Source organism: Lytechinus pictus, chromosome 3, assembly GCF_037042905.1.
Source record: "Lytechinus pictus isolate F3 Inbred chromosome 3, Lp3.0, whole genome shotgun sequence".
Lineage (NCBI taxonomy): Eukaryota > Metazoa > Echinodermata > Echinoidea > Temnopleuroida > Toxopneustidae > Lytechinus > Lytechinus pictus.
In genome coordinates this window covers 79,187,608-79,331,786 of record NC_087247.1, presented here as the reverse complement: position 1 = coordinate 79,331,786, position 144,179 = coordinate 79,187,608, and the positions used below count along the sequence as shown (strand labels likewise).

General features: G+C 37.1%; 4 protein-coding genes across 5 annotated transcripts in view; all 4 read right to left on the bottom strand.

Annotated features, from left to right (window-relative positions):
- LOC129258018 (D-aspartate oxidase-like) overlaps positions 1-17,047 on the bottom strand; it is a 19,957-nt gene extending 2,910 nt beyond the window's left edge. Inside the window, exons 1-7 of the mRNA XM_064096109.1 lie at positions 17,031-17,047; positions 15,479-15,596; positions 15,154-15,236; positions 14,791-14,856; positions 13,017-13,071; positions 9,849-9,950; positions 5,231-5,313 (exon numbers count right to left, since the gene is read on the bottom strand). Of these exons, the coding sequence (XP_063952179.1) occupies positions 5,231-5,313; positions 9,849-9,950; positions 13,017-13,071; positions 14,791-14,856; positions 15,154-15,236; positions 15,479-15,596; positions 17,031-17,047 (524 nt within the window). The remainder of the gene's footprint in view (positions 1-5,230; positions 5,314-9,848; positions 9,951-13,016; positions 13,072-14,790; positions 14,857-15,153; positions 15,237-15,478; positions 15,597-17,030) is intronic.
- Positions 17,048-63,027: 45,980 nt separating this feature from the next.
- LOC135153476 (uncharacterized protein K02A2.6-like) lies at positions 63,028-64,671 on the bottom strand. The gene has a single exon (XM_064096108.1). The coding sequence runs from the start codon at positions 64,669-64,671 to the stop codon at positions 63,028-63,030; it is 1,644 nt and encodes a 547-aa protein (XP_063952178.1).
- Positions 63,053-67,265, bottom strand: LOC135153787 (uncharacterized protein K02A2.6-like). The gene has a single exon (XM_064097920.1). It carries the CDS (start codon positions 66,826-66,828, stop codon positions 64,834-64,836), a length of 1,995 nt encoding a protein of 664 aa, XP_063953990.1. The 5' UTR covers positions 66,829-67,265; the 3' UTR covers positions 63,053-64,833.
- Positions 67,266-69,656: 2,391 nt separating this feature from the next.
- Positions 69,657-116,832, bottom strand: LOC129258019 (cyclin-dependent kinase 17-like). Of its 2 annotated transcripts, XM_064097775.1 has the most exons (9): positions 116,732-116,832; positions 114,060-114,122; positions 101,565-101,688; positions 98,914-99,034; positions 94,265-94,511; positions 91,426-91,516; positions 85,092-85,169; positions 79,185-79,230; positions 72,577-75,475 (listed from the first exon to the last, which is right to left on the bottom strand). In XM_064097775.1, the coding sequence occupies exons 2-9, from the start codon at positions 114,099-114,101 to the stop codon at positions 75,433-75,435; spliced, it is 792 nt and encodes a 263-aa protein (XP_063953845.1). In that variant the 5' UTR covers positions 114,102-114,122; positions 116,732-116,832; the 3' UTR covers positions 72,577-75,432. The 2 variants fall into 2 exon arrangements, with proteins under 2 accessions (XP_063953844.1, XP_063953845.1); XM_064097774.1 differs by lacking the exon at positions 79,185-79,230 and having other exon boundaries at positions 69,657-75,475; positions 116,732-116,822.
- Positions 116,833-144,179: the final 27,347 nt, after the last annotated feature.

Genomic DNA, 144,179 nt, shown 5'->3' with positions numbered 1-144,179 from the left:
TGCATGTTGTTCTTGTAGGGATGAGGTGGCACGTTTCAATATTAAGGAAATATTTTCAAGAAACTAAAATAATATTTATTCATTTTATTCATTAAAACAAGCATGCCCCTTTTGGAACAAAACGGTCAATCTTTTCTTTATACACGCATCCTTTTCACTTTTGATCTAATGCATTTATAAGGTAAATACCAGAAAGAAAAATTTCAAACAAAAAAGAAAACTTGGCTTTTTAAAATATAATTATAACCAGAGGCGTCGATCCTGGGGGGGGCAGGGGGGCGATCGCCCCACCAATGAAAATATTGGGGGGGGGGCAAACATATCATTTTGCCCCCCCCCCCAATAATTCCGGATATGCATAAAAAAAAAAAGAGTGTAATGTTCAGCAAGCGAGATTGAGATACACAACTCGTTCTATATTTAAAATCGTGCTCAAAATGTCCGCTTTTCAGATTGGAATATAAAAATTTTCAGCTCGCGCTTCGCGCTCGCATCATTTCTGTAGCAAAAACCCATACTTTTCATGATTAAATTGGTGAATGTAAATGTCCCGTTTTCAGTTCTAAGCCTCAAAAGAACTGCTTCAATTTGCAATCATCTTTTCTTGGATATATAGCTTGTTCTTTATCAAAAACGTCCAGTAAACTGTCATTTTTTTCAGATCGAAATATCAAAATTTTCAGCTCGCGCTTCGCGCTCGCATCTATTCTCTTTTAGATACAAATCTTAATCATTGGTACCAAAAATGCTTAGAATATCAAGTTTTCAGCTCAGAATATAAAGAAATTTGAGCTCACTCTCGACACTCGTACTATCTGTGTAGTGAGATACGTGTCTGTGTCTCATGAGTCATATATATATATATATATATATATATATTAATGAGGCAAAGTGGTAATGCATTGTACTTAGTTCCAACAGTTTATTTTTGAATTCCAAATTTTCGACGTTAAACATACGTCTTCCTCAGGGATACAATAAAGCTCACAGAGACAAGAACTGAAATAATAACATTCATGATTGTGGTAGTCATGGAACTAAGTACAATGCATTACCACTTTGTCTCATTAATATCTTCTATGTCCAAAACGCGGAACACAATATCGTTATATATATATATATATATATATGTATATATGTGTGTGTGTGTGTGTGTATATAATATATATATATATATATATGTGTGTGTGTGTGTGTGTGTGGGTGGGTGTTTTGTACGATCGAGCGCCTTTGGAACGTTAATGATTTTGCCCCCCCCCCCCCAATCTGAAAAATGGATCGACGCCCCTGATTATAACAATAATATAGCGGCTATAATCTTTATAATACTGTTCTTCACTTGATACTTGGTATCTTACCCCGATCGTATAACTGAGCCACAAAATAGACTATTAAAGCGTTCAATGAATAAATCATTGGAGGATAACCAATTATACGAGTTTGTGAGTTACAGTTTTTAATTTTTAGTGACTCTGATTAATATAGGGTCACTATTTTCATTCCAAAAGTGAAATCTCCTTTTAATGGTTGCTTCATCTTCATATCTGGGTCCAACTATAATAAATAGGCCTATCTACCACTAACATTTCCAACAAGTACTCGCTTAAAGATGAAATGAGGCCCAATTTGGAAGGTGACAAGCGTATCAATCGCCAAACTGGTGCTTATACCACGCTCTATACACTTCATTATTTCTGGTGCTTATACCGACGATCTATACAATACATTATTTCTGGTGCTTACACCACGCTCTATACAAAACATTATTTCTGGTGCTTATACCACGCTCTATACAATACATTATTTCTGGTGCTTATACCACGCTCTATACAATACATTATTTCTGATGCTTATACCGCGCTCTATACAATGCATTATTTCTGGTGCTTATACCACGCTCTACACAATACATTATTTCTGGTGCTTACACCACGCTCTATACAAAACATTATTTCTGGTGCTTACATCACGCTCTATACAAAACATTATTTCTGGTGCTTATACCACGTTCTATACAATACATTATTTCTGGGGCTTGTACCACGCTCTATACAATACATTATTTCTGGTGCTTATACCACGCTCTATACAATACATTATTTCTGATGCTTATACCGACGCCCTATACAATACATTATTTCTGGTGCTTATACCACGCTGTATACAATACATTATATGTGGTGCTTATACCACGCTCTATACAATTCACTATTTATGGTGCTTATACCGACGCTCTATACAATACATTATTTCTGGTGCTTATACCACGTTCTATACAATACATTATTTCTGGTGCTTATACCACGCTGTATACAATACATTATATCTGGTGCTTATACCGACGCTCTATACAATACATTATTTCTGGTGCTTATACCACGCTCTATACAATACATTATTTCTGGTGCTTATACCGCGCTTTATACAATACATTATTTCTGGTGCTTATACCACGCTGTATACAATACATTATTTCTGGTGCTTATACCACGCTCTATACAATACATTATTTCTGGTGCTTATACCGCGCTTTATACAATACATTATATGTGGTGCTTATACCACGCTCTATACAATTAAATATTTATGGTGCTTATACCGACGCTCTATACAATACATTATTTCTGGTGCTTATACCACGTTCTATACAATACATTATTTCTGGTGCTTATACCACGCTCTATACAATACATTATTTCTGGTGCTTATACCGACGCTCTATACAATACATTATTTCTGGTGCTTATACCACGCTCTATTCAAAACATTATTTCTGGTGCTTATACCGCGCTTTATACAATACATTATTTCTGGTGCTTATACCGACGCTCTATACAATACATTATTTCTGGTGCTTATACCACGTTCTATACAATACATTATTTCTGGTGCTTATACCGCGCTTTATACAATACATTATTTCTGGTGCTTATACCACGCTCTATACAATACATTATTTCTGGTGTTTATACCACGCTCTGTACAATACATTATTTCTGGTGCTTATACCACGCTCTATACAATACATTATTTCTGGTGCTTATACCGCGCTTTATACAATACATTATATGTGGTGCTTATACCACGCTCTATACAATTAAATATTTATGGTGCTTATACCGACGCTCTATACAATACATTATTTCTGGTGCTTATACCACGTTCTATACAATACATTATTTCTGGTGCTTATACCACGCTCTATACAATACATTATTTCTGGTGCTTATACCACGCTCTATACAATACATTATTTCTGGTGCTTATACCGCGCTTTATACAATACATCATTTCTGGTGCTTATACCACGCTCTATAACAAAACATTTTTTCTGGTGCTTATACCACGCTCTATATACAATACATTATATCTGGTGCTTATACCACACTCTATACAATACATTATTTCTGGTGCTTATACCACGCTCTATACAATTCATTATTTCTGGTGCTTATACCGACGCTCTATACAATACATTATTTCTGGTGCTTATTCCACGCTCTATACAATACTTTATTTCTGGTGCTTATACCGCGCTTTATACAATACATCATTTCTGGTGCTTATACCACGCTCTATTCAAAACATTATTTCTGGTGCTTATACCACGCTGTATACAATATATTATTTCTGGTGCTTATACCACGCTCTATACAATACATTATTTCTGGTGCTTATACCACGCTCTATACAATACATTATTTCTGGTGCTTATACCGCGCTTTATACAATACATTATTTCTGGTGCTTATACCACGCTCTATACAATTCATTATTTCTGGTGCTTATACCGACGCTCTATACAATACATTATTTCTGGTGCTTATACCACGCTCTATACAATACATTATTTCTGGTGCTTATACCACGCTCTATACAATACATTATTTCTGGTGCTTATACCACGCTCTATACAATACATTATTTCTGGTGCTTATACCGCGCTTTATACAATACATCATTTCTGGTGCTTATACCACGCTCTATTCAAAACATTATTTCTGGTGCTTATACCGCGCTTTATACAATACATTATTTCTGGTGTTTATACCACGCTCTGTACAATACATTATTTCTGGTGTTTATACCACGCTCTGTACAAAACATTATTTCTGGTGTTTATACCACGCTCTGTACAATACATTATTTCGGGTGTTTATATCACGCTCTGTACAATACATTATTTCTGGTGTTTATACCACGCTCTATACAATACATTATTTTTGGTGCTTATACCGCGCTTTATACAATACATCATTTCTGGTGCTTATACCACGCTCTATTCAAAACATTATTTTTGGTGCTTATACCGCGCTTTATACAATACATTATTTCTGGTGTTTATACCACGCTCTGTACAATACATTATTTCTGGTGTTTATACCACGCTCTGTACAAAACATTATTTCTGGTGTTTATACCACGCTCTGTACAATACATTATTTCGGGTGTTTATATCACGCTCTGTACAATACATTATTTCTGGTGTTTATACCACGCTCTATACAATACATTATTTCTGGTCACTTTTTTTCACCAATGGTAGTCTTTCGAAATACCCCCCCCCCCCTACTCATGATCGGTGAACTATTTCTCTATAATGACATTCATTTTCACAAAGGGTAAATGCCCCTTCTATCCCTATCAAATGTCTGCATCAGACAATGACCCTAAATTTTTACGGTAACATTCGTAATTCCGAAGGTTCGATAATCCGAAAACTATGGTTCGTTATTCCAAAGGTTCTTTAATCCGAAAACGCAATAAGGTTCGTAATTCCGAAGGTTCGTTAATCCGAAAACTAAATATGGTTCGTAAATTCTGAAGGTTCGTTAGTCCGAAAACGAAATAAGGTTCGTTAATCCGAAGGTTCGTTAGTCCGATAGAAATAAGGTTTTGTAACAAAAGCGGTGTTGTAATAAAAAAGAATAACAGGATATTTGTGGAGTAATAGTTTCAACGAAGGATGATACATGACTGTGTATGTTGTATATAGTTATTTTAGCCAGTCCAAATGAGATCTTGGCCGACCCAAATAGCCAATATTGCCCATTTTACCAAGTTGGAAACGACAGTGAGCGCCGCCGTATCACATTTATATCGACGGTATCATTTAACTATGTACAAAACTTGCTTCTCGGTTAGCAAAATCTGATATACGTTTTTCATATCCAAGCAAAATCATACTAATTTTAAATGTATCATGAAAAATTGTGGTTAAATCTCTTACCGTGGTATGACATAGAATCTATATTTGTCTGTTCCGTGAGCAGGTTCTACTTCTAGTGCATAATGAATCCACGGTGCTTCTACCTAGAACAATTCAAACAAAGAATAATTAGTTGTTACTTATTGTGGGGGGGGGGGCTTGTGGATAAAATAATGTCCCCTTTATAGTTATGTGAAGTATGGTAACCCGTCTTCCTATCAAAATCCCCTGACTACTTCGATAGACATAATCACGCACGAAAACGATGGCAAGATGAAATAAGGAACAAGTGGAATGCCTCTGGCGGTCTCACCTGCATCACGCGATTCAATATAGCAGCAGTGCTGACTTTGAAAACTACTTTAACTCGCACAAGATGTTCAGTGATACTTGGTTACTCTTATGTCCACGTTTTATGAACTAGACCAATACACTTACAGAGATATAATGGTAATTCAACAAATACCCCCAAGGTGGCCAAAGTTCATTGACCTTACATGACCTTTGACCTTGATCATGTGACCTGAAACTCGCACAGGATGTTCAGTGATACTTGATTACTCTTATGTCCAAGTTTCACGAGTCTGATCCATAAACTTTCAAAGTAATGATGGTAATTCAACATATACCCCCATTATGGCCAAAGTTCATTGACCTTTGACCTTGGTCATGTGACCTAAAATGCGCACAGGATGTTCAGTGATACTTGATTACTCTTATGTCCAAGTTTTATGAACTAGACCAACATACTTTCAAAGTTATGATGGTAATTCAACAAATACCCCCAATTTGGCCAAAGTTCATTGACCCTAAATGACCTTTGACCTTGATCATGTGACCTGAAACTTGCACAGGATGTTCAGTAATACTTGATTACTATTATGTCCAAGTTTCATGAATCAGATCCATAAACTTTCAAAGTTATGATGGTAATTCAACAGATACCCCCAATTCGGCCAAAGTTCATTGACCCTAAATGACCTTTGACCTTGGTCATGTGATGTGAAACTCATGCAGGATGTTCAGTGATACTTGATTAACCTTATGTCCAAGTTTCATGAACTAGGTCCATATATTTTCTAAGTTATGATGACATTTCAAAAACTTAACCTTAGGTTAAGATTTTGATGTTGATTCCCCCAACATGGTCTAAGTTCATTGACCCTAAATGACCTTTGACCTTGGTCATGTGACATGAAACTCAGGCAGGATGTTCAGTAATACTTGATTAACCTTATGGCCAAGTTTCATGAACTAGGTCCATATACTTTCTAAGTTATGCTGTCATTTCAAAAACTTAACCTTCGGTTAAGATTTGGTGTTGACGCCGCCGTCGCCGCCGCCGCCGCCGCCGCCGTCGGAAAAGCGGCGCCTATAGTCTCACTCTGCTATGCAGGTGAGACAAAAAACAAAACGAACATAATATTTCGTCTGTATCATGTTTGTTATCCCCCTATACTGTACACATCGATGTCTCTAAATGCTTCACAGCAGCAGCATGATTACGAACCGTTTTTCTTTCAAACTATTATTAAATGGGACCAAATTAAAAATATATCTACATGTATATTCTATTTCACCGGACGTTTTGAGTGAAAGTTTGACATAGAAGGAATAGAACAGTTACGAAGATTTGAAAAATAATAAGATCCGATCAAAAAGGCAACATTATTATGCTGATATTATGACCAGTTGCTCCATGAGTTGACCATGGAGGTAAAAGAGGAAAGAGTACCATCTCACTTATATCATTTAAAGCCACGTTTGATGCCGCAGGGATAAAATGTGTCAAGCATCTGTGTTTCATTGGCTTTTTCTTGCAGGTTGTAGACAAAAGATTCCAAACTAACTACAAACTTACTGGCCAGATACAATAAGAAATGTGTTTTTGTGATGATGGTTACTTTCCGCTGCCTCTGGTCGAATATTATGAGCATACACATATTGCTAACTTTTATGGTAGAAAGCAAACATAAATATTGCAATTTTTATTGAAATATGATTTGAAATTACTCGACTGGGCGCATGTGGGCGCAAATGTGACACATACCATCACAAATGAGTGCATTTCCTGAAACTAATCTTCTTCTTTTTTTTACAATGAGCAAATGTGTGGAAATTTGTGAAAATGTTGATTTTAAAATTGACAAATTCTAAGTTTTTTGTCACATTTAGAAACTGTTATCATAAATTATTTCGCCCAATTTCAGGACATAAAAAGGCTTTGGGATATATTTCGTCATGTATTGAACATAAAAGAAAATCTTTCGCATATGTCGGACCCAAATTATTTAATGCACTTCCTTCAAATTTACAAGTTTGTACCTCCTTGTTAGTTTTTAAAAAATTATGCAAAGCCTTTCATACGAATTGATAAAGAGCGAAATGATATTCCATTGATTAACAATGCTATGTATGTTTAAATTGTCACTTCCCACTCTATATTTTGGTGTTAATTGTTTCTGATGTTAGATATTTTGTATTTTGTATTTTTGATGTTGTTTGTTGTTGTTGTTCATAGTTATCTTGACATGTATTTTAAACTGCAGGGCGCCTTTGTAAAGCAGTTTTAAGAACTGAACAGGCCTACCCTGCAGTATAAAATAAATAAAACAAAATAAATAAATACAAAATAAATGTATTTAATATCCACGTTTTGTGAACAAATAAATTGGAAATATTCACAATTATCTATTTTGATACAAATCACTTTTCAGTTCTCCCATGAAAAAAGCGGCATCACAAGCATCTATGTATTCTTTTGTACTTCTTTAGAAATCGAAAGCTACATGAATTTATTTGCATTTCGTTGTTACTCCATCATTTTTACCTCCATGCTTTGACGCTTTTATTTCTATTAGTAGGCCTATAGTCTATTGTTGCAAAATGCAAATCTTCTATTTCTGCTTGAAAACTAAACTAACAAAAATGCTATTTATAATTGCACAATAAAGAAAAAAAAATCTTGAGGAAGATAGCTGGAAACTGGACCTGTTGGAACCACATTTTGTCACATGACCATTTTCAGGAGTGTACCGCAAAAAAAACACAGGAATTCTTATGAGTGTACAATCATTGAAAAACATAACTATGCAAGGGTAGACTAGAAACATAAAACCACATCTCACTGTATAATAATGAGGTACAGTCTGAATAATTCAGACTTAAAAGGGATGCTATCACTTTAAATAGTCATGAAAAAGAAGCATATGTCACTACATTAAATACTAATAATAACTTGAAGTGCGAGGAAATATATTTGGCGTCGGGATGCTTTAGTACAACAGGAACATACTACAGACAATGTGAGCACCATGCATGAATGATGAACACATAGGCCCTATGTTTCATAAAGTTATGACAAAATATTTCTTATGAAATATAATATTATACATATATTGCATACCTAGAGTTTGAATAACATTTCCTCTCACCGACGGAGTTATAATTTTGCCCGAAGCGCGCAGCGCTGAGGGAAAATATTCTCCAGAGGGAAATTATAACTACGGAGGGGAGTTGAAATGGTATTTATTAAAAAGATATACCAGGCACTATATGTGATATGGTCTATGTGGATTCGCCATCAGAGATTGCATTCATCATCTGGCTCTCTGATTAACCCGAAATTCTTGCTGCAGCTCTGTTCCATCTACTTATAGAATAATTTTGGAAAATACCTCAAGCGCGTTCTTAATGCAATCGACGCGTTAACACTAGCGAGTACGTCAAATACGCATTTGAATCGGTTCGCGGTTCTGAACCGCGAGCCGATGCAGCATCGGCTTTTTCATAGCGTGTAAACGCGAGTAACTTGCATCGGCTCGCGGTTCAGAACCGGCAATTTGCACCACCAAAGTAGTAGGTTCAGAACCGCGAGCCGATGCAGAATCGGCTTTTTTACTACGTGTAAACAGAAAGCCGATTCTGCACCGGCAATTTGTGCGCATTTAATTTACTTTACCATTGTGACGTAATTGTAAGCGCACTGATCAAGCGTTGTCTTTATTATGACGTATATTGTTGGTGTGCGTATCATTTCAGGTTTTTGCATCGGCTCGCGGTTCTGAACCGCGAGCTGTAACAACGTGTAAACGCAAAGCAAAAGCCGATTCTGCATCGGCTGTTGGTTCTGAACCAAATGCCGATTAAGTGTAAACACGGTATTAATTACCTGATTACGCAACTTGTAAGCAGCAAGTGACGTCACCTTGGTGAATATAACGCCGCAATTGACAATACAACGCAGTTATATTCACTGAGGTGACGTCAAAACCTAGAATATAACAAATGCGATCCTCGCAGCTATGGTCACGTGGTGGCATATTGACCTATCACTGATTCAAATCTTCATAACCTATGTAATTTAATAATATGATACAATAATTTCTTCTTCCTCTACGTTTCTCTTTCTTTCTCTCTCTTTTTCTCCTTTTCCCCCGTTTTGTTTTTGCCTGCAGATTGGGGAGGGGAGCACGTGCCCCACTGCCCTCCGTTGTTACGAAACTGGAGGTAATACTGTTCTATTACTATACAAAAAACAATTTGGAGATTCTTCATGATGTTCCTGACTAGGTTAAAAGGTAAAGATTTTCAGGGAGGTAATAGATCTTTACAAACAATACAAAATATATTTTCCTACCTGAACAACTTGAGCGCGGTTTGAAGTCATATGAACATCTGAGACCAAATCCTTTGCACCACGTCCTGAACAGTTGACAACTACATCATATTGGCCCGTTAACTAACATTATTCAAGGAAAAAGTATCAAAACATACCTATAAATTAAATTATATTTTTCACTGTATATGCCATTTCTTTTAATTTCAATATAAAGGGGTGATGATGATACGGTTTATAGATAGAGGTTCTCAAACCGCCCTAAACTGCTTTCAAGCGATGGCGGAAAGCAAAAATCGCAATTTGGCTACGTTTGCGATTAGTTTTGAGCACGGCGCTAGCACGGATTGGCGTGGTATAGCAACACGGATCTCCCTGAAAGACGATGAAGTCTGAATGGCTGCAGTTTCCACTCTCCCTTTCTTATCATTCTTATCAACCGCAGGGTTTATTTCCGATTCGTCTAATGCCAACTCGTCTAATATCATTTGGTCTACAATCAGTTCGTCCACTCACCACATGGTCTACTTTCATTTAGTCTAATGCCATTCCGTCTAATAACCAGTTGGTCCCATGGCCATGTAGTCCATACTATTTGGTCTAATTGGACTAAGTGTTAAATTGTACAAAATGAATGAATATGAAATGGATCCGAAAATGGATATTAGACCAACTTATTAGACCAAATGGTCATAGACGAAATGGTGATTAGACGAAGTGATGATTGGACCAAATGGTTGTTAAACGAAACGTTGATGGACGGAATGGCATTAGACTAAATGAAATTAGACCATGTGGTGAGTGGACGAGTTGGCAGTAGACGAATTGGCAATTTACCAACCGCAGTGCCACCGTGCAGCTTATTCATGAGACCTTGGACCTCTGTGATAACTCCACTATTTCCATACGGCCCTGGGAAGCGGGGGGGGGGGTACTTCCATACGGCCCTGGGAAGCGGGGGGTACTTCCAAACGGCCCTGGGAAGCGGGGGGTACTTCCAAACGGCCCTGGGAAGCGGGGGGTACTTCCAAACGGCCCTGGGAAGCGGGGGGTACTTCCATACGGCCCTGGGAAGCGGGGGGTACTTCCAAACGGCCCTGGGAAGCGGGGGGTACTTCCATACGGCCCTGGGAAGCGGGGGGTATTTCCATACGGCCCTGGGAAGCGGGGGGGTACTTCCATACGGCCCTGGGAAGCGGGGGGTACTTCCATACGGCCCTGGGAAGCGGGGGGTACTTCCAAACCAGCACCCTCTATTACAAAATCGTTACCAGGGACTTGGTACCGGGTTTACATCGTGAAGGTCCGAAAGGAAATTCTGACTGGCAGATGTGAACTTCGTTTTGAACACGGTCCATTTCTTAACGCCAAGACCGCCACAAAAATTAAACATGTTCATTCTTATTAGTATCATTATTATATTGGCAATTTCCCGCGGTCCTCGGGATTTATGGCGGATGAGGGATGGATGACCATGCAGGGTTTATGTACGGTCTTAACACGGTCTTTATAGAGCGGCAAGCGAATTGCCGCACAACCATGAACCGTCATAAAACCAGCGACGTGTGATCTCCCCCAAAAGTTCTTCAGGCTTGATAAGTAAATATTTTGTTTGCAGAAAGAAGTAACAAAAATTGTTTTTTAAATGATGATTATGTTTAAAGGTCAAGTCCACCCCAGGAAAATGCTGACTTGAATAAATAGAGAAAAATCAAACTAGCATAGTGCTGAAAATTTCATCAAAATCGGATATAAAATAAGAAAGTTATGACATTTTAAAGTTTCGCTTATTTTTCATTAAACAGTGATATGCACAACTAGGTGAGTCAGTCGATGATGTCCATCACTCACTTATGTTTTTTATTGTTTGAATTATGCAATATTTCATTTTTTATAGATTTGACAATAAGGACCAACTTGACTGAACCATATAGTATTGAACAATGCTAATTCCACATGTTCAGGGAAGAATTAATCGTTGCATCACTTGACAATGAGGAGAAAATAAGACATATTTCATATAATAAAATACAAAAGGAATAGTGAGTGGATGACGTCATAGTATCCTCATTTGCATACCAACCAGGATGTGCATATAACTGTTTTGTGAAATTAAGCGAAAATTTAAAATGTCATAACTTTCTTATTTTACATCCGATTTTGATGAAATTTTCAGTTTTATGCTTGTTGGATTTTTCTCTTTTTATTCAAATCAACTTTTTGTGTTGGGGTGGACTTGTCCTTTAAATTACGTTTCAGAAAATAAATTTTATTCCTATTTCCATAATGGTTGATTTTACCCAAACAATCTGGATATTTTGATAGTCCATGATTTTTTTTTTCCTCGTGTCAGAGGTTTTTTATTCATTCAATAGCCAAGTTAACATGTATTAAAATTCAGGGTCTTAGAGACAACATCCGAGATGTCGTCTAAAAGAATTTCATATTTAAACACATGCCATATAGATTAATTGTTGTATGGTTTACCTTGAAAATAATTAATCATATACATCAAATAGATTGCATATTGAGCATACACAAGGACTGTATTTATATCTGTTGCTTGTTCATGTGTGAAATCAAAACCAACTATCAATAATTTTTCGTTTAATATAATTTTTCTTTAAACATTAAATTAATCAAATCCACAATACGTTTCCAGAAAAGCTTTACGCTTGGGCATTCTAAAACAACATGAACAAAAGATTCTGTTGTTTTACAGAAAATACATAAGTTGTCTGTTACGATTTTCCACCTCCACAAGTTGTATCTAAACGGTAAAATCCTATGAAGAGTTTTGAAGTTGAGTTGCTTTATTTTATTGTTTTTCAATGTCTTAAACTTAAAATTTCAATGTGTCATTCCAGTCAAAATCAATTGCAAGGTTCAATTTACCTTCCCAGAATGTTAAAGCAACTGGTTCTCTTTTCTTAAATTCACACAATAAACTATAAAAATTGCGAGACTTCATTGATCGTAGTCTATTAAAATCAAGCGTTCTAAATTTCGAATACGTAGATTCAACTATATTACCTACGTTGATAGTCCATGATATATGTGGACAACTTATCATCGATCTGAGAAAATATTGATAAGGGTGGTTTATAAACCATTTTTTATTCTGTAGAATCAAAGAAGTGTCGGATATAAGCCTAAAGATAAATGGTAATTATTACAGAAGAATTATACCTGATGCAAAGATGATATTTTCCGCTGTGATATTCTTCCCCCAGCTCGAATCAATCTTAAGTATAAAAAGATAAATTAAATATACATCAGAACTTCCCCTTTGGTCGTTATTTATGAAGATAACTATGATGGGATCAAATTTATCAACTGAAACAGTGAAATAGCCCGATTCTTCCGCCAGTCAAAAAATAGTTCCAAAGTCATTGATATATCTTCCCAATTAGGGGAAAGCCGGGAAGTTCAGTTCAGTAGTTACCATTTCTAGAATCAGTGTTAGATTTTCAATTATATTCATACACTTTTGTCAATCAGCAATATCAAATTGAAAAAAATCGAATGGGTTGGGTCGAACGAAATATCTTTAGCCTTCCTGTTGTAATTAGGCTCATGCAACCATAGAGGTATATATCTCTATGCATGCAACCTATAATGATAATAACAACGCGCCTCGGAATAAATAGAATATTTCTAGATAGATAGCGCTATACAATTGCCTATATTATTAATATTATTATTATTATTGTTATTATTATTATTATTATTATTATTATTATCATCATCATTATTATTATTATTATTATTACTATTATTATTATTGTTGTTGTTGTTGTTGTTATTATTATTATTATTATTATGGTCCTTCATACCAGTTTGTTTCAAGTTGTTCAACCTTGTCCTCCCAATTTCATTTATTTTTACTATGAGCTTTTCCTTGCGCTTTTTTTTCTTCTTTGACAATAATCATATGCATGCATTATAATACGTGATTTCATCAATTTTCCAACTAGTAACCAGAGACATTGAACTCTAGATTTTTTAGGGAGAAAGGGGCTTGGGGGATATGGACCCCCACAAGAAATGATGATGATGACGACAGCAACAATAATAATAACAATAATAATATTAAGATGATGATAATGATGATAATTTCTACGACCAAGAAAGAGAACAGGAAAGGAACAAGGATGAAATATGATATTGTTTTTTATTAAATCAATCTATCCCAAAATAATATTTTCATTTAAATAGGCCAACATTTTTATATTGCTTGCTAGCTGTGCTCATGAATGTTAAAGGGGTACTCCGGGTTAAAAATAATTATATCTCAATAAATAGAGCAAAATTCATCGAGACTAACAATTTCATCAAAATCTGATTAGAAATATAAAGAAGTTATTGTATTTTAAACTTATATAGCAATATGTTGTTATATGTACATCGTCATGATTATTCATTAGCTGATAGGCTTCCTTTTATTATGTTATTACATGAAATCATATTATTTCATATTTTCATTCATGCGTGGATATAACAGTATTATTATGATAAAATATGTTTGTTACCAAGGCACCAAACAGAAAACAGCTTGTTTCCTGATAATAAAAATATTAAAATAAACCATGACTACTAATGGACATTGTACATGTAAATTATATAAATACATTGAAATGGGACAGCCATGAGAGAAACCCATAGATTAGCATCTAAACAATCGTATTGATAAAACATTTAAAAGGTTTGATCAAAATAACAAAATGAGACAACTAAAAAGGTTGTCATAGTTTGTTATAATAGCTATCAGAAGTTTTCTTATTGAACATTGCATTCCCCTACAATTTGGTTGTTTTAACCAATTAATTGACCTGTATAAAGAACATGAATTCTTCATAATCTTCTTCCTTAGCTATATTACATTTCTGTTCAATTGGTATTAGCATGTTGTATAATAAGGATAAAATGTCAAATGGCTAACCCAAATCTGGTACTATCTTACCTTTCTTTTAGATACGGCAGATATCGAGAACAGTCTGTTATCACTGAGGTAAACGTGTAGCCATCTCTGAAAGTAGCAATAAATCCAATAATGATAGAAAATAAGGCGGTATTTAGCTTGATGTTTTGCTCCCTCGCTATACACACTTGTTGGAAAGATGGTAGCTTACTGTGATACTATACTGATCATAGTCAACCATATTTCATGAATCTGGCTGAATTGGGGGTAATGACTGTCAAAATTATTAATCTTGATATAAAAAAAAATAAATAGGGCCTGACCGAAATTGAATTCAACTAACAAAAAACATTACATATCGATTTATTAACATTATAACAAAATATTAAAAATCATATATCTCACCTTAATCCAGGGGCAATTGTGTTTATTTCCTCATTGGATATTTGCCGATAGTTGGGAACAACATCTTTCCACCAGTGCAGTGCCTTCGATAATAAATTCAGATGGAAAAAGAGAACATACTGCAGTGATATTACTAAAAGAGAGAGAGAATGAGACTGTCCACGCTCTTTGCAGTTTATGCTGCCTGCTTGCATCATTTCCTTTTCACCCCCCCCCCCCCTCATCCATTTGATAATCTTGTACAATCGAACATTAGCATACCCTCTTTTTTGGTCAGCTAAGTAAATCTTAAAAATAATAGTGGGGGGTAGGTTGAGGATAATACCTGGTATTGTGGATGATAGTACACTTTGTAGAAAGGGATGAGAAAGACACCTATCTGGCTTGCATCTGGGTTTCTTGTTAGATCTCTCGCATGATAGTACGTCTGTGTCGCAAAGTCTCTGAAAAAAGTGGACAAATAAAGTCTTATAGATGCAAGATAATTGAATATAGAACCTACAATAACAAAATATACTGAATGATGAAAGCAAGCTCGAAGCGCGTGCTAAATCATTGGTTTAATATTATATACATGCCTTGATCTGGAAGACTAAATAAAATAAATGAGAGCATGAATTAAGCGCGAGCTATACCTACACGACATTTGCTCCTGCGACAATTGCTCCGGGTTTAATTTCGTCAGAGATGTAGGGTTATAGGGTTAGGGATGCAATAGGGTTTTATATGATAGGTTTAGAGTTAGGTTTATGGTAGGGTATAGTGTTAAACCCTGGGTTGAAGTTGGTCATTCGATTAGTGTGTAGAATTAAGAGTGGAGCAAATGTCATGGAACCATTTTTTATCTCGCTAAAAAGGGGTCATGTATGCAAGCACTTTTATTGTACATGATGTAAGCATGAATATATAGGCCTATACTTATTTCAATGAAGATTAATTCGAGATGTTTTTGTTTTGATAATGCCCTGAAAATGAAACATAATAAGTACATACTCTATGGAGAATATGTATCACCCTGAACAAATAATATGAGCGCGAAGCGCGTGCTGAATTTGCTGATAATAATACTGACCTGAAAAGGTGACATTTTAAGGTTTGTTTCAAAGAAACCATTATTATGAATATAGGATACGTTTCGCTAAAAATATCTATGTCAGCCCGGGGGGGGGGGGGAAGTCAAATGTATTGCTGTACACACGCGTGGCCAAATTATTCCCAAACACCCCCTGAACGAGTTTTTCTCTGTGTGCAAAATAACCCCATAAACGAGTTTTTCACCGGCTTTATTTACACATTTTGGCCCCTAAACAAGTTGTCGCCAGAATATCACCCCGGGAAAAAGCTTAGGGGAAAAAAAACCTACCCTTAACACGTTCGGCTAGTCGCAAAAAAAAAGCTTTGAAAAAAAAACATACCCTATATACGTTTGACCCTGCGATTGACCATTGACCAGTTTTTCAAAACTACCCCTTAAAAAAAAAAGAAAATCGGTGTTTTGATACCCTTATAACGAGTGTACGCGCGGCCCGCATCCAAAAAAAAAACACCCCTTTAAACGCGTGTTTTGGTCACGCGTGTGTACAGCAATATATTTGACTGCCCCCCCCCCCCCCCGGGTGCGCCCCGGGTATGTCAGTGCATGTATGCATACTGAACTGAAAGCACATCATTGTCACGTATAGAATACGGTAACCCGACACATGCTCCGGCGACGATTGCTCCGGTGAAAAATGCTCCCCAAAATGTGACATTTGCTCCGCGACATTTGCTCCTCGACATTTGCTCCGCCGACATTTGATCCACCGACATTTGCTCCGCCGACAATTGCTCCGCCGAAAGTTGCTCCGCCGACATTTGTTCTGTCGACAGTTTCTCACCGACAATTGCTCCACATTTAGCGACAAATACTCCGGCGACAAATGCTACCCGAACGACACATGCTCCGCCGACAGTTGCTCCACCGACATTTGTTCCGCATGTAGTGACAAATGCTCCGCCGATAATTGCTCCGTCCACTATTGCTCCATCGACAGTTTCTCGGCATGTTGCTTTAAGAAAATAAATATAAAATACCTGCCACAAATGCTCCTCGAATAACAATTGCTCTGCTCACGATTGCTCTACCGACAGTTACTAGGCCTAAAGGAAGACAAGACACTTGCTCCGACGAAAATATTTGTTACATCCTATTGTGTTACATACTTTTTTGTATTGTTTTGTTTTACCATTCATGTTGTTGTGCCACTTTATACCCTATATAGGCCTATATATCGGCTGACAATGTTAATTTTAATATATAAATCATAGGCGGATCCAGCTTTTGGCGAAAGGGGGGCGCACTGCCGAGCGGCGCACATATTTTTGCACTTCACCGGCGCCATAAAAGAAAATGTTGAAAAAGGGGTAAAGTCTGACCCTGTCAAATGCTCTTTTAAAAATGTAGGATTTCCAGTCATGCCATTTTGCATGACCACACGCAGATAATATTTCCGGGGGGGGGGCAAGACTCGAAAATTTGGTGCACATCTCACATTTTTCATAGTTTTCATGAAATGTTAAGGAAAAAAAATGTTTTTCACAACAGCAGATCGCGAATGTGCCCCCCCCTTCCCCCTTGCTGCGTACGACCATTCCCTGAAGTCCACTTAAACATATCTCATTATAACAAAAATATACATCAATTTAAACATCTTTCTAAAACATAATTATATAGAGAGAGATTGAAAAACTTATTAAAGAAAGAAACAAGCAAAAAGTAACACAAATTATGCATGTTATGTGCGATTTCAAAATCTCGTGTTTTAACCCTTTTATTATTATCCTTGATCGGCGCCGGTTAAGACTCTGGCAGTGCCGATTTATAACCAATACTTTTGTATATTAATAGAGATACAAGTTTTTTTTTACTATATGTTTATATATATACACAGGGGCGTCGATCCTTTTTTTAAGATTTGGGGGGCAAAATCATGAATCAACTTTCCAAAGGCGCTCGATATCACACAAAACAAACAAACTCACACAAACACACACACACATATGCATATATATATATATATATATATATTTATATGACTCATGAGATAGAAACACATATCTCACCAACGAAGCGCGAGCTGAAATTTTTTAGTATACTGACCTGAAAACAGGAAAAAGGTGCCTGTTTAGGACTGTTTGTAGTAACTCATGAGGAGGATACATATCTCACTACACAGATAATGCGAGTGCCGAGGGCGAGCTGAAATTTCTTTATATTCTGACCAGAAAGCTTGATATTCTATGCATTTTTGGTACCAATGATTAAGATGGGTATCTAAAAAAACAATAGATGCGAGCTTAAAATTTTGATATTTCGATCTGAAAAAAAATGACAGTTTAATGGACGTTTGTGAAAATCATGAAAAGTATGGGGTTTTGCTACAGAAATGATGCGAGCGCGAAGCGCGAGCTGAAAATTTTTATATTCCAATCTGAGAAGCGGATAATTTAAGCACGATTTTAAATAAAGAACGAGTTGTGTAGCTCAATCTCAATATACGACTGGTTTTAGCAAAGTTTTGGGCTAAAATATCGAATCATCTTCACAAAACACTATAGTAGCTGTCTTAAACTAAAGGCCATAGAGGTGGCACAATGTGGAATGTGTAAAGAAGAAAAGTGACTGACCTTCTTTTTATTAAAGCATTGGAAACAAAGATCAACATTAAAGGATTTGCTCTACGCTTTTGTATGATTCTGGGATTTTTTAAATAAGTTAAAGATTTCATGACATCTGTCATTCTGTGGGCAACTGCCCCACCCCAGTCCACTCTGTAAGGGCATGCGATAAGCTTTGTTATGACCATTCAATAAAATGTATAACCAGGTGCCGCTGATCATTCTTGACCGGCGCCGATCTAGATTTGGTTGGCAATAGGCCCTTCTTTATTATTCTACCGGCGCCTATTTATTGGAACCAGGGGACGCTGATTATTCTTGACCGGCGCCGATTTAGAACAAGTAGTGCTGATTATTTTTACCGACGTCACGTAAGATTCAGGCAGCGGCAATTCATAATTGACTGGCGCCGACTTAGAACCAGGAGGCGCCGATTATTCTTGACTGGCGCCGATTTTTAACCAGGTGGTGCTGATTATTCTTGACCAGCCCCGATTTAAATATAGGTGGCGCTGATTATCCTTGATCGGCGCCGGTTAAGAACTCAGGCAGCGTCGATTTTTCTTTACCGGCGCCGATCTATAACCAGATGGCGCTGATTATTCTTGTCCGGCCCCGATTTAGATTAAGGTGGCGCTGATTATCCTTGATCGGCGCCGGTTAAGAACTCAGGCAGCGTCGATTTTTCTGTACCGGCGCCGATTTATAACCAGATGGCGCCGATTATTTTTATCTGGTGCCGATTTAGATTTAGGTGGCGCAGATTATCCTTGATCGGCGCCGGTTAAGACTCTGGCAGTGCCGATTTATAACCAAATGGCGCTGATTATTCTTGTCCGGCGCCGATTTAGATTAAGGTGGCGCTGATTATTCTTGATTGGCGCCAGTTATATGCAGGCAGCGCACTGCTGATTATTTTTAACCGGCGAAGTTGTTGGGAAAAGGGTAGTTTAAAGAAAAGATAAGGAAGATGATATGATTGTGCTTTGCTGGGGGATAGTCTTTCCTTACTGTTGCTAATATTATATCAGTGTATAATTTTTTAAGCGGCGCCCTTTCTTTTCTTTCCTTTATTTTTTCAAGCAGCGCCTTTTCTTTCTTTTACTTTTCTTTTATTTTGAGCGGCGCCTTGGGCGCCGCTCAAATATTAGGGGGGTGGGCGCGCGCCCCCTGCGCCACCCCCTGGATACGCCACTGTAAATATCAAAACATCTAGCTCGGTTCTTACGGCTCGGCTCTTCGATAGAATAAAATAGCTTGTCTTTAAGTGCTCGTAAGGTGCATGCATAAATTTGTATATACCCTACGAAAGTAGTCAAATGTTTATGGAGTTATACTTGAATCAGCTGGTATCGTAGACCAATGTAAGAAACGGAGAAACTAGCTATTTGCTTCTTGGTCCCTAGTCCTCTAGGCAAACTCTTATGAACTAAAAATCCATTTAGGAGGATGAAGTTAAAACTGGCGTACCTATTGCTAATTTACACCAATCTACCCCTCTTTGGTCTTGAAAAGAAACCACAACCTCTGCATTGCATATATTTTGAGCGAAGTTTGCAAGTACATGTATAGGCCTACTATGAATTCGATTTAAGCCTTAAATGTCATGGCGAAATTCATCTAAATAATCATCGCTTCCGAGGCGATTTGGATATACTAGTTCTGCTTATTTTTCGTTCGTTTTTAATAGCTGGAAAGCCTTGAATTTCCTTTGTGTTGTTCCCTCTCTTCTGTGCTATATTCACAGGGGCCGCGGAAGTGGGAGCTTCGGCCCCCCACTTTTTCCCAAAACCGTGTACAAAAACGTAAAAATGACCATATGATTGTGATTTTTTGCATAGTCAGTCCCCCCCTTATGGCTCTGCCCCCGCCCCTCCTTTGAAAACCGTTACATTACGAAGGGAAAACCCTTTTTTGTAAACGAACAAAATACCCAATGAAAAAAAAAATAATGGAAAAAAATAACTATATGCTGTCAAAACCCGTTACTATTGGCCACCCATTATTGTACTGCTCACTGATTACTCCCCCCCCCCGCAAGAATTCTGAGCTGTGGAGTAGCAAATTCGGGCATGCATCGCTTCATAAAATGAGGCATAACATTTAAACATCTTGGTCTAAATTGAATGAAAATTGACATGGTGTAAACGTCTGAAACATTGCGCTTATCCTATATAGTATTTGATGATCACTTTGCGATTATTTTCACTTTTAACTTTGTCCCAAATTCATTTTAACCTCCGTAACGAATACTGCCACAAGTTTTTTCTTCCTTTCAAACTGACTGATATTATATGATAATGTGTCTGCAAGTATAGTTATATTCATTAATAAATAATTGATAGGGAATTATCATATGTGTTTCCTGTATTACCTGGAAATAAAGGACTATTCTAAAAAATTGAAATGTATGACTAAACAGCTTTAACATCCGTAACGCACCTTAAGAACATATGCACTTTGGCAATTCTGTTAAGGATTCAGTATTATATAGGATAAGAGAAACCTTTCATAATAAATACAGTTTTCAAAGGTAGGGCTGCTAAATAAGGACCATGTTGGACCATAAAGCATAAAAACATTAACTTCCGTAACATTTTTTCTTGAATATGCTACAAATTTGTGCTATACTGAAACACTCCGGATCATACAGATATAAATCATATAAGGTACCCTCCACCTAGTTACCCATAAAAATAATAGCTATTCATCCTTGTCAAATTATTATTACACACCTTATTTTCAACATCACTTTGAAAAGAGGGAAAATTGCCAACGAAAACAATTTCCCGAGAATTATATACGATATTTAATGCTTTTGGAATTTTGAATAATTCATACTACAAATTTTGAATATTGGCATCTTCTTTAGAACTTAAAATTTCTAATTTCCTTTGCTATATAAAGTGTATTAACTTCCGTAACAATTACTGTTACGGAAGTTAATACACTTCTCTGCTGTACTTTGCTGAGATTGATAGTACGATTCTAGTTCCAGAACAGGTGTCATGGCTTTGTCTAATGCTGAAGTCGGCAGAAACGGTGGAGAGAAAGGGAAGGAGAAACAATTAAGTTTTCATGGACAAGGAAAGAGAAAGAAAAACTATTTGCAATGACTCATGAGGAGGATTAATATATCACCAATCAAAAATGTGAGCGCAAAGCGCGAGCTAAAACTTTTGTATATAGTCTAACCTGAAAACTTGACATTCTAAGCATTTTTTGTAAAAATAATCAGGATGTTATCTGAATAAACTATTAATGCGAGTACAAAGTGCTAGCTGATTTTTTTCGTATTCTAACTGAAAGCTTGACATTTTAAACACTCTTTGTACCAATTACAAGGTTGGGTATCTTAATTGATGCGACTGTAATTTTTTTATATTTTGATCTGAAAAAAATAATTTTTGGACGTTTTTGTTTGAGAACAAGATATATATCCAATAAACAATTGTTGCAAAGGTAAAACGCACGCTTTTTTAGGTTTAGACCCAGTTTAGACCCCAAAACGGGACATTCTATTAACTTTTTGTAATCATAAAAAGGATGGGTGTCTTGCTAAGGAAACGATGCGCAGCGAGTGCGAAGCGCAAGCTGAAAATATGTGCCATTCCAATATGAAAACCAGACATTTTAAGCACGCTTTCAAATAAAGAGGATATAAATTGAAAAAAAAATAATTTCATGCAATAAAACACACAAGAACAAGTGGGGATTACAGTCATGTACATGTATGTACACCATCAATCAACTCTTTTAATATTCATGAAGATATGCATAGACTAAACTGTTTCACTAAAATAATGAAAATCTTTAAAATGGCATAACTTCGTTATTCCTTGTTCGATTTTGATCATATTTGCAGTATTTTGTTTGTCTGATTAGCATCTGTTCAGATCATATTTTTCTCAGCCTGGATGACCCCTTTAATGCGCATGAAAAGCGCTGAAATAATTGATATAGGCCTACTGACATGAAAACATGGAAATGGACATTTCAAACACTCACGGTTTGTTGGAATTTAGAAATGAAATACGTATTTCGATAATTAAACATATTGGCTATTCATCATTTTTTTAAATCACGAACAGGATGCGTAATTTCGTATCTCGATGAAACAAGATATAAAAAAAATCGCGATTAGATCATATAGATTCCATTAATAATTTGTGTATTTGTGAATTTTTAGCCTCTTGTTTCATTCACCTTCCTTATTTATTATTCATTTCCCCATGTCCTTTTTTAATGTTTTTTTCTTCTTCTTTTTTTTTCTCTCTTTCTTTTTTGGCTATTGGCAAGTGGCGGGATTCCTCGTAACCCAGAGAACTCATCCTGGTTACGGAACTGCGATTGTTATATTTTGTTTATTGCCAGGAACTTTTAAGAAGAACTGCAATTCTGTGGCCCGGTTATTCGGTTTTCTCATTCCAACTCTGAACAAGAACGACAACAAAAATTACAGTTTCCGTTTCCTGTTCTGTTTTTAACTTTTTTTGGGGGGGGGGCTGGCAAATTAAGCTATGCGTTCCACATTTATCTTTATTTATTAAAAAAAGGTTATACGAATACCTAAATATGGATTTTCTTAAGCTAACAAAATAAGTATTGCAATTTGTAACTTGATTTAACTTCCGTAACGAAGATTGACACGGGTAAATGCCACTCGAGGATTTGATGGTAACGTATCTTGGGATTCCCAGAATTGGTCATGCATTGCTTAGGATCTTGCTTAGGATGACTTAAGGCCAGAAGCTTTTAAGATGAACTACAATTATGTGGCCCGGTTATTCGGTTTTCTCATTCCAACTATGAACAAGAACGACAACAAAAATGACAGTTGTCTGTTTCCTGTTCTGTTTTTAACATTTGTTTTTTTGGGGGGGATGGAAAAATTAAGCAATGCGTTCCACATTCATCTGTAATAAATAAAAAAAATGTTATACGAATACCTTAATATGGATGTTCCTAAGCTATAACAAAATAAGTATTGCAATTTGTAACTTGATTTAACTTAATAACTTCCGTCACGAAGATTGACAAGGGTAAATGCCATCGAGAGGATTTGATGGTAAACTATCTTTGGATTCCCAGAATTGGTCATGCATTGCTTAGGATCTCAGGTTATGGATGAAAAGTTATTTTAAGGTTGGCTTATTCAAATTGTGAACATTAAACTGAACGAAAGATGTGCAATAATTTTTATGGTACTTTTTGTTATATGTTATTTGGTAAAATCCTGCTTCTGAAAAACAATAATGAATATTTTTTCTATCTTGCAAACATTTTGGCCCAGTAAATAAAATCGCTGATACCACACTTAAACTAAATTGTGTGCATTTCTATTTCAATCATTTCAAAAGGGATTTAATCGAGTAACATAAGTGGGCAATGCTAACGATTAACCTCCGTAACATTGATATACAGTGCTTGAGTTAATCCGGTCAGTACTTCAAATTGACGCAACAGCGACTTGCCCCTTTTCTGTTGCCACTTTCTCATACATGGTACTTTCACAATATGCATCTTTTAACCCATTCTGTAGACTTCATTTTTACTATTTTTTCCCCCATCAATTGGATTATTTTTCTGAGAATGACCCTAGAGCGAGAAGAAAGAGATAGGAGAAGAAGGGAGAGGGTGTAAAAGGAATAGGAACATAAGTTACTGGGAATGCAGAGAGAGAGAGAGAGAGAGAGAGAAATTTTAAAACAGGAAGAGAGAGGGACGGGGGAGAAGGTGGTTTTCAAGGAAAGAAAGGGAGAAATAATCGAGATAAAAGCGCTGATGGGGAATTTAATTTGAGCAAAACTATTTCTTTCCGCTGAGCAATTCAATTAGGAATAAAAAAAATATATAGAATAATAATAATGACCATACAGCTTTGGAGAAGAAGCGTTGTTATTTTTACAAAAAGAACAATAATTTTTCGGTGGATGGCATTTTCGGCGGAGCTATTATCAGAGGAGCATTTGTCCCTACATGCGGAGCAATTGTCGGCGGAACAAATGTCGGTGGAGCAAATGTTGGCGGAGCAATTGTCGGCCCAGAAATTGTCGACGGAGCAATTGTCGACGGAGCAAATATTGGCGGAGCAATCGTCGCCGGAGCATGTGTCATGGATTCATAGAATACACATCTCATGAACAAATAGCACGTAGCGCGAGATGAAATATTTTGGTACATTTTGTATTAAAGGTATTGTTTAACTTGTGAGCAGCCGATTTAAAAAATTCTCAAACCAAGATGAAACATGTGTACAAGTGCATATGTATTAGAACTAATAAACCCTGAAAACAACCATTATTGAGAATGAAAAGCTAAAACTACAAGGCAAACCCATATTTTGTAAATAGGCGTCTTATTGATGCCTAAATAGTACACATAAGTGTATGGGATGAAATTAAGATGGTGTTTTCGGTCACTTTATATTTCAATTTTTGAAGCACTAAATAATTATTTTCGAACGCAATTTTTTCTGGGCTTCATTTTTGTAACATATCACAGACACAGGTGACAAGTGTGACCTTCTAGCTCAGATTTTTTTTAAGTCAAACCAATGTTAACCAATCACTTTAATGTGAACTGGACAGCCTAAATAAACTGTATTGCAAGAATGAAATACGTGTCTCGTAAAACGGGCGACGCGAGCACGAAGCAATACTATGGAATTCTGATATACATAGTGACATGGGGTCCGTTTTATAAGGAGTTACAACTGTTAGTTGCCATTGCGATTGTCGGATGTGATAATAATGTACATTATAACATATATAAAAAAATACAAGAATATAAGAATATCTCATAGACTAAATCAGTTGTCAATTCAACTGTTTTTGGTTCTTGAAGGGAAAATATTGAATAAATCTAATTTTATATAATAAAATACAAAAGAAAAAGTGGGGATATGACATCATCAGTTTGCTCATTGAATATTAATGAAGACATGCTTAAAATTGTTTCACCGGAATAATACTAATCTTTAAAATGCAATAACTTTGATATTCCTTGTCGGATTTTGATCAAATCTTTATTCTTAAGTTCGTCTGATTTTTTCTTTATCTGTTCAAACCTTATTAAATTCAGTGTGGAGTTTCAGATCAGAATATAAAAAAATTTCTGCTCGCGCTTCGCGCTCACATTATTAATGTACGAATATATCCAATTACCCATCATTTTCTTGATTTACAAAACATGAATAGAATGTCCCGATTATAGGTCTGAAGTATTAATTTTGTTTCCGCTCGCGCTTGGCGCTCGCATCAATTGTATAGTTACAATTATACCTATCCTGTTCATGATTAGAAAAGTGCTTAGAATGTCTCGTTTTTTGGTATGAAATCTCAATTTTGTTTCCGGTCGCGCTTGGCGCTCGCATCAATTGAATAGTTATATACCTAACCTGTTCATGATTAGAAAAGTGCTTAAGATGTCCTGTTTTTAGGTCTGAAATCTCATTTTTATTTCCGCTCGCGCTTCCCGCTCGCATCAATTGTATAGTTATATAAACCTATCCTGTTCATGATTAGAAAAGTGCTTAAGATGTCCCGTTTTTAGGTCTGAATCTCATTTTTATTTCCGCTCGCGCTTCGCACTCGCATTATTTGATTGTTGATATGTGTATCGTCTTAATGGGTTACTGCAAACAGTCCTTATAACAGTTCACTTTCGATCAGACCAGAGCGTATCTAAAAAAATATATCTGATCGCGTTCGCAGTTATTATTTGTTACATACTTATCTTGTTCAGTACCACAAACATTGCTCAAAATGTTCAATTTTCAGGACAAAATACATAAAATTTCCCCCAAAAAAATAGCTCGCGCTTCAGTTATCGAGTTATCTAATTATACAGTATATCTTTGTTCTTTTATAAGAAGAAAGCTAAGAAGTAACTGTCATATATGTATATATTATATATATATATATATATATATGTGTGTGTGTGTGTGAGAGGGTGTGTGTGTGTGTGCGTGGGTTGGTGGGTGTGTATGTGGTGCCCTAATACCCCTTTCATAAACCCAATAAAACCTATCCTCCAATTAGCCGCCTAAGAGTAATGCGGATAATTCAATAAAAATTGCGTTCACAAACTCCGAAAATTATCCGCATTATTTTTACGAGCGCCCGTCCTGAAAAAGGCGGATAATCGTCATGACAACTGGACACGCCCCCTCCGATGCGGTTGTGTTGGAAAAGGGTGACCTTGTGACCGCACCATGGCAATTATGGCATTATTTGGAAATACGTTCATAAACTCAAAATCTTGTCCCGATGCCGCTATTATGCGGATAATAGCAGCATCAGAATAATGCGGATAACTCTTGTCCTCCTCTGATTTTACGACCAAATTATGCTGCTATTAGCCGCATAATTGGGTTTTATTGGGTTTATGAAAGGGGTATTAGAGGTGTATGTGTGTGTGTAATTATGGAAAACTCAATTGTGTCCCCTCCGGCTCCCCCCCCCCCCACCTTTGAGGAGAGATTTCAGCACCCCCACTGAACAAAAATCGTTCCCAGGTCCCTGTAGTTGCCATAATAGCGCGTTTTCGCCCAGCGTCGTACGACGCTATCTACGACGTAGAACGATCTCTTGGTTCGTGCGTCCGTCGCGCTCAACTCTCGCTTGTAAGCAGTTTCGCAAATCGCTGAACGCGGCCGGATCGACACGCCAACATATGCATTGTATATGTTCCTAATATGTGCACACAACTGGCAGTGCCATGTGTCTTGCAGTCGCGTCGTCGACCGAGCCATGCAACGGCTTTTCAATCATATTTCAATAATCATACTCGTTTAAACTTCTACTGTAACATTTTGAAATTATACTTAGCTTGATTTTAGTATAATTGAAATGGTACTCACCGAAAAACTCGCATTCGAGTCCATGTTTTGAAGCTTTCAGCTATCAGTGTAGTCAGAGTAGAGTACAACATGTGCATGCACGCGATGGGCGAATGTGTTTACATCGGCTCAGCTTGCTCGCTCTACAAGCGATCTGATTGGCTGTTGACGGCTGTTGACAAATCCTACGTTCTAATGCGGACGCCCGCTAATTTGCGGAAGAACCGTCCGTGATTTGAGCTCAAGAACGCTCGGGCCTCTGTTTCCATGGAAGTTGGCGATTTTTGCACACGACCCTTACGTTCTACGTCGTACGACGCTGGGCGAAAACGCGCTATTGGCAAAGTTACAACGTAACTCTTTTAAACGGGCCCCTGATAAGTTTTGCTACAGGGCCTATAGGCCAATTCTCTCTCTTTCCCTTTATTTCTTGACTTTTCTTTTCTTTCTCCTTCACAATGTTTTTCATCTTCTTCTCGCCATCTTCCTGTCTTAATTATTTTTATCTTTTTTTTCTTCTTACAACTTTATAGGGGGCACGTACAGAATACACTTTGCCCGAGATCTCTAGTCCATATACGACACATGTGCTGCGTAGCCAGGAGGCTCTATCCTACAGAGTAAAAACCATTCACTAAGTGTGCTTACTCTCCACGGAGCACCCTGTTACAACCGATAATGTCGCAATTGCGACATGACCGTGACATTATGCGTTGGATGATTTTGGCATAATGTCACAGTCAACGCATAATATCGTAGCTTAAACTACTAACGCATAACGTCGCAAGTCTTAACGCATAATGTCGCATCGGTATTTTATTCAGGAATCGAGTATTGCAGATAAGATATTAGATAGGTTTTCACTCAGTAATTTGTTCAAGCTCTGTCATCGGGGGAGCGTTTCATCAACATTTTTGTCCGACATGTTATCAGGGGGGCGTTTCATCAATATTTTTGTCTGACAAGTTGTCAGATCTGACATCTTTCCTTGATTCTGATTGGTTGAGAAGCACTGTTACTATAGTAACTGTCGGATAAAATAGGACTTGTCGGATAAAACGTCCGACAAGTCCTTTCATGAAACGCTCCCCATATCTGACATCTTTCCTTGATTTTGATTGGCTGATAAGCAATGTTACTATGGTAACTGTCGGATAAAATAGGACTTGTCGGATAAAACGTCTGACAAGTCCTTTCATGAAACGCTCCCCAGAACGTTTGTGAAAGTGTGTTTGGTGGGACAAGCGCGAATGCAGGGGGGCAGTATTGAATTCATTATGATGAAGAGTGGTCACTTTAACAAGATTATTGCTGTTCATCACATTTTAAGAGAGGGTTATTATATTGTAACTCGGAATGTACCGTGTGAACAATAATTTTAAAGCGATATGTCCTATACCAATTTCCCCTGGTGGAGAGGGGAGCACGTGACAAATTAATAACATGTTGGTACGTAGCGGGAGGGGGCAATAATGCCCCCCGAAAAAGTGAAAATCTTCCTTTCTTACTGAAGAATTTTAAAAAATTCATTAAAATTTACACGAAATCATTAAAGATCACTGAAGATTCGTTTTTCACATTATTTCCCTCATCACAGAAAAAAAGAATCTGCGTATGTATTTATTTTAAAAAAATAATGGGGAATTACAATGTTTTACATGCATTGACAACCTATTGACAACCCCGAGCAGTGGCAGCACCAGGATTTTAAAACTGGTGGGTGGCAAAGAAAAAGGGATAGAGGGGGACTAAAATCTATTTTGCATAACGACAATAGTGTGAAGCCTGAGCTTAGTGACTAGGGCGCTGGATCCAGCTTTTGGGTCCGTACTGGAGTCCAGGGTCAGAGCACGTATGTACTTGTCTAATATGGTGGCCCTGAAGGGACATCGCAAATAGAGCAAATCGCGAATATTCACGACGAAATTGGCGACGAAATTCACGACGTCGCCAATTGCGTCGTGAATTTCGTCGTCAATTTGAATATTCACGACGAAATTGGCGACGAAATTCACGACATCGTGAATTTCGTCGCGAATTATTCACGACGTCGTGAATTTCGTCGCCAATTTCGTCGTGAATTCGGTTTTGCTTGCCTGGGCGGTATGCGGGTTGAAACCAATTCGTCTGCTGCTAATTCCTCCACTCACAACAGGGTCTACATTAATTTAGTCTAATGCAATTCTGTCCATTAACTTTTCGCCTAACAACCATATGGTCCAATAACCATTTGGTCCAGTCATCACTTCGTCTAATCACCAGTTCGTCTATGACCATTTCGATTTTCGTCTCATAACTAGTTGGTCTAATATCAATTTTATTTTCCTTAATTTCGCCCAATTAACACTTAGTTCAATTAGACCAAATGGCATATGGAATAAACGGCAATTGGACCAACTTGGTTATTAGACGAAATAGCAGTTAGACCATGTGGATAGTGGACGAACTGATGCGAGACCAAAATTATAGCAGACGAGTTGGCATTAGACCAATTGAAAAAAAAACCATTGAAACGACAGAACGATGTCCACTGCTATCCATATGCATAGAAATTCACGACGTCGTGAATTTCGTTGTGAATAATTCGCGACGAAATTGGCGACGAAATTCACGATGTCGTGAATTTCGTCGCCAATTTCGTCGTGAATATTCAAATTCACGACGAAATTCACGACGAAATTGGCGACGTCGTGAATTTCGTCGCCAATTTCGTCGTGAATATTCGCGATTTGGTCTATTTGCGATGTCCCTTCAGGGCCACCATAGTCTAATACAGTATAATTATATAAAGCGGGATTTCGGCAGAAGGGGGTGGGGCGCAGAATGTTTTCATTCATGTTTCCCCGATCGGCCCCTAAAATCCAATATTTTGCTGTTGGTTTATAGAGGAAACAGTCCCAACTAAAGACCGAAGTTTTAAGTACATTTACTTAGCTTTATATTCTTTCAAACAAGACAGGCTGTCTCATTGCCTAAATAGACAATGAGGGCGCGAAGCGTGAGCTCAACTTTTTGGATATTTGATGCATTTAGACCAATGCAATGAACATTCTGAGCAGTTTTTGGCAGTATGAGATATGCGAGCGCGCATCGCGCGCTATATTTTTAAAATATTTATGGGACGTACATTCCGAGTAACAATACGAAAAATAATTTCTTTATCAAAATGTCATGAACAACAATGAAATGTGATTTAATTTGTATTTGACCGGGAATGGTGGCTCAGTGGTAGAGCGTTCGCATTATGAACGGGAGGTCGTGGGTTCGATCCCCGACCGAGTCATACCAAAGACTTATAAAAATGGGACCTAAGCTTGCCATCTTGCTATAGGCGCTTAGCATTTAGATAAAAGGGTAATTAATAAGAAATTATGTTATGCAGGGCCCGCTGGTAGAGCAGTTTCCTAACTGAAATGGCTACCATGGGTAAATAAAACGTTGTTATTATTAGGTGATCTGTCAATCGACAGATCAACTATTAATTTCGTACGAATTTTCTTTTTTATTTATTATTTCTTAACTTTTATTTTTCCACCCTTTTCTTGTTAGCGTAAAATTTCAAAATCCACATCATCAATTATCTTCAAAATATCATCAGATATGGGGACTTATCATGTCATCTGTATGAAACAAGTTCAAGGTCAAAAGGTCATCATGACGTCATCTAGACGCCATTTTGTAAAATCACATTATCGATCATATCTTCATTATCAATTATCAAAAATTAACCATATTTATATCACATTATCTTAAGGTCAAGGGTCAACTGTCCATATCATCAAAGGTCATGTAAAGGTCACGACGTGCGCGTACGCGCGCGTCAAAATTTTAAAATGCTCAAAATCACTTTTTGACCAAAGTAGAGTACGAATCAGGTCATTTTAAGCATTTCAAAAATTTGCGCGCGCGCACGGTTACGCGCGCGTTCTCGGGCGTAACGGCACTATACAACATAGGATCGGCATTTTTTTTATATCAATGCATTGATAATATAATTCTGAGTAATTTGATACCTTGATCAACCTTCTACGACAAGTAATAACGGAATTAGCCTCCATCAAAGTTTACAGCACGCACGCGCGCGCGCACTAACCATAGACAATATATGTGCAAAAACATGCCTATACAAAACTCATTATAGCTCTTCAGGTAGTCCGTTGACCCCCAATTTTTTTGTCATATTCGAATAGAGTATGGATGGGAGATATGATTTCATGTCACATTTGACCCGAAATTTTATCATGGCGTCATCAAAATGGCGTCGGAACTCAAAATTCCCATTTTGCTACTTATGACGTCATCATAATTATGCAAATTTGACTCTAACTCCATAAATATGGGTCAATTTTCGCTCAGTTTCTTTTATATTGTAGCCGAGGACTCACTCTATCTAATGAGTTGGCATTTTTACATTTTAAGGAACGGATTATCCCTGAAAATATCGATTTATATGGGGTATGTCATTTTCGCTCATTTTGTGTGCAATCTCTATGGGAAATGACTTTTTCTCAAAACTGGATTTTACATTCCTCTATTTCGCGAGCCATATCTCAATTTTTTTTTGTCGGTTTTCTCTGAGCTTGGAGTATGTTGTAGCTGAGATTGTAAGCTATCGCAAATGTGGTCTCCATTTTCCGATCAGATGCCGGGATGCGCGTTTCCGTTTTACACCCTGGCGAAGGCAATCTCCGCAAAAATAGCTACAAAGCGACTAGTGAAGAGTCTACACACGTCGCTCGTTAGCGAGTCTCCTACATAGAGATATTAGTATATCTCTCTCTTCTCCTACCACCACATGCAAACTACAGCCACTGTTCAGTGGCTACGTATATGTACAGAGCTAGAGAGCAGTCATACCCTTATATCCGAACATGTTTTACAGTGGCATTTGTATACACAAGGAGGTGAAAAACCTAGAATTCGGGCAATAGCCAAAATTAATTTAGTAAGCGGTAATAATAATTAATTATAAGACAAGAAAATAGTACAAAACGAAGGGGAATCTACATCATGTAGAAGTCCAGTTGTTTCCACTCATAAAATTATTGTTTCAAAATTATTCTAAACCATGAATTAAAATATACTAGTTCTAGCTACTAGGCCTACTCCTAGGCTACCACCGATATTACTACTGCTACTAGCTTCTACTACTGCTACAACAACAACAACTACTACTACTACTACTACTACTACTACTACTACTACTACTACTATACTACTCACTAATGATAATAATGTAATATTGATACTAGTGATGATGATAAGAAGAAGAAAAAGATGAAGAAGAAGACCGAAGAACAAGAAGAACAAAAAATATAATACTTAAATGATTAATAATACTATAACTACTACTACTACTACTTCAACTATACTACTACTACTACTACTACTACTACTACTACTATACTACTAATACTGAACATAACAATGACGCTAACAGTAATAATGATGATGCTAATAATAATAGTAATGATAATAATAATAGTAATGATAATAATATTGATAACAAACTATGCAATTTATGATTAACAATCTTATAACAGTTTCAAAATGATGCTAATGATAATAAAGTATACTACTATACTACTACTAATCATGATAAAAATATAATAATAATAATAATAATAGTAGCAATAACAATAATAAATGTATAACTACATTAACTACTACATGGCTATGACGACTACTACTACGACGACGACGGTGACGGAATGTTATCCTCTTCTTCCATGATAGCGATTCGGCAACGGCAAATGATCAAGGCAAACATTCGTGTTGAAGGCCTGTATAGTTGGTGTTTTTTTTTTTTACAATTTTTTTTAATTTCAATATATTTATAATCAAAGATATCATACATGTATCACAAAACATTACAAGACGAAACAAATATTGCAAATAATTATTAAAGGTAACATTATTTTGATCACACTTACTGAAAATTACATAATAACATAAGACTAATGTTACAAAACATTGTTTAATACATGTACATATATACTTGGAAAAGAAAAAAAGTAATAAAAAAAAATGAAATATACGCATCCATTCGTTACTCTAAAATCAACCTGTTCCCATTTCTGGAGATGAATTGCCAAGGCTCTTGTGCAATCTTATATTCATCTTCCCTATATTTTCTACAATGTTTTATTATGATCCAACAGGTGGCAAAACAGCTTCCTGCCTTGCAGAATAAATCTCTTTTTTAGCTATTAAAATTACTGAATTTAAACATTTTATCGTATTTGAACTTCCATCAATCCCTAACAAAGTTTCTTTCATGGAGAGATTCTCCAATTCTTTTAACCTTAATTTATGTCCAATATTTTTCCAAAGTGCTTGAACATTCGGGCAACTTTTAAATAAGTGATCAAGAGTTTCAACATCTTGGTAACAAAATGAACATTTGTGAGATGAAATATAATATATTGTTTATCATTTGTGTAAATAACCCCATGCAGCTGTTTAAACCATGTAAACTGAAATTCCCTAAGTTTACAATGCACTGTAGAAAAACGCGGTCTCATGAAAATATGCCGAATTTGATTTACTGTTAAACCTGAAAAAATACGATTGATTTTATGTATGTCATCCGTCTTTTTTAAACCGTCAATAAAATATACATGTATATATAATTGCTTTGAACAGATCTTGTCTAGAGTTACATTTCTTCCCAATAGTTGTAAAGAGATATGGTCGTCATGGGACTGATTACTTTGTAATGGATTAAGCCTGAATGAACGTTTCCATCCAATTGGCAGAGCATCATCATACCATATATATTTTAAAATATCATTAGAGTCCAAACCGCGGTTTGAAAAGTAAGATACTGTGCCTTAAGTGGCCGTTTCCATCAATAAAATGAATCGAAGTTTAAATATGTTATGAGTATGGAGTTTTATATCAAATACCATTTTGCTATCAATACATACATGTTTGTTATTAAATTTTATAGTGTTTGAAACACAATCCTTCTCCTTTGTCCTACATTCTTCCATTCCTTGCCAAACTCTTAACATTTCAACATAGAATGTTGGTAACTTTGCTTTGATCTTGGCGGTATTATAATTACATTAAAAAATGAACACACCACCAATTGATTTACATAAACTATTGAACAGCGTTTTCCATTTCATCTGATTGTTACAATATATTAATCTTTTTATCCACATTACACGTTGTACTTTAATAAAAACTACTAAATTTGTTACTCGTAAACCTCCATTTTCATAGTTTTGATACATTGTGCTTCTTTTTATTTCATCTTGTCCATTCCAAATAAATTCAAATGTGATTTTTTTTTTTATCCACATAAACCCACTTCGGGACCACAATCAAAGATGATACATAAATAATTTTTGAAAGTGCATACGTTTTTAGAAGATGAACTTTCCCTAATATGGTCAAATCTCTTTGCTTCCACAAACTCAATAACTTTTTTATTTTGCTTAATATTTCTTTGAAGTTCATTTCTTCTTTGACCTTCACATCCATGGTAAAATATATTCCCAAAATCTTCACTTCTTTAACCATATTCCATCCTTTTGGGACAGAGTCCTGGTTTGTACTGGTTCCTTATCTCATTAAATTTATTTTATCCTTGTTTAATATGAGACCACTTAATTTACCAAAAACATCAAAAACTATATAATTCAAGTCTTCCTAAGGACCGTTTATCTCGTACAAAAATCGACACATCATCAGCATACAGCACTTGTTTAACTTCATTCTGAGCCAATAAAATACCCCTAACCCCTGTATAATTTGTTATAACATTTGCAAGTAATCAATAGATAATATAAAAATGTAAGGCGAGAGGGGATCTCCCTGTCTTACTTACCTCTGTATATCAAAATAACCAGTTGTGAAGCCACCATTCATAACACAACTACTTGCTCCACTATACACATTTTGATCCACTGTCTAAAAGATACACCAAATCCAAACATTTCTAATACATTTTGTATAAACTCATGCGATACAGAGTCAAATGCTTTTTCCAAATCCACCGCTAATAAAGAGCTTTTTATATTGTTATTCAAAGCCTGAAACAAAATATCATCAAAAAGACGAACTGCTTCGCCTATATTTCGATTATTAATGTATCCATAAACCTGGTCAATTAACCTGTATAATTTCGAGGAGAATCTCTTTAATTCTTTTGGCAAGAACTGTAGTTTTTAATGTATAGAGGGTTTTTACCTACTTTTTTCAAGGAGTGATTACTCCTTGTTTCTGTGATGCAGACAATTCACCTTTTTCAAAAGTTTCAGTTAAACAATCAACCAATGGGTCATCAATTACACACCAAAACGTGGAGTAGAATTCTGTTTGGGGCTTCATTAAGTTGCATGCCTTTCAAAGCCTCAAAACATTCACTTTTGCTTAATTTACCTTCACAGCTATTTTTATTGTCTTCTGATAATTTAGTACCTTGGAGGAAAGGGATTTTTTCAGTAAATTTTCAACATCATTGCAAACTCCTACAAAAATATAAGGAACTGTAGAATAATTTGATGATTTTTAGAATTTCATCTTTGTCGCTATTTATCTGATTATCTTCACCTATTAATTTATGAATCTCAGATTTACGTTTGTTTGATAACACAAGTTGTTCAAAAAATGCAAAATTCTTTTCCCCTTTTTCACTCCAGGGGCCCGTTACATAATTTTTTTACCTGAGAAAAGTCAGGTTGTTTTTACCGGAGTTTTTGCCCTGTGTTAAAGTCAATGGCAGAAATCAGACTAACCTTAGTTTTCAGTTTTTACCAGAGTTTTCTCAGGTAACAAGTTCTGTGCAACAGGCCCGTGGCCGCGCGTGACCTTACTTTGAGACCATAGACATGATAGAGCAATAACCCTATGTTGAGACCATCAAGGCCAAAGTCATATAACTTCTTAAGGAGTTCTCTTTTTTCCTCCAAATTCTTCTGCAAAACATCAGAGTTATTCACAGCAATTTGCTTTTCTAAGTCTTTCACTTCGGACTCTAAAATCAGCTTTTGCTTATTTCTTTCTCGTGCCTTTTCTTTAGAATATTTTCGAGTACACTCTCTAATCTTTAATCCAATAAAATTTTTCATAGCAGAACATATTCTTTATCATAACATAGACTGTAATTGAATTTCCAATATGAAGGACCTCGCTTCACTTCTTTTTTTGCACTACTACAGGTAAGCAAGATTCCAGAATGGTCTGGAGTTATAGACGGTAAAATGTCACATTCCAGCACCAATGTTTCAACTTCTTTTGATATTATCCAATAATCTAGCCTAATTTGAATAGGTAGTACGTGTCTTCTGTCTGAAAGTAAACTGTTGTTTTCCTGGATATCTTTTCCTCCAAATATCTATTAATTGAAATTTGTCCATGAACTCCAAAAATTTTGTATTAAATCTAGATTTCACCTGTATGGTTGACCCCTTACGATCTAATTTATCATCTAATATCAATCGCCACCTAATATAATAACATGACTGCATGTGAGAAAACATTTTATTTATAATGATATTGATTTTTTTTCAGGACTCTTCTATTTGCCCATTTGCCTTGTTCCTAGTTGGAAAATAAACATTTCCTATTATCATTCTAACTCCATCTAATTCACAGTCGAATGTAAGATATCTACGATCGTTATCCCTTTCCAATCTTTACAATAGTAATATAAGCTCAGCTGCATTTGCACATGTTCTGCATATAATTATCTTCGGTGCGGACTTTTGCATCGCGCGCCCAGCTGATATTGTAAACAAACTTTAGACTCTATTCACTAGTGCTTTGTAGCTATTTTTGCGGAGATTGCCTTCGCCAGGGTGTAAAACGGAAACGCGATCATGGCGCGCCCGTATTTCACTTGCAAAATTGGATTTGAGATCCTCTTGTTTTGCTTGATAGTAGGTCTGGCAAGTGTGTAGCTCAATGGGTAAGGCATGAGCCTTGCGTCCTCAGGGTCCAGTGTTCGAGCCCAGGGGGCCAGGGTGAACATGATAATTTTTCTTTCTTTTCAACATTTCACAAATGGTCCTTTATTACCATTACAATGTATATTAAATAAAACATTGGACAATAAAAGCGATTAAAATCCCTTTTAATGTACAATGTTCCTGTACAATATGTGTATGACCTACACTTTTTCACACAACTTTTTCATTTCCCTCTTTTTCAAGAATATTCAACACGTTCTTTTCGTAAGAGAAGTTCAGTTTTCATCATGATGATCATATTGTCAATTGATCTCAATAAACATGCTGATTGTCTTCCTGATCATGAAATCAGAGACAGATCACCTAATTCGTCCTCATGACGAATTAAAATTCTAGTTATTATTAATTTTCAGCTAGATGACTTTACTCTTGCAAAACGAATGGTGATATGCGTATACTTGCCTACTTGCGTTTCACTATAATTACATTACTATTATAATTACTATTGAATTACATTTCAAAGTCCACCCCCTTGATCTCCTGACAATGAATTCGATACTGACCCCCCCCCCTAGTCTGCAGGCACAGACCCTGATTGGAACTTTGATCAATAAGTGTGCCTCCACGCAAAGACTAGCACATATAGCCTTCAGTACACAAGGCATGAGTAGGCTGCACATTCAGACCCTTAACTCGAGTGAAGGGTTTGCCCAGCAGACTACCCCCCCCCCCCTCCATCCGCACCTGCCCACCGAACACGCTTTTCCTTTCTTTCTTTTCATTTTGATCTTTGGTGGTGAAGCAAAACTCTGTAGTCGGTTTTATCTGTACACAGTGGTGGTGAAGCAAAACTCTGTTCAATCCGCCCCCACCCCCTTCGAAATCCGAGCATGTAATGTAGACCCTCCCCACTCCCACTAGCCTATAATCTAGACGTCTTTGTTGTTACTTTTTTGTTACTACATTTGTAGACTTAGTTTCCCCCTATAAGGGATATTATGATTCATGTGGTATTGGACAAGTCATGTAAGTTTTATAATTTCATCATGTTCATCTGTCTTGTAATTGATGATCCTGATAATTCCTTCACTGTGTCAGTGAACTGCATCAAGGACGTATACTCATCATTTTTATATATTTTTTACTGATTTTTATTGTACATGTCAATCTTATGCTCCCGTTGCTATCACCTCTGAATATACGCAAATAACCTTCAATATCACTGTGTGCATACCAGTACACTACGTGTAGAATGAAAGTTCACATATCGGATACAAAAGTTTACGTGAATGACGGCTGTCATAAACGCCTATATACCAGTCGTTTTATTCAGCTTGGCAAAACTGATGTACATGTTCTTTTGCTAATTTATAACAAAATGGCACGGAAAAAATCTAATCGGCATGGATAGATCGGATGCTAATAAAGTTGAAAAACAAAGTATCGTAGTTTGCGGAAATCCTTTTGTTTTGGGACAAATCGCCGGGAAGGGAAAGAAGGGGGAAGAGCCCGGGGGGGGGGGTGGGCACTTCCATTGACGAGTGGATACCATGCGCGACCATGGGGTCTCGAAAAGCACCCTAAACACGTATTTTCCATATTCTGAAAATGCACCCCTTAACAAGTATTGGCGTCTGGAACCCTACCCTTAGCAAGTATTGGAAACAAAACGATAATCTTGGCAATTGGGGGCAATTCCCTGAAATGAACCCCTAAACAAGTACAGCGATATTTTATTGTTATGTCACGGGTCCGTCGGTCGTCGGTTTTATCTTTACACAGTGGTGGTGAAGCAAAACTCTGTTCAATCCGCCCCCACCCCCTTCGAAATCCGAGCATGTAATGTAGCCCCTCCCCACTCCCACTAGCCTAGTATAATATAGACGTCTTTGTTGTTACTTTTTTTGTTTAAACAAGTGCACACCAAGTTACCAATAATGCATATAGCATATCTATTTATTTGAAAGCAGGGTAAAAGAGCATTGAACATTAAATGCCTTGCTCACGGGCATAGGTGCCGCGGCCGGAGATCGAACCCAGGCGCCTTAGACCACTCGGCCACGGCACCAGCGTTACGCTACAGGCAAACGATAACGATAAACGCAGCCGGATAAGGCAAAGACAATAACTGCAGCCTCCGCCTAGATTATAGGCTACACTCCCACCGGTACCGAGCTAGGGGGCAAGGTTTTAACCATAGAGATATACTAGTAATTTATCTCTACATATGGTATAACATATATATCTACCTTAACTTGCTTGCTGATTCTCCTCGTAACAGACCATGAGCGAACTCAGGAGCCCACAGACCACCAGCCCCTGATGAAGTCGTGTCTGATTCAAACAGATCAGCAATCACCTCTATATCCACATTCTTGATCTTCTCTGCTATTGCTACTGCAGACGACAATCCAATGATTCCAGCGCCAATAACAATAACTCTCCTGTGTTGTTTTGAGGAAGCCATATTCTAAAGAGACGGTTCACCGTACAAAACAGGACAGCAATACATTTGTTATCAAAGTGTTCTAAAGACCAGTGTAGTAAAATAACACGAAATCGTCATTACGGTGTATCGTTAATTTCGGTGAAAGTTACGTAATCTTCGCACACCGAATTCGCAGAGCGGCAGCATGAGTGGTCGAGTGATTTTTGTAGCCTGTTGTAGTCGTTTCGCGCGTATTTGACACAGAAGCTTGCACCGTTCGACGATGCACACAGCACCCGCGCTTTTGACCGAAGAGCCGACCCAACATTTCTTGAACTTACACACAAACTAAGGCCTATACCTCAGGCACATAGCTCTATGCCTCAGGTATATTTCCTTGCATGCACACACCAGTTAGTAGCTCCATGCACACACCAAACCCCATCTCCCTGGTATACACATGATACATGTAATGATAAGCATGATAAGAGGGAAATTGTTCTCTGACCATCGTGATCAAAACATGCGTGCTAACTGACTACGGGACGCGCGTTTCCGTTTTACACCCTGGCGAAGGCAATCTCCGCAAAAATAGCTACAAAGCGACGAGTGAAGAGTCTAAAGTTTGTTTACATTATCAGCTGGGCACACGATGCAAAAGTCCGCACCGAAGATATCCGCAGAACATGTGCAAATGCAGCTGAGCTTATTACTATTGTAAAGATGGAAAGGGATCGATAACGATGGTAGATATCTTACATTCGAATGTGAATTAGATGGAGTTAGAATGATAATAGGAAATGTTTATTTTTCAACTAGGAACAAGGCAAATGAGCAAATAGAAGAGTCCTGAAAAAAATCAATGTCATTATAAATAAAATGTTTTCTCTCAGTTATGTTACTATATTATTAGGTGGTGATTTTAAAGGGGAATCCAGCCTTGGCCATAAAATGTTGTGTTGGGAAGGAGAAAAATAAATTAAAAAGAATGGTGAAAGTTTGAAAGAAATCGGACAAGCAATAAGAAGGTTATAGCTGCTTTAAAATTGAGATCACTAATAGTATGTAGATTTCAAATTGGCAACTGGGTAAGTAAATGATGACAAGGGCAAGGACAACTTTCCCATAGACCATGTACTTTATTATCAGGGATTTGTGGTTTTCTCCTAAGTACCCATTCCCCTGGGGCAGTAATCTAAATATAACCCAGGTTGCATATTGTTTAATGTCCTCATGAAAGAAAAATGTAATTTGAAATAAAACTTTTGGGAAAAATGACATTTTAGCCAGAACATGTATTGGAGTACATTGAAGAGTAGTCCTTGCCTTACATCACTATGAAATCCGATATGCGGCCAATTTGGAGTCTCCATGAGTATAGTGATTACCAATATTTACAACTTTTAAAAATTCATAACTTTCTTGTTGTTTGTCCAATATTGTTCAAACTTTAATCTATCAACTTGTCTGATTTTTCTTTTTCTTATAAAAACAAGTTTTTATTTGGGTTGGATTCCCCTTTAATATTAGATGATAAATCAGATCGTAAGGGGTCAACCCATCATACAGGTGAACTCTAGATTTAATACAGAATTTTTGGAGTTCATGGACAAATTTCAATTAATAGATATTTGGAGAAAAAGATATCCAGGAAAACAACAGTTTACTTTCAGACAGAAGACATTACCTATATAGGCTAGATTATTGGATAATATCAAAAGAAGTTGAAACATTGGTGCTGGAATGTGACATTTTACCGTCTATAACTCCAGACCATTCTGGAAACTTGCTTACCTGCAGTAGTGGGGAAAAAAGAAGTGAAGCAAGGTCCTTCATATTGGAAATTCAATTACAGTCTATGTTATGATAAAGAATATGTTCTGCTATGAAAAATGATGTATTTTCTAATTACTCATTGCTTTGGGGCTTTATTAGATTAAAGATTAGAGAGTGTACTCGAAAATATTCTTAAGAAAAGGCACGAAAAAGAAATAAGCAAAAGCTAATTTTAGAGTCCGAAGTGAAAGACTTAGAACAGCAAATTGCTGTGAATAACTCTGATGTACAAGTTGTGGAAGAATTTGGAGGAAAAAAGAGAACTCCTTAAGAAGTTATCTGACTTTGGCCTTGATGGTCTCAAAGTAAGGTCACGCGGGGCCTGGAGTGAAAAAGGGGAAAAGAATTTTGCATTTTTTTAACAACTTGGGTTATCAAACAAACGTAAATCTGAGATTCATAAATTAATAGGTGAAGATAATCAGATACATAGCCAATTGACATAGCGACAAAGATGAAATTCTAAAAATCATCAAATTATTCTAAAGTTCCTTATATTCTTGTAGGAGTTTGCAATGATGTTGAAAATTTACTGGAAAAATCCCTTTCCTCCAAGGTATTACTAAATTATCAGGAGACAATAAAAATAGCTGTGAAGGTAAATTATTAAGCAAAAGTGAATGTTTTGAGGCTTTGAAAAGCATGCAACGTAATGAAGCCCGAAACAGAATTCTACTACACGTTTTGGTGTGTAATTGATGACCTATTGGTTGATTGTTTAAATGAAACTTTTGAAAAAGGTGAATTGCCTGCATCACAGAAACAAGGAGTAATCACTCTAATTGAAAAAGTAGGTAAAAACCCTCTATACATTAAAAACTATAGTTCTTGCCAAAAGAATTAAAGAGATTCTCCCCGAAATTATACAGGTTGACCAGGTTTATGGATACATTAATAATCGAAATATTGGCGAAGCAGTTCGTCTTATTGATGATAATGTTTCAGGCTTTGAATAACAATATGAAAAGCTCTTTATTAGCGGTGGATTTTGAAAAAGCATTTGACTCTGTATCGCATGAGTTTATACAAAATGTATTAGAAATGTTTGGAGTTGGTGTATCTTTTAGACAGTTGATCAAAATGGTGGCTTCACAACTGGTTATTTTGATATACAGAGGTAAGTAAGACAGGGAGATCCCCTCTCGCCTTACATTTTTATATTATCTATTGAATTACTTGCAAATGTTATAACAAATTATACAAGGGTTAGGGGTATTTTATTGGCTCAGAATGAAGTTAAACAAGTGCTGTAAGCTGATGATGTATATCGATTTTTGTACGATATGAACGGTCCTTAGAAAGACTTGAATTAATTTTTGATGTTTTTGGTAAATTAAGTGGTCTCATATTAAACAAGGATAAAATAAATTTAATGAGATTATGAACCAGTACAAACCAGGACTCTGTCCCAAAAGGATGGAATATGGTTAAAGAAGTGAAGATTTTGGGAATATATTTTACCATGGATGTGAAGGTCAAAGAAGAAATGAACTACAAAGAAATATTAAGCAAAATAAAAAAGTTATTGAGTTTGTGGAAGCAAAGAGATTTGACCATATTAGGGAAAGTTCATCTTCTAAAAACGTATGCACTTTCAAAACTGATTTATGTATCACCTTTGATTGTGGTCCCGAAGTGGGTATATGTGGAAATAAAATAAAAAGAAGCACGATGTATCAAAACTATATGAAAATGGAGTTTTACGAGTAACAAATTTTGAAGTTTTTATTAAAGTACAACGTGTAATGTGGATGAAAAGATTAATATATTGTAACAATCAGATGAAATGGAAAACGCTGTTCAATAGTTTATGTAAATCAATTGGTGGTGTGTTCATTTTTCAATGTAATTATAATACCGCCAAGATCAAAGCAAAGTTACCAACATTTTATGTTGAAATGTTAAGAGTTTGGCAAGGAATGGAAGAATGTAGGACAAAGGAGAAGGATTGTGTTTCAAACACTATAAAATTTAATAACAAACATGTATGTATTGATAGCAAAATGGTATTTGATATAAAACTCTATACTCATAACATATTTAAACTTATTCATTTGATTGATGGAAACGGCCACTTAAGGCCAGTATCTTATACTTTTCAAACCGCGGTTTGGACTCTAATGATATTTTAAAACTATATGGTATTATGATGCTCTGCCAATTGGATGGAAACGTTCATTCAGGCTTAATCCATTACAAAGTAATCAGTCCCATGACGACCATATCTCTTTACAACTATTGGGAAGAAATGTAACTCTAGACAAGATCTGTTCAAAGCAATTATATATATATTTTATTAACGGTTTAAAAAGACGGATGACATGCATAAAATCAATCGTATTTTTTTCAGGTTTAACAGTAAATCAAATTCGGCATATTTTCATGAGACCGCGTTTTTCTACAGTGCATTGTAATCTCAGGGAATTTTAGTTTAAACAGCTGCACGGGGTTATTTACACAAATGATAAACTTCATACAATAGGTTATATTTCATCTATATAACAAATGTTCGTTTTGTTACCAAGAAGTTGAAACTCTTGATCACTTATTTAAAGTTGCCCGAATGTTCAAGCACTTTGGAAAAATATTGGACATAAATTAAGGTTAAAAGAATTGGAGAATCTCTCCATGGAAGACACTTTGTTAGGGATTGATGGAAGTTCAAATAGGATAAAATGTTTAAATACAGTAATGTCAATAGTTAAAAAAAGAGATTCATATTCTGCAAGGCAGGAAGCTGTTTTGCCACTTGTTGGAATCATAATAAAACATTCTAGAAAATATAGGGAAGAGGAATAAGATTACACAAGAAAGGAACACCTTAGCAATTCATCTCCAGAAATGGGAACAGGTTGATCTAGGCTGCGTTTATGCGACCTCAAGCCAGAATCATGATTTGAATCATGATTTGAATCATGATTCAAAACACAAACATGAATCACAATATCACAGAATCAGCGTTTAGACGACCTTCATTCCAATGCTGTTTCTCCTCAAATTCGGGCCAATCCAGTGCGCATCACTAGTGCGCAGTTTGACAGAGGAAGTTTTTCGCACGTGTTTCGGCTCTCAAAAAATCTTTTGCTTCCAGAATTCAGTTTGTACCTCACTTTGTTTACTTCTATCATATAGGGTACATATGCTTCTATTCATCTTGTTAGTTTATCCAAAATGGTGTTCGGAAGTGAATTTCAGCGTAGATCCAATTTAATATTGATACTGTATACTCAACAACAACTGAGATCATTGTCTGTCCAGTTAATTCATTTACTAGAACTTGAAGTTGAAGACGTGACCAAAAAATGAAAAGTAGTGGACGATGCGATGACCAACGCAGAACTTGAACATGACAAGAAATGCATGCCTAGTACATAATCATGTACATACAATGAGCATATAGAGCGCCTTGAGCTTGGCAAGAGTCAAACAGAAAGTAGCCCGACACAACAGTGAGGTCATAGAATCATGATTGTAATCACGATATCGTTTAGGCTGCGTTTATGCGACCTCAAGCCAGAATCATGATTTGAATCATGATTCGAATCATGATTCAAAACACAAACATGAATCACGATATCACAGAATCAGCGTTTAGACGACCTTCATTCCAATGCTGTTTCTCCTCAGATTCGGGCCAATCCAGTGCGCATCACTAGTGCGCAGTTTGACAGAGGAAGTTTTTCGCACGTGCTTCGGCTCTCGAAAAATCTTTTGCTTCCAGAATTCAGTCTATACCTAATTTTATTTACTTCTATCATATAGGGTCCATGTGCTTCTATTCATCTTGTTAATTTATCAAAAATGGTGTTCGGAAGTGAATTTCAGCGTAGATCTAATTTAATATTGACACTCTATACTCAACAACAACTGAGATCATTGTCTGTCCAGTTAATTCATTTACTAGAACTTGAAGTTGAAGACATGACCAAAAAATGAAAAGTAGTGGACGATGCGATAACCAACACAGAACTTGGACATGACAAGAAATGCATGCAGAGTAATCATGTACATACAATGAGCTGAGCTTGGCAAGAGTCAAACTGAAAGTAGCCCGACACAGTGAGGTCATATAATCATGATTCAAATCACGATATCGTTTATTCGAACATTTTCGAACGTGATTCTGCAGAAACGTCTTTCCAAACGCCCCCTTTTTCGTGTTTCATGTTTGTGATTCTAATCATGATTATATTCAATTTCGACTAAACGCAATCGTGATTCTGCAGAATCATGATTTGAATCATGATTCAGATCATGATTCTAGGGTGAAAAAGTGGCGGATAAACGCACCCTGATTCGAACATTTTCGTACGTGATTCTGCAGAAACGTCTTTCCAAACGCCCCTTTTTTCGTGTTTCATGTTTGTGATTCTAATCATGATTATATTCAATTTCGACTAAACGCAATCGTGATTCTGCAGAATCATGATTTGAATCATGATTCAGATCATGATTCTAGGGTAAAAAAGTGGCGGATAAACGCACCCTTAGAGTAACGAGTGGATGCGTATATTTAATTTTTATTATTACTTTTTTTCTTTTCTAAGTATGTACATGTATTAAACAATGTTTTGTAATATTAGTCTTGTGCTATTATGTAATTTTCAGTAAGTGTGATCAAATGTTACCTTTAATAATTATTTGCAACATTTATTTCGTCTTGTATTGTTTTGTGATACATGTATGATATGTTTGATTATGAATATATTGAAATTAAAAAAAATTGTTTCAAAACAAAAAAAACTATACAGGTTCAACACGAATGTTTGCCTTGATCATTTGCCTTTGCCGAATTGCTGGTAATTTGCCCTCTCACTATCATGGAAGAAGAGGATGACATTCCGTCACCGTACGGTTGTTGGTCGCCGTCGTCGTCGTAGTAGTAGTCGTCATAGCCATGTAGTAGTTAATGTAGTTATACATTTATTATTGTTATTGCTATTATTATTATCATTATTGTTATTATTATCATATTTTTATCATGATTAGTAGTAGTAGTAGTAGTAGACACTTTATTATCATTTAGCATCATTTAGAAACTGTTATAAGATTGTTAATCATAAATTGCATAGTTTGTTATCAATATTATTATCATTACTATTATTATTATCACTATTATTACTATTATTATTATTATCATCATTATTATTATTGTTAGCGTCATTATTATGAACAGTATTAGTAGTGTAGCATAATGAGTTATACCTTTAACATGTATTTCATAGTTTAATCATAGAGGGCGATATTTTAGTTGTGATATGCTTTGAGATTATTGGAGAAGTACGTCAGTTCGCTCGGAGCTGCGGTGGCGTGCGGTTGTAAGATGTAAGCTCCGAATAAATCAAGTTGAACTGTATACTGAATATCTCCCAAGTTGCTTCATTTGCATGATTTAGGGTGAGTGAGCGGGTGATCCGGTGTATTTCAGAGGAGCGAGAGAGTGTACCACGTTGCACAATAGACTTTTGTGAACGAACCTGCCCAAAAAGAGATATAAAAGTGAGGAGAAGCGTGGACCGGGTTCTGGAGACTGCGAGACGGCAGAACGCTACCCCGACAGAGCTCGGTTACGCCACACTGGTGGCCCCGGTGGGATTGAACAACGTGGTATTGGAAGCTCAGACAACTTAGGCGCCTGTATTACAGGGAGCGCCACGTATATCGCCTATGAAGATCGCCAGGAGAGAGGGATATCGATAGCGCCCAGGAAGGGGGCCTGGAGAGAGGCAAGAAGAGAGCGCCTATGCACGTTGGTGAATGACGCCCTGGATGTGTGTGGCGGAGATAGTGCCTACACACGTTGGTGAATAGCGCCCTGGGTGTGTGTGGCGGAGATAGTGCCTACACACGTTGGTGAATAGCGCCCTGGGTGTGTGTGGCGGAGATAGGGCCTATACACACGTTGGTGAATAGCGCCCTGAGTGTGCGTGGCGGAGATAGCGCCTATACACGTTGGTGAATAGCGCCTTGAGTTTGTGAGGCGGAGATAGCGCCTATACACATTGGTGAATAGCGCCTTGAGTTTGTGTGGCGGAGATGGCGCCTTGAGTGTGTGTGGCGGAGATAGCGCCTATACACGTGGGTGAATAGCGCCTATTGAGTCGGTGTGTAGACGACAGCGTGGATAGCGCCTATACATGTAAATGTATAGCGCTTACGACGAGTGGCTATGAAGAATGGATCTGAAATTCCTTGCAGGATAAGTGCAGCATGGAGATGGGGATCTCTGAACGTCGAAGACATGTACTTGTTGGATATGCAGATACTAGCAACGAGGGAACTGGAGCTGTCCTATGTTGGGAAGGAGCAAGTCATATCCTATGCTAGTGGGGTACTGCATTCAGAAAGCAGAGAAAAAACTACTATGGGGCTCAAAAGGAGTCATGGGCCATGGTAGTATTTCGGAGCTGCAACAGAACTTCTATGGGCGGAGATCAAGATGTATCATCGGGCACTTGGTTGGATCTTTGCAGAGGCAAGGGTGGTTACCGTGGAACTTGACATCAGCAATGAGCAGATACCAACAGAAAGAACCTTCGATCAGGTAGATCTTGGAAGCAGAGCATCAGTCAGTCGACCGGCCCGATTGGTCAACGGTGGCTTCAAAGTCTAGTGTGGAGAAGTCCTATTGGAGGATGCACAGCTGGAGATGAAGCAAGACATACTCTTCAGGAAGTAGGAGTGTGACCAAGGTCGGAATGTAACCTGGCATGTGATGTTGTTCTTCAGATAGATAGTTCGAAGGAATTGCGTTGGATGCACATCCGCTGATTGTTACGACAGGGTAACGCCTTGGCCTCCAAAGAAGTCTTTGTAGAGAGAGATCGAGATGATGAAAAGTAGTTCTAGACATGCGCCTTGAAGAAACTCCCAAGAAGGAATCCTCTAGCACTATAATAGAAATCTGCAGAATAGATATTGATCAGAACTTTCGCTATATATTACTTTGTGCCAGAAACAGTCAGACTCTGACGCATTTGAATTTTGTATTCAACATGTTGTTTTATGCCTTGATGTATTCTTTATATTTTTTGCTTCCATGTTTCCTTTTCCTATTTTCTAACCTTTCTTATGTAATTCTCTTGACATGTTCCTGATCTCAATGCTACTATTTTGACTCTTTCTATCTATTTCTGTATATAGATTATTTTGGTTGTTAATGTAAGAACGGTACTTCCTTTATGTACTATGCCAATGTATATACCTGTATACTTTTAACGATGTTTTAATGTTTTATTTTCTTCTTTGGAAGAGCGAGATAACATTTAAAGAAATTCATGTTTATGCTTTGTTGTTAATACCTGGTCCGAGGACAGCCCAGACTTGGGGAGGGGCTGTGTAGCATAATGAGTTATACCTTTAACATGTATTTCATAGTTTAATCGTAGAGGGCGATATTTTAGTTGTGATATGCTTTGAGATTATTGGAGAAGTACGTCAGTTCGCTGGGAGCTGCGGTGGCGTGCGGTTGTAAGATGTAAGCTCCGAATAAATCAAGTTGAACTGTATACTGAATATCTCCCAAGTTGCTTCATTTGCATGATTTAGGGTGAGTGAGCGGGTGATCCGGTGTATTTCAGAGGAACGAGAGAGTGTACCACGTTGCACAATAGACTTTTGTGAACGAACCTGCCCAAAAAGAGATATAAAAGTGAGGAGAAGCGTGGACCGGGTTCTGGAGACTGCGAGACGGCAGAACGCTACCCCGACAGAGCTCGGTTACGCCACAGTAGTATAGTAGTAGTAGTAGTAGTAGTAGTAGTAGTAGTAGTAGTAGTAGTATAGTTGAAGTAGTAGAAGTTATAGTATTATTAATCATTTAAATATTATATTTTTTGTTCTTCTTGTTCTTCGGTCTTCTTCTTCATCTTTTTCTTCTTATCATCATCACTAGTATCAATATTACATTATTATTGTTAGTGAGTAGTATAGTAGTAGTAGTAGTAGTAATAGTAGTGGTAGTAGTAGTAGTAGTAGTAGTAGTAGTAGTAGTTGTTGTTGTTGTTGTTGTAGCAGTAGTAGAAGCTATAGTAGTAGCAGTAGTATCGGTGGTAGTAGGAGTAGTAGCTAGAACTAGTATATTTTATCGTTTAGAATCATTTTGAAACAATTATGAGTGGAAACAACTGGACTTCTACATGCTGTAGATTCTCCTTCGTTTTGTATATTTTCTTGTCTTATAATTATTATTACCGCTTACTAAATTAATTTTGGTTATTGCCCGAATTCTAGGCTTTTCACCTCCTTGTGTATACAAACGCCACTGTAAAACATGTTCGGATATAATTCGTATGACTGCTCTCTAGCTCTGTACATGAAGGGCCGTGTATACGTAGCCACTACTGAACAGTGTCTGTAGTTTGCATGCGGTGGTAGGAGACTCGCTAACCAGCGACGTGCGTAGACTATTCACTAGTCGCTTTGTAGCTATTTTTGCGGAGATTGCCTTCGCCAGGGTGTAAAACGGAAACGCGCCGACACCAGCCAGTACCAGTTAAAATAGTCACCATTTCCCCCTAGTCTGCAGACTCTTAATGGCTCGTGAGGTGGGATCTGCTGGTTTGCGAAGCAAACCAGCCTGAAAGGGCGAGCGAAGCGAGCTATGCAGACTCGTTGAATCAGCTGTGATACACACACTGCAGATGTGGGTCTACATTTGTAGACTAGTTTCCCCCTATAAGGGATATTATGATTCATGTGGTATTGGACAAGTCATGTAAATTTTATAATTTCATCATGTTCATCTGTCTTGTAATTGATGATCCTGATAATTCCTTCACTGTGTCAGTGAACTGCATCAAGGACGTATACTCATCATTTTTATATATTTTTTACTGATTTTTGTTGTACATGTCAATCTTATGCTCCCGTTGCTATCACCTCTGAATATACGCAAATAACCTTCAATATCACTGCGTGCATACCAGTACACTACGTGTAGAATGAAAGTTCACATATCGGATACAAAAGTTTACGTGAATGACGGCTGTCATAAACGCCTACCAGTCGTTTTATTCAGCTTGGCAAAACTGATGTACATGTTCTTTTGCTAATTTATAACAAAATGGCACGGAAAAAATCTAATCGGCATGGATAGATCGGATGCTAATAAAGTTGATAAACAAAGTACCGTAGTTTGCGGAAATCCTTTTGTTTTGGGACAAATCGCCGGGCAGGGAAAGAAGGGGGAAGAGCCCGGGGGGGGGGGGGGGCACTTCCATTGACGAGTGGATACCATGCGCGACCATGGGGTCTCGAAAAGCACCCTAAACACGTATTTTCCATATTCTGAAAATGCACCCCTTAACAAGTATTGGCGTCTGAAACCCTACCCTTAGCAAGTATTGGAAACAAAACGATACTCTTGGCAATTCCCTGAAATGAACCCCTAAACAAGTACAGCGATATTTTATTGTTATGTCACGGGTCAGCCGGGCGTCGGTTTTATCTTTACACAGTACGGCCTCACCGTCCACACCTCGCGCAAATCGGACTCTAAACACGTAGTGTTGGGGCAAAAAGGACATCCTTTATAAAACATTTTAATTTTGTTTTGTCATCCCCGCAAATTCGACCCGAAACACGTAGCTTCGCTAGCGAAATAGATACCCTTTTTTCATTATTTTTGTGTTTTTGACACCCGTATCACGTTACGTACGTAACGTGCCCTATCTTGAAAAAGACTTCCTTTTTACGTGTTTTTTGGTCGCGCATGGTATCCACTCGTCAATGTAATTAAGTGCCCCCCCCCGGGGGGGGGGAAGCTCGTGGAATCGTTCGCTCTCGCTTGTTTCTCATATAGTCCAGTCATTTTAGCCCAAATTTTGAAAAAAACTTGGAACAAATTCCAACATAATTTTTTCACCACAATGCATTTCTGTAAGGCCCCTAGTACAACATACTAAAAGTCCCAAACTATCCGAATAGGGGAAAGGCATCTAATTTGCATAAATCCAAGATGGCTGCCCAAAAAATTTATATGCATGCCTTATATACCTAATATTCTTTTGCACAGCTAGACGATGGGAAAATCTTGAAATGAATACGCAATTCACTATGATTAAGATATTATAAATTGCAATCGTTTTCGGGAATGTCCGGTTGATATTTTTCGAAAAATTAGAGAATTTATGCCAAAATTTCTTTGTTTTTGGTCAAAAATTTTCATGTGCGTTGATATCTTTCTGTTTTATCATTAACATCAACAACTAATGCAAAATATCAGCATTCGACAAGAAAGGGGATATATCAACGAGAATATTGATATGCTTCGTAAAAGTATTAATGTCTTAACTTAGATTAAGGGCAAATACATCCGAATGTATTACTCGATATTGCAATAAGGTGACACCAAAAACCAACCTCCGTGTCTTAGGGTGTGTTTATGCTTCAATTGCGAGGACAGAATCAGCGTTTTCAAACGTCGATTCAAAACGCCGATCGTAAACGTGGTTCTGGGAGTGCTGTTTATGCTTAACTTTTCAGAGGCGAAATCAAGATCTCCAGCTGGCTTCGCATCTTAATTTTCGTTGAGCCGCAGGAAAGCGAGGTCAAATTTGGCGCGCCCTTTTTCGAAAGTTTTTTTTCCGAGTGTTGTTATGGGGAAGGTACGTCGACTGTTATATAAACATCGAACATTTTCCGATATTTTTTCGTCGTTGCATGGAGCTTCTTGATATAGCCATATAATTTCCACCATGGTTAGGATAATAGTATAAGAAAAAATAAAGAATATTAAGTATACAAAATAATAAAAATATCTATTTGTTTATGCTACTGGGGCATGTGGCGATGTCTCCTCATTATAACTCATGTTCCAGGGTTTTTTTGTGTGTAAATCCCTAAACATTCATCGTGATGACAAATTGGAAGAGTAATACTAGTAATAACACTACACATGTAAATGTCACAAGGGAGATGAGAGGTAATTCCATGGAGGTAACATGCGACCATGGAGCAATGCGACTGTATTTGCCCGCGGATTTTCATCTCACCGGAAGCATGTATCAAATGACGTCATTTAAACACGTTTACGATCGTGGTTCTGTTTATACTTCCCCAGAAAGCCTGATTCTGGTCAAACGACGTTTACAAACGCACCTTTTTGTGAGTTTACGATCCGCGTTTTGAAACAGCGTTTAAATGAAAGTAAGCATGGACGCAACCGTGTTTTGGACTAATCACGTTTGGAAACGCTGATTCTGGCCTGAAAAGTGGAAGCATAAACACGGCCTAAGTCACACCTCTGATATCGACTATGTTGTACAACGCGATCGCTGGCATGCCAAGAGAGTACAATAGATTAAATCGGTCTTGCTTCGCCTTTGTTGGTGTGACTAATGCTTCCATTGCGAGGACAGAATCAGCGTTTTCAAACGTCGATTCAAAACGCCGATCGTAAACGTGGTTCTGGGAGTGCTGTTTATGCTTAACTTTTCAGAGACGAAATCATGATCTCCAGATGGCTTCGCATCGTAATTTTCGTTGAGCAGGAAAGCGAGGTCAAATTGGGCGCGCCCTTTTTCGAAATTTTTTTTTTTTCCGAGTGTTGTTATATATGGGGAAGGTACGTCGACTGTTATATAAACATCGAACAATTTCCGATATTTCAGTCATTGCATGGAGCTTCTTGATATAGCCATATGATTTCCACCATGGTGAAGATAATAGTAAAAAAAAATAAAGAATATTAAGTATACAAAATAATTAAAAAAAATTATGCTCCTGGGGCATCTGGCGATGTCTCCTCATTATAACTCATGTTCCAGGCTTTTTTTTTGGTGTAAATCTCTCAACGTTCATCGTGATGACAAACTTGGAAGAGTAATACAAGTAATAGTACTATACACATGCAAAACAAGGGAGATGAGAGGTAATTCCATGGAGGTAACATGCGACCATGGAGCAATGCGACTGTATTTGCCTGCGGATTTTCATCTCACCGGAAGCATGTACCAAATGACGTCATTTAAACACGTTTACGATCGTGGTTCTGTTTATACTTCCCCAGAAAGCCTGATTCTGGTCAAACGACGTTTACAAACGCACCTTCTTGTGAGTTTACGATCGGTCTTTTGAAACAGCGTTTAAATGAAAGTAAGCATGGACGCAACCGTGTTTTGGACTAATCACGTTTGGAAACACTGATTCTGGCCTGAAAAGTGGAAGCATAAACACGGCCTAACACGCATAAATACATCTAAGCTTTACATTGGTAGGTCATTTGTCTACTTTATTTATGATTAAGTTATGATAAATCATCGCTAAATCTCGGTTTCGTTTTTTCTGGGACGCACTGTATAGTAAGCCACTTTCAATGTCTTAAAACCACTTGGAGACGAAAGTGTAGCATTCCCTCTATCTGATTCATATAAAGGAGTGCTGGCAAATCGAATCCTACCCCCTCAGAGGGCTGCTGAATTAATTCACCCACCCCTTTTCCGTATTTTGCCAATTTATGGGAAAATCTTTCAATTTGAAGCAAAAGTGAAGCAAATTTTAAAAAGTAGATTTTCCTCTATCAGCTACATATAAAGATAAAGGAGTGCTGGCTCAGCAAATCCTACCACCTCAGGGCTTGCCGAAGTCTCCCCACCCTTTTGCCTATTTTCCCTCTTTATTAAAACAAAAAAGCAGTTTTTTACCCCCCCCCTTCAGGCAAAAACGCATTTCTGCTATATGGTAAAGTCACTTTTATTATTTGAAACCATTTTAGGATGAAACCATAGGTTTCGTCTATCAGCTACATGTAAAAAACTGCTGGTACATCGACGCTACTAAATCAGGGGCTGCTGTAGTCTCCCCACGTTTTTGCCGATTTTGCCTAATTGTTAGAAAATTAGTCAATTTTAGCCCACCGTTGAGGCAAAAGGCGTTTCTATTATAGATTAAAGTAGTTATAGATGAGACCTCATACCAACTTGACCTTTGACCCGGTCATGACCTTTGACCCGGTCATGCCCTTTGACCCGGTCATGACCTTATACCCAGTCAGCCACGCCCTTTGACCACATGCCCTTTGACCCGGTCATCCACGACCTTTAGCCGGTCAGCCTTTGACCTTTAGCCCGGTCAGCCTTTGACCACACGACGCGATGGGTTGACCCAGACTTCCGGTCAGCCATGACGTCACCATGAAATGGTATTACGACACAGTCATGCAACCACCGTGATGTCATCCCAGGGAATTACCCTTATTGCACCGTCGGTATTGCACCACCGTTGCGTCATCGCCGCGTATGGGTGACTTTTGGTCGACCTTATCACACGATGCAGCGACGTTGCACGGATATTTTTAGCATATGATACGATGCACAAAAAGACATCTATGCAGTATCCTATTTAAAAAGTTGTCTTTCTCCGCCGACCGGCGGATATGTCAAGTGCCTCGCATGACGTAGCCAGCTACGCAAGCACCGTGATGTCATCCCCGGGAATTACCCTTATCGCGCCATATATCGGTATAGCACCACCGTGGCGCAATCTTCATCGCCACGTATAGGATACGATGCGCAAAAAGATATATGATTTCTATACAGTTAAAAAGTGAAAGGTTATCTTTCTCCGCCTACCAGCAGATATGTCAAGTGCCTCGCAGTTCACGAATCGATCACCCCATGCACGGCCAACGCGCGTCATTGAACTTGGGATATCCTATTCAAGGTGAAAACCGACTCTCTCTGCCTCTTCTTACAACAATAATTATTGGTAATCCAACATGTGATTATAATAGTGACATTTCAGACTCGACTCCTTCCAGACTTTTACCCATCAAAACTCTCTGACTTTTCCATACTGTTTTGTTCATACTTCCATACTTTTCATTTTAACTCACATGACCTGCCCGGCTTCCTGACTCGCAAAAGTATACTATATTAAAACCAGTAGATGACTCCTTTAAATCAACTTCATTCATCCGCAGTACAGATGGTGATAACATGAAACACTATATAGTCAAGGATGATTCTTTATTACTATCATCATTTATTCTATTCCATTTGATACAAAGGTAAAAATAATGTAAGTTATGTTCTCAAATTATGTTGCAACAACAAACTAATTGTTAACTGTTCATTGTTGATATTACAGTGAAGTTCTCGTTTTTCCATATTTTCGCTTAACTTAATGGATTGTAACACATGTATATGGATGGCATTCAGAAAATGTCGGCTATGAACACAATGAAGTTCAATCTGTCATTTATGTTGACAGCGTTTTCTTGGATTATTATTATTTGACAAGCTGATGTTTGTGCCTTTAGTTGTAGGCTCCATCTTCACCCTCCGTTTCTTCTCCGCCATCATCATTATCGTCATCGTCACCTTGATACTGGAATAAACCATCGAATTGTGAACCATGCCTGGCTAACACCCTCTGTACGGCTTTCCGGAATTCCATGCCATTCTCTAATCTTTCCGTGAGATCGGACACGATTTCGTGATTGATGTCAGCGTCTTCGAGGTACACGTTCTGCTGCAAGAACTGAGAGTAAAGATCGAAAAAGATGCGTTTGACTGCATGCCCACAGTAGTTTCACGTGAGCCTTTGCTTTAGCGTCTTCTTCTTCCATTCCTTCTGAGATGTATTTCTGATATTTTTCGTCTCTCAAGTCCTTGGTGGCTGTCATGGCTTGCTCTAACCATCCTCGATAAGCGAGGTTGTCTTCAGTTTCTTCCATGTTTGCTGTCATTGACGATTCGTGTCCATCGCTTTCTGATACGCTCGTTTCGGAACCATCGTTGGATTCTTCAACTCTTTGCATTTGAGAGGATGGGTCGGAGTCTTCATCTTCACTTGTTTCTTCTTCAGTATCATGCTCGTTTTGTTCATGCCTCTGCATATCATACTTCCTACTAAAGGTTTTATCGCATCGTGAACAAGCATAACGGTTGGACATATCCAACGTATTCATGTTGACTCGATAATTATTTGTTGGGAAATGAAGAAAATTAACGTTCAACCTTGTAATAATAAGTAATCATGAAACGCGCGTGAAAGGACTTTGATTACTCACATAGTTTTACGGATTCTTGCGGATTCTTACGGATTCTTATGGATTTTTACGTATTCTTACGGATTTTTACGGATTCTTATGGATTCTTACGGATTTTTACGGATCCTTATGGATTCTTACGGATTTTTATGGATTCTTACGGATTCTTACGGATTTTTACGGATCCTTACGGATTCTTACGGATCCTTACGGATTCTTACGGATTTTTACGGATTCTTATGGATCCGTAAAAATCAGTAAGAATCCGTAAGAATGCGTAAGGATCTGTAAGAATCCGTAAGGATCCGTAAAAATCCGTAAGAATCCGTAAGGATCCGTAAAAATCCGTAAAAATCCGTAAGAAACCGTAAGAATCCGTAAGAATCCGTAAGGATCCGTAAAAATCCGTAAGAATCCGTAAGAATCCGTAAAAATCCGTAAAAATCCGTAAGAATCCGTAAAAATCCGTAAGAATCCGTAAGAATCCGCAAGAATCCGTAAGAATCCGTAAAACTATGTGAGTAATCAAAGTCCTTTCGCGCGCGTTTCATGATTACTTATTATTACAAGGTTGAACGTTAATTTTCTTCATTTCCCAACAAATAATTATCGAGTCAACATGAATACGTTGGATATGTCCAACCGTTATGCTTGTTCACGATGCGATAAAACCTTTAGTAGGAGGTACAATATGCAGAGGCATGAACAAAACGAGCATGATACTGGAGAAGAAACAAGTGAAGATGAAGACTCCGACCCATCCTCTCAAATGCAAAGAGTTGAAGAATCCAACGATGGTTCCGAAACGAGCGTATCAGAAAGCGATGGACACGAATCGTCAATGACAGCAAACATGGAAGAAACTGAAGACAACCTCGCTTATCGAGGATGGTTAGAGCAAGCCATGACAGCCACCAAGGACTTGAGAGACGAAAAATATCAGAAATACATCTCAGAAGGAATGGAAGAAGAAGACGCTAAAGCAAAGGCTCACGTGAAACTACTGTGGGCAGTTAAACGCATCTTTTTCGATCTTTACTCTCAGTTCTTGCAGCAGAACGTGTACCTCGAAGACGCTGACATCAATCACGAAATCGTGTCCGATCTCACGGAAAGATTAGAGAATGGCATGGAATTCCGGAAAGCCGTACAGAGGGTGTTAGCCAGGCATGGTTCACAATTCGATGGTTTATTCCAGTATCAAGGTGACGATGACGATAATGATGATGGCGGAGAAGAAACGGAGGGTGAAGATGGAGCCTACAACTAAAGGCACAAACATCAGCTTGTCAAATAATAATAATCCAAGAAAACGCTGTCAACATAAATGACAGATTGAACTTCATTGTGTTCATAGCCGACATTTTCTGAATGCCATCCATATACATGTGTTACAATCCATTAAGTTAAGCGAAAATATGGAAAAACGAGAACTTCACTGTAATATCAACAATGAACAGTTAACAATTAGTTTGTTGTTGCAACATAATTTGAGAACATAACTTACATTATTTTTACCTTTGTATCAAATGGAATAGAATAAATGATGATAGTAATAAAGAATCATCCTTGACTATATAGTGTTTCATGTTATCACCATCTGTACTGCGGATGAATGAAGTTGATTTAAAGGAGTCATCTACTGGTTTTAATATAGTATACTTTTGCGAGTCAGGAAGCCGGGTAGGTCATGTGAGTTAAAATGAAAAGTATGGAAGTATGAACAAAACAGTATGGAAAAGTCAGAGAGTTTTGATGGGTAAAAGTCTGGAAGGAGTCGAGTCTGAAATGTCACTATTATAATCACATGTTGGATTACCAATAATTATTGTTGTAAGAAGAGGCAGAGAGAGTCGGTTTTCACCTTGAATAGTATCCCAAGTTCAATGACGCGCGTTGGCCGTGCATGGGGTGATCGATTCGTGAACTGCGAGGCACTTGACATATCTGCTGGTAGGCGGAGAAAGATAACCTTTCACTTTTTAACTGTATAGAAATCATATATCTTTTTGCGCATCGTATCCTATACGTGGCGATGAAGATTGCGCCACGGTGGTGCAATGCCGATATATGGCGCGATAAGGGTAATTCCCGGGGATGACATCACGGTGCTTGCGTAGCTGGTTACGTCATGCGAGGCACTTGACATATCCGCCGGTCGGCGGAGAAAGACAACTTTTTAAATAGGATACTGCATAGATGTCTTTTTGTGCATCGTATCATATGCTAAAAATATCCGTGCAACGTCGCTGCATCGTGTGATAAGGTCGACCGAAAGTCACCCATACGCGGCGATGACGCAACGGTGGTGCAATACCGACGGTGCAATAAGGGTAATTCCCTGGGATGACATCACGGTGGTTGCATGACTGTGTCGTAATACCATTTCATGGTGACGTCATGGCTGACCGGAAGTCTGGGTCAACCCATCGCGTCGTGTGGTCAAAGGCTGACCGGGCTAAAGGTCAGAGGCTGACCGGCTAAAGGTCGTGGATGACCGGGTCAAAGGGCATGTGGTCAAAGGGCGTGGCTGACTCGGTATAAGGTCATGACCGGGTCAAAGGTCAAGTTGGTATGAGGTCTCATCTATAACTACTGATTAAAGTCACTTAAATACTTTTAAAAACCACTTGGAGATGAAAGAGAAGGCTTTTTCTATCGGCTACATATAACAAATTGTTAGCACATCGACCCCTTCCCTCTTCAGGGGCTCCATATTGACAGATTTTCCCATAAATTGGCAAAATACGGAAAAGGAGTGAGTGACTTCGGTAGTATAATAGTAGTATAATAGGATGTGGCAGGTTTAATGGCTACATCTCATTTTTCTCTTGCACTCTGAGATCGAGCAGGCAGAAAATATCATTATTTTGGTGTACAACGTCACGCGACTAGCATGTGATAGTTTCCGTGCCTAGACCCGTTCATATGTTAAGCAATTAATACAGTCCAAACAGAATTATGCATTTAATGTTAATATTAACAATGTTCTTGTAGAATAAAGATTTGCTTACTGATAGTTATGATAAATCTATAGTTTGAGGAGGCCAATGTTTATAGTAGTATCGAGTCCGGAATTGATTTGATTTGCAATCGGGTCTGAATACGTAGTATACACTAGCGTCGTCTGCTACGTAAACTAAATGAGCGAATATGACCAAAACTAATCATTATGTTTATGCAAATTAAAACACTTTCCCCCATTCGGATTTTTGGGGACTCTTAGTATGGTGTTCTATGGACCTCAAAGAAATGTTCTGCATTGGATAAATTCTGTTGCAATTTGTTCCAAGTGAAAAGTTTAAAAAAACTGGACTAGAGTGCGTGACACATGTATTATCTACGGAAGTGCTTGAAGGTCACGTAAGCTCCGCCCCAAAAGATTTTTTGGAGGTCAAGCCTTTCACACGTAAAATTCGTACCGTAATTTGAGTGAAACATAACGGGATGCTCCAGGCTGAAGATATTCATATCTCAATAAATAGAGTAAAATTCACAGAGCAAACTGCGGAAAATTTGATCAATATCGGATTATTCCGATGAAACAGTTCTAGGCATGTCTTCATGAATATTCATTATGTGGGCTGATGATGTCATATTCCCACCTGTTTTGTATTTTATTATATGAAATTATGAAAATACATACCATGATTTTCTTATTTACGAGATAACTGGATATACTCATTTGATTTGCTAGTTCATTACGATTAACTTGCACGCCGAATAAAGAGTACACAATTTTCCTGCGCACGCGCGCGCTGCATCTCCCTATGCTATGAACTCACTATCCCAAGATCATCGCGCAAATTGGCGTCCATTTCCTCTCATGAGCCTGCACGCAAGGGGAGGGGTAGGTGGGAGGGTTCAAATGAGTATATCCAGTTATCTCGTAAATAAGAAAATCATGGTAATTATTTTCATAATTTACTATCAATAACTGGGATATATTCATTAGATTTGCTAGACCAACACGGATTCAACGTGAAGGGAGGCATGTCTAGACTAAGAAAGTGCGTACAAAATAGGGAAATGAAGACACGAAGGCCGCTGCCTTAAAGAAGAATGAAACCCTTGAAACCAGCTGAATCAATATCAAAGAGAAAAATCAAAGGAACACATTGTTGAAAGTTTGAGGAAGATTGAATGAATAATAAGAAAGTTATGAGCATTTGAATATTGAGATCACTAGTGCCATGTAGATCCTCCCATCGGCAATGCGACCAAGATCTGTGATATCACACACGTACAACTCCCTCATTACTTTAGTACTTATTTCACTTATATTCTCACTTTTATAGAGTCTATCACAAGGTGAGGTGTTCTCTTTATGAGATGACAAGTACAGAGGTTTCACAACATTATACCATTGATGAATCGTTTGTCATATGATTAGAATGAGCAAAAAGAAATGTTTTGGGGTATATTTTCAGTGTCCAAATGGGAGAGTTGTACGTGTGTGACATCACAGATCTTGGTCGCATGCCAATGGGAGGATCTACATGGCACTAGTGATCTCAATATTCAAATGCTCATAACTTTCTTATTATTCATTCAATCTTCCTCAAACTTTCAACAATGTGTTCCTTTGATTTTTCTCTTTGATATGGATTCAGCTGGTTTCAAGGGTTTCATTCTCCTTTAAGGACAGAGGAGGCAAATAAGGCCTCATGCGAAGTAAAGTCCTTAAGAACAAGGAAGTGAAGGGATTAGAAGAGCGCCAAAAGGCGGTCCTCAAGATGTCGTCTACGACGATTCCATTGAAAAGAGCCCAAGAAGAAACGATACTTTAGTATCATGGGCCCTCGGCCTATAGTGTCAGAAGGAGAACATCATCACCAACAGACTTGATCGTTTCAACAATCCAGCGTGAAATGATGTCTCGAGGAGCTGCCGCAAACGGCTCGCGCGACAATACAACCAACTGAGTTGGGAAATGTCTGAAGAATGGCAAACAAAGACAAGGGTTAGAAGTCACGCCTAATCTAGGCAAATGTCCGGGAGCGATTTCATAAGTATGCAAAGCTACGTACTGTAAAAGGTTACAGATAAACGGATACAAGAGGGATCTCGACTGATAGACAGACGAAAGATACCCTGAATACCGACCCAAGAGGGAGTTAGTCAAGCGTCAAGAACGACCGACAGGCGCCATGACGGACTAAACCATACAAGCTCAACGTTTGAGAAGAACTTAAGAGGTTGTAAGATTCGGATTGAAGGTAATAATCATCCGTAACCGGAGGGATGATAATCGCCGATGATCAATAAACGATCCGACTTTGTTGAAAAATTCGACAAGAATCGTGATCGGAAGACTGAAACTTGTACGGTTCAGTAAGTGATCAATCAATCAATTCGAGAAGGCAAAAGCGGGGCTAATAAAAGCCACGGTCGGGTCACCGGCTTAATTAATTAAGCCAAGCCGCAACAATGCAAACGTAAGGAATGCGAGATATCTCAGAAGCCCCGCGTGGGGGAAAGCGCCCAGAAGTCGATCTCTGTCTCAAAAGCGTGAGGGCAGAACATCTGCAAAATTCTGATAGAGAGTTGTGGCAGGACGTTTCTAGTTGAAACTTATGTTAAATATAAAACAAAGTCCAGTAGGCAGTTCTTTGTAACGTATTTACAACAGACATTTATTAGGTGAGCTGCATCACTACTCCGCCATCTTAGTAGCAGCCATAGCTTTCTCAGTACAAGTGGTCACGTGTAATAACATAGTATAGTCTACGCTTGCAGACCTTTATCAGTTATCACCACACCTCCCTTTCTTTAAAGAGGTTTATATACACATATATAATACTTCTTAAACTACAGAGTGACAGGGTGGACTACCTGTACACTTACAACAGTACTAAGGGATTATTCTGCCCCTTAAAGCTGGAGTACTGTCGCTGTCAAATATTTCAACAAATAACATTACAGTTAATATATATTTCGTTTTTGCTGTTCATGATGCGACATTTCGTTGACCGGTAGAGACATCTGTTGAGTTGAGTTTTGTGATAGCGATAAATTCAATCCCGTATTGCTGATTAACTTTAACATGCAAATTTATATCATGCACATGCAATCATGCAGTTATCATGGGGTTGTATTAGAGTTCAAACCATTTACAGTTCTAAAGTTATCTTTGAACTCATATGGCTATTTACAAAACGAAAAGCGAAAGTTTTTTGTTTAGTTCGCTTTCCTCTATTTACAAGTTTAAACGATCTGGCGGTTTAACGACTCGTCCGCTTCTGGTTGTTCGGGATGATGATGAAGATGCGCGAACATCAGATGCTGGTTCCGCTTCTGTGCTGTCATCTAGCTCGAAGTCATCCTGTGTTGGTAGTGGAATAGACTCGGCTTGGTGTCTCGGATCTGGCCTGAGGTGACGTCTGTTTCTGCGACGTATCTCGCCTGTAGCTGTTTCAATTTGGTATGATCTGTTATGATTATTGACAGACTTTATGATACCACGTTGTGACCAGGTATTAGTTTTCATGTCTTGGAGTATCACATGATCTCCAGGTTTTAGCTTTGGCACGTCTCGAGCATGTTTTTCGAATCGCTCTTTTTGCTTCACCTTCTGCTCATCCTTTCTTCCCCTCACAGATTTAGTATCAATCTGTTGGTTATTGAGCAATGTATCAAGCATGGGAAGGTTTGACCTAATCTGACGATTGTACAGAAGTTCTGCTGGAGATTTTCCGCATGCTATTGGTGAACTTCGATAGACTTGTAAAGCTCTGTGGATATCTTGTCCACTGTGCAGTGACTTCAGTATGAGATTTTTGACAATCTTCACAGCATTTTCTGCGAGGCCATTTGATTGTGGATAATGTGGACTTGATGTGGTATGGTGAAAATCCCATTCTTTTGCAAAGCTTTTGAATTCTTGACTTGCAAATTGAGGACCATTATCCAAAATCAGTTCGCATGGTGTACCATGACGAGCAAATATTGCTTTCATGTGATTAATCACGGCCTTGCTTGTAGTTGAAGTCATAGTACATACTTCAATGTATTGTGAGTAGTAGTCGACGACGACCATATATTCTCTTTTGTTCAAAGTGAATAGATCTACGGCAACTTTTTCCCATGGACGATCGGGCACGGCATGAGGATATAGGCTTTCAGCCTGTTGTTTTGGTTTGTACATAAGGCATGAAGTACAATTTTGGACCATTTCAGATATGTCTGTATTGATTCTTGGCCAATAGATTACTTCCCTAGCACGTTTCTTACATTTCTCAATGCCTAAGTGACCTTCGTGTACTTGGTTTAGTATGTATCGTCTCATGGAATTTGGAACTACTATTTTAGAACCTTTGAAGATGATTCCATCTGCTTCAGAGAGTTCACTTCTAATGTTCCAGTACTGTTTTATTCTTGCTGGACATTGTTGCTTACTTTCTGGCCAACCATTTCTGATGGTGGCTAGTAACTCTTGAAGCTCTACATCTTTTTTGGTCTCTTCAACAATTTCTTGTCTTTTGTTTGATGTTACTGGCATTGCTTGTATTATCATATATACATAGACTCTGATATCTTCTTCAGTTTCAACATTCAATTCTGCTTTTGGATCTACTGCTCGTGACAGTGTATCAGCAGTGAACATGTATTTTCCAGGTGTATATGACACTTTGAGATCATATCTCTGTATTCTGATTAGTAATCTTTGAATGCGTAGAGGATAATCTGCCAATGACTTAACAAACAATGGAATAAGTGGCTTGTGATCTGTTTCAACTTCTATCTTTTGACCATAGATATATTGATGAAATTTTTCACATCCGTACGTGATAGCTAAGAGTTCTTTTTCTATCTGAGCATAACGTGTTTCTGCATCAGTCATAGCTCTTGATGCGTAAGCTACGGGATGCCAATTTTGCTCATGTTGCTGTAGGAGAACTGCTCCTAGTCCATTTTTTGAAGCGTCAGCTGATATCTTTGTGGGTTTTGTGCAATCATAGAAATGAAGCACTGGTTGACTCATTAGAGCTTCTTTCAGCTCGCATCACGCTTTTTCTTGTTCATTTTCCCACATCCACTCTACTTTCTTGTCAAGCAATATGCGTAGAGGTGCTGACCTTGTTGATAGGTTTGGAATGAATTTTGCTTGGTAGTTTATCATCCCCAAGAACCTTTGTATGTCCTGCTTACATGTTGGTCTTGTCATGTTTCTGATGGCAGCCACTTTTTTAGGATCTGGTCTGACTCCATCTTGGCTGATCAAGTCACCAATGAAAGTCATCTGGTTCACATTGAATTCACACTTGTCTCGATTGAGTTTCAGGTTTGATTTTTGTGCGATGTCTATAACTTTTCTCAGACGATCGTCATGCTCTTCTTGTGTGCTTCCCCATACCACTATGTCATCCATCATGGTATTGACACCAGGTACATCTACGAACAAGTTATGTATTATCTTGTGAAAAACTTCAGGAGCACTACAGATACCAAAAGGTAGTCTCAAGAATCTATATCTTCCGTATGGAGTGATAAATGTACAAAGCTTGGAACTATCTTCATCAAGTTGGATTTGCCAAAAACTTGATGCATCTAATTTACTGAAATACTTGGCTCCAGCAAACTGAGAGGTTATTTCAGCTCTAGAAGGCAATTTATAGTGTTCTCTTTTGATTGCTCGATTTAGATCACGTGGATCTAGACAGACTCTGAGTTGACCATTCTTTTTCTTGACTACAACAAGAGAAGATACCCAATCTGTCGGTTCATCAACCTGTTTGATTACATCCATGTTTTCCATCTTATCTAGCTCCTCTTTTAGTTTCTTTTGAAGTGGAAATGGAACTTTGCGACATGCATGTTGAACTGGTTGTGCATTGCCTTTCAATGTGATGTGGTGTTTGCCTGGAAGACATCCTAATCCTACAAATACATTGTCATAATCTTGCACTACAGTTTTACCTGTTTTTATCTCTGTTTGTTTATCAACATGATAGACGCGTTTTACTAGATATAACTCTTCACTCGTCCTGAGACCTAGCAATGGTTGACGATTTACAGGAATGATTAAACATTGAACACTGTGTTTTATTCCTTTGTACTCCATTTGGACATAACAACTACCTTTTACTGGAATGTTTGTCTCATAGTAACCTGTTAACTTCACTTTGGCTTTTTGTAGTTTTGGTTTCGGTTTCAATTTGTGATAGATTGTTTCTGGGAGAATATTAGCCTGAGCTCCAGTATCTATCTTGAACTCAACTGGCTCATTATTGACTCTCAAATTGACTTTCCACTCTTCCCTTGATTCATGTTCCTGTGAATCAACTGAAAAAATCATGAAACCGTCTGAATCTACCTTTAAGCATGTTAAGTGTTGCGATTCATTTACTTTTGCTAATGGGGTTCGACAACACTTAGCAAAATGATTTTGCTTACCGCACTTTTTACATGTATTACCTTGTGCAGGACATTTTTCTTTGGTATGTCTATTACCACATCTTGTACATGTTTTATTGTTAGTATGATCTTCAGGTTTTGTTTGTCTTGTTTGGTTTGACTTTTTACCAGGAGATTTCTTATTCTTGCTGAGAGAATCAACCGAAATTGAGGCATTTTCTCCGATGGAACTCAACGCTTGGGCCTGCGTTCGAGTTTGTTCAGCCACCCGACAAACTTGCAACGTTTTATCCAATGTGAGATCATCTAGCCTCAACAAATGCTCTCTTAGACCATCATCTAAGATACCACAGATAATTACAATAAAAGTGATGAATGCCCAAAAGTCGACTCTAACATTTTCTGTGGATGCGGGAATTACAGGCCCAGAATCTTCTGCTTCATTAGGCCTATGATTAGAAGTAAATTCTTGCGCATCTGTCTGTACAGACTTTTCCGCCGTTTCTGTTTGTGTGGACATGGTAGACGTTTTTATGGTCGACCTCTTTACCGGGGGGGGGGGGCACTCAGTATATAATGCATAGTGGGTATGTGCCGCGGAGGGGACCCCCATTTTTACACTCAAATTTCCGTTCCAAGGCATAGCATTTTTGTCTTATTGAGAAAAAGAACAAAGAAAGCCGCTCCAAGGCATAGCATTTCCTTCTTATCGAGAAAAAAGAAGAAAGAAATCAGCTCCAAAGCTTCGCATATTTTTCGTTACGCCGTTCCGGTCGCATTGATCTGCTACAATTTTGGTGAAAAGCGGCCGTAGAGCGCTTTTCGACCATCGCCTAAGCGCGAGCGCACCCGGCGGAGGCCGCGCTAGCTGCGTCATGCACGATTGCCCGTTCCATAGGGATGCATACGCACTCACAGAGATACGGAGATCCGTTCCGAGGACCCCCGTTTTCACAAACATTTGTAGTTCCGAAGCCCGTTCCGAGGACCCTCCTTTTTACAATAAGCCCGCTCCAAGGCCCCCGTTTTTTGCCTCGCCCGCGGCACACCCCTACCACTTTTTTGGTCGAGTGCCCCCCCCCCGGGCCTCTTTGCCGTAATTGGTATTTGTTCTACGTCAGCTTCCGAAATATTCGGTTGATCTAGGATTTTCTTTCTTTTGGGGGGTTTGATTATATTCTTGTTTGATGAATCACGATCTTTTGAATGATTTTCTTCTCTTTTTTTTCTTGATGGTATATTTTTGTTGCTTGAGCATAAGTTAAATTATTTTGCAAGCTGACATGTTGAATATTTTTTGCTTCCTTATAATAGGTACATCCTTGATAGGCCGCTGAATGATTAAGGTTACATCTCAAGCATTTTGGGTGATCTTTATTGGGGCACATTTCAAAAGTGTGGGCCTCACCACATCTTACACATCTTAAATGACCCTTGCAATTCTTTTGGATGTGCCCAAATTGCTAGCATTTGTGGCATCTTGTTACAGAAGGGACAAACTCATCAACTACATATTTTTGGTATAGAAAGGAGACATGGTGTGGAAGATTTGGCCCTTTGAATACTAGTAGAAGGGTTGGGGATAATTCACCGTTTATTCTTTTATTGAATCTCTTTACATACGTCACACCTTGTTCTTTCAGGAGCTCATTTAGTTCTTCCTCCGTGATTAGGGTATCTACTTTATGAATAACACCGCGGATTTGAGTTATGGGCAGATATTGTGCAACCTTTACAGGGATTTTTCATCTGTGTTTCATCAATACAAGTAACTTTCAGGCTTCCCTTTTCTTTTGTAATTTTACTCACCTCTCCATACTTCGAGTTAATTTCTTTAATGAGTCTTGCTGGGCTTATTTTGCTTATGCATTATTTCTCACCAACTTCTCTTATTTCTACTATCATAGATTTTTTTCTCATTTCTGGTATTCTGTTCCTTACCTTTTTTACAATTTGAACGCGACCCTTCTTTGTTTTCGAAACTTCCTTTCCTAACTCTTTTGTCATCTTCATTTATAGTTCTTGTACTTGCCTTTCTCTTTTTTCTCTCCACTTTTCGCCACTCCATTTCACTCTCAACTTCTGTAGAACTCTCTCTATCATTTGTTTTATTGAGATGAGATTGAAATATACCTTGTTTTCTATTACTGCTCGGGGTATTCATTACCTAAGTTACCAATTGCGGCTTGGTAATATGCTTATTCTCCAAAAGAAATATCTCTCTTCCGTTTCCATTACCTCTGTTTGGATAGTTTGAATATTATTAGAAGTACCGTTAACATTGGGTTAATTTTGTTAGTATGCTGATTAGTTTACTGTAAATGTGCTTTTGAATTTCGCTGACAGGCTTACCAATCCGCTGTCCGAATCGAAAGAGTTGGTTCATAAGCTTCTCAGACGACTTTCGCTTTTGCTGAACTAAGAGTCGTATATTCCAAATTCATATATATCCACAGAAAATATAGCTCAGATCAGTGCAGCTTTGTTGACTCCAGCCTAGCACTCCTTCCACTCATGTACCTGACTCGGCGAACAAAAAAATGATCTTGGGATAGTGCGTTCATATAGGGAGATGCAGCGCGCGCGCAGGAAAATTGTGTACTTTTTATTCGGCGTGCACGTTAATCGTAATGAACTAGCAAATCAAATGAGTATATCCCAGTTATTGATAGTAAATTAGGTTTATTTAAAAATTTTCTACCAAGAACTAAAACAATTGGACTGACAACTAATTGAGAGCATTAGTTATTTTATTGCTGCAACTTATTTCGTCACAATGGAGACACATCATTTACACATTTATGGAAAAATGAAACAATGATTTCATTTTTACATGAGAAAAAGGAAAGTAGGGGTGTGACATGACATCATCAGCCCAGGATTTTGCTCTGTAAATTTTAATATTTTTAGTAAGATATAAATATCTTCAGACCGGAGTATCCCTTTAACTGGAATTCACCTCCGGAGTAGAATTTGAATTCGTGATTGTGATCAGCGTTCGTGATTCTAATCATGTTCTAGTTCGGTTTCACATGTGCTAAAATTTTTACTGGAGTCATTCAAATTACGATTTTTTACCGTTTGAAAGGGCGGCCAGAAAACCTTGAATTCCCAATACTTAAACAAGTAATGGGAAAGCTGTCCTTACCACTGTCTCAATTTCCTAACTGAATTTCCAATTTGAGATTGAGACAATCTTGAAACCTTTTCTGTTTCTTATCCAATTCCTTTCAAACCTAAGTTTTTCCTTTTAGCATTTTTTAAAATTTTCTATATTTTTTACTGAAGATGTATCGCCCTTAATTGTATCCATGCTTTATGAATGGTGAGTTCAAAATAGAGGCCCATATCAAGATCTTTTGGATAACAAAAGTAAACATTAAAATTGCCAACTCCTCTACTGGAAATTACAACAATACCAAGAATTATCCGTAAGACAACTGACAAGAAAACCCCTCTTACATCCATCAATTTTAATCAATGTATCATTTAGATCAGTTTTAATCAATTGAAAATGCAAATTCTTCTCATGATAACATATTACATATAAGTTAATTTTCTATCTACATCAATAAGTATACAGTGAAATATTCAAGGAATATACAAGTGTTCATTTCCAGAAATCAGACTGGATTTCAATCAGGGGGTATTCCCCTCGTGATCTAAAACAGCATTGCAGGCAAAGCTGGACATGTTGCAAGAGTCTTCATTTACAATTGATTATCAAATTTGCAAGTGATAGATGAATTTCAACACAGTAAAGCAATTTTTTACTTTTACTGCAAAAAGTAAAATAGTGATCAATTGCAAATTTGTAATTCATAGCAAGATTGTGATTGATTTAGAGTTCCAAAATTGAGTTGCAATTGATCAAAATATTCTTTCAATTTCAAAAACCTTTTTCATTGTGGAGTCTTACATCATTAACATTTCATATCATATCCAATAAATGAAGTGATGAGACGCAAAACTGATCAACCTCTGCGATAAATGCTCATATATAATGATACAATTCAAACCATAATTGTTCACAATACAGAGTTTTTGCAACAGCTATGCAGACGCTTTCTAAAACATAGAGAATCTTTTATCAAATGCCCTTCACAATGAAGTCTTTGTCGTGAGTCGGTGAATTGAATCTCTGGACAAACTAAATATTTGCAATTTTTGGTCAGCATTGAAACATCGGATGAAACTGCTGTTCCCATTCACCTACCCTCGACAAAGACTTCATTGTGATTTGACTGACACTTTCAATGCATTTGCTGCGTTGTAGGATCCATTCTCCGGCGCTGTGTGAAAGCTCCCTCATAAGAAAACAAGGCATAAGCAATGTTGTGTCTCGCCCACTTGTGAAAATGACCAGAAATATCGCGATTTGCAAGGGCATGCAACAGAATTGTATCAAAAGTTCATTGTGAAATAACTGGGATGGAATAAGATTTGTCGTGAGAGTCTTGCATGTAAACTTTAATGTTGACCTCAAAATGACCTTTGACCTTATCACGTGACCTCCGAAGACAATGCAGGTCTCTTAGGTACAGCCACAACCCAAGTTTGATTTGAAATTGACTTATGGATGCGGAGTTATTTGTCATAAGAGTCTTGCATGTAAACTTTAATGTTGACCTAAAAATGACCTTTGACCTTACCATGTGACTTCCGACTGCAACATAACATGAGAGGCCTTTGTCAATTCCCACCACATTATGATTTCGAACTGAATATGTTTCATTTTAATGTTATTTATTGTATATATTTATATATTGTACATATTTATCTGCATATGTATATGTACTTGTGTTTTAAATCAGATGTGGAAATAAATTTGAATTGAAAGTTTCTTAAGTACATCTTCCATCCAAGTTTTATTAAAAAGTGACTTACGGTTGCAGAGTTGTGTCATCAGAGAGTCTTGCATGTAAACTTTAACATTGACCTGAAAATGACCTTTGACATTACCATGTGACCTCAGACTGCAGCATAACATGCAAGTCCCTTCAGTACATCAACAACAAACGTTTGGGCGAAACGTGACTTTCGGTTGCGGAGTTGTAGGTCATAAGAGAGTCTTGCATGTAAACTTTAACGTTGACCTGAAAATGACCTTTGACCTTACCATGTGACCTCCGACTGCAGCATAACATGCAGGTCCCCGAAATACATCTACCATCTAAGTTTGGGTGAAAAGTGACTCAGTTGCAGAGTTGTTTGTCATAAGAGTCTTGTATGTAAACTTAGACGTTGACCTGAAAATGACCTTTGACCTTACCATGTGACCTCAGACTGCAGCATGACATGCAGGTCCCCTAAGTGCATCTACCATCCAAGTTTGGTTGAAAAGTGACTTACGGTTGCGGAGTGATGTGTCATAAGGTTTGTGACGGACGGACAACATTTGGATCCCTTAGTCTTACCTTCACCTCTGGTGGGCGAGACAAAAATGGCGTATCAAACCAGAAAATGACCTGTTACTAAATGTAGTACTAGTATGATAAGGTGATATTATGGTTAGAAGTGATTTTACAAGTCTATCAAATCATTATAATGATTACCAGTGATAACAACAGTGCAGTGCAAATCAATTGTACACAGCCAAATACTTGCTTTACAAAGTCGTCTCATCAACAATGAATGCAATAAATGAAATTACCACTACTTTACATATGAATTAAGATGTGTGTATTGGAACAAGTCTAAAAATCTTTTCATGTACTGTATTAAAAACACAGAGCAGTTATGCATGTCCTTAAAGGCATAGGTAAATAATCCTCTGATTTTTAAATGTTCAGTGATTGAATCAAACTAACTGAACTATTCATACTGTGAATATTGTATAGGGATGCCAGTTTAAATTGATCAGAGGGCCTGAAAATCACCTAGAATACAATATTTTGTACACAATAATGCTAAAACTATGGCCTGAAAATAAATAGCCAGAGCCTGAATTCAGTCTTTTGCCTGAAAACTGGCATCCCTAATTGTAACACAAAATAGTTTTTAATAAGGGGCCTAATTTGCAACATTTTAATGAGGCAAATACAGCCCTCTGACAACAATGTTCAATGCTCAGCGAGATTGAATAGTTCTCATCTTTCTATTGGATAGTGTAGGTCTACTGTAGAACTAGTATTAGAATCTAATCATGTTACTACTGCTATGCATTAAAAAGATATGATTTGAATTATGAAAAAAGGGGGCCTTATTTACCCCACTCTCCCCTATTGCTTTAAAACATAGCTGGAAACACCATTTTAATTTCATCTCATTCACTAATATGTGTTATACTATTTTTAATGATTTGTCAGTCATAGATATTTTGAAAGCACCTGCAAGAATTTTTTTTTTCTTCCATATGAACAATATAAAATAAAACATTAATCACATTCGGTACGTATTAAATAAGACCTTTTTTAATATTAGTCTATGCTTTCAATGTGAATCTTAGTCCATGGAACATCTTTCATGCCACTTATCAGTCTGAGTTAATTAATGAGATTTATTTGAATTACACTGGCACAGATGATAGCATTCTCCTGGAGTTTTCTAGTTAAAGGTAAATTCCAGTTCTGGTAACGATCTAAAAATTACTTTTTACAGAATATAATATAATGACCACCCAAGTGTCTGTTTGTATGAATGAAAAATATGTGCCAAAGGATTCTGGAAGAAATTGTGTAATTGCTGAGAAATAAGCAAAATAAGCGCGGATTCGGTCACTTCCGTCGGGTCTTTATTCCAGCAATAATAATACACTGTCCCACGTGTGCCTATCTGTGTTGGCAATCTTCAGTGTGATCGTATTTCAGCTTAGATTTTATGATTTCACAAAGTTCAGTTTATGTAACTGTACCAGATCTAGATCCACGATGATAAAGTCATACTTAACCTTGGTTTTACAGACTTTCTCACGAAATTAGTGTTTTACTGCAACTACTGTAATTTAGCTTTAATCCTCTCAAATATATGAACATGTACAAGCTTTCATGGTTATTGGAAATGTATCTTATCACTGAAATACTGTAATGCAATAAAATACTTAAGACTCAAAACAACTAGTCTTATATCCAATACCTATCTTTTCTTGCATGCACAATTAGATACATTGGAAGAGGTGTCTGAAACGATCGCGATTCTCAATGTGTTCAATTTGACAGGCATAAGTGTTGAAATTGCACAATAATTATGTTAAGTGAATACAGTGTGAACAGAGTAACAAACGTAAAATAAAATAACATACAATGATGCAACCCTGACATAGTAATCTATTAAGGGATTTTCATTACACATTGAGATTTCCTAGAGGTATATCAATCAATAATGGTTGGTTCCCAAAGTAGTTAACACTTACTTGGTCTCTACTATAAACCATCAAAATTCCCATACATTGCTAAAATAATTTTGCATAAAAGTCTGTCAATCAAATTAAATGAAATTAAAAAGCAAATAATTTTATAAAAAAATATATGGACTATTATAACTGTTTCGCCATGCAGTGTGGTTCTTGAAAAACCACCCAAAATAAATTTGGGCATTTAAATAGTCCATATACATGTATCTGTCATATACCAATTATTAACAAACTACAAAATTCCTTGCCTTATATACCATTTTTTCTGTGATATCAAAATATCACAAACAGTATTTCTTTTTTATAATATGTTAATCATTCAGTATTAATTCTTTCATGATATACATGCTAATAACCAATAAGGGGGGGGGGGGAGCAGAATCAAACTGTTCCTAGGGCATAGCTCATGGATAAATATATGAACAACTCCACTGTTAAACAATCAGGTATATAAGAAAACAATGGTAGTTATAATTTTGTTGCATTCCATAGTCAAGATAATTGATATATGAAATAAAGCAACTTTCAACAATATGTGTAGAATCTGTGGAAATAATGTAAATAATAGATAAAACACAAACAAGGGCAAAATCAAAGGGAAATCCTGTCTTATAAACTGGAAATAAAACTGAACTTTAAAGCAAAAGAACATAACCATAAACATTCAAGAATATCTGTGTTTTATTTGTTAGAGTATCATAACTAACAACTAACACACAAAACACAGGAATCAATCCTATTCCCATGTGTTGAAGCTCTTTACACTTAATTGTAGACTTGTTTTATCTTTTGAAATGTTCTAAGTTAAATTATGGGAGATCTAAATGCCTTGAGATAAAATCATCAATGTATACTAATTTTTACTTTACTTGCTATTTACTAGCTAAAAACAAGAAATTCATCTTTGAGGTCTTAATAAAATTGCAGTTGGCATTCAAAGTATGCTATTTATAGGAAATTGAATATTAAACATTTCAAGTGCTGTCAACAAAGAATGATTTCATTCATTATGAAAAGCTGAATGGTAATGCAAAACCTCTAACTTGATTATAAAATCTTTCTAGAAATGTAAGCAATTCTGTACTCCTAACACATTGTATGTTATTCTAGCTATACAGATATATATTTCTTTAAGCAGCAACAGCTTCTTTACTTTTTGAAAAGGGTATAAATATTAACCTCCCAAGGATAAATTAATTACTATTCTTAATGAGGATTTCAGTATCAAACATACACATCTATACAGCATGGAAGGAAACTTGTAATGTGATTTGTTTGCATCGTAAACCTCAATAACAAAATACATTAATGTACACATGATTTCATGAATAATTTATAATAAAAGCAAGAAATTTGCTAAAAGCAGACATGGAAATGAATGTCTATTCTATTCATTCAGTTGATGATGTCTTGATCTGCCAAACTCAGTATAGCAGTAAGTACTGAATAGTTTTACAATGTTCTTGTATTACTGATGACATCATCATGACAATTACAACAGAGAAGGATCAGTGTTGTCTCCTTTACAGGATCACTACTACATAGGCAAGCCAATTGCAATTCTCATATCCATAGAAGCACTACCAAAGTAGAAGGGTCTCACCCATCCTTGGAAACATCATCCTTTGTCCATACTTTATCTCATCTCAGCTGGGACATGTTACAACTAAGCAAAGGTTTGATGAAAAAGAGTCGGAGAGTGGCACTTAAGATACGACGGAATTTCACAATAATTTATAAAGACTGTTCTCAGTGACGCTTTCTTTATTCCATTTAGGTTTCCTTCCAAGTTAAGGAAATGATCCGCATCTTTTTGTTCATACAAGAGGTACCTTCTCCATGATGAATCAGTCACAGCAAACATGGAAGCTTCCTCAGGGTTTCTCAAGTCTATTGTCATGTTAAAAGTGCATGCTCTGGCGTCGCCCACGAGAGGGGCCTAAGGAGACAGAAGTGAATGAAAATCGTTAGAAAGAAGACAAAATTTCAATTATTTAGACAATTTAATCCATGCAAAATTTCAATTCATATAATTTATAATCAACTTCTACTATTTACTAAACCCTAACCTTAATCTTTGAATTAGAACCCATAAAGACACAAGTTGAGTACTAAACCTGCTTTATAAAACAGAAATACCAGTTAGAGTTGATCTGAGAGCATAAACTTCAGCTAATAAGCTTGATTATTAATATACTAACTTACTAAGGCTTCTCTTTGAATTGTACTTTAAAAAATTCAAAGCCTGATTTTAGGATTTTCTTGAAAACTTAAAAAAACCTAAAACTTGAAGAAAATAAAATGTATGACGAGAGCATAAAAGCATAATCGCCTGAATCTCGTTCTAGTAGGAGAATGATACTATGAACAAATGAAAGTTAATCTGTTGACAAACTAACTCAATTTCATACTTGTATATGTACCCATGGAACAACTGACTATAGTCATTTGGTTTATACAAGCAGGTTATTACAATGCATTTACATCTAATAAAGAGAGTTATTAAACTACAACTTTCACTTTTCAATGTTTTCTACTAATTTATTGAAGATGTGAAGTTTGCAAGAGTGGATTATTAAACAATTTAAGTTAGATAGATGATTATCAGGGTGTTTACAACAGTGTGATATTCCCTCAAAACAATAGTCATGTAATTCTAACAATTCACAAAATTAATAAGTTTAAAATCCTTTCCAACTGTTGAATTTGTTTTCATACTATAAAAAAAATGAGGTTTGAAGTTGCAAATAACCTTTATTTGAACTAAAACAACAGAAGCATCACACTGTTCAAAAGGGCATCTTAACAAACCTACTTAAAAAATACATTTTTTTTAAATGTATAATACATGATACAAACAAATATCAATGCATGCATGTATCAATACAACATTTCTATAATATGAACAGTTCCATTTGGTTGAGACTTTGTTCACACATTACTTGATACAACCTTCATAAAACCAACCCCAAACAATACAAAATTGGGGAAGTGAAAAGATTAAAGGTATGTACTTTGTACTCCAGTCTACAATGGCTACACTGGAATGGTAGGGGTGCTCAGTCAAACTTTTATTTTCTATTATGCTTCAGCTATGATACCATTACAGTAGTGTGTCACATCAATTGCACATATATTACATAAAGACAAATTCATTCATTTTTAACACTGTTTAAGTCATATGTAAACAGTGTTTGAATGTATGAGAATGGGGATAATAAGGTTGCATGTCTAGTAGTTATGATAAGGTGATATCATTAGTATGTTTATATAGTGATACCAATATTGGAAAGAGTAATGCAGTGTTTGATGGGAAAAATGCCCAAAACTAAATTTGGGGAAGAAAAAAATAGTGAAAAAATATTTATATTTATGGAAACACATCAGAGGGTAAAAAAAAAGCAAGGTATATAATAGGTACAAGTTTGCCATCTGTGTATATAGCATTCAAAATGACAGACAAACTGTCTGCCAACAATTATAAAGGAGTATTATTATATTGTATGAACAGATTATTCACTATAAAATGAAAGGGCCTTTGGAATGGAAGTTGACATTGAGAAAAAAAATCCCTAATATAATTCAGTAAATAATCAAATTCAAACTTGATTTACAAAGCAGTATCTTCATATTTGACTTCTAAATCCTTATCATAAACGAAAAAATACAAATAGATTTGTCTTCATGGATTTCCTTTATAATACATGTAGATGCATATGGAATTATAAATGGTTTTGTTGGAAATGGCCTTTATGGGACTGGGCAGACACAGCTTTTCAGGGATTATCAGGAACATCATATGAGATGAATTCATGTAAAATACATAAATTAAGTATTAGTATTAGATGGGTATTAAACTTAGCAAACAGTATCAGTAAAAAATTCAAACAAATTTTCATCTTTCCACAATCAATTTACTCTCCTTATGATTCTGTGTTACATTCTCACAAATCTAACATTTAAAGATTGATAATGATGATGAAAGAGAATTGAAATAAGAAATACAATGTAAGCAGTTCTTACAAACCTATTAAATCAACTTTATAAAAAGCTTTTTTTCTCTACACACAAAGAAACTTATTATACTACCAGTAAATTCTGATGCAACTAAACTCAACTAGTGATGAGCTCAGATCTCTACAAATTACATGAGAAAGTCTTCAAAGTTTTTAAACTATTTTCTATCCATACACCAATGAGGGGCAATTTACAGAAATTGAATAACCTATTTTTCAAGTGGTTGGCTGTGTTGCAATTAATCATACTACATCTCTCAGAGATGATGTTGACAAAAACCAACAATGCTAATATTATACAGATATTGCCTACCTAGAGTTTCAATATAACATTTCCTCTCCCCGACGGAGTTATATTTTTCCCAAGGGATTGTATTTTGCCTGAAGCGCGCAGCGCTGAGGGAAAATATTATCCCGAGGGAAAATATAGCTTCGGAGGGGAGTTGAAATGTTATTTATTAAAACGATAGACCAGGCAATATCTGTTATATTATGTAGTCTATGTGGATTCGCCATCAGAAATTGCATTCATCATCTCGCTCAAACCCGAAATTCTTGCTACCGCTCTGATCCATCTACGTCATAATATATTTTTTTTGAAAATACATCAAGCGCGTTCTTCATGCAATCGACGTGTTAACATTAGCGCGTACATCAAATAAACTACCTTGTTACGTAACTTGTATGCAGCGAGTGACGTCACCTTAGTGAATATAACGCCGCAATTGACAATACAACGCAGTATATTCCCTGAGGTGACGTCAAAACCTAGAATATAACAAATGAGATCCTCGCAGCTATGGTCACGTGATGGCGTATTGACCTATCACTGATTCGAATCTACATAACCTATGTAATATAAAGATTTATACAACATCACTAAACTGGTTTACTATTCTTTTTTTAAACAGATAAGTAAAACAGTAAAGCTAAGCTAAGAACTGTAAACTGCATTTTTCTTTTATTTCTGTAAAAAAAAATGCTTTCTGGAAAAGTATGATCAACAAGGTTGCATTACTTTACAACAAATACAATAATGAAATTAAAATACAGTGGAACTTTATGAGAACATGCACCTACAGTATGTCAGAGTTAAAAAATGGCTTTATAACAAAATAGAAGGCAGGCCTTTACTGAAGTCAATAGGAATCTAATACTACTTGGGATATCAACATTCCAACGTAAAGCTATTACTACCTCTCTCTAAAACTAGGGGGGAAAAATCAATTCATGAATCATGGGAAATAAATCTAAACTAAACTAGTGGACTGAACAACAAATTGGATGAAAAATGAATAACATAAAAGGGGAATGACGTCTGGATCGTTACCTATGCCTTGCATTTCAAAAGATTTTTCTTTTTAATATTCATGATGCTTACAACAAAACGGGAAATAGAACTGAAAAAGTAAAAATCAGTTTGTATGAAATAAAATGGTTAAGAAGTAATGGATGGCTTGATGTACATGCAGTGATAAAGATATGCATGTATGGTGAATGGTGAACTGCAATATAATATTGCATTCACCAATGTTATGAATATGGGATTTAATTCTAAATCTAGGCTTGCATATTTTGCTCCTTTTCTTTTTTGTTTTCATTCATCCTTTTCCAAGATGAGTGATATAATACCTGTGATTTACAAAAAGATTCTGTTTCGATCTCCCCCTTGAATCCTCTGTCAGAAAATTGGAAAAAAATAAAGAATACACAGATACAAGATCACAAAAAAAAACATTCAAAATAGAAAGCAAGGACAAGTTTTGAAAGAAATTACTGCAATCAGCACACATTGGAGTATGCATATACTGAATTTGTATCAAGTACAATCTAATATAATAAACAATATCATTATTCATTCAATCAGCCATGCTTACTAACAGGCATAACTATCAAAATATTTTCATTTTAGGAAAATCAGGGAGAAAAATGTAATGTCTCCTGTCTACATGTACCTTCAAATACAAATCCCCTAAATCCCCTCTGTAAATAGGGCTTCAAACTGCTTCCCTATCATATTTTTTTCTTTCACATTGATAACATATTTTCTTATTATTTTTAAAGAAATGGGTGGGGCATGTGGTGTAAAACTTTCTGAACAAACACAAAATCATAATTGCATGTGGTTGAAGTCGCTGACCTCTGATCTATTTCTCTTTCTCCATACAGAATAGAATAAGCCTTTTAAAAATGATTAAAAAGATTATCAACCCTCTACTACAATGCTATCCACAGTTTCATCTTCCATGAGAGAGTATCAAACCTTCTAAAATATGCATAAGTAACAAAGCAAAGATATGGCTATGATTCATTGCTGCATGCGTCACATAGAACATGTATTTTTAATCATCATTAGACATGAAATAATGGATATAGGCATGATGCAAGCAGAGCATTAATAACATGAAATATGCACAAACCACAAACTTGCAGTTGTAATAGACAGCTCTTCATGCAATAAAGTGGCATGGGCTCATTCTTATTCTAAACCTTGACCCCCCCCCCCCCATCTCCCCCAGCCCCACAAAAATAACACATACTTTCAAGCTGAAATTATTTTAATACTTCTACAAACTATGATACTGAAGCTATGACTACTTCTTTTACTGCTTCTACTACTCAGGGACAGGTCGAGGGTATTTTATGGAGGGTGGGGGGGGGGGGAGGGAAGACAACCTTTAAGTAATAACTTTTATGTGACCTAGACCTTTCTTACTTCTTGAAAAACAAGGCAAACGCCAAGCGTTGTCTCGCCTGCATATTGCAGTCATGAAGAGACTGCATGTCAAAACTACATGTATGCTATATGACTTAGATGGACCTCTGTTACGAGTTTGGCGATCCCACCTCGAAGCTATAGAAAGTTATTGTGTGTACAACACAGCAGGGCCAGTCATGGAAAGTTCATTGACCTTTGACCTTAATCAAATTAAACTCACATTCGAACTTGACCTGCACCTTCAAGAGATGGACCTCTTGTTTGAATTTGGCAATCCTACCTCGAAGATATAAAAAGTTATTATGTGTACAACAAAGCACAGTGCAAGTCATGGAAAGTTCATTGACCTTTGACCTTAATCAAATTCAACTCACATTTGAACTTGACCTGCACCTTCAAAAGATGGACCTCTTGTATGAATTTGGCAATCGTAACTCAAAGATATAGAAAATTATTGTGTGTACAGCACAGCACAGTGCCAGTCATGGAAAGTTCATTGACCTTTGACCTTATTCAAATTCGGCTCACATTTGAACTTGGCCTGCACCTTCAAGAGATGGACCTCTGTTATGAATTTGGCGATCTCACCTCGAAGCTATAGAAAGTTATTGTGTGTACAACACAGCACAGTGCCAGTCATGGAAAGTTCATTGACCTTTGACCTTATTCAAATTCGACTCATATTCGAACTTGACCTGTGCCTTCAGGAGATGGACCTCTGGTATGAATTTGGTGATCTCACCTCGAAGATATAGAAAGTTATTATGTGTACAACACAGCACAGTGCCAGTCATGGAAAGTTCATTGACCTTTGACCTTATTCCAATTCAACTCATATTCGAACTTGACCTGTGCCTTCAGGAGATGGACCTCTGGTATGAATTTGGTGATCCCATCTCGAAGATACAGAAAGTTATTATGTGTACAACACAGCACAGTGTCAGTCATGGAAAGTTCTTTGACCTTATTCCAATTTGACTCATATTCGAACTTGACCTGTGCCTTCAGGAGATGGACCTCTGTTATGAATTTGGTGATCCCACCTCGAAGCTATAGAAAGTTATTGGGTGTACAAAGTTATTATGTGTACAACACAGCACAGTGCCAGTCATGGAAAGTTCATTGACCTTTGACCTTTGACCTTATTCCAATTTGACTCATATTCGAACTTGACCTGTGCCTTCAGGAAATGGACCTCTGGTATGAATTTGGTGATCCCACCTCGAAGCTATAGAAAGTTATTGGGTGTACAACACAATTGTTGACGACGACGACGCCGGAAATAGTGATACCTATGTCTCGCTCCGCTACGCAGGCGAGACAATTATAAGGGGAGGCACTACTACTACTACTGCAGATAGAACTACCTGACCATTTCAATGTTGTGAGTATATTTAGCTCGTAGGAATAGCTTATTGTAATATTTACTTGTATGAATTGGTACATGTTGTTGGGTTAAGAAGGAAAATTGTCATGGCAACGAAGAACAGGCCCTTTAATTGCTAAGCACGGTAAGACAAGTTCTCATTTCTTATCTTGATAAAAACTATTCATGCTCGTGCATTATTATGCTGATCAAAACATGATTATTTCAGATAGAACCTAAATCTTACACCAGGAAGGGAAAGGGAAATATTGTGAATAAATGATATGCAGAGTACAGACTTTTCAATATACGTTGTCCCTCATAAATTTTCATTTTCACATTTCTTAAATGATATATTGCTATTTTCATTAGTTTCAGAGAAGCAACAATAAAACATTGTTAAAGGACAAGTACATCCAAACAAGAAGTTGATTTGAATAAAAGGAGAAATATCTAACAAGTACAACACTGAAAATTCCATCAAAATCGGATGTAAAATAAGAAAGTTATGACATTTTAAAGTTTCGCTTAATTTCACAAAATAGTTATATGCACATCCCGGTCGGTATGCAAATGAGGGAACTGATGACATCACTCACTCACTATTTCTTTTGTATTTTAATATTTGAAATATGAAATATTCTGATTTTCTCATCATTGTACTGTGAAACAAAGTTCTATTTCGCCCTGAACATATGGCATTACCATTGTTTAACATTTTATGGTTCAGTCAAGTTGGTCCATATTGTCAAATCTGTAAAAATTGATACATTGTATTATTCAAACAAATTCAAACCAGAAATGGTGAGTGAGGGACATCATCGATTCTCACATTTGCGTGTGACTAATTTGTGCATATAACTATTTTGTAAAAAAATAAGCAAAACTTTAAAATGTCATAACTTTCTTATTTTACATCCGATTTTGATGAAATTTTCAGCATTATGCTTGTCTGATTTTTCTCTATTTATTCAAATCCAACATTTTTCTGAACGTACTTGACCTTTAAGAACATTTCTCTGTATGACCTAAGGAAATGAGCAGAATATCCAAAGTAAAGTTCAAATATAATTCAATGAATTCTATTAACAAGCAAAAAAAAGAGACAATTTTGAGTAAATGTTTATCAAATTAAGCAGTTCGAGAAGAAGCACTGATTTGTCTTATCAAGCTTTGATAAGAACAAAAAATAAGAAAACATTGATCTACATTCACAGTATAAAACATGTTTCTTAGAATACAATGCATCATGCAACAATAAGGTATTGCACCCCTTATCATGCATCATACAGTAGCAAGAAGTATAAGGTCATGTGTCATGAGGTCGCCTACTTTCGCGTTACATGGTGATTTTTGCTTTTGCATCGTCTGTTTAATTTTAAGACTCTATCACACTAATTATACACACTATGATAGTAAAAGTATACATTTTCTGAAAGGAAATTGCTTATATGCACTCAGAAATATCATTAGGTGTGAGGCATAAGTGTTATATTGTGTTGAAAAGAAAAATATCAATAATTTTTAAAATCTCATATTTGTGATCATAATAATTTGAAATAATATTTCTGTGCAGTACAGAGTTATACCTTTCTAACAATGGATAATTTTTTGGGTTTATGGCATAGAAATTACTTCAAAATCAACCAGAACTTATGCAAATATTTTTCAAAAAATATATTGTGTGTGCTATATTTGCCTGCATTACCATTACATGGTGGGTATATCTGCTGTGTTCATCTGATTTTAGGGTATTAGCATTAGACCATTCAACTATTCTAAGATTCTTCACATATTTCTTTTGCCAAACATATTTTTCAACCAATTAACAGTAAAGAGGAATGTATTAGCTTTAATTTGATACCAAATTTGTAGTTGGAAGTCAAATTTTCACAAATTAATGTTTTACCCCAAATAGCACAAAATAGTGAAAATCCCCATTGACTTTGTACAGGTGGCACCGCTTCCGGCACCACCCCTGGTGCTCCGTCTTTAAAGACATGTTAATCAAAGTTCTATTTATCCTTTTTATAGAGTAATGAGACTTTCTACATTTTTAGCCAATGAATTCACCTTCAAAATGATACAAAACTTGTTGGCATAGCTCGTATGATTTAAAAATAGGAAGGAATAACTGTTCAGATTAGCCAAAATATGTCACAGCATCACCCTTTTTGTTGGGCGACTTCATGACACATGGCCATAATTATATTAATAAAAAATTACAATCTTAAACCATTCTTCTAAAATTCTGCCTAACATAATTATAACCATGAATGGCCTTTGACTTTCAACAGTAACTAAGTTATGACTGAATAAGGAATAAGATCATTCTTATAGTGGATCTCAGTAATAATACTGTTAAATATAAATGATAAACCATGTTAAAGTTTACCAACAAAATACTGGCAACTGAATGATATTGAAAATTCCCTTTCCCACAATATCCTGCCTTGCCTGCTAAAATCAAATAAAGATTTGAAGAATGATCGACAATGCATGTGACATTCAGCCAAATGACAGATAGCCAAAGATAAGAACACCAATCAATTCTGAACATATGCAACAAAATAGATTCAAGTACTAAAGCATGCACAAAAACAATGTTTATCTTCAAATCATATTTCAGAGGGTTAGCTTTTTGAAGGAGATCAAGACTTTCTGATAACAACTGCCTAACTTGGGGAAAGATGACATCACCCAAAAAATTATGCCCACAAAATGACAGAAGTTTAATGCAATGAGATTATGCATATCAGTCATGGATATAAACTATCACCCAAAGACAAAACTTGAATAGCCCATAAATGTATTCAATAAAACAGAATCTTTTCATTCACCATGTGTCACAAATTTTCTACTTTTAAATCCAAGGTCATATTATTTATTTCATACAGTCAAATAAAAAAAAGGTTTGGGTGTGTCCCTGAACAGAGACAATATAGCTGTAAGGAGCATACTAAACTCATAAGACTAGAAGCAATTAACATGTTAGATTTATATCATTGTGTACTAATGTGCTCATGTACTACTGTGGTAATTTAAGTTTTATCCTGGGTGTGTCTCAAAATATTGATGAAAAGTAGATCTACAAGACTTTAATTTTATTCTTTCATTATTGATAATAAAGTAGTGAACAAAATGAGTGAGTCTTTGATTGCTCTGTTTATAGAGGTAAAAGGAAGTTAACTCCTAATATTGGACTAACAGCCTCCTGCTTCCAGGAAGCAAGTTACATATTAAGTGTGGATAGGATATTGAATATAGTGGGGGGGGGGGGGGAGGACTAGGACTTTCAGAATTTATTTCTTATTCTAGGGTTTTAGACTTGAAATTGGACTTGGAATTAGATGACTACAAGTTCCTTATAACACTGAACCCTGTCAAAATTCAGTTCCCAAGTCAAAGTTTGAAAGGAATTAATTAAGTTTAGACTAGATGAAACGTTTTATACCTGTGCTAGGCACGGTGGAGGAACGAATACCAGGATCTCTAGACAACTGACATTCAGGTAGATCCATTATTGATTGAACTGCAAAAAAAGAAAAACAAGGAACAAGTTAGAAAAAAAAGGGGGAATAGAAAACAAATATACACAATGGAAAAAAAATTAAAAAAAGAAAAGGGAACAGCCAACGAGAAAGACGAATCAAAGTCTAAATGAAATCATATTTAATATCAAATGAAAAATGCACCTTTTTTCAACTGTTTCACCTAAAATGAAGGTGAATGATAAACAAGTGGAACGCTTGTCATTAAATATAGTAGCAGCAGCAAGTTTCATGAAAGTTATCATGGCTTTTCATACATTATTGGTTAAGATTTCAAGGTTATCATGGCTTTCCATACATTATTGGTTAAGATTTCAATGTTATCATGGCTTTCCATACATTATTGGTTAAGATTTCAATGTTATCATGGCTTTTCATACATTATGGATTAAGATTTCAATGTTATCATGGCTTTTCATACATTATTGGTTAAGATTTCATGGTTATCATGGCTTTTCATACATTATTGGTTAAGATTTCAATGTTATCATGGCTTTCCATACATTATTGGTTAAGATTTCAATGTTATCATGGCTTTTCATACATTATGGATTAAGATTTCAGTGTTATCATGGCTTTTCATACATTATTGGTTAAGATTTCATGGTTATCATGGCTTTTCATACATTATTGGTTAAGATGTCAAGGTTATCATGGCTTTTCATACATTATTGGTTAAGATTTCAACGTTATCATGGCTTCTCATACATTATTGGTTAAGATTTCAATGTTGCTGTCATCACTCTCTATCCTCAGTAATACCATCCACTGATCGTATGACCATTTGAAAACAAACCATCTCACAGTCCATCCATCTACCCCCCCCCCTTCTGTCACTGAATGAACCCCATTCTTCTCCCTGAATCCATCAATCTTTCTCTCTTCCCCAATAAATCTAAAGAAAACAATTATATGATCATAAAGGGACCAAGACAATCATGTGAAATTAACGGTGTACTAGAAATTAGTAACACAGCTATAGGCAAAGTCAGTGTAGCATCTTTCATAGGAATCCAAATTGATGAAAATTTAATGTGGAAGGAGCACATTCAAAAAGTTAATAAATGTATACGAAGGAAAATTGGGTTACTGTGAAAGTTGAGACACTGTACCTATTCACATTCACATGCTCTTGTATAATTCCTTTATCCAGCCGCACATACTTTATGGAATAGCTTGGGAAGTTTCTATCAAGTTATTTAAACTGCATACTACTGTCACAAAAAATGGCCATGCGTGTAATAACATTTCCCCATTTCGAACAAGCTCCAGACCACTATTTGTTTGCATGTGTTAGACGTGCATAAGTTGTTTGAGCATTCAGTTTCAACATTTGTATACGACCTTCAAAATGGACATTTACCACACTCGTTAATGGTTTAATGAACCATAGAATAATAGGGACAGAGCATTTAATGCTACAATTACCTAAATGTAATACAACACATGGGACTTTCTTTCATTCATGTTCATTCAGTTATGGAATAATTTACCCATAAATATAAGGGAAGAAACAACAAGATCGTCGTTTGGCAGAAATCTGATAATTAAATTTTTGAGTTGTGATTAATCATTCAGATTAAATGATATCATATTAAATCCTGATGATTTTTTTGTACACTTATAATTGTGAACCCAGAGTCTTTGACTTTGGATTCAGAATACAGTTAAAGAATCCTGGAGAACCAATCTCGACTGGCACTCGTGCTAACTCTTGGTTTTCCTTTTAACAATTGTTTTTCCCCCTTTTTTGTGTACTGTTACTAATTTACAATTTATTTGTTAATTTAAATTTCATGACAACTTTTCTGTTTCCATTGTTTGAGAAATTAACCAAATTATATATACTATTCAATGTACAATACATACATGTACAGTTGATATGGTAGAAAATTACTAATTTTTTGATGAAATTTTGAATACAATGTACTTTAATACTAAATAGGTTCATTATTGCGGATTGAAATAATCGCTAGAGGGTATTCATTTGTCTCGCAATCTACTATGGTCAACAAGGAAATTCGTGATCACTCTCGTAAAAAGTGTTCACTGGCTTTCTAGGAAAATTCGTGATCACTCTCGCAAAAAGTGTTCACTAGCTTACAAGTTCACGAGCTTTCGAGTGCCGCTGCAACTCTTTATCAAGTGACGAAAATTATCTGATAACGTACTCTATTTATACTAATCTCCAGGACCGTACGCACGAACGCGAGAACAATAGGTGGGCATTGATCCGTTGCGTCGGTATGCGGTGCGGCCGGTAATCCGTATATGCAAATAAGCCGGGGGTATATGCAAATACGCCGTGGGTCGGCAACAAAAAACAACCACCAAGGGATCAGAAGGTTTTCAAGACTTGCACAGTCTTGCCATACATAGATGGCCTCTCACAACAACTTAAACGCCGATTAGAAGGTCACGGTATCCGAACGGTTTTCCGCTCGGACACCACCTTACACAAACAGCTTGTACACCCCAAAGACCCTATCCCTGATCACAGACGTGATGGCGTAGTATACAACATTCCTTGCCAGGGATGTGACGGGTCTTACATCGGAGAAACAGCCCGACCGATAGTTGAATGCATTTCTGAACACAAGCGCGATGTTCGGTTACAGCGAACCGACACATCCGCGGTGGCAGAACATGCTTGGGAGAAGCAACACCACTCAGATTGGGAGGGTGTACATTGCATTGCCAAAGAGAGACATTGGTATACACGCAGGATTAAGGAGGCTATTAGTATACGTCTTTGTCCTAACAACTTCAACAGAGACAGCGGGATTGACATCCCCGACTTCTGGATGCGAACCATCCGACAGCACAATACCCCCTTACCTGGCAGTGCACGCCGACCCGAACGAGGGACTCCGAACGAGGGACCGCTCAGCTAGTCAGCCCCCGCCCACGGGAAACTAGCGAGCCCGCCAATTTTGTCTATTTTGCATATTGCCGACCCACGGCGTATTTGCATATACCCCCGGCTTATTTGCATATACGGATTACCGGCCGCACCGCATACCGACGCAACGGATCAATGCCCACCTATTGTTCTCGCGTTCGTGCGTACGGTCCTGGAGATTAGTATAAATAGAGTACGTTATCAGATAATTTTCGTCACTTGATAAAGAGTTGCAGCGGCACTCGAAAGCTCGTGAACTTGTAAGCTAGTGAACACTTTTTGCGAGAGTGATCACAAATTTTCCTAGAAAGCCAGTGAACACTTTTTGCGAGAGTGATCACGAATTTCCTTGTTGACCATAGTAGATTGCGAGACAAATGAATACCCTCTAGCGATTATTTCAATCCGCAATAATGAACCTATTTAGTATTATTGAACGAACATATGGGCGCCCCGCCCTAAAGTTGACTCGAAGATACGAACGATGTAGTAAAAAGATCGATTTTCCAACCACTTGACCTTTCTTGTGCGTTGCATTAAAGCGTCAGTGGTTCCCAAAGACCTGCGGGTCAAGCCTCCTATGAACATCAAAGGAGCAAGAAAGGTAGCAGAAACGGCCGCCCTCCGTTTTCTGAAAGAACGCATCTTTCTCACTAGATGCACGATTGATTCCGCTAAGACGGAATACGAAACTTTAAAAGCCGATATCAAAGAGACTATGCAAGCCCAACATAGTACAGACATTCTGAAGGTTAATGAAAATATCTACGCAGATGTTTTCGCTAAATGCAAGAAAAGGCAACAGGCTAAATTTGAAAAGTTGATACAACCCAAATCGAAGAAGGTCACCGCCTCATTAGCGAATGAGGATAAATGGGTTGTTAACCTATCCTCGAGACAGATCACCTCCACCGAGGAGCAATTGCTTAAGAAAGGCCTCGCCTTTGCCGTGTCGCCCCAAAAATTGCCCATTACCGAGATTGTAGCTAAGGTTGAAACCGCGGTCAAGTATATTGATCCAGTTGCGGCCGATGCCACACGAAAAGATGTAGATTCCATTCTACAGAGAGCACGTCCTCCGAAACCGAACACCACAAGAGAGATGCGTGATGCTCTTAAGACACTCAAGAATGATGATAGCATCACAATCCTCCCTGCGGATAAGGGTAGTGCCACAATCATTTTAGATAGTACCGCCTACGAAGACAAAATGACCGAGCTTCTGAGCTCTGGTCCGTATAAAATGCTAAAGAAAGACCCCACAGATCGAATGTGTCGCAAACTGACCAGTACGTTACTGGCACTAAAGAAAGACAAAGTTCTAGATGAGGCTACATACAAAAAGATAAAGCCCACACAGAAACAGCCACCTAGAATATACGGGTTGCCCAAAATACACAAACCCGGGATACCTCTCAGACCAATAGTATCATGCATAGGTTCATTTGCCTATAACCTATCAAAGTACCTGGCGGACATCCTGTCCCCTCTCACTAACTGCTCAGAACACACGGTTTCCAACTCCAGTGAATTCGCTGAATTCACATCGGAGCAGACAGTTAACGAACAGGAATCCATGATCTCTTTTGATGTAGTCTCCCTCTTCACTAACGTACCGATAGAGGGCGCATGCAGTACGGCCCTGCAACGCATGCAATCCGATCCCACATTATCAGAACGTACCACACTTATGCCCGAACTCCTGGAGTTCGTCCTCAGATCCACATATTTTCTGTACAGAGGCTCTTTCTATGAGCAAACAGAAGGAGCAGCAATGGGTAGCCCAGTCTCAGCGGTTGTGGCTAACCTATATATGGAAGGTATTGAACAGAACGCTTTGCCCAAGTGTCCTTCCACATGCCACCCTCGGGTGTGGAAGAGATACGTCGATGACACTTTCATAATCGTAAATAGATCCGAAACAGACAGCCTACTCTCATACATGAATAGCCAGCAACCGTCCATCCAGTTCACTCTGGAGACTGAGCAAGGAGGGAAATTAGCATTCCTTGACACACTAGTCCAAAGACACGAGGGCGGGAAACTCTCCACCTCTGTCTACCGCAAGCCCACTCATACAGACCAATACATACCATATGATTCTCATCACGACAAATCGGTCAAGAAGGGTCTTGTTAAATGCCTGTTCGACAGAGCAGCACGTATCATAACTCACCCACCTGAACTCCCGAAAGAAAGAGCACACATACGCCTTGTACAGCAACGGCTACCCACGCTATTTTATCAAGAACACTTTCAAGAAAAAACAACCACCAAGGGATCAGAAGGTTTTCAAGACTTGCACAGTCTTGCCATACATAGATGGCCTCTCACAACAACTTAAACGCCGATTAGAAGGTCACGGTATCCGAACGGTTTTCCGCTCGGACACCACCTTACACAAACAGCTTGTACACCCCAAAGACCCTATCCCTGATCACAGACGTGATGGCGTAGTATACAACATTCCTTGCCAGGGATGTGACGGGTCTTACATCGGAGAAACAGCCCGACCGATAGTTGAACGCATTTCTGAACACAAGCGCGATGTTCGGTTACAGCGAACCGACACATCCGCGGTGGCAGAACATGCTTGGGAGAAGCAACACCACCCAGATTGGGAGGGTGTACATTGCATTGCCAAAGAGAGACATTGGTATACACGCAGGATTAAGGAGGCTATTAGTATACGTCTTTGTCCTAACAACTTCAACAGAGACAGCGGGATTGACATCCCTGACTTCTGGATGCGAACCATCCGACAGCACAATACCCCCTTACCTGGCAGTGCACGCCGACCCGATCGTTCCCGGCCCCGAACGAGGGACCGCTCAGCTAGTCAGCCCCCGCCCACGGGAAACTAGCGAGCCCGCCAATTTTGTCTATTTTGCATATTGCCGACCCACGGCGTATTTGCATATACCCCCGGCTTATTTGCATATACGGATTACCGGCCGCACCGCATACCGACGCAACGGATCAATGCCCACCTATTGTTCTCGCGTTCGTGCGTACGGTCCTGGAGATTAGTATAAATAGAGTACGTTATCAGATAATTTTCGTCACTTGATAAAGAGTTGCAGCGGCACTCGAAAGCTCGTGAACTTGTAAGCTAGTGAACACTTTTTGCGAGAGTGATCACGAATTTTCCTAGAAAGCCAGTGAACACTTTTTGCGAGTGATCATGAATTTCCTTGTTGACCATAGTAGATTGCGAGACAAATGAATACCCTCTAGCGACAATGTACTTTGTTAATAATGTTGGAATATATATATGTTAGGTATGTGTGTTTGTATTTTGTTTATGTTGTTAATAAATTCAATGATATACTTACCATCCCTCAATGTATGGATCCCAGAACCAAAACAATTGAAGCAAGGATGTCTCATTGCCTTAGCTGCTGAAACTCTATTCTTTCCTTCATACTAGTTGGAGAAATTTTTAAAGATAAGAGATGAGTTTGTTTGATATTAACAGTATGAAAAAACATTCAACGTGATATGAATAAAACATGTATCATTTTGTCGTACCAATAGAGTACCGAAGTGTTATGTCATCCATTTTCCAATTTTGCATTTCAGCATTTTTTATACCATATTTTGGTAGAGCATGATGAAATACCTCCACTACCAAAATTGGTGCGAATCGGTCCATGGGGGCCTGAGATATGACCTCATGAATACATAATTAGCCCCATTAAAGTCAATGTATTATTGGCCTGGTTCCTAACTTTTAGAATTTTTTGGTAGTGGAGGTATTTGATCATGCTCTACCAAAATCTGGTACCTAAATATGGTATCAAAAACGCTGAAATGCAAAAAAAAAAATTTGTGTGACGTCATCACTTTGGTACTCTGTAGCATACGAGTAATGTAACTACTCAGACACTTGGGAAATTATATAAAACAATCACCATAACCACCTGTATGCGTCCGATCCCAATTTGTCCCCCATACTCAAGGCTAATCATTTTGAGAGCATCAGAACCTCCCGGGGGGGGGGGGGGGGGGGGCCACTTACATTGACGAGTGGATACCATGCGCGACCAAAAAAACATGTAAAAAGGATGTCTTTTTCAAGATAGGGCACGTTACGTACGTAACGTGATAAGGGTGTCAAAAACACAAAAATAATGAAAAAAGGGTATCTATTTCGCTAGGAAAGCTAGATGTTTAGGGTCAAATTTGCGGGGATGATAAAACAAAATTAAAATGTTTTATAAAGGATGTCCTTTTTGCCCCAACACTACGTGTTTAGAGTCCGATTTGCGCGAGGTGTGGAAGCCGGGGCCGTACTAAACCAAATGGTGTGTAAACTGTAAAGGTAAAACCGGACGACCGACGGACCCGTGAAATAACAATAAAATATCGCTGTACTTGTTTAGGGGTTCATTTCAGGGAATACTTGCCAAGAGTATCGTTTTGTTTCCAATGTTTGTTAAGGGTAGGGTTTCAGACGCCAATACTTGTTAAGGGGTGTATTTTCAGAATATGGAAAATACATGTTTAGGGTGCTTTTCGAGACCCCTTGGTCGCGCATGGTATCCACTCGTCAATGGAAGTGGCCCCCCCGGGCAAAACCTCTCATATGAACTAACAAGGCAAACGCCAAGCGTTGTCTCGCCTGCATATTGCAGTCATGAAGAGACTGCATGTCAAAACTACATGTATGCTATATGACTTAGATGGACCTCTGTTACGAGTTTGGCGATCCCACCTCGAAGCTATAGAAAGTTATTGTGTGTACAACACAGCAGTGCCAGTCATGGAAAGTTCATTGACCTTTGACCTTAATCAAATTCAACTCACATTCGAACTTGACCTGCACCTTCAAGAGATGGACCTCTTGTTTGAATTTGGCAATCCTACTTCGAAGATATAAAAAGTTATTATGTGTACAACAAAGCACAGTGCCAGTCCTGCCAGTCATGGAAAGTTCATTGACCTTTGACCTTTTAAATCAAATTCAACTCACATTTGAACTTGATCTGCACCTTCAAAAGATGGACCTCTTGTATGAATTTGGCAATCGTAACTCGAAGATATAGAAAGTTATTGTGTGTACAGCACAGCACAGTGCCAGTCATGGAAAGTTCATTGACCTTTGACCTTATTCAAATTCGGCTCACATTTGAACTTGGCCTGCACCTTCAAGAGATGGACCTCTGTTATGAATTTGGCGATCTCACCTCGAAGCTATAGAAAGTTATTGTGTGTACAACACAGCACAGTGCCAGTCATGGAAAGTTCATTGACCTTTGACCTTATTCCAATTCGACTCATATTCGAACTTGACCTGTGCCTTCAGGAGATGGACCTCTGGTATGCATTTGGTGATCCCACCTCGAAGATATAGAAAGTTATTATGTGTACAACACAGCACAGTGCCAGTCATGGAAAGTTCATTGACCTTTGACCTTTGACCTTATTCCAATTTGACTCATCTTCGAACTTGACCTGTGCCTTCAGGAGATGGACCTCTGTTATGAATTTGGTGATCCTACCTCAAAGCTATAGAAAGTTATTGGGTGTACAAAGTTATTATGTGTACAACACAGCACAGTGCCAGTCATGGAAAGTTCATTGACCTTTGACCTTATTCCAATTTGACTCATATTTGAACTTAACCTGTGCCTTCAGGAGATGGACCTCTGGTATGAATTTGGTGATCCCACCTCGAAGCTATAGAAAGTTATTGGGTGTACAACACAATTGTTGACGACGACGACGCCGACACCGACGCCGGAAATAGTTATACCTACATTGTATGTCTCGCTCCGCTACGCAGGCGAGACAAAAACAAGGACAAATGATTTACAGAAGGCCCAACATGTGGGGTTTCAGATGTACTTAGAATTGCCCTATTATAAGTTATATAATGTATTCTACCATAGAAGAGCAGCTTCCTGAACTTCAGAACGTCCGAAAAGGTCTTGAAAACTTCCTTAACCATAACCAGGTGGGTGTTTCATAAAGCTGTTTGTAAGTTATGAGCGACTTTAAGAACGACTGGTGAACCTTTCTTACTCGCGTAACTATCGCTAATGAATATACCATTTACCACAATAAAAGATCTTAACTTACGAACAGCTTTATGAAACGGCCCCCAGGTCATCTGAGAAGTGCCAGTACTACCAGTTAAACTAACCAGAATACAAACAACTACATCGTTACCTTGAGCAGGTCTTCTAGAAGATCTTGGCATTGTAAGTCTAACCGTGGTGCATGAGTTACAACCGGTTCCTTTGGATAGGCAGGAAAGCTATAGGATTGAAAGTCTTCATTGCTACTGATCCCAGGCCATGTGTTCTCATCAGGAGTACCAAGGAACTTAAAGATGAGATGAAGTTCATCCTCTACAGTAGAACCAGGGAACAGTGGTCGGCCTGCCGACATCTCATAAAATATACATCCAACTCCCCTAGTAAAAAATATATTAATGGAGGATTTAGTTAGTACTCTAAAAGAGGATATTCATAGATAAACAAGTAGAATGCCTCTGGCAGTCTCACCTACTTCACGCGATTCAATATAGCAGCAGTGCTGACTTTGAAAACTACTATAAAATAATTATTCACAAAAAACACCATTCATATAAGTACAATACTACGTTCATTGACATTTGACCTTGATCATGTGATCTAAAACTTGTCAGTGATACTTGATTACCCCTATATCCACATTTTATACACTATATCTATAAACTTTGAAAGTTATGACAGCAATCTAGCAATTACCTCTAAAATGGCCAAAGCTCAATGACCTTAAATGACCTTTGCCTTTGGTCATGTGACCTGAAACTCACATGAGATGTTCAGTGATACTTGATTACTCTTATGTCCTAGTTCCATGAACTAGACCAATATACTTACAGACTTATGATGGTAATTCAACAAATACCCCCTACATGGCCAAGGTCCATTAATAATAATAATATAGGGTATTTATATTGCGCACATATCCACCTTATTAGGTGCTCAAGGCGCTCCTATATTACCCGGCTAAGCTAGGCATTCATAGCGCACACAGCTTTTTAAGGAATTACTTCCTACCGGTACCCATTTACCTCACCTGGGTTGAGTGCAGCACACTGTGGATCAGTTTCTTGCTGAAGGAAATTACGCCATGGCTGGGATTCGAACCCACGACCCTCTGTTTCAAAGTCCGAAGACTAATCCACTGGGCCACAACGCTCCATTGACCTTTGACCTTGGTCATGTGACCTAAAACTCGCACAAGATGTTCAGTGATACTTGGTTACTCTTATGTCCACGTTTTATGAACTAGACCAATACACTTACAGAGATATGATGATAATTCAACAAATACCCCCAACATGGCCAAAGTTCATTGACCTTAAATGACCTTTGACCTTAGTCATGTGACCTGAAACTCGGACGGGATGTTCAGTGATACTTCATTACTCTTATGTCCAAGTTTCATGAATCAGATCCATAGACTTTCTAAGTTATGATGGTAATTCAACAGATACCCCCACATGGCCAAAGTTTATTGACCTTTGAAGTTGGTCATGTGACCAGAAATTCGCACAGGATGTTCAGTGATACTTGATTACTCTTATGTCCAAGTTTTATGAACTAGACCAATAATATTTCAAAGTTATGATGGTAATTCAACAAATACCCCCAACTTGGGCAAAGTTCATTGACCTTACATGACCTTTGACCTTGGTCATGTGACTCAAAACTCAGGCAGGATGTTCAGTAATACTTGATTAACCTTATGATTAAGTTTCATGAACTAGGTCTATATACTTTCTAAGTTATGCTGTCATTTCAAAAACTTAACCTTCGGTTAAGATTTGGTGTTGACGCCGCCGCCGCCGTCAGAAAAGCGGCGCCTATAGTCTCACTCTGCTATGCAGGTGAGACAATATACAAATAGCGAATAGGCATGAGTGCGATGGTGCGAGATTTCGCATGAGGTGAAAGAAAGATGCTCTATTCAACGAGGCGTAGCCGAGTTGAATAGAGTGTTTCTTTCTTTCACCGAATGCGAAATCTCACACCATTGCACGAATAAGAATATTCGCTATTTGTGTTGTACAACGCCTCGGAGTTTAGCGAATTTATGAAAAAACAAAGAGTTTTTCCTGCAGTAATCTATGAAAAGGGAGCAAAAATATGGAAAGCGAAAAGCAAAATCCCACAAGCGAACACCTCGCTCGGGCGCAGCATTAGCATTGCGCATTTAGCCAGCAGGCTATACATATACGCGTATTGCACCTGCATTTTTACTGAGCGCAATGAATTGAATCGTATTGTGACGTCACCTCCTAAAGCCGTGCAACGGTACATTTTGGATGGTACGTCTTTTGTGCAACGGTACGGTACGAATGTTTGACATTCAGCCTCCCATTTGCTCGCGTACAACAAGCTAAGTAGGCGTTGTACAATAATGGATTATTACATCTTGGTTGCTGTGGGAGAAAAGCATTGTTAATGATATTGATAGGCACTTGCAAAGCATTTAGAACTGTAATGTTGAAAATGTCAGTAGCTAATATTTCAATAGCCCCTTTTCCACAAGACACAGAGGAAAAGAGGATTAAGTATGTATTCTAAAAGGATATTCAAAGATAAGAAATGGATTATTACATCTTGGTTGCTATGGGAGCATTGTTAATGATATTGATAGGCACTTGTAAAGCATTACGACTGTCATGTTGAAAATGTCAGTAGCTAATATTTCAATGGCCCCTTTTCCACAAGACACAGAGGAAAAGAGGATTAAGTATGTATTCTAAAAGGATATTCAAAGATAAGAAATGGATTATTACATCTTGGTTGCTATGGGAGCATTGTTAATGATATTGATAGGCACTTGTAAAGCATTACGACTGTCATGTTGAAAATGTCAGTAGCTAATACTTCAATGGCCCCTTTTCCACAAGACACAAGAGCAGCTGTTTGAGATGCCATCCCTGGTCAGCATAACTACTGTAAATACAATATATTGACTCATTGGTATAAGTCCAGTGCAAACACAAGGATATCAGAATAGGTAGGTCTTCAAATATATTTAAATTGATCCAATGAGCTTATTCCTCAGCTTCAGTGCAATAGATTAACAAGTCACAGACAATGCAAGATGAGAACACTTAACATGTGAATGGTGCTTAGACATTTACTTCAGTCACAGTCAAACTGTAATACCCCCGTCACACTTATTCGGAATCAGCAGGAATCGAGCAGAAGCTGGAAAGAAAAAATATTCAAAAAATCTAGAAATTTTTGGGAGGAACTTATGAATTCATCAAACTGGAGTTGAAATTCAGTAAATTGACCAGGTGTATCATCATACACTAGTCAAAATGAACCGCAATGGAGTCAGATTGATAATTCGTGCTACGTTCTTGGACATTCTAGGGGCATTCTAAATATTCTGACTGCATTCTGAGTGCATTCGAAATATTTTTGTCATTTCTTTTGGCCGTCCCGAAGGTTTTGGTCATGTTCAAAACATTCGAGGGGTATTCTCGAACGATGTTGGAAGTAGATTTAAATGATTTAAATTGGTGGTCAAACAATAGTCCGTTCATTCAGGCCAATTCTGCTTGATTCGGAATAAGTGTGATGGGGGCTTTAGAAGCATCAACATGCAATATCAACAGTCAGTCTGCAAGCCCCTATGTTAATGAGCAAGATCTATCCTAGTCCTCTCGTGGCTGAATTCATATCCCTACAAAATCTCGTGAATTGTGAGACTTTTTTCTCAAAGAATTTAACCATTTTCTTCTTGAGTAAAACTGATTATTTTTGCACCATAAAAAAGAGTAAACGTCACTCTTTTAAATTATTTCTTTTGAATAAAATATCTTGATATATAGGTGAATTTCAGGCCTCAAAAGAGGCTTCAAACAGAGTTTTCTTCCTCTGTTTTTCTCTTGCATATTGTGCAAAATTTTGTCTTTTCGGCACAAACATTATTAATATCATCAGAAAGCTCAAACTCTCTACTTTCATACAATGTCACTCTTGATATGTGACACCTTTTAGATGGGTCAGCAGCCAGCTTTTTCCATCAAGATGCAAGACGAGATTTCTGAAATTCTGAGTAGCATAAAATCTAGAGTTCAGATTGGCTGAATGTTTTCAAAACAACAGGCGCGGGTAATTTAAAGAGATTACCACATGGTGAGTGTGGCCTTCAGAGGCCCAGTGAGGGGAACATTGGAATATGCGTGGGTGTGTGGTCTCTATATGACCAATCGGAGCGCAGTATTCTTGTTTTTGAGCTGCTAAATGTACTTGGCCTATGAAAACCTGGCTGCTGACCCCTCTAAAATACCTCTCCTTATAAAAATTATATCATATTAAAGCTTAGATCTTCAGCTTTATCATAATTTAAATTTCATTTGTGCTCAAACAGAAATTAAGGGTAAAAGCAACACCTTTTGTTGCATGAAAATAATTATTTTGATTCATGTTTTAGATCAAAATTTTCTCCTATATTACAACATCTTTTTGAAAATCCAAACAGATGACCTGAAAGAATGATTTTTCTTCTTTATAAAGATACCAAAGACATGAAATTTGGTAATATTTAGAGCAGCAATGGCCGAATAAAAAGGTGTTTTGGTCCGCACCAAGCTCATTAACAATGCAAAAACACTCTAGTCATGAATATCACTTGGATAAAAGAAGCCACATTTCGAGGGCTTGCCGACTGACTGTCAATACAAATGTTGATACTGTTATCACTATTGATGTTATATCATTTAAACAGTAATGATCATCTACTTTAAAAATGATTAGAGTCATTGTTTAAAATCTTGAAGCATGTAACTTGACACAGCTTACCACATATCAATAGATGTGGAGTATTCTGTACTGCCTAGAAGAACATCTGGTGGTCTATACCATAGTGTTACCACTTCATTGGAAAAGGTCTTACTAGGTACTGATTTAGCTCGGGCTAGACCTATACAAGAAAGAAAACATATTAATAGAATGAATGGAGGAACAATCAGAATGGGAAAAGGGATAAAATAGAGGAGAAAGAACACATATTAATAGAATGATGGAGGGACTATCAGAATGGGAAAAGGGATAAAATAGAGGAGAAAGAACACATATTAATAGAATGATGGAGGAACAATCAGAATGGGAAAAGGGATAAAATAGAGGAGACAGAACACATATTAATAGAATGATGGAGGGACTATCAGAATGGGAAAAGGGGTAAAATAAAGGAGAAAGAACATATATTAATAGAATGATGGAGGAACAATCAGAATGGGAAAAGGGATAAAATAGAGGAGAAAGAAAACATATTAATAGAATGAATGGAGGAACAATCAGAATGGGAAAAGGGATAAAATAGAGGAGAAAGAACACATATTAATAGAATGATGGAGGGACTATCAGAATGGGAAAAGGGATAAAATAGAGGAGAAAGAACACATATTAATAGAATGATGGAGGAACAATCAGAATGGGAAAAGGGATAAAATAGAGGAGACAGAACACATATTAATAGAATGATGGAGGGACTATCAGAATGGGAAAAGGGGTAAAATAAAGGAGAAAGAACATATATTAATAGAATGATGGAGGAACAATCAGAATGGGAAAAGGGATAAAATAGAGGAGACAGAACACATAGTAATAGAATGAAGGGACTATAAAAATGGGAAAAGGGATAACATAAAGGAGAAAGAACACAGGATGAATGAAGGGACTATCAGAATGGGAAAAGGGATAAAATATAGGAGAAAGAAGACATCAATAAAATGAAGGGACTATAAAAATGGGAAAAGGGATAAAAAAAAAAAAGGAGAAACTGGGAGAGTGTTTTATGCAGCATCTTGTTCATTATTTTCAAACAAATGTGTTCACAGCCAATCAAATGCAAGCATTTTAATAGCTTTTTTTAGGTCACTATTTATTTCACGAAATAGTCTTAAGGAGGTGGGGTGAGTCAAGAGAAATGAGGAGATATAGAAGAGGAATAGAGGACATTAGAGGTTGTGAGGAAGGACTGAAAAAGAAGTAAGATAACAGACAACATGAAAGATAAGATGGGGAAGGATATAGGACAGAGAAGAACAGTGAGAGAGATAATGACAATGAAGTAGAATAGAAAAGACGGACAGACAGAGATAGAGAGAGAGACAGGGAGAACACAAGAAAAAAACATAGACAGTGAGATTAAAATAGGATGGGAAAGAGACAAATATGATTACACATATTTATAATTATCACTATCAGTATCAGTGAAATGATTGATATTTTAAATTAAAGGAAACCAAAAACCAAGAAGAGAAAGAGTGAAATGAGAGGAACAATTGGTTATGAAATAAGCAAATTATGGGAATTGACAAAATCTTGCTGTTCATTCTATGGAGATCCTCAAATTGGCCAACATACTTCATAATGGCAGATTTTGTGGACAACTCTCCATTTGTTTTGTACACAAATTTTCAGATTTTCCCCACTATCTTTCAAATTGCGTCTTGCCTCCTGAGTATAAAATATATCATGGGAAAATATAATTCACACCACATATGTCATGGTCAGGAAGATATAATGTGACATATGTAAAATACAGGGGAAAATCTGAAAATTTGTGTACAAAACAAATGTATTTTTGGGGTTTCCTTTAAAGGGTTATTACAAAACAGAGACCAAATATGCACATAAAGGCATCTAATAAATAATATACACACATAAACATTAAAAAAAATCAATGCATGATGATCATAATAAGGAAACAAATGATGGAAGGAAAATAGTGAAGAAAAAAAAAGATTTGATCTATTCTCACATATAATCTCCTCCATACATAAGAATTGATGCAATGATGCAACCCCCCCCCCCCCCCCGAGACCAATAAAAGGCTGCAACTTGCATCAAAACAAGTCCTGTGAAGCCAATTATTCACCCAAGAATAGATGTTATTCACACATCTTAAAACCTAATTGCAATATGAAGGCCTTTGTCTTTTTACTTTATTATCCAGCAGCAAATCCTTCAATATGACATCAAATACTACATCTTTAAATCTTCATATTTCATTTATCTTTTTCATTCAAGTTTGAATGTAAGGGGTAATGCTAATATGGATTAAGCAAAAATGAAAACAAAGATTATAGAATTAATACTTTTCATAAGTACTCTGCACATTTTATATACAGAGTATCATTTCATAATAATTATTATTCAAATCTCAATGAACTATATCCCTTTTATTCTTTATCAACTTCCATGTAAATGTACAATATAGTAAACACAGTGAAAGCCTTAAATCATTCCTATACAAATCTAATTAGTGATTTCCATGGCAGGAAACATGAACAAACTTTTTTAAAATCTAATTTTTCATAAGCCCAACAAAAGATTTTTTTACATGTTCCATTCATGCATAAAAATATTTTCCTGAAACTTTTTATCAAATTTCCATTCTATTCAAGTGAATAACCGAACTTTACCAATCTTGAAAATAAACTTACCAAAGTCCGCCAATTTGAGTTCTCCTTTCTCATTGATCAAGAGGTTCTGAGGTTTAAGGTCTCTGTGTAGCACTTGCCGTTTGTGACAGTATGCTAGTCCTCGTAGTAATTGAAATAAAAATAACTGTGGAAAAAATAACCAAATAAATATCAAATAAGTTCAGTAAAATCATTTTTTTTAATGAACTGTAATTAAGATCAATATTAGAATAATTTCTGTCAGTGTGACTAATCATCATGATTCTTGATAGTATCATAGAGCTATTAACAGAAGGAGATCTCAAACGCTTTGCGTGGCACTGCTAATCCCCTCTCAGCAGGGTCCCTCACGGCGCATTACACAGGCCGCTCGTAATCAGATAAGGAAAGTTGATTGACGCGGTCGACAGCTCGGGTTTGCGCTTGCGCAGTGGCGTTTTCACCCATAATGCATTTCACATCAGCTTCACAAATTTTATGCAAACATGGCGGCTCACGATTTCGAAGACGAAAATCTGGTTTTGGAACCAGCTGAATGCAGGGTGACCAGATTTCACAAAAAGAAATACGGGACAATCGACAAAGTACGCTGCATGAGCGGATCGACCAAGCCAGGTCTTTAAAAAAAATCAACAAAGGAGGCTACACGGTGTTCGACTTGGGAAAAAATGTACAGAATTGGAAGGGGGGGGTGAACGAAAGAATGAAGGAGGGAATGAATTGAAAAGGCGAAAGAAAAGAGTTGAATTGAGAACGGAAAGAAATAAAAAATGAAGGGGAAAATGAAGGAAAATATATTTTTTTTAAAAGAATGTTAGAATAAATGATGAAAGATAGAATAAAAGAAAAAACACGTTTCCGTCATTCTTTGAAATGAATTAAGAAGGAAAGAAAAAGAAAAGAAGGAAGGGAAGATGTGTGAAAGAAAACATAAGGGAGCGAAAAGAAAAAAAGAAGCAAGAAAAAAGGAGGAAGAAAGAACGAATAAAAGAAAAATGTTTCCTTCATTCTTTGAAAGAAAGAAATAAAGAAAGAAGAAAAACAGGAAGGGAGGGAGGGAAAGAAAGAAAAAAGGACACAAAGTATAAAGGAAAAAATAAAATAAAGAATAAAAGAAAGGATGAAAGAGAGGGAGGAAAAAATAAAGGGAGGAGAGAATAAATATAGAGAAAATAATGGAAGGATCGAGAGAAAGAACGAAAAGAATAGGGAGAAGGAAGCAAAGAAAAGTTTAAGGAAAGAAAAAATGAAGGGAAAAAAGGAAATTTTAAAAAGGAAGGAGAGTAAGACAAAGAAGGAAAGAAAGAAAAATGAACAGAGAGAGAAGATCAGGAAAGAAAGATAGGGAATAAAGATAGATGGAATTAAAAAAGGGGTAGAAGGATAGAATGATGAAGAAAAAAGGATATGAAAGAAAGAAAGAAAAAAAGTACAATCTTAAAATAAACAAAAAATCCCATAATCTAACAAAAATCATAATGATATTTCGTGTTTCTAAATATATTTAGAATTAGAAATATAATGTTTTAGAAATGAGGGGGGGGGGGGTCAGGTGTCCGGACACTTTATATTTTGGAAGCCTTCTTTTTTTTCTTTAGATTAAACTAAAAATATGAATTCAATAGTTGTAATCATCTTTTATTTTGTTCTCTATAATATTTTTAAATCATAATTATTTTTTGTACTAAAAATTGTAAAACTTCGCTTGTAAATTTTTCCAAATGACTTTGTAACTTAAAATGAATCATCCTGACACAGAACTGGGTATACTTCTTTGTGGTCACAAACATGTTATTTTTAAGTTCTTTATTATATAGAATAACAATTTTTTGTACTTTGTTCTCCTTTTTACTGGTTTGTAAATTAAATTTATTCGCTCCGCGGCCCCTGCTATTTTCAGAAAATGATCCAGAGACAAGAGCTGAGCGAGCACGGAGCTCCCATCATTCATTACACTCACTTTCAACTTACACAAATAGCAGTACGGATGCGACAATCGCCAGAGAAATGCCCCGCAGATTCGTCGTTATATTATCAAGACCATTGTAAACACGCAAATGATTTTTGCATTAAAATAAAGCTCAAAGTATGCTTTTACACCTTATTATAATTTCTAAAACATGTACGAGCGGGGAAAGATTTAACTACGTAAGAAAGACAGTCATACCTAAAATGACCAATCTCCAACTTCCTCCGTTTGTAATTTTGTTGAGTCAAATCAGATTGTGACGTAGGCCCTATTTGGTATGTATGCAAAGGGGATCATCTCAGAAGTTCAACCATATGAGGCGCCGAATGTACCAATATTATATAGAACAATTATTTGTTATATAATCATTATTTATAAAATAATAACTATTACTTATATATAATTTTATTTTATTTGTAAATAACTACTATTATATAAAATAACATTTCTAATTATTTATATATAATTCCAAGTAATACTTCATTATTTGTAAATAACAATAGTTCGACATTCCATTATTTATAAATAATGATTATTTGTTTTTCATTATTTATAAATAATGATTACTTGTTTTTCATTATTTATAAATAATGATTTGTTTTTCATTATTTACAAATAATGATTATTTGTTTTTCATTATTTATAAATAATGATTATTTGTTTTTTCATTATATATAAATAATTATTTTCGTTTTTCATTATTTATCAATTATGACACTACATACTTCATTATTTATAAATAATTGCAATTCGTTTTTCCATTATTTATAAATAAGTTTTCTATTATTTATAAATAATAATTATTTATTAACAATGCCAGTGCACATTTCTTTATTTATAAATAATTTGTTGAGTTTTCCATTATTTATAAATAATGATTATTTGTTAAATAATGAAAACGTCTATTTCATTATTTATAAATAATTTTTTCGAGTGCAACATTATTCTCATTATTTATAAATAATCATTATTTAATGTTCGAGTTTTCCATTATTTATAAATAAAGATTATTAGTTAAATAATTAATTATCTACCTCATTATTTATAAATAATGAAAATTCATCGTGTTTCATTATTTATAAATAACAATTTTGTTTCAATATCCCATTATTTATAAATAATCATCATTTATAAATAATTTTTACAGTTTGCCATTATATACAAATAACCATTATTTATAAATAATGGAAAACTCGCTATAACATACAAATGTGGGACCGCCCATGATATGAATATTCATGATGCGATTTCCTTTTTCGTGATTTTTCTTCACAAATTTTTGTCCATTTCCTCTTCATAATGACATTTCTTGAAGCAATTTTCTAGGGATATGGTCTGATTGTAATATTCTTCATTTTCTATATAACTTCGTCTTCGTAGAAATATCAAAAAGTGTAATTTTAAACGATTTTTCCTACAGTTCACAATCCCCATAGGCGCGCGTGTATTTCACCTTTTCCATCGTAGGGACAACCGGTGAATCGACGGAGTGCTCTTCATCGAAATACTACGTTGGTTGGTCCCCGGAAGTGGCGGGCGGAATTTAGCCCGAATCCTCGATGGAAGTGGATCAAGTGCATATGAGCTGAGAGAGTGAAATATCAGTGTAGGCCTACGTGCATCAGGCCCTTCTACTTTCACAATCCCCATAGGCGCGCGTGTATTTCACCTTTTCCATCGTAGGGACAACCGGTGAATCGACGGAGTGCTCTTCATCGAAATACTACGTTGGTTGGTCCCCGGAAGTGGCGGGCGGAATTTAGCCCGAATCCTCGATGGAAGTGGATCAAGTGCATATGAGCTGAGAGAGTGAAATATCAGTGTAGGCCTACGTGCATCAGACCCTTCTACTTTTTATAAATATTTCTTGTTGCTTTTTTTGTTAAGTTAATTTTTCCTGGTGTAGAGATAAGTTTCAGTTCTTATAATGCACTTCAAATACATTTTGGAGTGTCTGTTTGAGGCGTTTGGGGCGATTTCACCCTGGCCCCAAAAGAGACCGGGGGGGGGGGGGGAGCAGCTAGGACGCGCGTAAACTTTCTCAAAAAAATCTTGAAAGCGAGACAGCGACGCGACCAAGCTCAAATGACAAGCTTGGTCGCTTCGCTTTTTCAAGATTTTTTTGAGAAAGTTTACGTGCGTCCTAGCTGCTCCCCCCCCCCCCCCCCCCCCGTAAAAATTCTGTGTAAGGCCATGATGATAATGTGATAAAAATAATGAAAATGAAAAGTACATTTAAATCAATGTGCCATATGCTCTTTTGAGCATGGCCGTTCACATAATTTCTTTCGGGGGGTGGGGGCAGACGCGCGTAAACGTTCTCAAGTTGAAAGCGAGACAGCGAAGCGACCAAGCTTGTCATTTGGGCTTGGTCACGTGGCTGTCTCACTTTCAAGATTTTTTTGAGAAAGTTTACGCGCGTCATGCTCCCCCCCCCCCCCCCCCCCCCCGAAAAAAATTCTGCGTAAGGCCATGATGATAATGAGATAAAAATAATGAAAATGAAAGTATACATAAATCAATGTGCCAGGCTCTTTAGAGCATGGCCGTATACAGAATTTCTTTCGGAGGGGGGGGGGGGGGGGAGCAGACGCGTAAACGTTCTCAAGTTGAAAGCGACACAGCGAAGCGACCAAGCTTGTCATTTGGGCACTTTTTGGAGTTTTAAAAATGAAATACGAAGGCTTTCGTGCACACTTTTGGTGAATTTTGTGATAATTTTCAATAGAAAAATAAGTTTTTTAAAATTTAGGGGTCATCATGCCCCCGTATTGTCGTTGCGAGCATTTTGGGGCCAGGGTGAAATCGCCCCAAACGCATCAAACAGAAACTCCAAAATGTATTTGAAGTGCATTATTAGAACTGAAACTTATCTCTACACCAGGAAAAATTAACTTAACAAAAAAAGCAACACGAAATATTTATAAAAAGTAGAAGGGCCTGATGCACGTAGGCCTACACTGATATTTCACTCTCTCAGCTCATATGCACTTGATCCACTTCCATCGAGGATTCGGGCTAAATTCCGCCCGCCACTTCCGGGGACCAACCAACGTAGTATTTCGATGAAGAGCACTCCGTCGATTCACCGGTTGTCCCTACGATGGAAAAGGTGAAATACACGCGCGCCTATGGGGATTGTGAACTGTAGGAAAAATCGTTTAAAATTACACGTTTTGATATTTCTACGAAGACGAAGTTATATAGAAAATGAAGAATATTACAATCAGACCATATCCCTAGAAAATTGCTTCAAGAAATGTCATTATGAAGAGGAAATGGACAAAAATTTGTGAAGAAAAATCACGAAAAAGGAAATCGCATCATGAATATTCATATCATGGGCCGTCCCACATTTGCATGTTATAGCGAGTTTTCAATTATTTATAAATAATGGTTATTTGTATATAAATAATGATTATTTGTATATAATGGCAAACTGTAAAAATAGTTTATAAATAATGATTATTTATAAATAATGGGATATTGAAACAAAATTGTTATTTATTAATAATGAAACACGATGAATTTTCATTATTTATAAATAATGAGGTAGATAATTTATTATTTAACAAATAATCTTTATTTATAAATAATGGAAAACTCGAACATTAAATAATGATTATTTATAAATAATGAGAATAATGGTGCACTCGAAAAAATTATTTATAAATAATGAAGTAGACATTTTCATTATTTAACAAATAATCATTATTTATAAATAATTTTTTCGATTTTTCGATTATAAATAAAGAAATGTGCACTGGCATTGTTAATAAATAATTATTATTTATAAATAATGAAAAACAAAAATCATTATTTATAAATAATAAAAAACAAATAATCATTATTTATAAATAATGAAAAATGAATAATCATTATTTATAAATAATGAAAAACAAATAATCATTATTTATATATAATGAAAAAACAAATAATCATTATTTATAAATAATGAAAAACAAATAATCATTATTTGTAAATAATGAAAAACAAATAATCATTATTTATAAATAAAGAAAAACAAGTAATCATTATTTATAAAAAATGAAAAACAAATAATCATTATTTATAAATAATGGAATGTCCAACTATTGTTATTTACAAATAATGAAGTTTTACTTGGAATTATATATAAATAATTAAAAATGTTATTTAATATATAATAGTAGTTATTTACAAATAAAATGTAAATTATATATGAATAATAGTTATTATTTAATAAATAATGATTATATAACAAATAATTGTTCTATATAATATTGGCACATTCGGCGCCTTATACAACCATACATAAAAGACGTACATCAGGAATCCGTACGAAGAGATATGGATGTTAGAAGAACAGCAAGTCGTGTTTCAATTTTGAAAAAAAACTGAGCTCGGAGAGAAGTTATGTGGGAGAACGTCGTTTACAGCGGTGCCTCGCAGGGTCCTTCAAAAAATCTCTGACCTCAGATTTTACGAGGGGGCTTATCGCGTTATGTAAGCGGGCTCTAACTTTCGCCTGGCGGCTCGCCGATTGATGTTAGATATCGTTCCTTCGCCCGAAGGAAGCGATAACAAAGGATTAACAGAGGATTTGGAAGATGGTTCTCCTTCTCTTAATAGCTCCATGATAGTATTAAACTTGGGGTTGGCTTCATCCCGTATCTTCCTTGAAAGCTAGCATCATTACAATCAGTTTTTTACTTTTTAACTCACTGATAATGAAGATGCTCAGCTTTACAGAATAATACTGCTTATAATTGAAAGCTCAAACGATAACTTACAGTTTGAAGTTTGAGCTGAATTTTATGAGGGAGTTGAGTGAGGAGATTAATTGAGATCCCGCCTCACACGTGCGCACTCATTCTTCGGAGCATCAAAATGTGATCGCTGCTTAAAATATCAGCTTCCATAATCCAGCTGATACGAACGAACATTAGCTTTAAGTCACCACAGACTATTAGAATTAATTTCTCTCCAGAGGGAGGGAGAGGAGGGCAATTAATCTCCTCACTCAACTCCCTCATAAAATTCAGCTCAAACTTCAAACTGGTAAGTTATCGTTTGAGCTTTCAATTTTATTTCGTTCGTCTCGAGAGGAGACTAATTGAGATTTTGTAGCTCAGCGAACACATTTTGAGTTGCACTGTCTGCAAAAAAACATGTTTGTGCAGATACAAAAGGATATACAGTATGGAACATGTACAAACCAATTGTAATACCTTATTTTAACTTTACTACTGTTGTAGAATTGCTTGCGAAAATTCAGTTTCTCCATTATCAGCAAGAGGTTTATTGTAATATTGCTGGAAGGTTTTTTCTCTTGACCATCCAGCCTAATTCATGATGCTAGAAATAGGCACACTTGCTCTGATTGCTGCCGATGTTGCAGCCGATCTTGTAGAATGTGATTTATACACTGAAGTGTCAATCCCGGCGCCTGCTAATGTCACTTTGATCCATCTTGATATGGTCTGTGATGAAACTTTGCCATATGGCTTGGTATAGCTAATGAACAGGCGTCGCTCTAGTCCTCTGATAGACTCAGTTCTTTTCATATATGCTCGTAGATAATTAACAATACACAACCTCCTGTCTGATGGATATGCCTTCAACTTCATAGTGAAACCATGGTGACCTGGTCTGCTGTGCTTGAGCAGTTCATCAACATGAAAACTCACTGAACTTTGTTTCAGTTCCATCTTATCTAAGTTTAACAAATGTAACGTTTGCACCCTTTGTGCAGAGACTAAGGCTAACAATAAGCAAAGTTTATGTGTAAGCTGTTTCAAACTTAGAGTCTTAGCTGGCGAAAGCCAACGTAGAAATTTGAATGCTACGCTGACATCCCAAGTGTCTTGATAACGTGCTTGTGGAGGTCTGAGGTTAAAGGTCCCTTTAAGAAACCTACAGATAAGAGGTTGTGTCTAATATTAGTTGTGTCCCTACAGAATGAACACTATTCTCCAGCGTTACATACAAGGATAATGCACTTCTTGCTGCATTCATTGTACTATAACTAGCATTCTCTCTATGAAAAAGTTCTGCTAAAAAAACACAAAGTTAACTGAAGAACAAAGAGGACTTTTATTCCTGCTTTCACAAAATTTTGTCCATTTTGTCCAATATACTTGGTACTGACGTTGAGTAGACTTCCTCAATGATGCTGTCAACACGTCGGTGATCCCTTCATCTAAGCCTATGTTCTCGAAGGGTCCCCTGTTACCTTGCAACACAAAAGATCAAGGCGATCATAAAGTGGGTGAGGTAAATTTGTTACAGGTTGTCTAAGGAGGTTAATGTCTCTCCTAAGGATAAACGGTTCCTCCACAAGGATGCTATTTAAGCATGGGAACCATGATTGTGTTGGCCAGTTTGGAACGACCAAAATGCCTGATGCCCTATCAGACTTGATCTTTTGAATGCATTTAGCCAATAAGCAGAAAGGAGGGAAGGCATAAAAATCTAGCTTTCCCCAGTCTAGTGTGAATGCATCAACTGATTCTGCATTTGGATCTGGCAACCATGAAACATATCTTTGTGTTTGTGCATTCAACCTGGAGGCAAAAATATCAATTTTTAGGCTGCCAAATCTTTGGATGACTTTTCTGTATGCCCTTTTGCTGAGCATCCATTCAGTTCTATCATTGAAATTGCGCGATTCATAATCTGCTTCAATATTCTGGCTGCCTGGAAGGTGTGCAGCACTAAGCCAGATATTTCATTCCATGCACCATTTCCAAATTTTTATGGAAAGCTTGTTACAACTTGGGGATTTAATGCCTCCCATGTTATTCACATAGCACACTGCTGTTGTGTTATCAGATCTAATTAAGATATGGGCATCGGATGTACTACTATGAAAAGATCTCAGCCCTAGATCGATGGCCAAGATTTCTAGATAATTAATTTCATTATTTTGTGCCTTTTCATATTCAGACTGATTCCACCTTCCCCCTGTATGAACTTGCATATTTGTGGCACCCCATCTATAGCCACTAGCATCTGTGCGGATTTCAAATTTAGGGTTTTCCCTTTTGATAGGAGCAAATGCACTATCTACATGACTTATCCACCATTCTAGTTCCTGCTTCGACTCACATGATAGCTCCATAATCCTGTCATAATGCCCTTTATTCTTTTTCAAGGCTTCTATTTTTTCTTTCTCCATATTCCTATAAAACAATGGTCCATGCTGCACAGCAGGGAAGGTGGAGATTATCTTTCCGATAACATGTGCGACATGTCGAATTGTGGGTTTTGGTTGCGTGAGTAACTTGTCACATTCTTCCCTGACATTCTGAGCTCTCTCTACTGGGAGTTTAATGGTCATGTCTACTGTATTAAGGGTAAAGCCCAAGCACTGGAGCACCTGTACTGGTTTTAGTACTGATTTTTCTGGGTGAACTTTAAACCCTAATTCTGAAAATACTTGCAAAGTGGGATTAATTGCAGACTCAACTTTTTCTTTTGTTTCCCCAATAAGGATTGTATCATCAAGATAACCAAGTACAATATGACCTTTTTCACGTAGTGAAGAGAATACTGGTTTCAACATCTTAGTGAATAACCTGGGTGCAGAGGTTAACCCATTTGGCAGTGCCTTATATTGCCACTGTTGTCCTTGCCAATTAAATTGCAAGTATTTCCGGAATTCAGAATGAATTGGAATGGAGTAGTACTAGTATGCATCTTGGAGGTCTACTGAAGCCATATAATAATTTTCTGCCAAGAGACAAATCACAGAATGGATATTATCCATCTTAAAGTGTTGTTTAACCACAAATTCATTTAGGTCTGAAAGATCCAAGATCAATCTTAGACTGCCATTTTTCTTTGGCCTTGTAAATATGTTGGAAAAATAACCACCCTTGATAAAGGGTGAGCTTCTTTCTATCACATTCTTTCCTTCAAGGTTTCTCAGTTCAGCTGATATCTCATCTGCTTCTGATCTGTTACGTTTAAATTGATGACAAATCAACCTTTCTGGATGTGGTAAACTTGTATCAAATTCTATCTTAAAACCCCTGACAGCTTTCAGTATTGTATGATCGGATGTGATTTTCTTCCAATTATTATAATATTGTTTCAGTCGACCTCCAACAGGGGATGCTTGGTCAGAATTATTTGTGCATGCAATTACATGATCATTTGTACAAAACAAAGAATTATTGCTACCTACCTCTTGGGGTAGAATGGTAGCTACTTCCGCTGGGGATTCTCTCGATATCTGCCCTGAGATGCTGGCGGTTTTTTCACCACGGGGCTTGTGACTGTCTGCGGCCCCTGATAGGGGCCTTTCTGTCCAAAAAAGGCCTGTAAGGAGCACCTGATTGTGGTCGATAGTTAGGAGTAGACCACCCTGCAGCTCTGTAACCTTGGCGGGAGTAATCTCCAGCTCTGTAAGGGTGGTAATTGGCGTGAGCTCGATAACGGCCACGGCCTGGTTCTGAAGTTTTTACAACTCGTCCAGTAGCTTTCTGCTCTTCGGTCATGTCCTTAACTCGCTTTCCCAAATCGTCCCCAAAAAGGATTTTTGTGACCGGAATAGTTGGTTTGCATAGGTGGCTGTATGCAGCATTCATGTCAGGCTTTATTTGTTCCTTGCGTAGAGCATTCATTTCATAATTTGCATTAGACAGCAAGGCCAATGCATCTTGTTGAGATGGAGAAAGGTTGCCCGACGAGATTGAGCGAGTGAAGGCTGTCAAGCCCTTAGTGAGGGACTTCTGTACCCTAGCTAGCTTGAGGTCTCTGCTTCTTGTTGAAGGAGACAGATTCTCCCAGATTACAGGATTCACTTTAGGTACGTCCATGTAGGGGCAGTTGCTTGGTGGCAAATATTTTATTCCAGTCTCTTCGAGGACTTTCTCCTCCAATTTATTGTTCATCATGAACATTGTTGAGCTAGCTATTTCTTCTTCAAGAGGAGGCCCCTCATCAGATTGGGCAGCAAACTTAGCTGCGAATGTGGGAATCATTTTCGGCAATGTGGATTCCTCTTGGTAAGTACATGTGATGTCATCGTAATCAACATCAACTGGTTGCGTGTACGGCCTTTGGCATGATTGGTACGGATTAATGTCATCATGATCATCAGCTGAGTCCTCATTATGAGCATGTTCAGCGTAATGTTGGTCATAATCTTCCTCCGGTGGCAATGGGAGAGCACCAATGACACGGTTAAGCATGGATTCCAGTTTTGTTAAACGACTGTCAACATCAGCCAAGTTTTTATTTTCATCCTGTGAGTGGGACGACTGCTCCTTTTTGAAGTTGAAACTGAAGCTGGAGATCCGTTATTGCCGTCTTTAACATTGCTTTGCTTCTTCTTATCTTTCTCTGGTTTCTTAACAGACCGTTTATCGATCTTCTTCCCGCTCACGGAGCTCTTGGGCTCATGACTTATGAGGCTTTTGGAGGTGGATGTGCTCGCGGGGTGCTTAGACCCATGGTGGAGCATCGCCGCCGGAGTTTCGGGGGCCGAGGAGGCTCTCGGTCCGGTCGCAGACGGACTGAAATCCGCCGACTCCTGATCACGAGCGTTGCTCGAACTCATGATAGAAAACGTAAAAATACGATTCCAAAGTGCAAGATATTATCACCTTGCCTTGAATAACTTCTGAAAATAGGTATGAATAGTCCTTTGAGTAAAAATATGTCATATTTCCGAAGAAAAAATCCTTTTCCTGTAAGAGTGCGGCAGGTGTTTGAACCTGCTATTTTGCGATGAAGCGATAATGAGTGCTCACGTGCGAGGCGGGATCTCAATTAGTCTCCTCTCGAGATGAACGAAATAAAATTACCGTTCAAAATAAAAAACAATGTTTGGAAATGAAAATGACAGTTCTCTCACATTTCACATATATCGTAAAACAAAAAGAAATGACGTCATAATAAAAATGTTTTCATTTCATCTGGATTACAAGAAAGAATCATGAAATGAAATTAGTCTTTGAAAATGGTCCCCCTTTGAAATTACATAGTATGAGAGTTCACTTCAAATGACCTATCAACATTAAGAACTAATTAAGCGTGACAATAAGCTTCTACTGTGAGATTAATCAACTCATTAACATTACCTCTTCAGACAAAGTAAATTAATGCAATCTAATGTTAAAGGGATGGTTGAATATGCTTGTCTCAGTTTTAAGAAATCAAGGAAGGATTTCATACAAAGTACAGTTTTAATATGGTTGTCCATGTACTACAAATAATAGTAAAAGGTCTAGTTTTCAGAAGAAATTGTTTTCTGATAGCTCTAATTTAATAAAAACCTTTATTCAGTCTGGCTCGCTTATTCTCAAATATTCTCAATTATCTCTCGCATATCAATTTTTGCACGATTTTGAGCTATGAAAATAAATAGTACCTGAAGAGCTGTTAATGCTATGACTGGAACTAATTTGCTATTTGTTGATGTGACAACAGTTATAACAATAACAGTCAACATTTGTTAATATCAATCTCCATCAATTCAACCACTTTCATTAAAACAACATGTTCTTGGAACAAGTTGATCTCCTTTAACATCAAGTAATAAAGAAAATAATACTTACTTTAACATTGTTCATGTTCATTATACTTCCACAATCATCCATGTACTGTTTCAAATCTTTCTCCTAGAAGGAAAAAAAGAGAGAAAATACTTTCAAACTAACAAAATGTAGAACCTTTTATATCAGTTAAGAACATCCAATGTGTAAGAGAATGCTAAATGTCAATTTTAATATCCAAATGCATAATAATAGACATTTTTGCATATTCAATCATAAATACAACAAAAATTGGAAAGATATATCAAAATACCAGTGTAAAGAAACAATCAATATAGAGTAGGGGAAGGCAAGGAGTTGAGCCATTTTTTTTGCTTTTTTCATGTTAGAACTTATATGATTCATAATCTTGTAGAAACAAGTACCTTGCATTAGAATTAAATTCTTTACAACATTTTTTACCTATATATAACATCTACCCAAAAACTATACTGTACAAAATGTACTGGACAAGAACCAGCATGACAATTTTTCATTAAGGTCTTTTCACTTGCTAATTTTCCATAAATACTAACATCCTCTAAAAGAAAAACAACTATCTTGTGAATTTGGTCCTTTCTGACTGCATATCAATGGCTTTTCAAGTTCTTTTTTTTTTTTTACATATATGTACATTACCATAGATATGAATTACCATGGCTCAACTTGCTCCATGTTGGCTGGCTCAACCTACCCCAGTCCGAACTTAATGTGATATTTTCACATCAACACATATCTTATGCATCCATCATGTAAAGGACTATGACAAGAATGAAGATCCATACCTGGACTAACAATATTTATTCTTATGCCTTTATTACATTTAAAGATGCATGTGGGTAGAAAGCGCCATTTCACACTTTTTTACTTTTTTGACTGAAATTTGTATATGCAATGGGTCATCAATATATGGCACCACCACAATGTCTGATTCATTCATTATTGGCCGGGGGGGGGGGGGGGTGGTGACTCAACTTACCCCCATGCTCAACTTACCCCACATTCCCCTACACATGAACAAGTTGAACAACAGCCTACCTCACATCAAACATGTTTACAGACCCATGATGCTTTATACTTTGTTTCATCCTTTCATATTTCAATGTAGGTTGTACAAATGGCTAACAGGAACCACATGTTTAAACATGTGTATCTTATTTGATGTCATGTCATTAGTTTGGAAGGAAACAAGGAAGGCTTTCATAACACTCACATAAAAGGTTAGGTGTGGACACATTGAAGTATTTAAGGTAGATCTGAGACCTTAACACAGAATAACACTGAAGCAGATTATTACGTTTGATGCACAATCAAGAGTACATACGACTCAACTGGACGATCATTAAGCTTTATGTTACAGGCAGCAAATGTAGTCATCAGGATGCATATTTTACTGTAAATTGGCAAAAACTGTCTTAAAGAACAAATGTTCGTCATCTTCTCGCATTTATAAGAGGGAGTAATTACATTTAATAACATTTTATTCCTTTCAATTGTCAACAATACCAACAAAAAATTAACCTTCCCACTTTCAATACTTCCAGTAAATCTCTCTCACATACTGTAGCTCATTCACCACAAAAATCATTGGATGGGATTCTGATAATCATGGTTTAGTTAAACCTGGGTTAACTTTGAACACACTTTTATGGAGTGCCAGTTGTTAACTTTATTCACCAAGTACAAATTATTCTTATCCTGCTGCAAAAAGTTTTTAAAAAATAATTGCGTTATGAAATAGGAAGAATAGGCAAATGCAAAATATTATGAATTTTATTCTTATTTTATTATAATTTCTATTTATTAATATCAAGAAAAAGCTATGTTTGTTATTTAAGGATCTACATGTATTGATTTTAGCAACAGCTAAGTGATAGCAATAGTCCCCCCTCCCAACAAGTAACTTAAACCAAATATAGATCAAATTACCAAATATCTTTCAAAGACTGATATAACTGAATGCAAGATATATACAAGATATTTTGTTTTAACATCTAATACTGAATACCTCGATCACTCAAACATTTCCCACAGGAGTTACAGATCAAATCTCTTACAACAGAACCTGAATAACTATTGATATAATTTTCATTCATAATCCATTAAAACAAAATGGAATTGATATCAACAAAAAATCAACAAAACGTAGCCTAAAAATAATAGATATATACAACTTTGAATTAATCTCGATGTAAGTAAAATATTCTTTCACATTGCTTGCAGATATTCAGACATGACGCGATTGTTCTCAAGATATCAAATATGACTAATTTTGGGGTATGAATTAGTATTAACACAAGAAAGATTAAAACCAATACCTATTGATTTATTAATAATTACCCAAATTGCTTCCATCTCAAATGAAAACATTAAAAATTAATTGCCCTTGATTACAGGTTTGATTAAAATAAAAAGGGGAAAGAAAACAAAGAAGATTTATCAGATGTCTAGAGGCAAATGATTGTACAAATATTGGTTTCCTCATCTTCTTCCCTATAAACCATAGAAACACTAGAGAAAAATTATCACAGATTTATCATCAACATTTACACCAAAAATTAATTTGCCAGAATTCTGATGGGTGTTTAAAGTGTTCATAGTTATACATAACTTGACTTCTTGAGATATGATATTTACAATGTATCTTTAATAATCACTGACAGAGTCTGATTATGACAAAAAGAGAATTTACTTACCAAATACTCAAAGACTAATGTGAGTGATTTCTCTGTGTGTACTATGTCATGTAGTGTAACAATGTTGTTATGTTTCAGGCCCTTAAGAAGAGACACTGCAAAGGAATACACACAAAGTAAACATGAAAAGAAACATATAACAATGGTAATGACAAATAATATTCTCAAAGACATTCCTGTCATTAACCCTAACCAGGCCATGCATATATGGCTGTTCTCTGATAAGGGTGGAAGAATTCAACACCTACCCCCCTTGAAATCTTCACCGCCAATCATCTCTGATAGGGGTGGAGGAATTCAACACCTACCCCCCCCCCTTGAAATCTTCACCGTCGATCATCTCTGATAGGGGTGGAGGAATTCAACACCTACCCCCCCCTTGAAATCTTCACCGCCAATCATCTCTGATAGGGGTGGAGGAATTCAACACCTACCCCCCCCCCTTGAAATCTTCACCGTCGATCATCTCTGATAGGGGTGGAGGAATTCAACACCTACCCCCCCCCCCTTGAAATCTTCACCGTCGATCATCTCTGATAGGGGTGGAGGAATTCAACACCTACCCCCCCCCCTTGAAATCTTCACCGCCAATCATCTCTGATAGGGGTGGAGGAATTCAACACCTACCCCCCCCCCCCTTGAAATCTTCACCGTCGATCATCTCTGATAGGGGTGGAGGAATTCAACACCTACCCCCCCCCCCTTGAAATCTTCACCGTCGATCATCTCTGATAGGGGTGGAGGAATTCAACACCTACCCCCCCCTTGAAATCTTCACCGCCAATCATCTCTGATAGGGGTGGAGGAATTCAACACCTACCCCCCCTTGAAATCTTCACCGTCGATCATCTCTGATAGGGGTGGAGGAATTCAACACCTACCCCCCCCTTGAAATCTTCACCGTCGATCATCTCTGATAGGGGTGGAGGAATTCAACACCTACCCCCCCCCCCCTTGAAATCTTCACCGCCAATCATCTCTGATAGGGGTGGAGGAATTCAACACCTACCCCCCCCCCTTGAAATCTTCACCGTCGATCATCTCTGATAGGGGTGGAGGAATTCAACACCTACCCCCCCCCCTTGAAATCTTCACCGCCAATCATCTCTGATAGGGGTGGAGGAATTCAACACCTACCCCCCCCCCTTGAAATCTTCACCGTCGATCATCTCTGATAGGGGTGGAGGAATTCAACACCTACCCCCCCCCCTTGAAATCTTCACCGCCGATCATGAGCGCCACAAAATTTTTGCACAATCTAATTTACAAACCTGTATTGTTAATTTTCCTGAAATAAAATTTCATTTCATATTCAAGCATAAATCGTGTTTTTGCTCTAATTCACTGAATAAAACTAGAATATGAACTTTTGGTGCAAAAGTTCTTTGTAGCATTCCTAACATCATTGTTTGAAAAAAAACTTTAATTTGAAGGTCAATTTCCCATGGAATTTATTGTTCCATGAACTTTTTATGTTCATGTACATGTCGTTATTTCTTATTTTGCACCAAATTTATTGCAGAAACTTTTTCAATCATAATTATGCTAAATCAATTAATTTCAGCTACTGAAAGTGAAGATAATCATATTCTTATGAACAAGATGGGAAAACTCTAGTTTGCATAAACTTTGTATGCAAACTTACGTTGAGGAGCAATTCGGGGTCTGAAATGATCTTATAAAATGTTGTGTCCGTAAGTAATGGACTATAAACCGCACCCGTGGATTAACCGCACCCCCAACTTTGGACTAAAAAAAAAAAAATCCTTCTCACATTTACATGCATATTTGAGGTACGAAGAAACAAAAACTCAGTTAAAGATTTCAAGGTATCCAAAGAGATTACCGGTATGCGGAAATCTGCTGTTCTTGATCAATTTATCTAAATGTTAGCAAGAAAGAAAAGTCCCGACAATATTGGCCACTTAAACACTCACTCACCTCACAGTCACAGTGTACACACACACAGCACTGCCGTTCTTACATTGCAAACTACGATACGGTACCAGCAGTACATCTTATCAAATTATGATGTGTCTTTCCCGGCGTAGGAGGAAGAAACATTCACATTTCTTGTATCACAACCTCACAATCACTTTCAGAATTTGTCTAGCATTCGACGTCTTAGCATCAATTATGGATACGAGATTATAGGAAGGTTCAAGAAACAAAAAAATTTGCATTTTTTCCAATTGTTTTTACGGCTTCGTGCCGTCTCTCTCGTGCGTGGTGTACATGGTATCTTATGAAAAGCAAACGAGAAAGAAAAAATAAGCTGGCGCGAAACAGGACTTTGGAGGGGAGGGGTTAAAATGAATAGCGCCAGCTTAAGTCGCACTATAACCACAATACAACGCAAGCTAGCTCTCACCTCACTCAACTCTCTCTCAGCTCACTCAACTCTCGCTCAGCTGTGACAAAATATTACCGAGTATGCTTGGTTTCTCTTTGAACTTAGCCAGGGTACTTCGCTGCTTTGAATCGAGAATAAAGTCGAAATTAGTGTCATGAAGGTGGGTGCGTTTGTTATGGACAATATTTGATTAAGATCGTAATAATCACTTCCCATTACCCGCGGCTCATACCCCTTTAAACGACATTGCCCTGGGCGGCTACGCCCGGCCACTTGATGTGTTGTGAACTGGCAGACGTCTTACATGTTCGGGAGGGGTTACGGCGGGCTGGCTCAGACCCGTCATCGTGGATAAACCGCACCCCCGACTTTTGCTTCTATCCGGCCGGGAAAAACCTCACAAATAAGGTCTCAATGGATATGACAGAGAATGGCAACAGAAAATGTTGGGTGGGGGGTATTCAAGCTCTCTGGCCAGTTTAGAATTAAATGGGATATCTTTGTCTGCTCAGAGTCCAGACCACCTTTTTTGGGTGTATTATCGTACTATTGTAGTTGATGCAATACACTGGGTGAACACCCTACTCATTGATCAGAAGTGTAATGGTTTTAACATGTTTCTGATTCTCTCATATGCAGTACCAACATTACATCCTTTCCGATGGACATAGTGTTTTCCAATTGTATTCACACCTTCATTGAATACAGCAGTGAGGCACATTAACAAAAAGTGCTAGCATAAGTTTTTTTTGTAAGACACTTATCAGCATCAGAGGGACTAGAACCCACGCATTTTGCGATCTTGGAGGCTGTTCTCACTACGTTCCTAAAACTAGTTTACTGGAAACTAGTTTAGTGGAAACTAGTTTAACTCGTAGTGAGAACGGTTGAAGCGGTCTTGGAAGCGATCTTCCAAACCAGTTTGGAAAACCACCTCGCGATGTAGTTTTCAAGATCGCTTTGCCTCGTTAAACTGGTTTTAGCGTAAGTGAGGACACAACCGTTCTTCGGGAAGCGATCTTCGCACATTTTGAGCGCGCTACTCCACACGACAGGTGTAGAATGCCTATGCTGCGGTTAAAAATTTCGCGCAAACATGTCACCCACTGAGAGCGTTTCCATAGCAACAAGAGCGCTTTACGTGAAGTGATTTTGAAAACCACTTTCGTGCGATCAAGTGAGAACGCTAGCAAAGCGATCTTCCAAAGTGGTTTCCTGAATCGGTTTCCAGTAAACTAGTTTTAGAAAGCGTAATGAGAACGGCCTCTATGATCTTATCCGAAACAGGAGCTCTCACCAATTGAGATTTGTCACCTCCCATATAAAAACTCATAATTTTTTCAAAGAGAGAAAAAAAATCAGAGAAGCAGATACTTACAAAGTTAAAACAATTTTGGACAAACTATAAGAAATGATTTAAAGTCCCAATTTTTTTAATTGTAAAAAGTATGTTCAAATAAAAATGAACACTATTAAAAATATACAGTAATCACAATATACTAGCAAGCTCTAGCAAAATTATGGATAGAAAACATCAATAAGTGTACTTTATTCTTTTCAAAATTGATTGTATTTTAACAAGGACTATAATAATTCAACTATACTAATCAAACACTTGATGTAAAATTTAAATTAGTGTTGGTTTCTTAAAATTGTTTCATTACACTATTTTCAGTTTGACATACTACATCTATATAAAGCCATAAAGGCAGATATTTCAGACATTGACACTTTTCCTGAGTTTTCCTTTTTCTGCTATATCAAAGTCATAGAAGATAACTATTACAAGCTTGACTGTATTTCCTTCTGGCTCTAAACAAATAGTGACTACTCGGAGTATTGATTCCTGCTCTGAGACTTTCGCATACAGACCATATCGAACAAGGACATAAATGACCTTCATAGATATGATTGCTTGTTTATGATAACATAGCATTATAGATAATTCTCCTGAAAGCACTGTATGCAAAAGATAAGTCTTCAACCCTGACAAAAACATGTCTGCTTCAAATCAACGGATGACTTTGACCTTTGAAGAGTTCGTTGACCTTGAATTGGGAAGAGCTTATTATCAGTACTGGTAGACACAAAAGCTTTCATTGCTTCCTCTCCTCCACTGTATAACTACCTAGTCCTACCGATGTTCTGGTTGTACGTGTACATTCTCAGTAGGGCCGTCTGCACCATCCCAAGTTTTCAAATTAGCGCGCTATATCTGATCCGGCAAATTATCCCGGTCTGAAAAATCTCGAGATTGTTTGCAATGGAGACGCAATTATCGCGCTAGTTCGTAGGATTAATCTCGAGATTGCAATCCCAAGTCAACTCGGGTTTATTTGCGAAATAGCGCGCTATTTTACGAATTATCCCGCTAATTCGCAGGTGCAGACGCACTCGAGATTGGACTCGGGGTAATTTATTCATGACGTCAGTCCATAATGCAATTCGCGTTCCACTTCCGCCTTGGTCAAAACATAAACACATCGCGATCATACCGAACACATGCACTTTATACACGCGAATAGACCTTATCGCAAAAAGCGTTCATCGTTTCCCCAATCAGCAACTATATGGTGTCCCACCAGTGAAAGGATTTTGGGAGAGACCAGACCGATGGGGGGAGGCGCTCATTATCGATGATGGTCATAGTCAATAACAACACTGACAGCAGTGTCGTCTTATTTATTTATTTAGTTATTTATTTATAAATTCATTGCAACCATGACAGTTAGATTATTGACAATGCAAAGTAGTACAATTAAATACACAATTACATATGAAAGAAGTATTTAAAAACTGGTGAGAAATATGAAACAATATAGTACTGTACATTAATACCAAAACAAACAGGGAAATAACCAGCATAAAAAGGAAAATGGAATATGAAGAATAAGCAGGGAATGAAAACAAGAATATATATTCAAAGTTGAAAAAATACTCACATGAAACAGGGGGGGGGGGGGGCAAAAACCTGAACCGCATTTCTTTATAAATGGTCAAACCAGATCATTCAGAATAAATTAGGATAGTTAATAGGTAATTCGGATGGGAAGGAGGAAGAGATGGGGAGAAAGTAATAAGGAATATGAGAAAGAAAAAAGAAAGGAGAAGAAGAAAAGGAAGAAAAAGAAGATGAACATGAAGGAGAAGCAGAAGAAGAAAAAGAAGAAGAGAAAAAAGGAAGTTGAAAAAAAGGAAGTAGAAAGAGGAGGGGGAGTATGAAAAAGGTAAGGGGTGAAAAAGGAGAAGGAAGGAGGAAAGAAAGAAAGAAAGAAAAGGAGAGAGAGAGAGAGAGAGAAGAGGAGGAAAAGGGGAAGGGAGCATAACGAATCTGGGAATACGCAATATTTAAATATAACATGTGGAACGCCTCTGGCAGTCTCGCCTGCATTACGCGATTTAATATAGCTGCAGTGCTAACTTTGAAAACTACTATAAATTAATCATTCACAAAAACACCATTCATATAATGACATAATACCACATTCATTGACCATAAATGACATTTGAACAGTGACTTAAGACTTGTCAACTACACCCATGTCCACATTTCATTCACTCTATCCATAAACTTTCAAAGTTATGATGGCAATTCAACAATTACCCCAACATGGCCTAAGTTTATTGACCTTAACTGACCTTTGACCTTGGTTTTGTGACCTGAAACTCACAGGGGATGTTCAGTAATACTTGATTACTCTTGCATCCCAAGTTTTATGAACTAGATCCATAAACCAAGGCTCGACATTAGCGGTGGCCCAGGGCCACCAGAAATTCACCTCGGGCAACCATTATTGAAAAAATATTAAGTTTTGGAGGCCTGAATCGGGCAACCAATAATTTTCAGAATAGCGCAATTTTTCTCCCCATTTTGCACGCATTTATCAACTTTCTACAGTTCAAATTGCAAGCCAGTTCGTCATGCGCCCTTTTTGTTGATCTACACACAAACACACACACAAAATTGGCCTACTGCTATAGCATTAAGTAGCTTTCATCCAGCCGGCCGGCCGCGCCGGCCGGCTGGCGTGAGCTTTGCATGCTTCAAGCAGCTGTGAGTCAGCAGCCTATTCAGACTCAGGGAGCTGCAATACGAAATGTTGCTGCTAAGAAATCTTCCACAGAACTGTGAAAATCCAAGTCAAAGTCACATTTTACACCAATGAAATGCCCTTCTACAGACCTTTTTGCTAAAATCTGGTGTATCCTGATTATTTGCAAGCATTAAAAAGAGGAATCATGACCTCTCTTTTGACTCAAAAAGACTGATTTCCAAATGAAAATAATACACATAAAAACACATAGGTGAGTACATCACAGTCCCACGTGTGCATTTGTATGTATGTTGTTACTTGGCAGTCAGTCCGCAAGCCCCCGTGTTAATGAGCAAATGAGCAAGATTTATCCAAGTCCTCTCGTGGCTGAATTCATGTCCCTGCAAAATCTCGTGAATTGTGAGACTTTCTTTCTCAAAGAATTTAACCACTTTCTCCTTAAGTAATATTGATTATTTTTGTACCATGGGCAAGAGTAAATGTTACCCTTTTATATTGGTCATTTCTTTTGAATGAAATATTTTGATAAATAAGTGAATTTTTTACCTGAAAAGATGCATCAAACAGAATTTTCTTCCTCTGTTTTCACTTGCAAATTGTGCAACATTTTGTGTTTTAGGCACCAACATTATTTATATCATCAGAAAGCTCAAACTCTATACTTTCTTACAATGTCACTCTTGATATGTGGCATCTTTTAGATGGGTCAGCAGCCAGTTATTTCCATCAAGATGCAAGACGAGATTTCTGAAATTTCTGAGTAACATAAAATCCAGAGTTCTGATTGGCTGAATACTGTTTTCAAAACAAACAGGCGCGGGTAATTTGAAGAGATTACCACATGGTGAGTGTGACCTTGCAGAGGCCCAGTGTGGGGAACATTGGAATTTGCGTGGGTGTGTGGTCTATGACCAATCAGAGCGCAGTATTCTTGTTTTTGAGCTGCAAAATGTACTTGGCCTATAAAAAGCTGGCTGCTGACCCATCTAAAATACATCTTCTTATAAAAATTATATCATATTAAAGCTTAGATCTTCAGCTTTATCATGATTTAAAAATCATTTGTGCCTAAGCAGAAATTAAGTGTGAAAACAACAATTTTTGTTGCATGAAAAAAAATATTTTGTTTCATGTTTTAGATCAAAAGTTTTTCCTATATTACAACATTCTTTTAAAAATCCAAACACATGACCTAAAAGAATGATTCTTCTTCTTTACAAAGATACCAAAAACATGAAATTTGGTCAATATTTAGAGCAGCAATGGCCGAATAAAAAGAGGTGTTTTGGTTCGCACCAAGCTCATTAACTATGCAAAAACCCTCTTGTCATGAATATCACTTGGATAAAAGAAGCTACTTTTTCAGGGCTTGCGGACTGACTGTTGGTTTCTTTCGAAGCTGTGTCTTTTCCGGTCTTTTCTAGCCAAAAATAAACAGACAGTTACTTTCTTTCTTGTTCATAAATGACTTCTAAAAAAACTCTTGAGAAAGTAAATACTTTGGGAAGGCATTTCATTAATATGAAATGTGAATTTTCCAACATTTTGGAAAATATAGGGAAGGAATTTTCTCACACTTTTTTTTTGCCATTTTATTATTTTCTTTCATTTTTTTGACAGTGGTTAAACCATTTATACCCATTTATTAATTTTTAATGTTTTTCTTTATATTTTTCGGGCCACCAAACTTTAATATCGGGCCACCAAAACAAATTATTTGAAGGTTTTGGTGGCCCGAACGGGCCACCACCAAAAAAAGTTAATGTGGAGCCTTGCATAAACTTTCATAGTTATGATGGTAATTCAACAAATACCCCCAACTTGGCCAAAGTTCATTGACCCTAAATGACCTTTGACCTTGGTCATGTGACCTGAAACTTAGGCAGGATATTCAGCAATACTTGATTAACCTTATGTCCAAGTTTCATGAACTAGGTCTATATACTTTCTAAGTTATGATGTCATTTCAAAAACTTAACCTTAGGTTAAGATTTGATGTTGACGCCGCCGCCGCCGTCGGAAAAGGGGCGCCTATAGTCTCGCTCTGCTATGCAGGCGAGACAAAAATGTATGTATAACATCAAGAGACTGCTCGATCCTTTCAACTGGGTAATAAACAAACTCATTGTCTAATGCGCTAGAGACTATTCTTGTTATTGAGGGTTGTACAAACACCAGGGGATAAAACTCTGTTTGTACCTCTTTGTTTCACACGTTGGCAAGGGGAATTGTTTTCTATTCCTAAAATCATACTTATACTCTTTTGATGGAAGGAGGTTATTTAAGATATGATCTGACTTTTGCAATTGGAGGAATTGCTTTTCACACATGATTTTCCTGCGGTCGGATAACAATTCTAAGTTTAATTCTTTGAGCGCCTCAGTATACGACAATATTGTGGGTTGATTATACGCATTGCTCGTTTTTGTACAGATTCCAGTAATTGTGATTGTTTGTTTCTTAACCCCCTTCGCAAAATGTGAGCAAATAGCATTTCTTTCCTCCTCTCTCTCTGTCGTTGCCTCCTCCTCCGCCATGACATTAAAACCATCATATTTAACGAAGAATACATCACTTCGTCACTCGCTGAGCGCGGCTGAGCTGAGAGGATTGTTGCATGACACCGGTCGAATTCGGCAAAAGTGCTAGTGAAAGGAGTACATTGATTGCATATCGCGGGAAGTTGTTCAAAAGCGCGCGCCGTTGAAACTCCAAGATCCGAAAGTGCGCATGCTCGGAATATCTGGCCTGTTGCCTCGCTCGAGCAGGAATCGCTCTTCTTGCGATGGTGGAGACGGGGTTTCTTGAATCTCGAGATTAATTGCGAAGAGGGCCGATCGGGCTAAAATCTCGAGATTGAGCAAACTCGGGATGGTGCAGCACCGCCTATTACAACTTTTTCTGCAGTAAGAATGAACGTAACCCTCACTTCATGGATATTTCCTGTTAAATAATCTGCTTGAATCATGACAAAGGTAGTAAGTAATCTTTGTATTTCTTGAGTATGGATATCAGTTATCAAGTAAATAAGTTCAATTGGTCAATATTCATAAAAGCTACCATAATACAAACTAAAAATGTCCCGTTTTCTGGGTCCTGTCTTATAAAGAGTTAGGCCAATCAATCACAACTATGAAAAGCCAGCAACATCAACAATCAAAATACATGTTTGTTCAAAGTGTTTTCTAGATATAAATATATCTATACATTCATTGTTTTCTTGACAATTCAGTATGCTTCTCTTTGTTTTCAACGGATACTGTGCAAATTTCCGAAAGAAAATAATATGACATTGATGGATTTCCATATACATGATCAGATCAATCGTAACTCTTTGTAAGACGGGACCCTGATCTCCAAGTTTTCTAGGAGATCAGTTGGCATCACAAGGATTTGTGATAAAGCCACAAGCCAAATACTGAAGGCTTCACAATTATTGAATTAATTTTTGAGTGAGGGGAGTTCCCAACATCTGGTTTCCAATGACCCAATCAAACTAGAATCATAGACTCACAACTGTGGAAAGTCATCAACAACATCTAGAATGTCCTTTCAAAGTCTTTTATAAAAATGATGTACTCCTGTGTGCTCCTGTTTTTCCAAATGTTTGATACAATTCCTTTATGGAGAGATAAGACATTGACGGATATTTTTTTTAGCTGATTGGCTCTGACTTAAACAAGTGTGTATATGGCAAAAGCATCATAAAGTAGTTAGGGAGAGAGAAAGAGAGACAGAGAGAGATCTTACCTTCCCTTATTGCAGTACAGGGTGCCCCTTCTTCATGTTCCAATCTTATCTCTTTCAATGCTACAAGGTTGTCTGTTAGACGACTCCGCCCTTTGAATACTGTTGCATACGTCCCTTCTCCTAGCTTATCCAGCTTGGTGTAAGTCTCCATCTTCCCAAAACCTATTTCGGACTAAACATTTGACAGTATGTAAAAGAAGAAAAAATAAAAATAAACTTCACAAAGCAATCAACACTTTGTCACTCTCCATCCAGTATCAAGTGGGAGTAAGTAACAGATAGGATACAAATGTCAAAATGAATTAGTATATATAGCAACTGACTTTGGAAACTGTCAGAATACTCCTCAGGGAATAGAGTAAGGGCATGCATCATGTGTAGACAAGCCACTTGAAGCAAGATAATATATCTGTAAATTGTGCAATACACTTACAGATGCCATCATGATGTATTAAGCACAATATATAAGAGGAATATCAATATTATTATCATTCAAAAATACAAACCAAATTTTAGGCATTATTTTTCTCATACTTATACAGTTTTATCAATGAATTCTGTTTCTAGTATGAAATAAACTCTTTTTCATGGTTTATATATAAGCTCTGTTTTATAATCTTTTAAAAGTAATGGTCATTTGACCATAGACTGAAATAGATTTAAAAACAAACTAATTGCACCGTATTTATAGTGGTCTGAGGAACATCATCAGTTTGGATCTTGAAAGATTTTATCATTCTAAACTACCAAGAACTGTTAACATTTTCAGCTGGTACCAGTACATATTATTAAAAAAAAAATACAAAACTGAAGCTAATGTGGCATACTTTCCCCCTTACAATGAATATATCACAAATGATAGGTGAGAAACAATCAACACAATTTGGCCAAGGAACATATTCATGTGTAAATGCACGCACATCACTCACACTTAGCATAAGTATCAAAAGCTCATCAAAGTTTCATTTACACAAGAGAATGATCAGGATGAGAATAAGCTAAGCCAGGCAATAGGGTGCTTTCATAACTTTATCAGCTTCTCAAGCTTGTGATTTGGAACGATCATCAGTACATTCATGATGACTATTTTCAAACCTTTAATTTCATCATTCATTGACTTTATGTCTACCACACTCTTTGCCAATAATCTGGAATGAACATTATGAAGTGTGCCAGTGACAGGGAATTACACAGACTGTTCACATGAAGAATCTGTGTACCGTAAGTAACAGTGTATTAACCGCACCCGTGTATTAACCGCACCCCCAACTTTGGACTTAAAAAAAAAAATCCTTCTCACATTTACATGCATATTTGAGGTACGAAGAAACAAAAACTAAGTTAAAGATTTCAAAGTATTCAAAGAGATTACCGGTATGCGGAAATCTGCTGTTCTTGATCAATTCATCTACAAATGTTAGCAAGAAAGAAAGGTCCCGACAATATTGGCCACTTACACACTCACTCACCTCACAGTCACAGTGTACACACACACAGCACTGCCGTTCTTGTACATGTACATTGCAAACTTCGATACGGTACCACTACCAGTACATCTTATTAAATTGTGAACTGTGTCTTTCACATTTCTTGCATCACAACCTCACAATCACTTTCAGAATTTGTCTAGCATTCGATGGCTTAGCATGAATTTTGGATACGGGATTACAGGAAGGTTCAAGAAACAAAGAAATTGGCATTTTTTCCAGTTGTTTTACGGCTTCGTGCCGTCTCTCTCATACGTGGTGCACGGTGTACATGGTATCTTATGAAAAGCAAACAGGAAAGAAAACAAGTGGAACGCCTCTGGCAGTCTCGCCTGCATTACGCAATTTAATATAGCAGCAGTGCTAACTTTGAAAACTACTATAAAATAATCATTCACAAAAACATCATTCATATAATGACATAATACCACGTTCATTGACCATAAATGACATTTCAACGGTGACTTAAGACTTGTCAACTACACCCATGTCCACATTTCATTCACTCTATCCATAAACTTTCAAAGTTATGATGGCAATTCAACAATTACCCCAACATGGCCTACGTTTATTGACCTTAACTGACCTTTGACTTGGTTTTGTGACCTGAAACTCACAGGGATGTTCAGTGATGCATGATTACTCTTATATCCCAAGTTTTATGAACTAGATCCATAAACTTTCACAGTTAGGATGGTAATTCAACAAATACCCCCAACACGGCCAAAGTTCATTGACCTTTAAAGATAAATTCCAGTTTTGGTAACGATCTAAAAATGACTTTTTACAGAATCTAATATAATGACCACCTAAGTGTCTGTTTGTATGAATAAAAAATATGTGCCAAAGGATTCTGGAAGAAATTGTGTAATTGCTGAGAAATAAGCAAAATAAGCGCGGATTCGGTCACTTCCGTCGGGTCTTTATTTTAGCAATAATAATACACTGTCCCACGTGTGCCTATCTGTGTTGGTGATCTTCAGTGTGAACATTTTTCAGCGTAGATTTCAAGATTTCACAAAGTTCAGTTTATGTAACTGTACCAGATCTAGATCCTCGATGATATACTGACAATTAAGCCTTGTTTTACAGACTTTCTCATGAAATCAGTGTTTACTGCAAATACTGGAATTTCTCTTTAATGACCTTTGACCATGGTCATGTGACCTGAAACTCGTACAGGATGTTCAGTGATACTTGATTACTCTTATGTCCAAGTTTTATGAACTAGATCCATAAACTTTCAGAGCTAGGATGGTAATTTAACATATACCCCCAACACGGCCAAAGTTCATTGACTTTAAATGACCATTGACCATGGTCATGTGACCTGAAACTCACACAGGATATTCAGTGGTACTTGATTAACCTAATGTCCAAGTTTCATGAACTAAATCCATAAATTTTCAAAGTTATGATGGTAATTCAACAAATACCCCCAACTTGGCCAAAGTTCATTGACCCTAAATGACCTTTGACCTTGGTCATGTGACCTGAAACTCAGGCAGGATGTTCACTAATACTTGATTAACCTTATGTCCAAGTTTCATGGACTAGATCCATAAATTTTCAAAGTTATGATAGTAATTCAACAAATACCCCCAACTTGACCAAAGTTCATTGACCCTAAATGACCTTTGACCTTGGTCACGTGACCTGAAACTCTAGCAGGATGTTCACTAATACTTGATTAACCTTATGCCCAAGTTTCACGAACTAGGTCCATATACTTTCGAAGTTATGATGTCATTTCAAAAACTTAACCTTCGGTTAAGATTTTCAAAATAATTTTCCCAACATGGTCTAAGTTCATTGACCCTAAATGACCTTTGACCTTGATCATGTGACCTGAAACTCAGGCAGGACGTTCAGTAATACTTGATTAATCTTATGTCCAAGTTTCATGAACTAGGTCCATAGACTTTCTAAGTTATGATGTCATTTCAAAAACTTAACCTTAGGTTAAGATTTGATGTTGACGCCGCCGCCGTCGGAAAAGCGGCGCCTATAGTCTCGCTCTGCTATGCAGGCGAGACAAAAATAAGCTGGCGCGAAACGTGACTTTGAGGGGTTAAAATGAATAGCGCCAGCTTAAGTCGCACTAAAACCACAATACAACGCAAGCTAGCTCTCGGCTCTTGCTCAGCTGTGACAAATTATTACCGAGATTGCTTGGCGTCTCTTTGAACTTAGCCAGGGAACTTCGCTGCTTTGAATCGAGAATAAAGTCAAAATTAGTGTCATGAAGGTGGGTGCATTTGTTATGGACACTATTTGATTAAGATCGTAATAATCGCTTCCCATTACCCGCGGCTCATACCCTTCTAAACGACATTGCCCTAGCCGGCTACGCCCGGCCACTCGATGTGTTGTGAACTGGCAGACTTCTTACATGTACGGGAGGAATTACGCCGGCGGGCTCAGACCCGTCACCGTGGATAAACCGCACCCCCGACTTTTGCTTATATCCCGCCGAGAAAAAGGAGCGGTTAATACACCGTTACTTACGGTATGTATCAATGTAAAGGAAAGTGTAATATCAAACTTCCCTGTTCTCAATATCCTTGACTATCAGATTACAGAAAAACATTCACATGTACGGTGATTATTACTAGCCTTTCATGAATCAGATAATTCCAATATGATACAGAAAGCTGGACAATAGCTTCAAGTTGAGATTACTAAAGCTACCTCTAAAGGTCAACTAGATATCCATATTTCATTATAATTTAGCAGGATTTCACACCAGCAGGGAGCTTTTCACACTTGGACTCTAAAAACTTAACACCAGGCAGCAGTGTTTTAAAGGGATGGTCCAGACTGGAAATATTTATATTTAAATAAATGGAGTAAAATTCACAGAGCAAGTTGCTGAAAATTTCATCATAATTGAATAACAAATAACGATGTTATTGCATTTGAAAGTTTACCAATGTTTTGTGAAAACAGTTACACATTGTCATGAATATTCATTAGGTGGGCTGATGATGTCACATCCCCACTTTCCTTTTTCTTATGTTATGACATGAAATCATAAATGTTTCATTTTTTCATATATGTGTAAATGATGTGTCTCCATTATGATGAAATAAGTTGCGGCAATAAGTAACTAATGTACAGTTGTCAATCCAATTGTTTTAGTTCTTCGTAGAAAATTTTTGAATAAACCTAATTTCATAAAATAGAATACAAAAGAACAAGTGGGGATATGACATCATCAGCTCACCCAATGAATATTCAGAAAGACATGCCGAGAACTGTTTCACCAGAATAATGCAAATCTTTAAAATAGGCCTGACTTGAAACGGATATTTCAATATTCGGATACCCGACACTGAAAACCGGACGGCGGACGGGTATCCGAAATTTTACCCTGAAATATAAAAAATAATATCCATTTGCACTTATTTGAGTTATATTTAAGATTTTCAGTGATATTTGAGTTTTGAACCTATCCAATGATGGCGAGAGTCAGCGTGCGCTAATTAAAATATTTCTGAAAACCACGAAATTACGAGAAGCTGAATATTTTGGGTTGAATCTGTTTTGCAATAGGATTTGACTAATGTGAGTTAGCGTGAGGCTATACGGCTACAAATGTAGATCGTATGACTGTGTAAGCTATGAGTAAGTGACTATTATTTGAGTTATACAAGTCAGGCCTAGTTACGATCCCATTAAATTGTTGCGAGAGTATGTGTGTTTATTTTTTAGTTCCGATCGAATGAAATAAGATGCAAAGAATTTGACCGAGGCGAGTGTAAGAGCAAGTCTACTATTACTAAAAGTCTAAAACCAGACAGGCCTACATCATTCAGCTCAGGCACGTGCTGTCCTGTCTGGACGTGTCTGGAGTGAATCGTCCGATATATATTTGGTCACATTACACTCGCTACACCTTCAAATGGGATCGTACTTGGAATATTTTCATTTTCATGTCAGGTTTCTCCCCATTCCTGTTTTGCAATCGGATTTGACTAATGTGAGTTTGCGTGAGGCTACGGCTACAAATGTAGATTGTATGACTGTGTAAGCTATGAGTATATGGGCTATTCCACGGTTACTCACGTTACATTTGGAGACACCTTGACTCATACTTGGAGCTGTAACTCCATTATTATTGATAGGAACTAAACATCTCTTTATCACAACATAGTACGCAGTCTGACTATCCTTTGTATAAAAACAAAACTTGGGAAATTTCATTATGCTCCTGGCAAATCTTTGAAATGTGTCGGTTACTCATGTTACATGATTTGGACATGCATAAAATGAAAAGTGGACGTAAGTGAAAAAAGTCCTCATGCAAGGCTTTTATGAAAGTTGATCATATCCATTTCAAAGAAGTATATTAGGGAGACAAATTTGTATATAATTCAAAAAATAAAGAACACATGGTTTTTACTAGGGGTGCAGATAAAGTGGTTACTCACGTTACGGTTCAGATGGGCTATATGTACAAAGACACATTGAGCTCATGTCCACCAACCTATGGAATTGCCCATATGACTATTATTTGAGTTATACAAGTCGGGCCTAGTTACGATCCCATTAAATTGTTGCGAGAGTATGTGTGTTTATTTTTTAGTTCCGATCGAATGAAATAAGATGCAATGAATTTGACCGAGGCGAGTGTAAGAGCGAGTCTACTATTACTATAAATCTAAAACCAGACAGGCCTACATCATTCAGCTCACGCACATGCTGTCCTGTCTGGACGTGTCTGGAGTGAATCGTCCGATATATATTTGGTCACATTACACTCGCTACACCTTCAAATGGGATCGTACTTGGAATATTTTCATTTTCATGTCGGGTTTCTACCCATTCCCCAAATTATAGCCAAGCTTCTCATTTCTCAACTTCTGAAACATAATCACACTTCTAACAAAGATTCAAGACAAGATTTAAATCACAGTAACAGTAACTAATCACTTACATTTATCACCAGTAAGTTTTACTGCAAAACACGTCGATTCACAACCGACCACAATAATCATTATTAATGACAGTTCAAGAAAGGAAAGGGATGATTCATTATTTCGGATTTGATAAATAAATCAAAAGAAACAAAATAAAACGGCCAATCAACATGTATTTGACGATTACATGATTTCAAAATTATCTTCATTCTTCATTCATATCGAAAGTTGATGTGAAAAAAAGTACTGAAAATGAATATTTCGTTACGCAATTTAATAATGACTTTTTGTGGTCATCATTGTAAAGGGGAAGTATTACTAATCAGATATATAACTTCACTTATCAAAATAGTGATTAGAGTTTGCAGAAATCAGCTCTCAAAAATGATTTATTTTCATGCCATATTTCTGCCTTCCACCGGTCCTCTTGCGAGCTCCAGCTGAGTGACGTCACACAATGAGCAGTGAGCAGCTGAGCTGACAGCAGCCCATTGAAGACGATATTTCCAATCAGCATGTTTTTGCTCTTAGAATTGTTTATTCCTCATAAGATTGGTCTTGTTATATAGATAAAAGTTTGAATTTACTGAACAATGAAATAAAATGCACATTTAACGTATTTTGGTAACCGAGATTTAGCTTTTTTTTTCAAGAAATATATGTGAATAAACAAAGCATATTTTCACTTAGAAATCACACTTGCGTCACATTAATAATATAATCAATATAAAGCATAGATATTCTTCTTCACGACTAAACAAAAATTATGAAATTTCATTACGTAGCAAAGTCAGGGACCACAAACAAAAAAACACGGCAATATCCATCGCGAAATGATTGGAATTGCAGTTGAATTGCCAAAGCATTATTAGGCAATAGCGGCGAACTGACGTTGTTTGATATATCTTTAAAATCCCAGATGAGAGAACAAAACGGTCTGTGGCCAAATGTATTGATCATTGCTTTGACATGTGCGAGGACCCTGGTTCAAAATTTTTTTCTGGGTATTTTTTTTTATTCCTTCCCCTTCCCTACCCAGCTTTTTTTTTCTCTTTTAATTTTCTTGTAAAATTCTATTCAGACCTGTATTTATCAAATTTTACTTTTTAATTGCTGCTTTTGATTTTCAAATTCTTGATTAGATTCTACACTTAATTGGGATGGGAATTTTTTGGGAGGGGTAGAGGATGAGTTAAAAGTCAAGTCCACATCAACTAAAAATTATTTGAATAGAGTATTTCCCTTGTTTTTACTCAAAACAGTCATATACACAAAACAATGATATGAAAATTAGAGTTGATTGTGTCACTCACATCACATTTTTTTCTAATTTTTTTTTGTGGCATTTTATTTTTTATTCTTTGCAGATTTGTTGATAGGAAACTCTTCATCTGATCACAATAGGTTACAATTACGGAACTGTAACTCTAAATGTTATTTGGAGGAATTAAAATCCCTCCAAAAATTTGTTAAAGAAAATAATTAGAAAATTTAATATTTAATCTACATGTCTTGTACATATATCAAATAACAAAAATACAAAAAAACTTAGTGCGTGTGACATAATCGGTTAGTGCAATTTAAATTTGCACATCGACACAGATGAGCATATCATTGTTTTATAAATTAGGCAAAATTTCTCAATGTTAAAATAGTAATTATTTAAATTTGAATCAAAGTTTTTATGAAATTTCCTGCAATATCGTATTATTTTTCTTCAAATTCAAATGAATTTTTGGTTGCGTGAACTTCTCCTTTACTCTTCATATGGAATGTAGGGAATGCATAGCAATATTTATCCAGAAACAAAATTTTCTTTTATCCAGGCCACTTCCTCACATCCACCAGGCTTAGTCTTATAACAAAAATGATGAACCATCACACAACATTCACAGTGCTTCACAATAAATATTTCACTTCTGTTCATACATGCAATAAATATTGTGGAAAACAAATAAAAGGCGTACCCATATTCAAATACTGTTTAAAATGACAAATATATTATATCTTTCGAGAAAAATCAGCATGTTAGATAACTGATAACAGAGTTGCTAACAAAACATAATTATGGGGCACTGCAAGAAACTTATGTTCAATTGCAAGCAAATCAATCGTAAGTCTTAAATTCAAATTCAAGCGTAATAAGGTCGAGTTGCAATCGCAATTCAACTTCATGTTTGTGTTTAATCAAAGGACTTACCCTTGATTTGGGACGTGTGATTGAGTAGAAAATTTCTCGCAAAATGCCCTAGTAACATTAAAATTGTTCTTTCGTTTTAAATTGTGTGTTCTTATTTTTGACAAGCTGTATTCCTGTCCAATTAAGTCAAATTTCTTAGTTCTCTCCAAAACTGTGCTCAAAATTGTTTCCAAGATCGATAAAGATAAATTTTCTGTTGTATCATTATCAGTCCAAAACTTGCAAACCGTAGCTCCTGGAAAGCAGAGTGAAGAAAAAAAAAATGGCTACGTGAATATCCAAATCACAGTAAAAGGACATGATGGAATCTCCCAGATTGAAGTAGCGAGCAGAGACCAGAGTCAGCAAGTGTGCAGATCTGTGTGTAGAAGAATGAGAGAAAAAAAGAGAAATAATCAAATCAAAGTATGAATTTTATTATCTTGATGATTGATGACGTGCGGTGGCATGTAATTCACGGTCAATGGCAAATAATAGTAGGTTTAGACTACCTCAAGTGATGTTTGTGTAGGCCCCACTCCACTTCACTATATACCGCTACACTACCGTACATGTACGCTACACCTACCCGGGTAGGTGTGTAGCGTAGTGTAGGCTGTAGCGGTAGTGAAGTGGAGACTACACGAACATCACTTGAGGTACGGTGCTCTCTGTGTCATTAAAAAGAGTGCATTTATCTTCATTGTTGAAGGCATTATGCATACATGTTTTTGCAGCAGCACTCTACTCAGAAAGAAACACCAGACTCTAATTTCGGCCAGGAATCGGGGTAACCACTGCTGAAATTTTGTCTGACTATGACTATGACATCGGAGTTATCGTGATATAATTCCGAGTATAATAAAAACTTAATTAAACATTCCTCTGAAACAGCAGATTTTTCAGTCTAACCAAGCAAAGCCAAGGTCCATGCCAGCGCTCCTTGAAATAATTTGATTGCCTGAGTCCTGACCAGTTTATTTAGAAATCTGAAGAAAAAATCTGCTGCAAAAACATTATTTCTAAAATAAAGACTTTTTACTTTTAATAGTAGCGTAGTCATGCCAAAAATGCATGATTCTAAAATTACATTAGATCTGTATCTGTTATCTGACCTGAATGCATCGTCACAGCAAGTACAATTTCCAAACATGCTTACCTTGACTCTTATGGATGGATCAAACAGCGTAACCTGCATCGGGTACCATGCAGTGCCCCGTCCAGTAGCAAGCAGAGCTCTAGTGAATGGGCCCCTACACTCTAGTACAGGTAGTACAGCTTGGAGTTTTTCAATAAAAACAGTGACTGGACAGTGGAGTGGAGCAACACAACGAAGACTGTCGAGTGGACAAAATTGGTCTTTACAGTTCACAATTAAATAAAAACGGGCAAAGTAACACAGTTCTGGTTCACTTATAGTCTCAAGTTGTCGAAAACAGAAATCGGATATCACAATACATGAAGAAAACGGTAAATTCTAAGAAAAATAGAGACCAAGTCCAGGAAGGTGAATCAGCTATCAGTGTACTGCTTGCACAAGTAAGTACAGAGAGCTGAGTGAGTCGATCATGTGACGTCATTATTCTCGACTGTTTTCGATCGCGTGATTTTCTGTCTGGGGGCGGCTGGGGGGCTGAGAAGGGTCTCTATTAATTTCATTTGTTGCATTTCCACGACATCAATAAGACTTTTTAGTGACATATTTGTGTATAAAAAGACAAGATCTTTCCATCCATATATAATTTGTCTATAATCATCACTTTCGTGAATTTTCTTTGTGTGTGTACTTTAAATGGTTTCAAATTATCTTCATTCTTCACTCGCATTGAAAGTCGAGGTAAGAAAATATACGATGAGTTACGCATTTGAAATCATCAAAACATTCACTCCATTCACGGACGGTCATGCTCCAAAACTGATATAAGGTCATGTTTCAAAACTGATATAAAAACGATGGTTTTCGGCAAGAATATATTACCGAAGAAGATTAATTGATATTGGTGATTATATTGGCGACTAAAACTTATAAATTTTGTTGGTGAGTCTTAAGGGGCCATTCCACAGAGAGCAAGACCGCTGAAAGACCTTTCAAAGACCATGAATTTTGGTCGATCTTACAGAGGTCTCTCAATGAACCTACAATGGTCTTTGAGGTCTTACACGAGTCCTGACCAATCTTTCAGCGGTCTTCGTGGTCTTCATGGGCTCCAAAACTTTTTGAAACGGTTCAAAACAGTCTTACAACAGTCTTACAAGAAAATGGTCTTTCAGTGGTCTTTCAGCGGTCTTTCAGCAGTCTTTCGATGAACTTTCAAAGGTCTTAATAGTCTTTCAATGATCTTTCGGCAGTCTCTCAAGATTTTTGCGCAGATCACTGTAAGACTCCTGAGAGATCATTGAAAGACCATTGAAAGACCAGGCAAAGTCCATGCAAAGAATTCTGAAAGATCACTTGTTGCATATAAGATCTCTGAAAGACCATTGAAAGATCTCTATAAGACTACTCTAAGACCAGTAAGACAAGAAATATCCATCAGTCTTTCAGAGTTCTTTGAGGGGTCTTTCTGAGCCATTCCACAGAGATGACAAATTTCAGTGATCTTGAAGACAGCTGTAAGACCTCATCAATTTTAAGTCTTTCAGTGGTCTTTCAACGGTCTCCGTTCTGTGGAATGGGGGCCTGAGTTTTTGTGACAGGAAAGTGGTGAATCAGTGTCCACGGATACCCGAACTCGAAAAATGAAAACCGTTATCCGTCCACGCGGGCGGAAACCGTTCGGATATCCGTTTGGTGGCAGCACTACTTTAAAATTCAATAACTTAGTTATTTGTTATCCAATTTTGATCAAATTTTCAGCATTTTGCTTTGTGAATTTTACTCTATTTATTAAGATATAAATATCTCCAGCCTGGACCATCCCTTTAAGGCAAATAATTCTCCATCATACACATGATACTTGTGAGCTGCTCCATACAAAGTCCAAGATACACCATTACCAGTCAGGTGTTGCTTCAGATGTTTCACATTTACCTATAGTATACAGCTCTACACCCCCCCCCCCCATAAAAAGTAAATAAATGAAAAATACATTAAAAACACCAGAACAGTTAGACAGTACAAAAAGGTAGTAGGAGTGATGAATATTTCTTTTTTCTCTCTTTCTTGAACATACATGTACAAGTCATGCACTTTTTTATTTTCTTCTTAACTCTTCTATCACCCCCCCAAAAAAAAAGTCCACAAGATGCTGTACATTCCAAAAATGCATATATCTTGGTAAAGCATGGAAGAAGCAAACCTGGTCATTGCTTCCTCTTCCTCAATACCTTCCACACTTTATATATTACCTTCTAAATCTCTGTATAAACCACATGAGAATATTAGTATTTAGCAGTCAACAGGTTAACTTACCAATGATGCCCTTCTTGATCTTCGACTCATCTTTTCAAATGGAGGGCTAAGGCTGTATTTTTCAATGAAATGTTCAGGAAGACGCATATCAACGGGCAGGGATAGCCTCTTGGAGATATCCTTAAACACAAAATAATATATAGCTTTTTTTACAATCACAGTAGTCAATTATCATCTCTCATATAAATTATACCACTTGTGTAATGTCTCAGTTACATGATACAATTTTTCAACTTAACTGTTGAAAGCTTTATACACACAATGTATAAACAAGTATTAAATGGGGGACACAATTTATCCATGATAAAAACAAAATGAAAATATGCCCAAATGGTGAGAACTCTGCTCAGGGTTGGTTTTTGTTTGCACTGGCATTTTTTCTGAAACAATTAGCATCCTCCTATACAACAAAACTTAGCTATTGATCGTAGGATTAGTTTCTTGCTATATTACATTGAATAAGTGTAATCATGGTAAAAGTCCACTAAACAATCAATAACTATGCTCTGTGTTATGGGGTAATGATGTGTAACATACTAAGTTGTTCACAGGAAGGTCTGGGATTGTGGAAAGATAATAGAATTAAGTTGAATTGACTTTCTCATGAACAGGAACTTCCAAAGTAAAGAATCATGCATTATTGGAGATCAAATATGGGGGATTCTCATTAGTCCTAAATAGACCAATCTAAATAGGATGTATTTTATATTGTACTTAATATAACAAACTTTTGACAAGCAAAATGGCCATGTATACTTGGGTTCTCTGCTCTTTTTTTTCTTTTACTATCAGTAATACTAACTATTTCCGTTAACTGAGCCTAGGCAGCTCAGCTAAAGCCGGGGTAATAATAATAGCAGGGCCCGCTGGTAGAACAGTTTTCGAAACTGAAGTGGCTACCCTGGGTAAATATACCTATATTATTATTATTATTATTATAACTTTCATACATCTCATGCAGGAAAAATTCTGTCAAAGTACCATGAACAATAGGAACATCAAATCCTCAGTTTTCTGACTTTACCTCACTAAATCTCCTATGTAGCCTTCCAGGTCTATGTCGTCTTCTGACTGGGGTGTGACTCTCATCTGATGCTCCTGATGTCTGGTCGCTCTCTCCATCAGAGCTGCGTAATCGATTCTGTGTCACTATCTCTGCATTTTCATAGAAATGAAATCAAAATGGATTCATGTCAAACAGGATAGAATAATGCATGGTAGAAGTAATCTTTATCATAAATTATACTGGATCATTCAGGTGAACTTTATGTGAGGATGAAATCAGAATGACAAGATAGGCATCTGAATGACTCAACTACGATGCATATCTGTCTCCTAATGATCATTAGGTTATCTGCACAATGTTTCAAGCATCATTGTAATGTGGAAACAAAATGAGCACTTCTTTAGAATTTCAATCAAGATACAATGGTTTGAAAAAAGAAGTCACATTTACCAGGATGTAAGCAGAAATTAAACCTTTTCCAAGACATCTTGGCTCAATAATGCAAGAATCCACAGAGATTTACATAAAATGTGAAAGTTCTTGAAGCCTTTGAAGTAATTTGTGAAGTACATGTATGTATGGCTTTATCACTAGCCATGGTGATTTCTATTTTTTACATGGAATCCATACAAAATTCCAGTCTATGACATGTAATTAGCTTTCATCCATATTTCAAAACAGGATATTACAACTATATGGAGTAAGTTGACAACCATGAAAGAGGTTTTTTTTTTAAATAAAAAATACTAATAATGTAGACATGTTTATTATGTAACTTATTTGTTTTCTGCAAAGGGAGAATCTTGCTCAACAAGAAGCTTCTTGGGGTGATATGATTTTTCATCCCTTGTACATATTATATTACAACACCTGAAAATAAATAAATGAATGGAAAAACAATGAATGAGCAAGCTAACATTAGGTATATATGATTACAGGAATCGTTGTGGTTTGGTGATCTGACTTCCATCTTTCAATCAGAGGGTCATGGCTTCAAATCCCAGTCATACATGTATGTCAGTTTTCTTTGAAAAGCAATTCTGCTGCACTCAAACCAGGTGAGGTGAATGAGCACTCATATTCGACAGGATTAATTTCTTGAAATTAACAAACACTGAGAACAGCAGCTGAAGCTCAAGCCAGAATAAACAAATACATGAATAGTGAACATTTAAATCTATAGACAGCACTAGATAAGCAGCACTATATCATTATCATTATTCATATGCATATTACTCACCAACAAGATAAATCATTTTTTCTTCAGATATTCCTTCTATATTAAACAAATATCAGGATACATCAATAGCTTTTTTAGGAAATACAGCTAATTCTACGAACGTGTCCTGGCAAAGTACAATCTGATTCTCTCTCCGAGGTTGTACCTTCTACTTGATAATCTGGTTCTATCGCAAACTTTCTTCTATTAACTTGTACTACAAAGGCAAGTAAAATAGGAGTCAGCAGGAGCTTGCATAGTTGACATTTTTAACATTCTTTAAAAATTGCTGCATTAAAGGTCAAGTCTACCCCAGAAAGAGTTGACTTGAATTGATAGAGTGATCAGACACATCATTTCATCTCACCTTATCTAATGAAAAATATTTTTCATTTATCATGTTCCATTAAAACATGGAATGCAGGGAATTTTACATACAAGATATAAGGGGGACCTGCTTGCACATGGTGTCAAAAATGAGAAACTTTCAAAGTTAAAATTAAACCAGATATCAGAATACCAGCCTCTGTATCTAAAAACAAACATGATATTCTCTTAGGACTTCAGAAATGAATGAATTTTACCTCCAAATATTATAGTACATATATATTATATCAAAATTCAAAGTACAAAACCAAATCGATTTGCAACTAATCCAGTCAGGACAAGAACAATCACTACAAGGAAATATCACTTTTTTCTTCAACAAAATGGTACAGTAAGGGCTCCTTTATAGAACTAAGAGATATTTTTCTTCTTCATCATTACAAACAACTGCACATTATAAACAATGCAATAAAGAGTCCATGCCAACTAGGAAACCTACACGTCAGTAATAATGAAGGTTGATACACTGTTGTTTACTCATTACCATTGGATTGCTGACCTATGGGTAAACTGGCCTATCGCGCCACCAATTAGGGTACACATTGCGGGTTTGTGGTTTGCATCGAACTGTAGCATGAGCAAAGAAACCTAATTATGACCAAGACCCCATTGTCATCTACTTTCTTTAAACGGATGGTCCGGGCTTAAAATAGTTGTATCTAAATAAATAGAGTAGAATTCACACAGCAAAATGCTAAAAAATTCATCAAAATCGGAAAACAAATTTTAAAGTTTATCAATATTTTGTGAAAACAGTTATATGCACATCGTCATGAATATACATTAGGTGGGCTAGTTATGTCACATCCCCACTTTCATTTTTCTTATGTTATTACATGACAGGCCTCTACAAAAAAAATTTTCATCACTTGCCCTTGCCCTGTCGGGCAAGTGATAAAAAAATTTGCTTGCCCGATAGAAAAGACTGCTTACCCGATTTTTTTCAAAAATTCTTTTGCTCTTAATTATTCTTTTCTGTCCTGGTTGAACTTGATTTACTGGCGCTGGCCTCGGCATTTCTTTTTCTTGACTCTTGTTCAAGTTGTTCTGTTCGCCGATCGCGACGACAAAAGTCGCCTATTTTAGTCTGACGACTCATTGTTTATTTGGTTTGAAGTTGAAGCCGAGTCCTAGCCGAGTCAGTCCGAAGCTTGCATGCATTCAGCGCCAGGGTGCTCGAGAGTCAGCTGGCTCGTGATCGCTCGTGTACGTACGTACATGTACTGTAGCGCCGATGTATTAGAGCATGCGCTAAGAGGGCGAGAGAGGGGTTTCCCCAGCTAGCTCCTTCGTCGATTAGTAGCGCATGCGCACAGTATAGTTTAGAAAGTAAGATGGCAGCCCCCATCGAACGGGACCGTTGGCGATAAATTGTCGGTAAATTGGCGCTGATTTGACATGTTTCCACTGTTATTTGACTGGTATGACATTTTGTATGAGAGATAATTGCAATTTATAAAAAAATTTACTGTAATATCGTTTTTCATTTTCAAAACAACCCGATCGGGCAATTGACTTTGAGAAATGCTTGCCTACACGTCATTTTCACTTGCCCCGGGCAAGCGGTTTTGTCGCACCCTGCATGAAATCATAAATGTTCCATTTTTTCATACATGTGTAATATTGATGTGTCTTCATTATGATGAAATAATTGCGGCAATAAATAACTAATGCACTTAATCAGTTGTCAATCCAATTGTTTTTTAGTTCTTGGTAGGAAAATTGTGAATAAAGCTAATTTCAAAATAAAATACAAAAGAACATGTGTGGATATGACATCATCAGCCCACCAAATGAATATTCATAAAGACATGCCTAGAACTGTTTCACCAGAAAAATGCAAATCTTTGAAATTCAATAACTTTGTTATCCGATTTTGATCAAGTTTTCAGCATTTTGCTTTGTGAATTTTACTCTATTTATTGAGATATAAATATCTCCAGCCTGGAGCATTTTGCTTTGTGAATTTTACTCTATTTATTGAGATATAAATATCTCCAGCCTGGAGCATCCCTTTAACAGGTTTCCCTAACAAGTTTAGGAAACCAGTTTAGAAGATTTCTTTGCTAATGTTCACATTACAATCTGCTGAAAAGATTTCCAGAAACTGTTCATGTAAAGTAGTCTTGTTGCCATGGAAACGCTCTCAGTGTGGTCACATGTTTCATGCAAAATTTGAAAATGCAGCATCGGCATTCTATACGCAGTGTGTACGGAGTAGCGCATCCAACATGCACACACTCTTTTACTTCCATGTGGAGATCGTTTCCCAAAGACTTGTGTCCTGGGGGGGGGGGGGAGGAGGTACTTGGTATAAATGTATGATACGTATGTAACGTGATTGAAACCCCATTTTCAGCTTAAATTTCTGTTCCAGAGCATCACCAATTCAGAAATCTATAGATATTCCTATTTTTTTCCCCTTTTGAAGACCCTCAAATCAGTGATTTCTCATTAAAATGCGCGCCCATCATGAACTACTGAGCTTGTCGGAGTGGCGAGCTCTATAAGCGCAGAGACATAGCGGCGGACCCCCGAAACACGATATGAATCTAGCAAGACACACCATTTTTTTGTAGCCGCTACCAATTACGCATACAATCTTATGAGTTCCGGAGACCCATCTTTTTTATGTGGTCAGCTCCAGAGCATTGCATTTTCAGCGATAGTTGATCAAG

Coding starts and splice junctions, on each gene's coding strand:
- LOC135153476 (XM_064096108.1), bottom strand. CDS start 64,671: ATGACTGATGCAGAAACACGTTATGCTCAGATAGAAAAAGAACTCTTA.
- LOC135153787 (XM_064097920.1), bottom strand. CDS start 66,828: ATGCCTTGGAACGGAAATTTGAGTGTAAAAATGGGGGTCCCCTCCGCG.
- LOC129258019 (XM_064097775.1), bottom strand. CDS start 114,101: ATGGATGATTGTGGAAGTATAATGAACATGAACAATGTTAAA. Junction 94,512..98,913: donor TCCACATCTATTGATATGTG/GTAAGCTGTGTC, acceptor ATTTTTTACTAG/GGGAGTTGGATGTATATTTT. Junction 75,476..79,184: donor AATCTTTTTGTAAATCACAG/GTATTATATCAC, acceptor CTGTCTCCTTAG/GCCCCTCTCGTGGGCGACGC.